The 144,179-nt window shown below is 41.1% G+C and overlaps 6 protein-coding genes across 6 annotated transcripts; 1 reads left to right on the plus strand and 5 right to left on the minus strand.

Moving 5' to 3' along the window:
• Nucleotides 1–15,197: 15,197 nt before the first annotated feature.
• On the minus strand, nt 15,198–25,827 carry micall2a (mical-like 2a). The gene is made up of 17 exons (XM_061090367.1): nt 25,685–25,827; nt 25,338–25,386; nt 24,111–24,252; nt 22,543–22,709; nt 22,285–22,415; nt 21,681–22,193; nt 21,386–21,570; nt 20,085–20,145; nt 19,453–19,634; nt 18,627–18,731; nt 18,392–18,456; nt 18,086–18,209; nt 15,963–16,065; nt 15,715–15,788; nt 15,515–15,629; nt 15,353–15,399; nt 15,198–15,277 (listed from the first exon to the last, which is right to left on the minus strand). The coding sequence occupies exons 1-17, from the start codon at nt 25,825–25,827 to the stop codon at nt 15,198–15,200; spliced, it is 2,286 nt and encodes a 761-aa protein (XP_060946350.1).
• A 3,245-nt stretch (nt 25,828–29,072) lies between these two features.
• si:dkey-43p13.5 (visual system homeobox 2) lies at nt 29,073–32,996 on the minus strand. The gene is made up of 5 exons (XM_061089871.1): nt 32,830–32,996; nt 32,237–32,255; nt 30,689–30,950; nt 30,243–30,400; nt 29,073–29,507 (listed from the first exon to the last, which is right to left on the minus strand). The coding sequence occupies exons 1-5, from the start codon at nt 32,994–32,996 to the stop codon at nt 29,073–29,075; spliced, it is 1,041 nt and encodes a 346-aa protein (XP_060945854.1).
• A 6,908-nt stretch (nt 32,997–39,904) lies between these two features.
• ints1 (integrator complex subunit 1) lies at nt 39,905–58,251 on the minus strand. Its single transcript, XM_061090307.1, has 48 exons — nt 58,123–58,251; nt 57,701–57,791; nt 57,292–57,582; nt 56,326–56,522; nt 55,870–56,007; nt 55,629–55,788; nt 55,422–55,527; nt 55,032–55,218; nt 54,694–54,839; nt 54,469–54,610; nt 54,161–54,337; nt 53,951–54,059; nt 53,728–53,848; nt 53,551–53,628; nt 53,287–53,444; nt 52,938–53,064; nt 52,765–52,856; nt 52,610–52,670; nt 52,332–52,529; nt 51,655–51,784; nt 51,287–51,466; nt 51,047–51,196; nt 50,765–50,944; nt 50,550–50,654; nt 50,301–50,468; nt 49,914–50,025; nt 49,670–49,828; nt 49,434–49,580; nt 49,242–49,340; nt 48,645–48,769; nt 48,224–48,478; nt 47,959–48,118; nt 47,741–47,872; nt 47,187–47,355; nt 45,989–46,130; nt 45,751–45,866; nt 45,222–45,309; nt 44,837–45,102; nt 43,291–43,420; nt 42,662–42,795; nt 42,353–42,545; nt 42,134–42,258; nt 41,920–42,029; nt 41,592–41,705; nt 41,432–41,502; nt 41,237–41,328; nt 40,986–41,095; nt 39,905–40,786 (listed from the first exon to the last, which is right to left on the minus strand). The coding sequence occupies exons 2-48, from the start codon at nt 57,753–57,755 to the stop codon at nt 40,671–40,673; spliced, it is 6,621 nt and encodes a 2,206-aa protein (XP_060946290.1). The 5' UTR covers nt 57,756–57,791; nt 58,123–58,251; the 3' UTR covers nt 39,905–40,670.
• A 6,012-nt stretch (nt 58,252–64,263) lies between these two features.
• Nucleotides 64,264–71,332, plus strand: mafk (v-maf avian musculoaponeurotic fibrosarcoma oncogene homolog K). The gene is made up of 3 exons (XM_061090450.1): nt 64,264–64,382; nt 70,593–70,671; nt 70,754–71,332. Exons 2-3 carry the CDS (start codon nt 70,627–70,629, stop codon nt 71,192–71,194), a joined length of 486 nt encoding a protein of 161 aa, XP_060946433.1. The 5' UTR covers nt 64,264–64,382; nt 70,593–70,626; the 3' UTR covers nt 71,195–71,332.
• Nucleotides 71,333–77,100: 5,768 nt separating this feature from the next.
• Nucleotides 77,101–97,925, minus strand: tmem184a (transmembrane protein 184a). Its single transcript, XM_061090130.1, has 9 exons — nt 97,552–97,925; nt 97,103–97,309; nt 91,975–92,140; nt 89,621–89,711; nt 86,596–86,671; nt 81,308–81,399; nt 79,841–80,010; nt 79,547–79,744; nt 77,101–77,360 (listed from the first exon to the last, which is right to left on the minus strand). The coding sequence occupies exons 2-9, from the start codon at nt 97,307–97,309 to the stop codon at nt 77,134–77,136; spliced, it is 1,227 nt and encodes a 408-aa protein (XP_060946113.1). The 5' UTR covers nt 97,552–97,925; the 3' UTR covers nt 77,101–77,133.
• Nucleotides 97,926–99,217: 1,292 nt separating this feature from the next.
• On the minus strand, nt 99,218–102,457 carry psmg3 (proteasome (prosome, macropain) assembly chaperone 3). The gene is made up of 3 exons (XM_061090097.1): nt 102,334–102,457; nt 100,934–101,162; nt 99,218–100,147 (listed from the first exon to the last, which is right to left on the minus strand). Exons 2-3 carry the CDS (start codon nt 101,150–101,152, stop codon nt 99,995–99,997), a joined length of 372 nt encoding a protein of 123 aa, XP_060946080.1. The 5' UTR covers nt 101,153–101,162; nt 102,334–102,457; the 3' UTR covers nt 99,218–99,994.
• Between the last annotated feature and the right edge of the window lie 41,722 nt (nt 102,458–144,179).

A 144,179-nucleotide genomic window follows, 5' to 3' on the forward strand; every position in this document is an offset into this window, starting at 1 on the left:
ATTGGCACCGAATGGGTTTGACTGTGTCCTAATCACCAGTTCTGTTTTAGCAGCTCAATGGCTTCCAGTTGGACGGAGCAACTCCAGACTATTGACACTTTGCACATATTTCAGCGGCGGACCTGTTACTGATCCCCGTGGCTGTGGACACTGTTGTCCTTCGAAGCCTGCTGGTGTGGCTGGAATCCGCCACGGTGACGAACCACCGCGGGCCAGAGGACGCTGACCGTATCTACATGGTAAAACTGGATTCATTTGCTGTTTGAAAACGAAACAACACACACCGGATGCCCAATTAGAATACTGCGGGCCAATTAGTGCTTGAAATTGAAATTTTCCTTCTAAAGGAATGATAAGATTTGCTTGTGGAGGATCTAATCTGAATGATGATATGAGGTCACTTGAATGGCTTGTAAGTGCAAATGTATATTTGTATATTAGGCAGCACAAAGGATGCAAGAATTCTTTTAAATTTGATGGGAACTGATCCTCCCAGTCCAAATCCAATAGTACCATATATCTAAATACAGTTAACATGACAGAAATCAACCTACTTTACTTGAATTTGGATCCAGAGTCTGCGCACTAGCAATTGGTAGGTATGCCCTGCCAATATTTCCGATCTAGACCAATCACAAGTGAGTCTCATCTGTCAATCATTATGTCTAAGCGCTTTTCATAGCATGAAATACCTAAGTAAAACCAAACTCCATGAAAAAACAACACTTGCACTTACAGTATATCAGTGGGACAAGAAAATTACTGGAACTTGAGAACTTTGACATGTGACCTTTTAATTTGACCCGTGTCCCATCTACTCACATGGAGGGGACAGGATTTAAGATGTGTACTTCAGTCAGCCACCAGGGGGTGATCGAGACACTGTGGCTTCACTTATAGTATAGTAGATATGTGCCATTATCTATTTAAAGATTGCAACTTTATAGTTTGTTGTCATGTATTTCTTCAGCTTATAACTCTTACTGCTCACAGTTTATTTTAATATTTAGAATCTGTGTGTATAGCTCCTCACTTTTCTCTATGAATTGCATTGTGGTGCAATGTGTCTATCAAACCCACATTTAAAAATATATTGTTTTGTTATGCATTCTAAATTCTTGTTATGTTTACTTTGTCACTTTGTCAGTGGTTTTGAACACACAAAACATGCTAACAATTCAAATGAATTGTAGGATTCAGACAGAGGGACTAGATTAAGTGGGACTAGCAAAAACAAATCTTTTTATTCCACTGAAGAGTAACAGCTTTTAGAGCTTTTTAAATAAGTGTAATGTCTGATCTCGCATCTGAGGAACCCCTCCCTGCCCTTCATTTATTATCTGGCTTTCAAAGTGTCTGAACGAGTGGTGAGCTGTGGTTAACAGCGTCCTCGGAGGTGGAGTCCAGGGACCGTGGTGTAAACGCCATCCTTCAGCAGGTGTAGGCCACAGCAGAGCATATGCCGTCAGGTAACCAGGCTGGTTTGCTCTGCAGAGACTCTGCTGTGATCGTTTTCCCTGGGCCTGCTTCTGCTGGGAACCAGTGTCACTCACAAACACCATCTGCCAGGAAACAGGTCTGCCTGCGAAGAGCATTTATCAGCGGGTCAAGTAGTGGTGCCACACACCTGCTGGATCAGACAAAAAGAGATGGCGCTTCCTAATTTCGTCTTTAGGAATGAGCCGTGTAAACATAAAACTGTAAAAGCACTGGGCCACAAAAGATGGCTCAGAGGCACCAGTGCTCCAGGAAACCTTTCCCTTTGCTGATGAGAGGGGGAGAAGACACCTGAAGTGTTCGACGCTAAATTAGCTTTTCAAAGACAATAATTAGACTTCTCCCCCTAAAGGTAAATTACCTGCTAACCAAGTGAACTGTGTTCTAATTATAGGATCTTGCCCCTGAGCCATTGCCAGGGATCCTTGTTCCAAGCAAGAAGATGTAAAACACATTTTCACAGCAAAAAAAAACACATGCTCTCGCAGTAAAGCGCACAGAATACAGAGAGGAAACATGCTCTGTGCTCCAGTGGCTCCGGGAAAACTGACGGATCACTCGCGCAACCTGTGGAGGATTTAAACAAGATAATTTCCTACAGCGACCAGATGGAAGCTATCGCTCCTTATGTGCGTTTTGACAGGAGAGGTTGACTGAGCAACACTGGATGGGTGACAACTAGGTACTTATCTGTGCTTTGCATATTTTGCCGTTGATGTGGTGACACTGCAAATTGATTTGTAAGACACACACAGTCGGTGAAAGGATATTGAATATTTACACTCACTATGTAATAAAAAACCTATCATGTCTGCCTTGTGGGGGGTGGGGAGGCTTCCGTTGGCCTTTATGGGTCTAGGTAATTTCTCATTGTTCTGCCGGGTCGAGCGTCGTGGCTCCCGCAAGGCGGCGGTGTGGCTGCCAATGTCACAAGACGAGGGGGCCCACACATTTGAATTCATCACCCGTGCCGATAGCCCGCCACTAATTAATATGTAAATTCAACATTGTTTGTTTGCTGCTGTGTCAAACTTTGATGTGAGGAGCAGCTTCCAGGTTAACCGAGATTTAGTGGAGATTGAGGGCTGGAGACCTGCCACGTATCAGCAGCCAGCCTGTAATCTAATATTTTATTTAAATACATCCACTAATACTGTACGTCTCCACAGCTTAGAACCTGGGAGACAGGCTAATGATATTTTATTAAGCCAGAGTAATTGAGGAGCCCATCAAAATATGTAATTAAACACTTAAGCATAATTATCCAACACAGTAGGAACCCAAATGAATTAATTAAAAAAAACGCCAATACATCAATTTATTTGAATTCCTTTGTCCCTTTTCTACTTGTAATAATTAACATTTTAATTGCCTTAATTTGTGACGAGCAAAGAGAAATTCACACCTTATTCAACAGCAGGAATAAAGTAAGACATTGTGATCGCAGGGAAATGATGATGAATGTTAACGAATATGATTTTTTTTGTGGAGTTAAAGTAGGAGGGTTTGATGGGGTGTATATCCGTTTCTGTGTGTGTGTGTGTGTCTGTGTGTCTGTGTGTGTGTGTGTGTTGCCTGCCTGGGTGTATGTTCATTATCAGCAGTCTGGGCTTGATGCATACCTGGAGAGCAACTTATTATCCTCAGGCCACTACTACATGTCAGGCCATGAGAAAGATACACACACGACAGAGGAACATCCCTGGCCCCGGTGGAGCCATTTACCTTTCTCCAAGTAGGTTCAAGATATTAATTAAGATAAATCCACCTCAATTCACACATTCTGCCATCTGCCTATTTATCAGAATTATGTTAATCATTTCTGTAGGGCAGAAGAATTATTACCCATTTTGTCGGTAATTCGTATTAACATTCAGAACTAAATGATTTCTGCATTCTGCTCCGTGTGGACTCCTCGCACCATGTCATCTTTTTCAGCACACATAGTCAAAGAAGGGACACATTCGTAACACTCGCACAGAGCGCATGACAGCGATTTCCCTCCGGTACTCCCACAAACAATATGGAAATGTATCCATTCTAATCATACACAGCCTCTCAGGATTTATCCGTCATGATGCACCTCGTGCATTCGAGCAGCTTTAAACAAAACAATAATCTTGCGATGATCCGTTCTGTCTCGCTGGCTGTGATTTTTAAGTGATTCGAGGTTGCTTTTTTTTCTCCCTCCTCTCTTTTGGCCAATAGATGAGCGAGTTAATTAAACTCTGAGGAGATAATTAAGATGAGGCGGCTGCTTGAATCACGCCGGTCATCCTGCCATTATGTGGGGCAGGCCGACAGGTGGCTGGCGCCGGCCTGCATCAGGTGACAGCCCAGCCAACAGATCGCACCATGTCACGGTGTGTGCACATTTCATAGCGTCCCCTGGTGCGAGACACTCCTGAAGACCCATGTGTCAAACTATTCTCCTGCAGATCTACTGAGTTGTTGGGCTTAATCTCAGCTTCGGCTGTGTGGATGCTGCCGGCGGACGCCATGACGGGGTCAGAGTCAGGGGGCTACGGGGGAAGTGCCAGGGCTAAAACAGGGCAGATCATACTCCTGCACAAGCCATGGGCTAATGAGGGTGAGAACGAGGCCAGGCAATGCTATGTGATTAAATTTAGATCTGGAGGGAGATCTTGACCCACGGTGGCCTACGTCTAAGTGACATTTACCCAAGAGAAGCACACTGCAGCTGAGGCTTATTAACCTTTTATAGATCTAAGCACGGACGTCTGTCTTAATTGGCAATTGGATTATTAAATGGACCAAATACAGAGTGATTTGATCCAACAAGGTCTTTACAATGTTTTGAAAGGTCCAGTCAAGGTGACAACGTGTGCATCTGATCCATGTAAGAGGTTCAAGCTTCTTTAAAAGTCAAATTTTCAGGCCAGTATTTCAGTCGATTACAATCTTTCAACAAGTCGCGTTGAAGTTAAGTCATTGGGTTAACTGTGAATTACAATCGCATGGTACAGAGCTGTCAATAGTACAGAGCTTGGATCAGTTTTACAGCAAAAATCGATATATCATCAGAGCAGAGACGGATACTGAATAATAGAATGATGGAAACTCTATTGACCACTGCGTTTTTTTATTAATGCAACAAATGATAATTCTTCACTTTGTCCATATATTGTATCATATATTTACTTTTACAATGTACAATTGAATTGATCTTATTTACAATTTGAGGCCAATTACAGCCACTCAGACAAGGGTTAATGATATAAAGGATTAAAGTGAATTACAAACAGAACATTTATATATATGTGACACTGTAACCTATGTTTTTATAGTTTGAGCTTATGGATAATAGGAGAAAGGAGATGTACATATATATTTTATTTGTGTGAAAAGATTTTTAATAAATGTGCCCTGAAAGTTACAATTTATTTTCCATACTTTTCAAAACTATTCTTGTATATAGAAAATATAAGAGGTGAATAGAAACAGATATATTTATGCAGACCTTCAAGCATAAAGTTTAAATTGTCTGTGATCCCAGTGGCAATTACACTTTGATTCTATGTTTAGCTTTTCTTCTGCATGTGTGTTGCTTCATAAATTTGTGTTTGAATTTTATACATATGTCTCTGCTATAATCTGATAGCTTTTTAAACAGTGAATTAAATTAACAAAAGTATATTTCATTCCAATGGTAAGATATATTTAATATCTAGGAAAGGTACACATCTTGGTGGAATATTATCTTCACACGAAAGAAAAGTATGAGCTATCATATTCAACACTTTCAAAAGAGCTGTCTGCTGCATTTTATTTACTGTGAAATCTTTAATATTCACTCACTGGAGATTGATAGGTTATATTTATATGAACAAAAGTGTGTTGTATTTTTTGATTTGCATCACATTTGATGTTTTGCTGCACAAGTATTACATTTTTTGACATGCAAATAGCAGATTATACGACTCCATGTGTCCCCAATTTACTGACTTTTAAAAACCCACATGAGCTCAGTGCTCGACTCATCTTAAATCACAAGGGGAAAAAACTTGATTTAGGTTTGAATCATCAGTGTTAGTGTGATTCACAGTTTATTTACTCATTGAGTCTTATTTGAAATAAAGAAGCTGAGCCCAAATATCCTCATTTGAGCAGATTTTCCCAGCAGCTCTAACACTCGTGTCTGTTTTCTGGGGTTGATATTCATTAAGCAGTAGACGGCCACTTTTATAGACTTCTTACAGTCAGTTAAGATGACCGACAAGCAGTGGGAACATTAGTTCTGTGCCACAAGTCCCATACATCAACTGTCTTGTGGCGAGTAAGGGAGGGGATCAACATATTCTAAATGAGCAGACATAATCCCACTGAATGTGGAGTTAAGCCATTTCATAATTAGCAGATTTTCTAATGTATGCCAAGCTTTAATGACCTTTGCAAATGAGAATGGTTGTTTGAATTTCCATCCTTCACATCGCTTTATCCCTGCCATATCTGCCTGATAGAATGAGTGCACCAGTTGATGATATGCATAAGCTTAATGAACAAGTGCACACACTTCTGAATGGAAACTGATGGGCTCAAGCCAGGGAGATTGGAAATGCATTTCCACACCTTGCATATCATCATCATGACCTTAAGTGGCGCCTCCCTGACCCATTAACAATGCATTTCAAGCCTTTTCCTTCAATTAGGTACACTTTTCAGTCAGATTCCCCTCATCAAAATGCTATTAGTAGGCGATCTTATCAGAAATATACCAGACTTCTATAGCATTGCAGCCCTTTAAGTGTTGTAAATAACAAAATTATCATTCATTCAGCAGCGCAGATGGCAATCAGGAAGAGCAGGGCTTTGCCTTCTGAGCCGGTTAATATGTTATTGTGAAGCGCTTCAGATATCTAACGTGAAAAGTGTAACTCACACATATCAAGTTTTAAATTGGCTTTGATCAATACTTATATTCTAATTCCACAAAACTCTGTCTGTCTGTATGTGGAACGCATATCTCCAGAGCTGTTCATCTTATCGACTTCACACTTGACATGTGTATTGGTGAAGGCCTGATGATGTGCAGTGTGGAATTTGGTACAATGTGAACATGTGATACATATAATATTAATACAACGTGAATAAACAGGCGACCAGCACTCTGAAGCTGCATTTGGAAAGTTAATTTTGCTTAGGAACATTTCAAACTATAAAGAAATTACCCAGAAGTATTTCACAATAAGAACTGTTTGAATTCTCTGAATAATAAGGAAACAAGCATCAACGCTTCCTAACTTATCTCCTTGAGCATAGGAAACAGTGGACCATCCTTCAGGAAAGAAAAGGAGAAAACACTGACCCACAAGTCTTTTGCGGCGGCAACATTTAACGCGGCGCAACCTCGTATTTGCACCTGTTCACAAGTAAATATGAAAAAACAGAACAGGCAATTTGTCGTTCCTTTTATTGCAGAAATGCTTGATACTAAACTGAATTACAGAGCTGTTATTTTTAAAGCTGTGAACTTGGGTCTGAAGATTGTGTTGGTTGCTTAACACAATAGCCAACATTTAACATAAAGGACAATTGTTTGACTTCACTCTGCTTCCTGGACTCAACATCCAGCAAATAAAGAATGAAAAGTGACAGTATATTGTAGAACTGTTTGAGGAGGACTCACTAATGCAAGGAAGAATTCTAAACTAGCTCTGGTGCATTAACACGGGAGAAGAGAACAGAACATTCCAAACAGGAAGGTTTACAAAGGGCACCTCTCTGGTATTAACAATAGACCACCTGACTACACATGATGTGAAAGTTATTCCTCCTGGTGATGAACCACAGAGAATGTTACCCCTGCTGCAGTTTCCTGTACATGAACTTGTCTTTGGCTCCAAGCACCTTACTTTGGTTTTGTCAGTCTTCAACTTGATACAGTCTCCCATCTCTCAATGTTTTAAAGAATATATAATCTAACATAAGAAGAGGTGAAACACAAACAAAACTCCTGTAAACACATCTGCCTAAAAGGTTCATCTTGTTTTTGCTGTTCCAGACGAACCAAATAAAAGGCCAATAATCACAAGCTATGAAAAAATGTTAAGTTTTCAATGATACCATATTAAAAAAAATAGGTAAATTAAAGGTAAAGTATCCCCCAGCAGAAATTGAATTTAATATTAATAACTGTGTTTAATCACCGGAAACCAACAATTGTTGTGTTTTCACTATACTGCTAGATCGAAACCCTTTGAATCGTTGTATTTTACACTGGCCCAGAACAGACAAAATAAACACTGGCTCTTGAGAGACATCATATAAATTCACAACGGCAACAACATTCCACATGTTCCCACATCTCTTCAGATAATAGGCCTGGAGAGACAATGTAAAACTCATATCGATCAGAAAATGTTTCCCATCATATGCTGAGTGATGAATGCATTTTTCAAGGTATCTCTGCTTCTCTTCACACTATAGACATGATCTAAAACTAATATAAATGTAAGTTTAAATCGATCCTAATAACGTTGGGATGATTTAATTATGAAATGCCTCATAAGAACATTAACACAACTTTATTGTGGTATATACAGAAGATGCAGGTTATGCAAGGGGGTTATGTTTTCACCCCTGTTAATTTGTGTGTAGGCTGGTTTGTAAATTTCTTTGTGAGCAAGACTCCACAAAAACAACCGGACAGATTACCAGGAAACTTGGTGGCAGGATGCTTTGTGGATCAGGGAAGAAACCAGTACATTACAGTAAGGATCTGATTCAGGAGGCCAATCCAAGATTTTCCCCCAATATTGCAAGATATGGCGTTTTTGTCTTTGACATTTTCCCAGGGAATAATGGGTCTTGATGATGAATCTATTATCCTGATATCTATAAGTGTGTGCACTTTGTTGCAGCTTGGTTGAATTCAAGGGGAGTTTTGGGCCTATTGGCTGAGGTCAACGCAATGTTAAACGTGCATTTATCACTTTACCTTTTAGCAGGTCTGCAACTGATCCCACCGACTTCCAGTAGCCTGAGCTAAGCTGAGCTCACCTCACCTCACAGGATTACCTCAAACTGAACTTAGACACATAAAGAGAAGTTAGTCGTTCTAAGTAAAAAAAAAAAAAGCTAAATTAACCCGACAATTAAATAAATACCAGACGTTAAGGACCTATGGTAACATCATTTTCTTATAACACAGAAGTTCCAGGATATTTAACTTGCTGCCTCACAAAAAGGAGCGTATGATCAAATGACACCATTGATGTGTTTAACGCCCCACAGTCACGCCGCCTGACTCTGCCCCCCCGTCAGACGCCTCGTAAGAAGCCGCGCGGTGGGCTCCGCCGAAAGCCACCAACATTCATCATGGCTTTAATGCTATCAAACTCTAATCTGTCTGGGATTTCATGTGTGTTAACACAGCTACAAATGCAGAGAGCAAACACTCCAACAGCACTACATAAATGTCTCAATATATGAACTAGACAATAAACAACCTATTCAATTCCGGGGATTTGCATGAGAAACGTGAGCATTAGCGAACAGACACAAGTCCTCTGCCTTTCTGCTGAGCGGTAGGATGGCTTCAAACATGATCCTTTGTCAGACGGGATGGGAGACACAGCCGCACAAGCCTCTCGGTTTTTTGGCAGATCTTGGGCTCACAATGCCATAGATTAGCAGGAGCCTGACCACAGAGCCGAAATAAGCTAATTGCTTAATTAGCTGACCCAATTCCATAAGCTTCTTTTAGCATATTAACCAGAGCTATGTAACAAATAGTTTTGTTTCACAGAGGCGGTGTTTGTTTATGGAATTACAATAATGAGGATCAAATACAAAACACACGGTCAATGGCTCTTCTTTTATAGGATCTGTGCTTCAGAGAACAACAGCCTTGACTTCAGCAGCACGGAGGTGCTTTTATTTATCATCCACATGAGCTGCTGCTCGCTTGTAATTGACATCATCTGCAATCCCTCTGTGTTTTTCTCCTTACAGTCTATTATTATTGTTGTTATTATTATTTCTGTTAAACAATTAAGCCGCTCCGGGGGAAACAGTTTGACCGCCCTCTCAATATTTCTGGACATTTGAGCTACGAGCGACAAACAAGAGAAGTGAGGGGAGAGAAAAAAAAAACATCTTATTAGATTGAATGATGATTGAAATGGATTAATTTACATTTTCTGCATGCATACTTTACATACATGATCTTTGCTCAGCACGGGGAGGTCTGGGCAAAAGAGCACTATTTGTATGAGATGAACTCATCTATATGCTAATTCATTGGCATGTAGACCTGCTTCATTTCCTCCATTCAGGACTGTTTACCTATTAGCTCTTATACATGCAAGGGGAATTGGAATATTAAAAGCACAAAGCTAAGGAATACAGAGCATTAGCAGTACATCACCTGTTATAATATTTATATTAGGGCGCCGTTTCTGGCCTTTGTTTAAGTCATAACCACGAGGCGACTTCCCGAGACACTCGTCACAAATAAAATAAGCCAACTCTTTCACTCGAGTGAGACTTGTTGCCGCCGACAAAGGCACAGCGGGTTTTTCCGAAAGTCCTTCAAAGGACGAGAGCGGGCGACACCCTGCTGAAAAACACATGAGCCCCCCCACCACCTCACCAGATTCAAATGAGGAAAGATCTGATGCTCAAAAGACGCAACACAATTTAGCCTGCTTAGCATTTCACAAGTCGATTTCTGGGTTTTAAGGTGCTGTAATGTGCTTTTTGTGCGACAGAATACGACTCGTAACAATGCGGATGCTTCAGTGTGGCATGGAATGTGCCCTTATAAGGTCTGACAGATCAACTTACAAGTGGTGCCTAAATGCTAATGTAATTTCATATGAACCGGGCTGAAAGAGATGCAATCGAGCACTGGTGATTCAGCCGACTGTTGTGTTTAAGAGGATGACAACCCTCTTTCTTATTGTCTATGTAATTCACCAAAATTGCCACTTACAGCCGCTAAGAGCGGGACGTTTCATCTCCAAGCTTCCTCTGGTCTCTGCTACTCATCCCATTTCTACTTCCTCCAAAAGTGCCACCACTTCATTAACCTTGCCAGGCGTGAGATAAGAGACGGCAGCGCATCAAAGCCGCCTGCCCACAGAGAGAACAGAGCCCTGCATGTCTCCACTACACAGCAGCCATCACACACGCGGGCGGATACACAGTCCACAGCCCATCCAACATGCAGAAAGGACCCTTTGTGTCCCGAACTGTCACTCAGAAATGTGTTCTGTGTGTGTGTGCCTGTGTGTGCGTGCAAAGGACATCATTGTGTTTTAATATAATTCTAAGTGGGGTGAAAACATTTGCTTATTCCAAAGGTTTTAAAGGGAGTTTGATTAGGAAGGAGAATAATTGGTGTGGGTCAGACTCTCCGTTGCCTCAGACACTTTATATACACTTTTATGTGCTATAAGAGGAGTTCAGGTACACAGCGCTGTCATCGCCGTGACCTAAACACTTAAAACCTTGAAAATGAGAAAATTAAACAAGAAAAGCATCAAAGCCGACTCCAGCTGGATGTGTAACAGCTCCCGACTTCCTCGACGGTAGGAAATGTATTAACTGAGTCACAATATTGTTTTACTTGCACCACATACAAATCTCTCTGGTGCATTTAATCCCTCTACCCACAGTTTCTCAGAAAGGAGGATATAAATTATTTTCCTTTGGTGGAAACTGCAAATCCCTGTCTGGATTCTGTTAAAAGGCTTAAAATGTCACTAAATGCCAAGGCTGAGACTCCCGCTAACACGTAGGTCTTTAAGACAAGATGTTAAAGCGTTGAAAGTTACCTGAAACTGATGAGGTTAATATTCTTATCGCAGGCGGAGGCTTCTGTGAAAGTGGATATTGAAAATAGCCAGGTAACCCTCCATATTAGAGGCTATCACACGGATTAGCAGCATAAACACCAATTACACATTTAATTGTTTATTGTCAGTGGTGTTAAGAAAGCAAGCCGCAGTCTATAAATTAAATGCGACGCAGGGAAGAGACGGGGGGGTTTCCGCTGCTTGTTTTTTGAGACAAGAAGACGAGAAAATGTGTCAAAAAATAAGTCAAACTGAACAAAGTTGGGCTGTAAATGAGCATTTATCCTCCTGTATCCCTCCACAACCATATATATTTCCAAACCACTGGTATGGAGGGGTCCGTCACTGAAATTTAAAATAGAGGACAAAAGGGCCACCGAGCAAATAGGTTTTTCGTTTTTTTGGGGGGGGGGGTTTCAGCACCATCCTCTGAAAGCTCTGCCAATGTGAATCAGAGGTAAAATACAGTGCATTAAGTCGACCTCTGAGGCAGCACAGAGGAGGGTAGAGTGAGACATTCTGCTATCTATTAAGACTTGCGTTATGTATATATATTGTGTTTTGAAGGAATTTTACTGATCCACAAAACCAGCAGGGGAAGGATAAGAGTGAGTCCCTATAAGACCATGTGGTAAGCAACTGCAGTGCCGATTCGCAGGCAAGTTGAAAGTTGCTGTGCCGTTGAGGAGAAAGTCTGGCAGAATCCTGCATGCCCGCTGATAACATGGTTGGATTAAGGATGTTTAAGGGAAGTGAAAATTATTCATTTGAGATGGATGAAAGCTGCACTTGTCAAGTCTACCAGTCATGCACTTTATACATTTCATTTCCACTAGCCAGCATGCATAATTTCCCCTCAATGCAAATTTCTACACACTGGAAATCGTGAGCATATTTACCCCGCTCCCTTAGCACACTCTGTGACACAGAAAACGGATCATCGCCACCGAACAGGGAAACGAAAACAATGCGATTTTGTTTGCAGAGGTGTGAGAATCTAATTTTTTTTGTGCAGGAAGATAAAGTCGCGAGACTCGGTAGAATAAAAACGCAGGCTTCCATTTGAAATCATGCCTGAGTGAGAATTAAAAGAGAAAGTGTTTTAGTCTCCCCGGCTCAACGGAAAATAATTTTAGCACATGGCCAATTATCCAAACAGACTCCATGTTATGAGTGTAATTACTGGTTTTAGAGTCACATAAGTCTCGGCCTCACTGTTGATCCAAGCGCCTTGTAACTGAGTATATGTGCTGTATATCTGTCTCTCTGTACAAATATTATGATCTCTCTGATGAGAATTAAGTCTCCAGCCTGGATGGCCAATAAATTAGAGGCACGCTTCTCGTTTACTCATCAGAGCTAATGAGCCTGATAAAATTACCTCGAGGATCATAATTACAGGCTAGTGGCACAGACTCTGGCAGGGACTGGAATAAGACGACACACACACACTCATGCACACACACACACAGAGAGAATTCAGATTGTATTGCAAGTGGCAGCGTACAACCTAAAGCATCACAAAGCACTTACGTCTTATTAATAGAAAAACAACACATTGATGTCAATGTGCAGAAGCAAAAGATTACACATTGTCCTTTTTTTTCCCCATTCACAGAGCATTAACTAGTTCTGCTAATGAGACGTATAGAAACCAGACAAAGTGTTCGACACCACCACAAAGGGCGGTCATGAAAAAAATAAAATAATAGAACGTACAGGATTAACATAATGCAAGGTGCCGAAACAATATTACATATTCCACCTTTCTGTCAGAGTTGTTCAGACAGATTTTTACCACCCTTTCATAAAGATTAAGCACTTCATGGGTAATGGCATATTTTAATGAACGATGGCAGCCTGGACACAAGAGCTCACCTCAGAGGATTCCATTTCATCACACATTCACAGGATGAATTGTTTTACTTATGAATATTAATGTCCCTCTAATTTGAGGCTGTTGTTAATGCTTGTCGCTAGGAGCTTGGCAAATCAGGTCCCATTCCTGTTAAAACCATGTATTAGACACCCCCCTGACACTAAGCCCTCGCCTTTGATTCTTAATTGCAGAAGTGCAAGCATTTGCAGGAGATGGGGCGCAAAGCTTTAATTAACTCTAATATCACACATTCAGTCTCGACTGTCACCCACATCACGCGTGGCATTTTGTACCAATATCATCCCCAACTCTGCTCAGCCTGAAAGATTGTGTTCCAAGTTCATGATCACAATTTCATGCATCTCAAAATGAGGGATGTGCAGTTTTGTAAGTGGCTGCGATTTATTGACGCCGGTGAATTATCTTGATGCCGTCTTTAAGGGGGCCTTATTAAAAAAGCGTGCACTGATGCAGCTCTGCGATCGGCCGCGCGGCTTTGACGCAAAGCAGCCGCGGCGTTGTTGGTTTCTCAGCGAAGGCGACGTCTGGTCCTTGAAGGCTGTTGAATCGACAGTGAAGCTCGGGACATGGGAAAGTGAAGTTCTGGGATGTGTAGTAAAAGGTGTTATTGAGTAAATAATTCAACCCTCTTACACACGCTAATCTTCAAAAAAAGGATTTATTGGACAACAGATTTCAAGTTTGAAAATATATGGTCGCACAAGTACATTCAATCACACTTCAGGAATACGCAACATTACAGCACGTTCCCTGCAAACACTGCGAATGTCATTTCCTCACGTTGTGTCGCCTGAACGTTTTAATAGCTCAGGTGCCGAGCAATTCTGATGCAGATATTAGTAGAGAGTAATGTTTAATTAAACCAGGTTTGAAGATAAAGAGCTCAATACAACCTATAGTTTATAAGCCTCGCCCGGCCATAAGCTACTGCTCTGCCTAATCCTCTTTCACATAACATTATTGCATCAGCACAGCCGAGCACTTTTTTTTTTTTGCAGCATTTATAAAATTAGCAAAAGAAATTAACTGTCTGTACTGTGGCAAATTGGATTTCCAAGTTGTCGCCGGTGCGATACTGCATACCCAGGCTGCCACCTACAGTACGTTAAGGAACGAGCCGGGCTGCAGCCAGGCAGCTCAACATGTGTGGCTCTTCATTCCACACTCCACAGCCATTCAAACTTAATTGTTCGAGGCGTTTTCCTTTTTTTTTCTTCTTTTTCCTCCCCCTCCTCCTGCTAATATCCTTACAGGAAATTTGTTAAAATCCATTATTAAATAAATACTGAACTAATTTCATTTTGGATCGAGACTGTTGAAAGGATTACACATTTATTCCCCCTCATTCCTATTTGCACGTGGAACAGCCAGTGCTCCCTTTGTAATTCACACGTCACGATAGTTCCTTTCGACTCCCAGCATCCACTTGTTTTGACCAAGCGCATTTTAATTTGAAATGCTGGACTTAAAAATGTACATGCCTCATTCCCACATTGCAATAAATATACAGTTTTTTTACATAGCGGGCAGATCCATACATTGAGTGTGAGTGCTCCAGCTCTGTTTTGTTTATATAAAGGAAACAGCAGGACTTGCCATGTAATTAAACACCTCTTTTCTCTTTTAACCCCTTTTTAACCGTAAAAACAATCGTGAAAAACATGACAAACCCATGTGAAAAAGAATTACGATTAAATCATGAACTAGACAGAAATTTCAACCGCACTTTAAAACCAACAAACCAAGAACTGAAAGTGAGTCTTGAACCTAAATAACATTTTAGCAAAACACGAAAACCAACCTGAAAACAGACACAAAAAAACATTTTGTTTCCCAATTTCTTTCCTTGCCTTCACATTATCACTCCATGTATTGCAGCACTTACTGTAGATATAAAAAAGACTTAAAATCTTTAAAAAGGAATATAAATACAATTTAAAAAATAACAACAAAAATTAAAACAATAAAACCTATGAGGATCATTCCACTCGTCTTTTACTTCTTCGTCTGAACAGTTTTGAGATGGAGGACTTCCTCTTATTTTTTGTTTTCTTTACTCCTATTCACCAACAAAGATAATTAGAATGATATACTTTGACTGGAAAAACGTGTTTAAAATAAAAAAGATACTCACCAAGATTTTTCATCATCTCATTCAACTGCTGATCCTCCTCCACTTCCCTGAAATTCATCACAAATAAAAAACCTGTCAGATTTAGATTGTGGTATATAAACAGCATTGCTCCGCATTAGTGATGATTCTCTTATCAATCAATTACAAGATGCATCATGTCACCTCAGCCTGTCTTCGTCCAGACCCTCCACTATCGCATTTCTGCCGTTCACAATCTCCATCAGCATCTGCATCAACGTGGTCTCCCGCTGTCGCTCCGCTCTGGACTTTAAATGATCTGTGACACGGAGTTGATTTCAGCGTCCAGTGAAAAAAAAAAGAGGGAAGTTAAAAAGTTGGAGTTAAAACCTGCAGTTTCTCACCTGGCGTCTCCAGCAGCCGGCGAAGTTCCCCCTCCACACCTGGCTGCTGCTGCTCCAGCTCCTGCGTCCTGGCTCTGGACAAATAGATCATCGATTACATGCAAAGACACGCAAAACTAATTTATCATGAAATTACAGCGATTCCCAAAATTTGTGCAATCTTGAACTGATTAATTTCGTTTGACTGTGAAGAAGTTTGAATTCTCCCTCAAATCCGAATTTCAAAATAAGAAGTTATTTTCCCTCACGTGTATACGAGCTCAGACTCTTTTCTAATGTACATCTGCTTCTTTCGAATCAGGTTGAACCAGTCAACCATCAGTGGGTCCATCAATATGTCTCCCTCTCCCTCTGAGAAAACAAAAAACAAACAATACAAACATTTTGATCATTGATAATGTTCAATAATGCCTATACAATTATTAATTGTATAATTTAGTCCACTGCTGTGTCCTCAGCTTGTACAGTTAGATTTGGGCAAATTACATTCTGCAGGGATAAATTAAACTCAAAGAAAGTGTTTAGACAACATTGTTTAAATACAGTTCTGTGCACTTCTGATGTCAAATAACAGCTGATGTTACAGGTTAAGTAGCAGAATAATTCTGTTGTCATTTATATTATACTGTTTTCCCACCAATATAACAAATTAAAAAAGAATCACGGCTCATTGTATCATCGTCAGATCAAGTCTTTGTTTTCATTAGACTGTATTTGTTGCACAATAATAAAATTAAGTGCAGTTACATATGAGGATTGGGTGTAATGTGGCTGGTGACAGGCGACTAGCCTCCTGGGACCATGTCAGCACAGCCTCTTGAGAGACTGAAGCTAAACCTGAAGACGATGTCCTCAGAGGCTGCAGCTAATCTCACTCTTAACATTCAGTGTCACTATTACTGTCATGTGATGGAACAGCATCTTTCAACACCTTGAATTGTCCTCAGTTAGTTAGACACTGTTCCTGCTGCTGTAAACACCTCAAACAGAACATGACACTCCTTTATTTAGCAGGGTGTGAATATTTTGGTTGATCAATTATCAAAATAGTCACTTTTTCATACAAAACACCAAAAGATTAAGTCATTAAGACAAAACAAGCTTTTTAAATGTCCCTTTCAACTAATATTTCTCACTACATTCAGATGTTATATGTTGCAGTTGATTTGCAGATTAATCAATAACTGTTATTTGCAGTCGATGCATGTTCAAAATGCTTTTAAATGCAACTTTTAACATGGAGTAGATGTAAACCAACAATGAGGGATTACAGTGAAGTGCAGATTTGTCTTAATCATTTATTAAATTATAACATGCAAAACTCCTGCAGGGATTAGCTCTAAGTATTTATTTTTTATAGTGTTTGCACTCAGATAGTCAAATATTGAACATTCTATTGCAGATCCAATTTGCAATACTAAATACAGTTTAAATATTTGTATTAATATAATGGATTTGTTATGTATTTGTGGTTTAGTGACCGACAACATTCAGAACAACTCAGCGCTGGGTGGCAGTTTGGACAGCTTGCATTTTCTGCCTCACCAGGTCAGGCTGGAGAAACCTGAGTAGGTGGATGAATTGATTTTTTTTTTTAAAAATGATTATTGGCCATTCCCAATTACTGACCAGTCAATCAAGTATACACACAACAAGAGTCAAGACTGGGACTAGAGGACCAGTCTGCCTTCACCAGAATAACCATGAACTGAACTTCTGCCAGGGTTTAGTTTTTCACGCCGACAAATTCCAGTCGAGTTAGATGATCTCCTAGGTGGTTGCGCAATTGATGTCAAATTCTGGCCAAGGGATTGAACACTCAAGCATCCTGGGTGGCAGGTAGAGGAAGAAAAAAAAAAAAAAGCTGTATGCAATCGACCAGAATATATATATAACTATACCCAAGTCGTGTTGACCTTGAGGAAAGCAATCAGGCCCCCGACTCCCACTACCTTAAAAAGAGAAGCAACATCCCTGTGGGCGGCCTGTGCCTCTCACCTCATTTGGCTGCAGAAACAGTAATAGAAATAGCAGGTAAATCCCCCCCGCACACACACACACACACCTCCAGCTGACAGTGAGTAAATGTGTGTGTGAAGCAACCAGGACACAACTCCGCACTAGAGATACCGAGGCAGCAGCGGGAATCGACAGTTTGCACAAATTCAATAAGAAACGAAAGTTTGCAGCGAGGTTATCCGCTGCAGGAGAGCAAAATGTTCCACTGACATCTGCGGCTGGTTTCAAAATTGAAAAAGCTTGTTTCTGATTTGTCCACATTCGGCTTTTATTTGTCTAAACAAGGCAAAGGTAGGAAGTGGAAGAGGATTTCGAGTGATAACGGGGGAGATAAAGAAACAAAAAAACGTACCCTCCTCACAGCTGCGGAGATCCTTTTCCAGCTCCACACCCTCCTGCTCCAACTGAGCCAAGTTGGTCTCGATATCACTCAGCTCCCTCTCGATCTGCTCCGCCGGGACGTGATAAGACTTCACCTGATAGAAAAACAAAAGGAAGTCGCAGTCAGGTAAAGATCGCTTTAATTTGAAAATCCAGATTTTGGCTACTTAAATGTAAAGAAGGTCGTCCATTTTTCTTTTTTACCCGGGAATGTGATGAAAGCATAATTGTAGAGCTGTTAATTAATCTCTTAAGAGACTTAATGGAGGGAACTTACAGAGGGTGACCTCATTTCAGTCCTGGAGGCGTTGGTGGGTGACAAATACTTTCCCTTTTTAGCACCTAGGAGGTAGATAAAATAGGATTAGATAGTCCTTTCATGGCAGCTTTTTAGAAAGGCATTGTCGCATATATTCCACATCACCTGATCTATTTTTGGTTTAAACAAAGAAGGCTCATATGAAATCAACAAGATAGCTGAGGCCTAAAAAACAAAGACGTTGGGAACCAACCTGACGGACGTCCATGATTGGCCGAGCTCGTTGAAATGCTAATAGATTCCACAGCTGGACGTCTGGGAGGGGATTTCACAGGCGAGCGAGTCCCGCGTTTAAAACCTAAATTGAGGACAGGAAGGTGGATGTGTTTTACATCCGCAGCAACTTCAATCCACTAATGTTTTTTATGATGAGAAAGGTGTGGATGCTGCCTCATAAATGCTCTTGCAAAGCTGGTGTGTACTGAAATATCTCAACACCTTTTTAACTGATTGCAATATTACAGACATGCATGGTCTCTACAAGGTAACATTATCTTAGGTGAGCCGCTTCCCTCTAGCGCCACCCTCAGGGTCACAGTCTGCGGGTTTCAGTAAGTGTATATGGCTTCGTGGATGACATTTTTCAAAAAGATGGAAACCAACCTGGAGTGGTGGTCGTTGAAAAGCTTGTGGATTCCACAGCTGGACGTCTGGGTGTGGATTTCACAGGTGAGTTAGTCCCATGTTTAATACCTGAAATAAAAGACAGGAAGGTTTATGTGTTCAATCTGCAGATGTTTTTTCTTATGTTTTCATATAAATCTACAAAAATCGGACTTTGTAGCATGTGTTTGTGCAGGAGGCCCCCACGAAAACCCTGTGGGGCCCTTCATCGAAATCTTTAAACAATTACAACATCAAAAAACTATTGTTGCTGTAGGCTAACGTAATCAGCTCTTCTCTGGGCCCCTCTTTTATTGCGGGGCCCCAGGTAATTGCCAGCTTTGCCTCAAACCTATTTTTGTTGCTTCATGAACTTTTAGCCATAATACTTTTGTCCATTATTAACTGTGACTCACCCTGGTTTTCAGAGTCGGGCTGGGGTTTCTGTGGAGAGACGTCCATGAGGTTCACAGGGTCAGACAGAGCAAAGCAGACTGGAGGAGGGGCCGGTGCCGGGGACGTGGGAGGTCTTGTTGGAATCACGTTAGAAGACGGCGAGGACATGAATCCAGGCTTATGTTGCTCAGCTTCAGCATCTCTGTGAGAAAGTCACATGAATTGAGCCAATAATTCTGGGACCGTTAACATACCTGATAGACATGTAACACACAAACAGAGCTGATAATCAGAAATGAAAAGAAGGAAAAAAGACCTCACCTCTTCGCATGATAAGGGTGGGGAGAAGAATGGAGGGATCAGCAGCAGAGATTGGAAATGAGAAAGTGGAGTGTTAGGAGAAGGGAAAGTTCAGGCCTGGCACTCCTCAGGGTTTGTTAGGACCTGGGACAGAGCGGCTGCACTCTGAGCCAGTCGGCAAGAACAGAGATGGATGAAGCTGGAGGTTTCTGCATTCTGGAGAACGAACACGCTCAGTGGTCACAGACGTTTGAAAGACTAAATGTTTTTCTCCACCCGTGTGACCCTCCTGTTCCCGGCTGAGTGAGTTCTGGAGTGATCATTGATTAGTAGATGATTGAAGGGTTCTTACTTTAGAACGAGCTCGGTTCTCACAGGGTAGAACTTTGATTGTCCCTCTCGGCAAACCGGATCTGTAGAGACACAATTGTACGGAAAAAAAGGAAATGAAATAAAAATAAATAAGCAACACATTTTTATTAAAACAAATTTAAATTTGCAATTAATCTGTCATTTAAATTTGTTGATTAATTGTTATCCATCAGAGACATAACAAGACAATACCTCGTGAACTGTTTGTCTCATTTGAACGTGTGTGTATTTTAAAGGGCTCAAGAAAAAGCAGTCCAGAATTTTGTGCGATTTGAAGACGTGATATGTTCAATGTTGATAAACTTTGAATAAACAGCTCTCTGTGCAGCGGTGATGCTGTGGAGTCACACAGCCGATCTTTTACTGCAAGTTACTTTTACAGCTTCATAAAGAAGAGCTGCAACCATCCTATTCCAAACAGGCAGGTTCAGAACAGCCACTGCACTTTAATATAAAAACAGAGGAGAGCAGTGGATGAGATTTGAAACTGAAAAAGACCTGCTAGATAAACAACTTATAATCTAAATTGTTCTGTTGATCAACCAATTGGACTAATTTTCAGCGCTGAAAAAAGGAGAAGCGTTAAAGCTCATCACTGAATTATCCCGTCAGATGCACAATATCACATCATTTATTTTAAATCATTAAAACGTACATTTTAAAGTGTTTTATGAATGGGGTGTGCACTCAAAGTTTCTATATGACGAAAAAAACTCCCTGGGATCTTCTCCATGTCTGACACTAAAACATCAGATCAGAAGAACAATTACTGGTTTAATTTCTTTCACCATATACGTCCCTGACCTGAACCTGCATATGTGTATTGAACCCACAGATGATTGTCTAATCTGTGTGTGAAATTCATGGATAAATGTCCAAACTCTCTAAAAATGTGAGCGTTAATCCTGATTTCCAAGACCAACTGGAGTTTCGTCCGTATCAACAAGCAGCAGAACTACTCTCCGTGATAGAGAGACTTCTGTCAGTGCTCATACTGTGGCAACAGTTAATTGTATTTCTGTCTTAAAAGCACATCCATTCCCCGGAGAATGACAGTTCAACTCCGAAAGTTCATTACAGGTGTGAGACAGAAAATTAAAATGTCAGTGAGCAGCGCCGCAGATAGATGCTCCGGCTGTATAAATAGGGCAACAGTGACAAAAGAGCTTTGTTTTCTATGAATGCGTTCTGAGACAGACAGACAATGGGCGAGGGGGTGGATGCTGGCTAGATGTCAAATAATGGATCAAGAATGACTGAAATGAATTTAGCAGCTCTTGCCTTTGGCGGTTGCGTGTACAGTCGCTGGCCTCGTGTCGTCTTTGTCGACGGCCTTCAGACGTGGCGATTCCTTATTGTCCGCCTGGCTGGTGGAGCGCTGTCCTGCCCGCTTTCCTGCTGGGCCTTGGCTGCGTTTCTCCATTCTCAACCCGGGGCTGTCAGCTGAACTTGGCTCGTCTCCAAACCTGCAGAGAGAGAGAAAGCCCTCGCCATCAGCCTCGATGAGAAAAGTCATTACACAGGAACAACACACAGTGGGGAAAGACGAGATGTATCCAGGAAGTCCAAATCTCACCGTTTCTCTGCCGAACGGACGGTGAACGCCCGTTTGTTGTTATTGTTGCAGTTTTCTTCAGCTACTTTCCTTCCAGTTGGGTTCCTGGCTCTGCTCTGGTCGTCGTTAGGCCAGAGCGTGACCTTTGGCCTCTCCCAAACACCTGAGGGCTCCGTGGGCTTCCTGTTGTCAGCTGAGGTCTGCGTCACTGGTGAAGCCGTCTCGAAAAACCTCTGCCGGGCCGTCTGCGTCCTCTGGGCCGACGACGTCCAGGTCTGGGGAGGTGAAGTCGCACTGACTGGCTTCTTGATGATACTGAGCGGGGCTGACAGCACAGACGACGGCAGCAGTGCATTCTGGGTTTGGCTGGCACCATTGGATCGCACAGGTGAAGTGGCGGGAACGTTTTTGCTGGCGACCTCAGAGGAGGAGGGAGGTTTGCAACTTTTGTGCTGGGTGCTGCAGATGAAAGAGTCTGGAGTCTTCCCGAGTTTGTAGCTTCCTGCGTGGAGCGTGCCGGAGCACTCGCTGCATCTGGTGGAAATGTATAAATATCAAATTACCAAAGCAATGAAAACACAACACATGACAGGAATGTATCAATAAATATGGATCCAGTTCTTACTTGAAACAGCTTCTGTGAAAGAGCTTGCCTTCCACAAAGTGCCTCTGCACCAGATGAACATGGTTCTTGCAGGCCACACATTTGCTGTTGAGAGTCCCGGATTTGTTGGCGTTTTCTGCCAAAACCACCTTCTGTGAAAGAAAATGAGAATCCAAAACCTACCCACTGAAATATAATCAAAATGCACCTTATCTTTAAATAAGTGTTTATTTAAAATGAACATTATAAGACTGTAAACACGTGATGCTGATTCCTGACCTGAGCAGCAGCTCTGGGCAGTTTGGGTGACGTCTGAGCAGTGTGAGTGGACGGTGAACGATTCTCTGCCGTGGTTTTAGACACAAAGGGTTTGGCGACCACAGGGAGATTCTTCTTCTCTGATGGCTCCTCCTTGGAGCCCTCTGCTGGCCTCTTCACACCTCCCACTGAGCAGACAAATAACTGTCAAACACCGGGAGAGATACTGTCCACCTGCAGCCTAAGAATACATGAAAACTGCAAGGATGGTTGTGTGAATCCACCAAACCAGTCCATTAGCAGGAAATATGGTGACAATCTGTTTCTGAATTATGACGTCAAATAATGACCAAGACAATGTTTTTTTGCAGAAATGATGAGGTCAAAAGTGAGGTTGATGTTTGACTCCAAATTGCATCATTTTATCCAATTAGACGTTTTTCAATTTAACAAAATGGGATTTGTGGTGTCAGAGTGACCTTTAACCCCAAAGAATAAAAATCATTTCATCATAGAGTTTAAGGCCCGTCCACACTTATCCAGATGTTTTGTGAAACTTTGTCCTCCGTGCGTTTTGGCCTCACGTCCACACACAAACACAAACGTTTTAAGTCCTTTTACCAGAGACTTTTTCCAAACGCCTTCCAAAGAGCAGATGTTTTTAAAACTTGAGCACTTGTGAAACAATGACGTCACAACTCACTTGTGCTAACTTGTGCATGCCCACTGTTGCTCTGCGTAACGAGTGCGCACCATGAACAACAAGCTCACTCAATTAGCTCACCGAGCCTGCTCACGCTGTTTTTCTTTGGCATTTGTCGTATTGATGTAGACTTTATCGCAACCTACTGGCCCTGCATGCTTGTTTTCAGCGTTTGGAGAAAATTTTGTGTTCTCGTCTAGGAAGGGAGGGAAAAGTATCTATATAAATTGACCTTTTACCTTTAACTTACAAAGTTTAATCAGTTACTTTTTACATCCCACTGTTAATTTCTCAGCAAAGTCCCTCAAGGTGGTGATGAGATATTGTGTTCAATAGGCCAAAAATGTGTTTTGAGGGGTTATGGTGACATTTCACCTTTGACCACCAAATGCTATAAGTTCATCCTGGAGTCCAAGTGGACACGTTTGCCGAATTTAAGAGATATGACATTCAGAACTTGGACAAACAGACAACTCCCCAAAAAAGGTCTGAATATAGAAAATCTTTGGGCCCTTTCACATAGAATGTTGTTTGTGCTGCACTTGCAACTGGGGTCAGAACAATAAGCAGACTTTTCAACATTTTTAGCAGGAACTACGTTACTACATGTACTTTTAGCGGGTCACTTTTAGTTTTCTCAGGAAAAGTATATCCCAGGGAGCTCGGACACAATGTGAGCTTGTCCTGCATTGTTCATTCGGTGTCTGGCTGCAAGCTTTGTTTCTATTGGCTCAGTGGTCAAAGTTTAACATTGAACTTTACACTTTGCTCAGTGCAGCGGAAAATAAAACGAACTGTCCTTGTGAAGCACATGCCGTGTCCTATCTGAAAGGGCCTTAAATGGGATGGTGCACGACTGCTCCACAGTTCTTGGTCATGCTCTCACTTGCGGGCCTTCCCTTGAAGTAGTTGTAGTACTGGGAGACGTAGGTGAGAATGCTCAGCCTGTCCGGGATCCTTAACGCCACCATGTCTTCTGCATCTAACAAAGCCGGGATCCCCAACTTCTCCTCTGCGACCTGAAAAGCCTTGAGAGGAAAGAAAGAAATCCAAAATTCAACCAACGGTTATCGACTGCTGCCAAGACGACGTTTAATGGTAGTGTGTGTTGGGCCAAGTAAACAAAACCAAAGCATTTTTTTTTACTACCACACAAAACCATGGGCACACAGTCTCCTGACATTAAAGCATGTGTAAAAATGTCAGCTGGTGGACTTTAAATAGACCCTTCTGTGGCCCGGCCCCAGAGAGGTCTGAAAAGGGAGCTGTATAGTGAATAGCCAACTTCCTGTGAGCTGGTCGGGATAAGAATGGAGATGGAAGGAGCAGGATACCAGGGCATTGTTAAGGATCAGCCTGTGACACGCTCATTAAACTTAGAGCAAAGCCCCAATGAAAAGTGTTTACGTAAATAGAAGAGAAGAAAAATACAGAAGAGAGAACAACCTCTTATTCAACAGCTCCTGCAAGAACAACCACCTGTAAGTAACATGAGACTAGTCATGAAATATAGAAGGGTGTGAATTACCACACCGGTCTCATTCTCATATTCCAGTGCAGAGAGCATCTTCAGCTGATGAGAGACGTAAACACACTTAAACCGCAAATCGTGGTTTTAGGTTCTTCCTGCTTCCCCCCCTCCCAAGACGTTCAACAGCGTCTTCATCAAATGGATCTAGTGGCAGGCTGACAACAAGCCTCATTCAAAATGAATAGATCTGGAGAGCCTCTCCCCCACCCACGAGCTCAGGTTTGTTGCCATCGGTTCATCCAGGAAGAAGCAGGAAGTCGTGAAGAGGGCGCACTGCGGCCCTGCGTGGGGCCTGTCATCCTCACAGGAAGCTGGTGGAGTGGAAGAAGACTAAATAATGGAGAGGTCCCGGCCGCGCCGCTCGGGTCGCGGAAGGGTTAAGAAAATAAACGAGGTCAAGTGCAAGGAGGGAAGGTACAGATTGAGATATTTAAAGTTTGAGTGCTGCAACGGTAAAATATGGAATCAACCAGCAGCATAAAGGCCACAAGAAGATTTTTGTCTAATGTGTCTGGGGTGGAAATGTTTTTCCTCTATCCTGGAGAGCGTGAAGTCAATACGACAGAAGCGCCAACAACTTACCAGTCTGTTGTTCTCGAACACATCCTCCTTTCTGAGTGAGTCATAGTTTCTGGACACACAGGAAAACAATGGACACTTACAGACATGTTGGACAACACCTCATGAAGCGTATATAGCATCAGGACTTTGAGGAACTAAAACTAAAATGGGTTTTCTATGCAACAACAAACACACTTTTACATTACGGGCTCAGATAATAACATAACAGCAGACACTTAAGGGGTTAAAACGTGATTAGAATTAAACTGATCACTGATGCTCACAGACAGATATGAACTCTGGGAGGAAGCTACAACACTCAGAGATATTTATAGTGGTCTCTCCTTCATCCTGAGCTGAATACTCACATGAGGTCCGGTCTGTATTTGTGGATGAGAGCACAGAAAGCCAGCCCGCTCCTGAATGAGGTGGTCATGTTGGTGACGGCCACATCTCTGTAGCCGTCGCACTGCAGCCTGCACCACTGCTCCAGAGCCTTGATGGCAGCCATGCTCCCGCAGACACTCACCGACGCTGTGCGGGACGATCACCGCGGACCAGGCGCGCAACAGGCAGGAGGGGGGGGAGCCGGAGGAGAGAGACAGATAGAACAACAACAGTGTGTGTGTGTCTCTGTGTGTGTGTGTGAAGAGTTTGACCGTGAACTGCGCACTGTGCAGCAGCTGCGTCCTGTTTCCTCCTCCTCCTCCTCCTCCTCAGTGGGCGGATGGATGGATGGAGTGTGCGGTGGACGGGCTGCGTGCGTGTGACGGTGCACGTTTCTCATTACGCTAATTAACACCGACTGATGATTCGTCCTTCACAAGCATCGAATTAGACCCAGACAGAGATATGCAAATCATTTTACAAGTTTACGTTTAGTAAAGGATCAGTTTCCAGTAAATCCTGCAAAATTAAAAACTCATTCTTTTAACAATGACCTAAAGTGACCTAAATGTTAATGCACAGTCCCATGCAGGGGAAAATCTAACATTATTTCTGCAAAAATAACATTATTGTATAAAATAGTCAGTGACAGATTGAAGTTTGAGACTGAAGTCAAACACACTTGTGATCATATTTTATAATATTGTAGTGATCTGCGCACCTCCTGCGCAGATCGCTTCTGCGCAGGAGGTTCGCAGATCACTTCTGCAGAAGGTGCGCAGATCGCTACTGCGCAGGTGGTGCAAAGATCGCTTCTGCGCAGGATTAATTTAATTTAATTTAATTTTATCTTGTTTTATTTTATTTTATTTTATTTTATTTTATTTTATTTTATTTTATTTTATTTTATTTTATTTTATTTTATTTTATTTTATTTTATTTTATTTTATTTTATTTTATTTTATTTTATTTTATTTTATTTTATTTTATTTTATTTTATTTTATTTTATTTTATTTTATTTTATTTTATTACTAACTGTGTTGTATTCAACGGTGGATTTTCTATTTTGTATTTCTATCTATCTATCTATCTATCTATCTATCTATCTATCTATCTATCTATCTATCTATCTATCTATCTATCTATCTATCTATCTATCTATCTATCTATCTATCTATCTATCTATCTATCTATCTATCTATCTATCTATCTATCTATCTATCTATCTATCTATCTATCTAAAATCCAAAATAACCGTCATCTTAAGGTGAAATAAAGGAAAAGTCTCTTTTCAGTTTATGTTTTAGATTATGAATTCCTCCTGTCTGTATTAGTCACCTGGAAATTACATTTACTTTAAAGTATATGCTTCTTAACATTTTATTGTATGTATATGTATATGTGCATAGATAACATAAATTACAAAAATGAGTCACTTATTCATGAACCGCCATATTGGGGGGGGGGAGGATGCTTCTGTGCTTTTCCATATTTAAATGGTCCCTTTAGATGTGAAATGCGGACATTTGCAATAATATTTCCATTCAAAGCTTCATGAAATTCATTGTTTCGGGGAGGGGGTCAGTGAGGGGGGTGCTGATGGATTTCTGCGGTAATTAAACACCAGGCTTATATCTCTGGCGGCATGTTGGGGTCATTATGAAGGAGGAGAACCAATAACAGAATCTATGACATGCTTTTTTTCGAACTCAGTCACATTTGTGTGGGGCCTAATTAGGCACTAATTGAGGCCAGCTATAGTCACAGAAGAATTCTGACCTAATTGGCCCACAGTGCAGTGTCCCACTCAATTTTAGGGGAAAACTGGTGACGTGATCTCTGAGCAACTTTCAAGCAACAACAGAGTGTGAAGAATTATACCACTATACGCAAACGTCCATTTAATTCAAATCTTGTGCTTCTCTGACCCGTTTTGAAATGCAGTTTCAGTTTTGACCCACAGACCTCTGACCCCTGACGTGAGGACTGTAATGAGTGTGAGACCAGATCTGAACTTTAGTGTTTGAAATGTGAGCGACCCACAGTGACCTCATTCACAACAGAACGGGTTTCAAACACTATCAGCATGAATTGTTTATTAGTTGTCACCACAAGAGGCCTCAGGAGATATATGCAGAGAAAACACAGCTTTAAACGTCTACAACAAATTTGCTGCGTGACAAAAATACAGTTTAAAAAAACAGGAGTATTTGAAGAATGAAGCCTTGTCTCCACTTTAACTTTCTTGACTGAGAGCATGTTTGTGACCAGAGGGGGGCAGTGTCACTCTGCACTGTTAAAATACAGTTTCATCAATGGAAAACTGTTGGCACATGCATACACAATACATGAAGACATATATATACATATACATACACAATACATACATACACATAAATACATATGTAATAGTGTTGATGTATCTAGTGTGAACTAGATTGAAGTCAGAACACCACCTGCAGACTTTATTTTAGTTTATAGTCTCAATTTAACAAACCTGTGTTTTTCTCAGGCCAAAACCAGATCAAGAAAACCAGAAGGAAACTTTTTCTACTGGTCACATTCATTGGCCTCAACATTGATCTACCACAGTTATTGTATTACATTTCTATAATTTTGTGTGTTCTGACTGGTTTAAACATTTTCTTGTCTTTAGATTAACATGAGTAACAAATGTCAGTGTGATGTACATATTTTTACAAGAGAAATCCATCCATCATGTAATTTATATACTGTAGATTCACGCCCCATGATTCAATTTTTCAGCTATTTCCATCGTTTCCTATGAGGACGTGTGGCGGCTCGCAGACATCCTGCCTGTGTCTGTGGAGGTAACCGAGAAGCGAGAGGTCAGGGATAAGCTCGTCATTAATGGAATCATTTAAAAAAATCACTCCACTGCATCTCATTCCCACTGTTCTCTAATGAGTTAGGGTGAGACTGAAATGATAAGACGGCCACAGTTTTCATTTGTCTCTGTTTCGTTCTGTAAAGGACCTAGAATACAATGTTTCAGTATAAACAGGTTTAAGATGGGACGATGAAAGTCAGATTCAAATTACAATAACAGACAAACAGTGCATCCATGTCATGTTATCTGATTAATTCACTTAATGTAGGATGGATTTTTTTGTTACATTTTTTATCAAAATTAGACATATTTATTTAAATAAAAATGTCTAAAAGATGCTGAAATTAACAATAATGTATCAACTGGTTTCTCATATGAAACTCAGAACATTTCACATTGTAAGAAGTATGTATTAACTATTGCTAAATATACATATATGATGTTCCGCCATAGCGATAGTATACACTGTGTTTCTTTTTGTTATGACTATCTGTACAAACAGGAAGGAGGAAAATAATCAATCACTGTGCATGGCATCAGCTTCCTGTGTTTGTGACTGTGTGTCAGCCCCTGACATGTTTACAGTGCTGTGGATCTCGGCCTCGTGCTCTCTGGCTTTGGCCCTCAGTTTGGCGATGCTGCAGGAGCGGAGCTCCTCTGAGCTCGGTCCCTCCGGCCCCTCCGGCCTCTCCCACTTCCTGGACCTCTGGGTCACGGGCTGCTTACGCACGCTCAGCGCGGCACCCCCAGCCTTTGTCCATGGATAGTTTTCTCCTTCCTGTCGCTTCTCCCAGTGCTCGCTGTCCGAAGTCTCAGACTGCTGCTCTGAACTCCTGCTTGCTTTCTCAGAGGTTTCATCATTGTCTCTTTTAACAAAAGCCCCTGCTACCACAAGCTGGCTCTGGAGCTTCAGCTGCCGCCTCATCTTGGCACGACGGTTCTGAAACCAAACCTGAACACAAAATATAAATATAAATATAGAATGACATCTGGACTTGACATTCGAAATCTGGATAAGAATAGCAATAAGAATCTGGATTTAAATCCCCCAAAAAATTGTCAATTGAAAGAGTTATTGGTTGCTTTAATCATTAGGTTCAGATTCCTCCCTAAAGTGATTCCAATGTAAACATGCTGAAAAACTGACAGCATAAGACTTATTTGACCTTATTTGATCAACTGTAACTGCTGAGGCTGAACTTTTCCGTGCATTTTTGGACAGAGCGCATCGTGTACTCTTTGATCCGCATCTCTTCCACCAAAGTAAAGGAAATATGGACCAGAGGATCAAGTACAGTACCACCAGTGACTGTGTAGGTGTTCATATGGGCATGTGACGAGTATTTCAAGATAGACTTAAGAAAATGTCACCGTATTCAAGCTATATTACCTATATATATATAGAAATATCAAAATATGATGCATTTTCTAAGAATTCATTGTGATACCATTGAAAACTTTGGAGCTTTTATAGAACTTCAGTGAGAGCTCTGTGGGGTTAAATGTTGCAGCCCAAGTTGGTAGTGATGGACCAGTAAACAAGAAATTATGAGGTCTCAACCTTCCTATGTGAAGCACCTTGAGATAATTGACGCTTTGATTTGATGCTTTACAAGCAAACATCAAACCTCTTCACAGTTAATATACGGAGTGAGCATGTTCAGAGAGCGCTCAGTCTGCCGGTCACCTGCACTCTGGCCTCGATGAGGTCCAGTCTGAGGGCCAGGGCCTCCCTCATGAAGATGTCTGGGTAGTGGGTGGTCTCGAAGGCCTTCTCCAGCTCCTCCAGCTGCCAGCTGCTGTAGTTGGCCCGTGCGCGACGCTGCTTCGCTGGCCTCTGTTCATCTGGAAAGCACGAGCACCAATTACACAATCGCCAACGGGTGACAAAGAACTAATGGCTCTAAATTGGGTAATTAGCGCGGCGATCATTAGGCCCACTTCAACACTGCGTGATAATTGATTGTTAGTTACGAGCTGTTAGCCAATCTTTTGTAAACATTTACACTGCAATCGGATGGTGACTCACTGACTGGCTTAGAGACTGTGCCAGTATTGGCTGATGTGCTGTATCTGCACACGTCCTTTATCGTACAGTCAGTCTTCATTCGGCCGAAGGAGGTTTGAACTCACCTACGCCCTCCAACAGTGGCCCCATCCCGACCGCCTGTGTGGCCAGGAGCAGCGCCTCCTTGCATGGCTCTGGCTGCAGATAACTCCTCAGGGATTCGTAGCTGATAAAGGGCCCCGGGATCAGGATCTGAGGTTGGGAGCCCAGTCTGGTTGGGAACGCTGGGAAAAGGTGAGCTGCAGCAGGTGAATGGAAAACCGCAGGCAGGAGGGCAGAGACCAGTTGCCCCGGGCCAAACATGTCCAGGCTATTAAGTGTCCAATACTGAGGGTCAGTCCAGGCTCAGTCCTACAGGGAGGCTGGATGAGTGATGGAATTCATCCCAACGTCCAGAGTAATACAAAATAAAAGAGTTATCATACAGCCACTGGATCCCTGTATCAGTCCTGATGTGAGAGCTGCTGTTTTGTGCAGGTACAAGGTGTCGCCTGGAGAGTGAAGGTATGACTTGAGCAGGGGAGGTGGTCTCACCTGAGCTCTTCTGCTCCTCTCCTCAAAGACTCTCCCCTCCTCCTTTCCTCGTCACATGACCTCCAGACAGACAGCAGGGGTTGGTTTATAGGACGGAGGTGAGACTCCAACCTGTGAATCATCCCTCAGAGGATTATCAGCATTAACCAATCATTCGTCTTTACTTTCGCAGTCGTAGGATGTGATTGGGAAAGTCAAATATTTTATAGAACCTCAGTTATCACAATTACGCCGTGAAGATTTGACATAACTCTTATCTGACTGGTTTAACAGCTGTCAAGTGTAATAAGAACAAATAACTGCAGAGCAGACTTAATGAAAACACAGGTTGTTGAGCCCTGTGGGACAAAAAACAAGATCAGCGAACCCTGAAGAGCGAGTTCCAGGACAAACAAACCCGAGAAGCTCATTTGCCGAATGTTTTTAATCCCTCAAAGTGATGTCAAGTTTCCAGCCACTGTTGATTTCACTTATTTAATCTTTTTTCATCAAGACAGGCAGTGGCAAAATATCATGGCCATCAACTTAGCGAATAGGAGCAGTTTAAACACACATCATGAAAGTAGGAATGCATTTATGTAACATATAATCCTGGTAAACGAGGTGTATTAGAACAATGACAACTTAATAACAAAACACAGATTTATTGTTTTGCTTGACTATAGAAAGGAAATGTTCATTTTGCATGTAATGCTACAATATTACCAATTTTCCAGTGAAGCATTTATGCATCTTGATGACAAAGTGCTGTTTTAGTTTAGTTTAGTTTTAGTTTTAGAATTATGCAAAAAGAACATCAGGGATTTTTATGAAACGTAGTGGAAGAATGGGGCATGGATGAAGAAAAGAAGAAAAAATCTAAATCAGGGATTATTAAGGGACTAATATGATGGTGTGCCATTTGATGCAACTTGATTTAATTTTTGGGACTCGGTGAAGGAATGTGTTTTTCTGTGTGCTATTTTGGTTTGTACCTCGGTGAAGGATGCTATGTCACCCCTGTCCATTTGTTAGTTAAAGAACCCATGTGCCGCAGATCCGGACAAAGGCCAAATCAAGCAACATGTTCACTACTTTACCAGGGAATAGTTCATGGATCTTGATGACAAATAACACATTTTAAGACATATAAATTAGATCAATATCCATGAATGTGTACAATTTGGTGCCGATTCATATAAAAATCTGAATGTAGTGAATTTAAATGTGATTTCATAATGGGACTGTTGAGCCTTGATGGAGGAATGCGCTCTCAGAGCCGTTCTAGTTACACTTAATTTCAAGTGTGTAGTATTTTGTGGTAGCAGAGTGATCGGTGGAGCCCATTGTGTGTTTTTTTTCTTCAGATGTTTTACAGCATGTAGTATATATTGAGCAATAATTGGAAGTGATGTTTTCTCAGTGCCACTGTTGTAAAACATGCAACAGTGAGTGTTTCACAGACACTCGCAGGATTCTTCCATCCCTGATCAAAGCACACACATCAACACATTACCAGTGAAGACAGGAAGATTATTAACACTTTTTTTCTTCCCTCGGAGCAAAGCAGCTGTAGCTTAGCGTTGATGGATCTCTGATGAGATGATCGCCAGCCGCTGTCTGCGTGAATTAAACACAGGTGAGTCAATTAATCCGTATCAGCTAACAGCACGTCCCGCTAACGGCTCGTCACCGAGACGGCGGGAAAAACACTGAGCTGTCAATGTCGTCACCGGCGGCTTTGATCCTGCGTGGGACCTCAGCAGGAGGCAGCTGGTCCGAGCCCAGGTGAGTCACGGGACGGTCGGAACTGTGCGAGCAGCGAGGGCCGCCGACTCGCCTCACCTGTGGCCCTTTCATCTGCACCTGTTCAAACAGCACATTAAAGCCCCGGAGGAGGAGGCAGAGAGGAGGTCAGGATACGGGTTTGGCAGAAAGTAATGTGACTAAAGGTGGAGGTTTAGTTGATTCCACAGGGTTTTTTTTCACCAAAACTACAAACATCCACTGTTTGATCTTTAAAGGTTCAGTGTGTACGATTCAGGTGAAAGGAATCTAATTGTTTTTTTTTTTTTATATCTTTATATTTAAATACTTTATATTTACATCAGGACCGGGTCCTCTCTACTGAGGCCACCATGTCTTTTTTACAGTAGCCCCGACTGGACAAACTAAAAATCTTTAGTTTGGAAGGGGAGGGTGAATGCAGGGGTATTCAGCTGCAGAATGCAACATCACCACTAGATGTCACTAAATTCTACACACTGAACCTTTAATAAAATTTGGTAATGATAATTATCACGATATATATCACATTATATTTTAATAAGGGTTGAAACACAGGGGGTGCTCTTGTGGCCCCCAAACTCAGGAACAAGCTTTATTTCTGTGTTAAAATCTCATTTTAAAAAACATTTTTTTCTCCTTGGCCTTATGGCACCCTGTATGAGTGTTTGACTGTTTCTGGTTTTATCTTGTGGTTTATTGCTGTTTTATCCACAGTGTTTTATGTCACATTTATGTTTTATTCTATGTTTTATCTATTTATTGATGAACAGCACTTTGGTCAACTCCTTTGTTTTTTTTAAAATGTGCTTTAAAAATAATTTAGATTTGATTGGATATAGATGTTTAAAAATAGATATGATTAGAGCTTGTTGGTTTCATTTTTATTTTCTTTCTCTCGATTATTTTGTCTTGAGAAGGTGGACAATGATGTTACAATATTTTTTAGGAAAGAATGTCAAGGATGATGCTGTAACGGAAGTTCTGCAGTTGATGGATTGAATGTGCCGCTACTCGATAGAGGGACATGATATATTAACAATATGTCATATATAAACAAGTTTATTTAGATTTAACATATTCAATTTAATTTGTGTTTTTGTAATTTTGTTTTGTTTGATAGTGTTGGGTTTTGTTTTGTTGACATGGGCAATGTCCAGGCATTTTAAGAAAATATTATTAAAAGTAAATTCCCAAAAGAAGGAATTTTGCCTCTGATGGAAGGTTGTGTAGAGGATTGCCCAGCCCTAAAAACCAAAATGTGTTATATTCATAAGAGATCCATACTTCTTCTATATTATATGTTCAAAATGCTTAAAGTTATATTGAATTAATACCCTGACAAAGTTTCAGTTTCACGCACTTCCGTCTGTTTGTGTGTGACAAAAAAGACGAACATAGACTGAAATGAACCATTTCATGTTTTTTTGCGAGTTCCGCGGGGAAAAGGAAAATAGATTAAAAGTGTCTGCTTTGAGCTGTGGCTAAACAAACACGGTGTGTGTGGTGGGACTGATGACTGAATAGCCATCTGCGTTTGTCCCTGGCACACAGGCAGTTACAGGGATTTCGGCTCTGTCTGAAAACAGACCCCTGCAAAACTTCTGTTTGTCTGTGCGTGGCTCCGTTAAGTCCCATTGATCCAGATAATCAGCGACAGAATTGGTGAAAAACCGGTGGGGGAGGTTCTGACAGTAGTTGCTCTAAAGATAATTGAAGGAGGCATTATGACAACAATGGTGACGGCTAATGCCCGGCCTTGTTGCTCGCTCAGGTATGTAGCTCCCCGGGATGATAAGGCAACACTGGAGATCCACAGCTAAAATGCCAATCATCGTATCGTTAGCAGACCTTCAACCTCAGAGACATATTGTGTTTTATCTGTCGGTTTAGCAAACCTTGACTTGTTTCAGCCTGCTTTCATTCATTCATTGCAAACTGGAGGAGAAGGGACAGCGGAACTCCCCTTCCAAGGTGTGTCACTCCATCTCAGATAACAGAGATCCTCACATTTGGAAACACTTAAAGTCGCTCTCTGCTGAATAATGTGTTTTGCTTATTGTTACTTTTACATGGTTGATTGGACTTCACTTTGCAGGATGAAGCGTGTGCAGAGTGTAAAAGGCTGTTTTCACTTTTTCTTCCGCTGAAGAAGGAACATTTTTATCACGGAAGCATATGAAAAGCCACTAATAGGTGTTTTCTGCAAGAAAGTCAAACTTGAGAAAATATTAAAATCTACAATATAAAGTTGCAGGCAGCTGTTTTCAGCAAAAAAGGAAGCTTTTAAACCCACTGTACAATATTTTCAGCAGCAAACAGCAGACACAGTTCGAGACTAACTGCTGATGACAGTGCGGAGCATTTAGTAGCTCAACCAACCAGATAAATCACATTCTATTTGTACAGTACTTATTCACAAATCTCAATTTGGCTCATTGAGTTTAACAAGGAGCGACATCATCAGCCCTTAACCCTCAACCAGAGAGAGAGAATAACACCAAAAACATGATTACTTTTAACAAAGAAATGCAAAGAAACTTCAGAGTCACAAGTGAGGACCCCCCCCCCCCAAAAAAAAAAACTATATTTAAAATGTTCAAATGTTCAAATGTTTGAAGAGCCAGATGTTTCCAGCATTTGTTGCAAATAGGGAGTTAATATTGTTACTGTTGGATACAGAAAAAAGTAAGTTTCACACTGGAACAAGATTGGCTTCAAATCTGTTGTACTATCACACAATCAAAGTCATACAACTGTGATGTGGAAACTTGAAGCCAGTTGTTTTTTTGCGGTAAAACAAAATAAATACAAATTCCAAGGATCTGAGGAGAAGTTGTGTTGACAACACTGTCAACACAACACTTACGTTTCATCATCTTTTGATCCGTTATGATAAACTTGCACAAATAGTTTTCTGTTCAGCTCCTTTTCCTCGGTCAGAAATCTGTGGCTCTTCAGCTGCTAAACCAGCAGTCGGTCTCTGACTGTGTGTGTTGACTGTTTGGGGCTGAGCATCTTCAGCCTACAGTGGGTTTAAGGGCGATCCTGCTGAAACAGCTGCTTGCAGCTGTATAAATATGCACATATTACCAGTGTTTACACTGAGATACATTTTTCTCATCTTTGAATTTGTTGCAGAAAACACTTTTCAGTGAGATGAAATTCAAATGGGCTATTTAGCCTCTCGTTTCCATGACAGACACGGCTGAAGTGGATTAACTGTCACACTCTGCCCTCTCCGTGTGACAAGATACAATCTGACATAATGGAGATCATCAACACAGAACAGTATTATTCTTTCTCTTTCACGACAGTGGCACTTCAGCTCATAAAACACCAGTTCTGCCAAATGTCACGCGGAGATGGATGATTATCGTCAACTCCACTGTCATGGGAATAGATCCATCTGGTGTAATTTGCAGGCTGGAACATAAATGAGCACAGATAAGATCAATATTTAATGAAAGTGTAAGTGAAGCTTAAGGGTTGTCACTTATGCGGCTGCTGTTAATGGCACGTCACATTATCATACTTATCAGATTGGGTCAATCTGAACTGCAATTACTGGCCTCATTTCTTTTTAATTCATTACAAATGTTGAATCATTTCAGTCGTCCACCTCTGTGCAAACACACCAGGAATAGATTCTCCAGCAGCCTGCAAGTGTGTCAACCTGCACAAAATATTCAAACTAAAATCTATTAATGGGAGTGCGGATTGGTATAATTCAATCAACACACCTAAAATGTGTTTGTAACCAGGAAGAAAAGTGTGTTTCATGGCTGAGGGGACCCCTATGCTCGGTGCCTCACTCTCCCTGGTAATAGTATCTCGCAGTGAGCGGCCTGATTGTTTTAGTCCTGGATCACTGGTCAGGGGATAAACCTGAGAGCCCAGTGTGCTTTTCATGTCAAAAACCTTCAAGGGAAAGCGGCCACAATCCAAGAGCAATCACACTTGAGACATCAAAGTGCCCGGGAGAAGAGAGGCGAGAGACGGTCCACATTTTTTCCACGCAAGCCAAGTGCAACTCAAGCGTGGAGGAAGAGGAGATGATCTAAGGCGAGGGTGCCATTGAGAGGAAGACGGAGAGCAGACAGATGTGCACGGGCAGGTAGCGGCACATCGGGGCCCCTCGTGTAGGAGAGAGAGAGAGAAACCAAGACCAAGCCTCCGCTGGTCGCATTCCTGTCCGTTCACTGTCCACTTTCACATGGGCCGGAAGACGCAGGTCTGCACTTTGACTCAGTGTTCCACATCATGTTTCAACAGCCTCATGGTCAGTGCTGCAGGAATATTCAGAATTTTTACTCAAGTTGAAGTAGCTAGAAACTATAAGGAAAAACAAAAAGTACGAACAAAAGGCATTAAAGGAAAGAAAAGAAAGTAGTTAAAGAACTAAGTTGTGCTGAGGAAACCATGGTCTCCTTCAGACTCCCGACATGACTCCTCTCTCACCCCACATTTACTGTCTGTCTCTTCTAGCAGCTTCAAATAAAAGCAATAACACACAAAAACTGATTTTGATTAAAAAAAAAAAAAAAAATTTAAATAACTTTATCATATTGTTTATACTGATGCATGAAGTATTTCCAAACTCTGTGTCAAGCCACCTCCAAAAACCTTCAAGATTAGGATTAGAATAGATAGGAAATTAGATAGGAGTGAGAAATAACTTGTTCTGCGCAAATTTGTATTACAATTTTGGACTATTTCACTATTTTTTCTATATTTAACTCTGTTTGAGAAGTTTAGAAGGAAATCGAGCTGCTAACGATTGTGTCACAAACCAAAAAGCTGGGACAACTACTTTAATTACCATTGCCATTGTTTATTGGTTGGTTTGTATGTTTGTTTGTGTGGAAACACACATACATGTAAATGTTATGTAAAAAAACTGTTTTTTTACATTCGGTAACATTGTGAGAATCTGCGTTTTTCGAAACATTTTCACAATTTCCCAAGAGAATTATTCATGTCGCTTGATTAAATCTAAGTGTTTGGAATTTGATGCAGCTTGATTGAATTCAAGGGGACTTCCCTTTGAAATGCTGTGGAGTAGAAGTGTAAAGTATGAAACACTTTATTTAAGTACAGTACATCACAACTGCACTTGTTACTTGGTTTCCACGGTTACCTCAATAAATAAGTTCTGTGAAGATATTTTATTACCTTGCACGAAAAAATGCTCCGTACGGACAAATGAGCAGCTGCATGCGAGGGCACCGGCCTGGTGCGATGAATAAAGGGCGCAGGGTTGTTAACATGTCAGTGGTCCGTCAAGACCATTCAGCAGCGGAGCGGCCCCCCCCCTCCTTGTTAGCTGTCACTCATCCCTGTTCCGCCTCACTGCTGCCCAGCCAATAGGATGCTGGCGCCTGACCAAGAGCCCAGGCTGCTAGGACTTGTGCAGTAAGTTGATTGATAACCATAAACAGAGCTTTCGGCTAGTTATAGGACACCATACAGGTGCAATTAACACATCGCAGACTGAGACGGCACTGAGAGATCAGCAGGTAGGTGCATGATGGGTAGGATGCTATTAGGTGTACATATGGACAAGTTATAGCAATGGATGAGTGAATATATATATGTATATGTATATATATATATATGTATATATGCATAATGAGGGATTGTGAGGATTCAAAAGACAAAATAACTTTTTATTACGTTTTCACCTGTATGTTTGTTTGTGTATTTGTTTGCAGGATTCGGCAAAATTACTGAACCCAATTTCCACCAAACTTGAGGAGGGATGGGTTCAGGGAGGAAGCCTTTACATTTTACTGCCTGTGTGGATTAAAGGTCAGATTCAGGTTTTCTTTTTTCGCTTTCATTAACTGTTTTCAAACAAAACCTTATTTTCTTTGACATTTCTACTAAAAGAACTAGACAATTATGTGTAGGATTGTTTGGCCTTTAGTGGAGGTATGTCTTCTACTGAATGCCATCCTTTGTATGACTATTTTCACAATAAAACTTCCTTTAAATGCCTTAAAATTAAGTCACCTGCAGGCTGCAGTAACCTGCTTTCAGTTGTTCACCTCCAGCCTGCGTATCTCTTTTACCTCTGATCGACAGACTCCACTGACCCACCAGTGTGGGCATGTCTCGCCCTCACTGAGGATCCTCAACCGCGCCGTGGCTTCATCTCCTCCTATGTAACAAAACACCAGCAGCGGTCCGTGTTGCAAAATGGCCTCTACCCACATTGAGTCTTCAAAGCACCCTTTGGTCTATGTGATTGAACAATTACCGCTATGGTCAATTTACCATGAATGGGGACGTCCACTTTCCCAGTTTGCCAGCATGCACACACACTGTTTAAACAAATCCCTGTGACTCCATCAAGAGGTTTCCAGACGAAGTCAGAGGCAGCGGGCAAAACAACTCACACTTTCATGGCAAAATGGTTTCCATCACAGCGTGTGCATCACGCCTTTAATTTGTCTGTTACACCCCAGTGAAGAGCGAGCGTTCCAATGACAGCTGTTTCCAGTTTTATCGGGATCCGGGAATTATTGGAATGAAATGAACGGCCACCATTCAATCTCGTCCGAGGTGCTAACATGTTATTTTGAAAGGTAATAATTGGTTCTTGTGGAATTTTTTTTTTTTTTTTATAATTTCAACATTAAATTGCTTCTCAATTAAACAGTGGTAAAATGTCTCCACTGCAGGAAATGTGTTGCACTTTTCACTTTCGGTCGGATAAAGATGTATGAAACATAATTTCCCCCAAAAAACAGTTTATTCAGTTGATATCAACGCAGCTCACAGACAGTGTTCTAGTAACAGTGAAGATGATTTTAAATTATTCATTTCAGTTATTACTTTGAACAATGATATTTTTTTTGTATATTCTGCTTCTCATGTTAAATACTTTTTAATTTGTTTGGCGACTGCAGTGAAATGTTGAACGTGTTTGCTGTCAAACTCAATATTTAGCAAACTGCTCATAAAACACACGAGACCAATTTTGATGAAAATGTTTTAGATGTTTATTAAACAGGTACACAAACAACGTATGGTGGAATTTTAAGTGTTTATATTTATTATTCAAACTATTGAATATATGAAACCAGAAGTGTAAATACATAATGACACTTGTATTGTTTAATAATGTAATTGCTGATAATTTAGTAACTGCAGAAATGTGTAAATCTCCCTCTAAATATAAATGTTTATAATCATTTAAATTCAACTGAACACGTTATTTTCCAACTTGTGCTATAATACTATAATTATGACAAGTATTAATATAATTGTAATATAATTACTTTACAATTTTTTAATTATTAAATCAACCGCTTCTATTATTTACCCAGTTTTGTGTATTATATGTTGAATGTTATGATAACATCACTTAATAATGTTCCGGTTTTTGTTCGAATTTCATTACTGGTTAATGTATTGTCACATTTTCAATTAAAAATATAATTTACTTCCTTCACAGAGTAATGAATGCACTAATTGTGACTTTATTTTAATAACAGTAATTTCATAGTTGTAATTATTACATGTTCAACTAATTTAGAGGGAGTTTTAATACATTCTTTGAAGTCACTAAATTATTCCACTGGTGGGGGGGTGGTGTGTCGCTCACTGGAGACGCATCTAATGTGAAGCACTGGAGAGAGTCTGATTATCTGCTGTGATCAAATGAGCAGGACATCAAACGTCTGAGCTGAAACATAATCTGCAATGCATTGAGGGCCGCAGTGGACGTCGGGCGCTTCGCTGTTATGTCGTCGCCTCCATGTGAAGGACTTTCATCGACTCGGCGATCATCGAGCTGGTGTCGATCTGTCCGTAGATGCCCACTAAAAAGGCCTTGTGGAGCAAGATGTCTGCGTGTTCTGGAGGGAGCAGACAAACAGGACTTGAAATAATGCAGCTGTGGATTGTGTGAGACAAGGATCCATGCTTCATTAAATAACTATTTGCTGAAACGTAAAAACAAAATACATATACTGTATGATCAAAAAGATTCCAAGACAGATATGGGAGAGAATCCTTCTACCCAGATGACTGTCCACAAGGATTCGTTCCTCTTACCTTGACAGAGAAGCACGTATTCTGGAAGGTTCCTGAGAGCGGTCTGTACCACATCGAAGTTCCCACTGCCCATACAGTACATGTAAGTCGGCAGGAAGTCTGTTGCCAGGCTGTAGCAAAGAAAACACACAAATTACGTAATGAATAGAAACTAATTGATGGTTTAAATTTGCTTATTATTTATGTATTTCCTTCTCCGCACACTCCCTCTCTGCCCCAGCCTGCTCTCTGCAGGTCGGCTGTGAACTCACCAGGGATTGTTCTGAATGCAGCGCAGGGCCAGACTGAAGGCCATGTTCCGACACAGCTCCTCGGAGGAAACCATGAGTCTCTGCAGATCGTTCTACAAACAACACAGACACAGGGTGGTGACGGACGGGTTACACACTGACGGATGCTACACTTGACCCGGGTTTTCTCGTGTGTGCCTGTTGTCTCTGACTCACGGCGAAGTATTGGATGATCTCTGGGCACCTCCTCGACTTATCATCCACCTCAGTCAACACTTCCAACACATCTATGGCAAGAAAAAAACCGAAGCATTACTCAATATGAAACAGGGTGAATACATGTGGCGTCTCGGCAGCAGAGGTGTGTTGTCGTTACCCTCGACTGCTTTTCCTCTTGACATCTTCTTCAGGTACATGTTCATGTCCGCGGCGCTCAGCGAGACCGAGGCAGAGATGTTGACGAGGGGAAGGGAACCAGTGGACACGTCATCTGGTAAAAAGAAAAAACAGTTATTCAAAAACTCTGCAAAACAGTTTTCATGTTTAAATCGTCTAATGTAACCAGAGATTATAGTCTAACACTACATCAGAGTCTTACTTTAAGAAATACGACTCTACAGAAACCACCTATTTTAAGTGTGCTCATGTTCTAGGTAGACAAAGGTTTGTCCTCAGAGAAAGCTCGATGTGAAAATTGTTCTCACCATCTCTGTCTTCTCCAGCAAACTCTGAAGAGGAGTTTTTCACTGGCAAAGTGAGTCCAGCCAGCAGAGACCTCAGCTGGACCAGGTCCGGGTTTTCTGCACACAGGTTCCTAAGAGGAGAAACAGCAGAGCTACATCTCTGTGCAATAACACAATTTATATGTAAAATGTCAAAAATGTACCCACAAAAAGGATATTGCCATGATATACTAACTGTAATATGTTGGAGTGCTTCTGTAGATAAGGAATGGCGGCCGCTGCATCGTTCGTGATGTACTTCTGTGTGAACTGCAGAAATTTGTTGATGAAGACCAACGGAGAACGAGTCCTCTGAAAGTTCTGTGGGAGGAAACACACAGAGGAACACTGTGAATCTCATCTCTGCTCTGAGTCTCCTGGTGAGGACCTGAACGCCTTTGAGCTGCCCCCCCACCTGAAGGACTTTCATGAAGGAGAGAAGGCAGTTTTGAAGCGCCCTCTGGTGGTCGCTGTGGAACACCAGTGGCTGCAGCAGCTCCAGGATGGCAAGCACGTTGCTGAAGAAGTTCATGTGGTTCTGCTGGCGGAACTCCTGCATGTTCAGGTGAATGCGGCCGTGGAGCAGCCCTGAGATCATGGGCAGGTGTCTGTGGAGAAAGGTCAGCAGGTTATATCGTCGTCTGTGGCGTTTATCTCTCAATTAATCTCTCAATTTGTAGAATTAAAACTACTGCATGAAATGTTTTCTCTTTTCTAATTTCACCTCAGCAAAAGGACAGGGTGCGACACGGCCATCTTACGACAGGCGAGGTTGGCGTCGGACACGCGGTTTTCGACAGACTTTGAGTCGCCAACGTCGGCGAGCAGGGTGACCAGACGATGGACCAGGACATCCAGCTGAGAAATGGAAAATAAATTACTGTAATCTGTGCGGTGTCATGGTTTGACATATGGTATTTTCAAATAGTAATCAACATCAAGCACATTTTCTTTGACCTGATAAACAAAGAGCTGTTTATGAATATGGAAAAAGGGCAATAAAATCCTGCAACATCCTTCTTTGGAATGATATTTGCTCCTTTGGTGTTTTGAATCGAACACGTCGGCCCAAACTGTTCAGCTGGGTAGAGATCTGATGATGATTCACATCATTCTCAAACTCAAACCATTCAGTTATCGCTCACAACCTGTAATGGAGTCATTTTCATCCTGTTCCTCCTTTCATTCTTTATTCTTCTATATTTACACAGCAATCCGACAATCTATTCCCACTCAAATTTACCCTAGAAGATACTGAATAGAGAGCCCCTGGTTCTAAGTGACATATCTACTATAACTCTTTAAGTTCCACATCATAATCAGTAATATATATTGTCTGTCAGAGATCTTCACCTTGCAGCTGCTGCCATCCTCCGCTCCCCCGCTGCTGAGGGTGCCCTCGGGCAGGGTGACGTGCTGGATGACCTCGGGAAAGTGCAGGTAGATCTGCAGCAGAAAGTTCTGGCACCTCTTGTTCATCGAGCTGAAGGACAGAATAAACAAGAGAGGGAAGTGTACTGTGTGTGTACGTGTTATTGTTGGCTCAGGACAGTTCAGCTGTGCAACGTAAATCCAACGGCTTAGCGGCAAAAATCATCAACACTGTAATCCCCGATGTTATTGAGTTGTGTGGCCTGAAGCCGTTTAACTGACAGTGACCGGTTGACCAATTCCGTGCGGCTACGAAAAGTTTGTTACAGCTTTTCAACTCAAGTGAGCTTTACTCTACACAGCAACCAACATTATGAAGCAGACTATGTTCCCAGTTGGCTTTTGTGAATTTTCGTTGTACCCCCCCCCCCCCCCCATCTCTTTCAAGTGATTATCATCAGAGTTAATACGAGATCACAGATTAAAGAGCACGATCCAGCACTTCCCTATTGTTTCCGTCTACAAGCCACAATAATTAATGTGCATTAATACAAAGTGCGCGCATGAATAGCATAATGTGATTCTGAGGTTTTCTGCCTCCGAGTCACTGCAGTTTCATACAATCCTCTTAGTGGCTCAGGCCCGTGTCAGGCTCAAATGATGCACTGTACTCCCCAGTGACTGAAAAGTTTATTACAGCTATATGTTCACCGAAACTACAGCGACCTTGACCAAGAGTAGAGAGCTGCTCAATAGTTGCTGTGTAATTGGAATAAACACCAGCTTATCCGACAGCGAGCATCCGCAAGAAGAATGCTTCACATACAAATCGTGTGTTTACTCAACACAAGGCCAAAACCCTTTACTTTCAACATGTTTTTATCCCGCCACACATTTTCACAAGCAGCCGTTTCACCAGGCAGCTTAGCTGTACTTAAAATACTGTAATTCGGAAGCTAATTTTGCTTGACCTTGGCCAAAGTTTCCTCATTAAAGTGGTTTAATAACCAGAGACACATTCATGAAAGGAGGGTTTGCCTCCACAAAGAGTTGCACCCTGATCTCTGACAGCTAAGTCAGAGCAGGAATTCACAACACAGGCAAGTTTAGAGCTTCAGCCTTAATCCTCTTGGCTTCATTATAATACACTGAGCTTTTAAAGAGATCACAGCATAGACGACTTCTGCTGGTTTTAATTTCACACCAATAGACCTAATTATCGAGTTTCCCCTGGTCCACGGCATTGTGGCTGACAGAGGAAAGTTCATCTGCACTGAGAAGGAAAATCTTGTGCGATTTTCTCCCGAGTTTATCCGCACACCAAAACAGGAAGAGAAAAAATTACTTTCACTGTTTGGGGCTAATTAGAGAGAACAATACGATGTGTTGGAATAGATGGAATGAGTACTTTGGTGAAACTTGTAGAATAAAAATGTGTTGAACAGATGCGTTTTAGGGGAAATAGAGGGATGAAAAAGAGGGAAGATTTGAGGATAGATGACCATGAAGCAAAAAGCTTACACCTTACCTGTCCTCCCATTTCTTCGTGCAGCTGATGAGGTACTCCGACACCTTCTTGATGTTTTCCAGATCTCCGTTGCAGTAGGAGTGAAGGAGGGGCAGCCGGGACTGGATGAGGGAGCGGGAGGCCTGGTCCACGCTGCTGCTGCTGCTGCTGCTGTCGTCGTCACGTTGTGTGTCGCGACTGTTGAGCTCCGACTCAGACAAGATCAGGTCCACCATGCTGATGAGCTCCTCTGAACTGAGCCGCAGCACGAACTTCTCCGTTTTCTTCTGCACGGAGCAAAAAGATAAATACGCGAGTCATCCTCATGAGCAGAATTAACTGCCCCCTACTTATCGAGTGCCAGGAAAAATCATCACATCTAATAACTGTGTGCTTCTGCTCTTACTTGAGGGATCTTCTGGTCACGTCCTTGCCAGATCCGTGGGATGTGGCTGCATGCCCACAGGAAATCAAGGGCTGATGATGGGTCCAATCTGAAAAAAAAAGAAGAAGATAAGAAGATATTTAACACGAGTTCTCGCTTTAATGCCAAGTTCAGGCGACACGAATTTCAAAGTTGTCGGATTGCTGTGCGATTCACACTATACAACTGTTGTGAGCTTATATTAGACAACTGACTGGCAACAGGGGGGGTCACACATAACACAACGTTTCAGCTGGAGAACCCCCCCAACCTGTATGAATGATCTCCAAGCTATAATCTGCATTCAAACCGTGCTGTGCTTTGATTGGCTGTGGATTGGCTGCTAATCGAACACATATTTGGCTCCAATCTGGGTCTTTTGTCCACCAATGGAAAATCAAACCCAAAATTGTGTAGTGTGAACCAGTCATGAGAAACCTTAATGCTTAATCTCCCGAAATCACACCAAACTGTAACTGGGAGAATGTTTAACAAAATAAAAAAGTTGTACTTGTAGTCTCGTCGCTTGCAGAGAAGAGCACTGATACACTGCAGCAGGGTGCACCAGTTTGACTGATGTGTGAGCAAGGCCAGCAGATAGGGTCTGTATGCGGGGGTGCCTCGGACCTGAAATAGAGACATAAGATGCATGACTGACTCCAAGCGCACACACACACACACACACACACACCTGAGCATTGTCAGCAGATACAGTCCTATACGCTGAAGATATTTTACGCTTATCTTACTTTGTTGAGGGTGAACAGCAGTTTCTGTTGAAGGTCCGGACACACCGACGTGACCTCTGGGTCGAGATGCTCCAGCCAATCAACGAGCAGCCCGGAGCTGAGTCCTGACTTGGTGACCTCGGAGCTGCTGGCGAAGGTCAAACTGAAACGGTTAGTTCGGCAGGGATGTGACTGAAAACCAAAATGTTCAACTGCTGAAGACCGCAGAGAAAGGTAATCTACAGTACATAAGAGATAAAGTGGGGCTATAAAGTGCTGATTTACTGCAACCAGGAAATTCTGACCCATTAGAACAAGACCCAGATATGAGCCTTTCACAGACATATTAATGTCTGCATTTGTTTGCTGTTATGAAAACGCTTTTTACAGAATGAAACAATTCAAAATAGTTGTCTATTTATATTTGCATGTTGACCATTGAAAATACATTGAGCTTTTTAATTCAAGTTCCCTATTGGTTTTATTAGTGTTTCCTTTTCTGTTTATACTAAAATAAAGTTCACGGTGAACCTGTAAATTATTAAACATCAATTCCATTTCTTTGTCATGAGGTTTAATTTGATGAAAACAACTTAGGAGTCATGGCCATTTTTTAAATATTTATATTGACCTATATATAAACACATATAAACGTATTGGAAATGCTTTACTCCCTAATATTGGGAATCGCATCAGCCTTCAAAAACCCATATCGGCCTAATAACCTGCTTCTAAATCGCGTCGCCGTCCACAACTTTGTTAAAACTGTGTGTGTGTGTGTGTGTGCTCGTCTCTGTCTGTTTAACTCCATAACTCAATAACTATAAGCACTGCACCGGTCCCAAGAACCTCCGACCAGTGATGGTGCAAAGTTAGCGCATTTGCCATCGACTTGTTACCGAAGTTTCAGTTCCTGTGACATCCCTACACACTTCTGGAAACAGCCGGTGACTGGCCGTGTTGCTGAGAACCAAACACAGAAAAAGACTAAAGTATTTAGAGATTTTCACAGCATGTGAATGTGTAAAGCCAATGTAAAGCTGCAAAACCAATTAAACCTTCCTGAACCAAATCCAAAAGTAGTTTACAGTACGAGGCCTCAGACGGGTGCGGACGCAGGTTTGCCATTTGTCACAGGCGGCTGTGCTTGTTATTTAGTCCTGTCAAATATGAATGTTTCTTGCGTGACTTGGGGGGGAAATAGAATTGCGGTGCTCACTTGTTAGAATCCACTTCCTTTTTCACGGCCTGCTCTTCACTTTCTTGGAGCAGCAGGGAAATCACCATTGTAACCGGGCCAGCGGTCCCGTTCTGTGTGCCCACAGTCATCAGCAGAGACAGGAGCTCCTCTAAATACGGCGACTTCATCTCCATCAAACCCTGTAACACTGGAAATAAAATTGCATAATTATTAATGAATCTTGGACTTTAACTGCATTTTAATGTAAGAAAACTAAATGTTAAAAGCTTTCAGCTTTGATGCCTTAGTGATAATGACCTATGGAGGTAATGAATACACTTAATTATAGGAGCCATTCAATAATCTTTTAGATTGAGTTTACATGATCTAAAAACCAGGTCACCACTGAATTTGTTTCTAATTCACACTCAGTACTTAAAATATTGAAATATATTTCAATAATCTATTTGTGTACAATTGATTGTTATAATCACTTTAAAAATGTAACTTCTGATGACTCTTAATGACACGAAACACAAAGTGTTAGATCAGGCAGTTTAAATTAATTCACGTAAACCTAACTCCATTTATACCTTTTCCGATGAGCTCTGCTTCTGCATTACATCTGTCTCCAGCCTTCAGCATTGCGATGACGGTCCTCAGTGGGACCTCAGTGTCTCTGCGATATGCCAAAGCCTCAGCCAGGTGGAGGAAACCAGTCCGCACTGCAGGGCAAAGACACGCGTCACTCATTGTTTTACATAAAATGGATCAGCCAGTATCTGAAAAGAGAAACAGGCCATGTCCTCACCATCATTATGCCTGTGGTTGTGAGAGTTCTGACTGGCGAGGGATCTGAGCAGAGTCTTTAGAGGTCCGGCCTCCACAGTCGGGTTGTCTAACCAGATCAACACCTCAACGATGACCTTGAGGAACAATGAAGAAAAAGCAACGTCCTTGGACACGAGACGCTGGAGAGAAAAGAAGAAAAATAAAGTGTCAGAAAACAGAAAGACATTTTCACAGTTTAATTAATGAGCTATTGGAATTATGCACTTTTTGTTGATGAGCCCAACCTGATAGAGGTGCAGTTGGCGCATGAGAGGACAGGAGAGGGCGTGGCTACGGTGCATGGTCATGACAATGGGGCCTGCGTGGGCAGAGGTGAGCAGGGCAGCGATGGCCTGTAGGAGGCGAAACGCCAACCCGCCCTGCTGGACCTGGCCTTGTTTGGCCCGCATCAGTTCTTTGGCCAGGGCTTGCTGCAGGGCCAGAGAGAGATGGCTGGGAGGCGGGCCATGCCGGCGAGGGTCCACCTTTATGGGGAATATCTGTCGGAGTAAAGGAAACAGAAACAATTTCCTTTTCACACGGTGACTAAGCAGTCAGAGGAATTGATTGGAATAAATAAAGGGAAGAATATTTGCTCGGAGACTGTGTTTTCCAAATGTTAAATAGGAAAAATATACAACAAACAGCTCTCTAGTTAAATCCTACCTGAACCAACATGCCGGTGAGATCATCGTCAGGCCCGACTTCAGGAAGCTGAGTGGTCGCTCTCATCTTCACAGAGCTGTGGGGCGTCTCCACGGTAACTTTAGCCTTACTTGATTCAGAAGCATCTGTTAAGAGGGACGTCAAAACATTAAGGAGGAATTTAGATCATTTACATTTGGTTCTTGCAGATTTCTGTCTGCTACTTCCATTAAAAATCCATGTCATGAAATATTATGAATAAGGTATTTAGGCAACTTAAGGTATAAAGATACAATACATTTTAATATTGATAACTACAACTGGAGGAATGTCTGTGTGTCTGTATTTCAATTTTTCTTGAGAGCATTTCTGCTGACCCAAGGAAGTGAAGAGTTTTAGGGATGAGCGATTGTTGGGAGGAAAAAAATAAAAGACAAACTGAATTTTCTTCATTAATATTAAACTGTAAACTGCGTTTGCTGTCAACCATGTAAACGGCATGGTTAAAACCATGTTTTCTTTTGAGTTGATAAAGCCAGTTCTTTATTATAATAATCATTGTGTTTTTTAAGTCGCAGTCCAACAGAAACAAACCATTTGGAAGATAAAGTCACTGACCTCTGTCAGCAGGAAGAGTGGAGCTCAGTAATGAATGGAAAGTGTGCCCCCCAGTGGCACCTCGCTCATGCTGCACCTCAACCAGGTGGGCCATGTAGTCTGTTGCAGAGGAAATGCAAAATGAGACAAATCAGAAAGATTTAAAACAAAACTCAAAATCTTAAGAACAGAATATCTGCAGAAGACTCTTACGCTTGTCCATGATGTTCTGCTCAAGTGTATCTGTGTCATGGGAAACAGCCTGATCCAGGTACTGCAGCAGTTTACTCATGCTGGACACAGGAATGCCGAAGGACTGAACAAACAGCAGCAGCTGCTGAGGCTCCAGGTCCGATAGAGCTGAGAGAAATATGTGCAATGATTAAAAGTAGAAAACAAGATGTACTTGATGAGCCATGTTTGTTTCAGCAAAGTAGGAGAAGTTGTACCTGCGTCAACCAATCGAGAGACCTCTGATCGGATCATCCTGAGTTTCAACCAATCAGGCAGCAGAAGGGCCTCTTCTGACGTATCAACCAGGAAGGCAGTGGGTAGAGGTTTCTTGTCAGGGAACCAAATGTCCAAAAGAGCATAGAAATCGCTCTCTCCTGTAGATATTGTTAAAAAACACATTAAATATCAAAGATGTTCTTCATCAATGCACACATTAAAATCTGACATGCACAGAACTACCTTTAGGGGGCCCCAGAGTCAGCAGGATGACCATGGCATGGACTACAAGGATGTGCATGGTTGCAGTTTCCCCTGTGGTCCAACGCAAGAACACCTGGTCCTGAGATTCAGACTAAAAAAAGAAAACATTGTCATTGTCAATCCAACCTGTTCTGTATAATTCACCAATCAATATCAAACAGGGATTCATTTGCAGTTACTGGGGGAATTTCCATTTGCTCTACATTGCGGCCACTATCAAGAGTTTTCAGTGATCACGGGAAATATGCAACTAGGCAGCAAACTTTGCACTTCTGGGGTATTCTTCTGTATAAGGAAGCCATGGTGTGAGAACCCACAATAAGATTCCAAAAATGTAAATGACAAAGTCGTTCATTTAGTGCTCACCCAGCTGTAGAGATCCTCGCCCTCTTTCGTCTTCCTCATCCTCTTAATGTAAGCAGAGAAGATGGTGAGGAAAGCAGAGAGCACGGCATTGGACTCCGGCCTGGTGGAGTGTTTGGCGAACATGCTGTTCATGATGGTGGAGCGTTCGACAATCAGCCGCGCAACATCCTATAGAGAGTGACACGAAGAACAGTCAGCCATGATCTGTGACAACGTCAAAACTTGATTTCAAACAAACAATGTGATTACCAGTGCAAGGTCATTATGAGAGGCCTGCTCCTCCACTGGTGCATGCTGGGAAAGGTAGATGAGATAGGCACTGATCGTCTGCGGGTCGGTCTCCATGTGAATGGCCTGCGAGGGAGCAGACAGACAAGACTTATTCTTTCTATCCCTCACTCATTAATCCAGCTTTACCTTATCTGCCGGTTATGCACAGTTCACTTCTCGAGTGGGATGCTGACCTGCTGCAGAGCAGTGGACGTCATGCCCCTCACGCTGTCAAACAGGGGGAGTTTTGGGAGGTCCTGCAGCAGCCACTGGTAACCCGGCAGGAGCTCGGCATCTGCAGAATCTTCCTCCATCGGTTGTTCCCGTTCATCTCCATCCTTCAAGCCTCCTTCGGTCAGCACCAGAGACAAACCCTGCACACAAATATATTAAGTCAAATGAGATGCTTTTTTTAAACAGCAACACAATGCTGATAGAGATTGAAACATGATATAGGCTTCCAATGAGTTCAATACCTTCATAGCCAGGACTCTCGATGCCACCTGAGAGGAGCTAAGACGACGCAGGAAATAATCCAACACTTCACATGTTGTCTGTTCATCAGCCTTAGGACCTAACAAAAGATCCTGCAGGCGTCCAAGCAGCTGCCTTTGCTTTTGCTGTCTCTGAGAGGAGCAAAGAGGATTTAGGACTCAGTCGCTCAGAAGAAACTAATATAAAAACAGAAAAGCTTTCGTTTAAAATCATCAACATACTTGTCTCTTCTTGGCCCTCTGCTCTTTGCTCTCTCCTTCTTCGTCGTCCTCGATCGGCATATTCTCATCTGCAGCATCATGCAGAAGGAATTCACACAGGCACTGCACTGGAAGCACATCCAAGGACCCCTCACTGGACTGAACCAAATCAGCCAACCAGGGCATGGACTGAGAGGAAGCCTGTGATGGAATGAAAATGCACCTTACTGACGTGAACAATGAAGACACTGGAAAGTGTTATTTCCTTGTTTATTAGGTGGGCTACATGGTTTTGAGCTCAGTAGATCTATCCCGGCCCAGTGCTCGAGCTGCCGACACATCTCTTCGTTATCTAAGGTACAACGTATATATGTGTGAGTGCCTGTTACCTGTCTCTGGATGATGTTGAGGAGGAAGTCTGGGTTGCGGCTGCGGCAGAGGAGGTGTCCCAGACGCAGGGACTGGTTGAGGGTTTTGAGTTGCTCCTGGTACTGGGGTGGAGGTCGACGAGGAGGACCCCTGAACACAAACATAAAAACATTAGTCCTTCTCACAGTGAACGAGCAGGGACTCAATGATCTAGAGTAATACAGGATGTTACTACTGACTTTAAGTGGAAAAAGCTAAACTTAACTGTCCACTGCATAAAAGGTAGGACTAGGAAACCAAATTTCCTTATACAGAGGCCTTTTTCAGATATCAACACCAAGACACAAGGTCAAAACACAACTGAAACAGGAAACTCCTTATCATCCTTATCCATTAACTTTTTAGGCTTTAAGATGTAATTATTTAATTTTTACCTCGACCTTATTACAATATCTAATTTTATTATATACTGAATTAATAATATGGTATATTGTGCAAAGCTGCATTACATGATAGGACAGTTTCATGGGAGATACAAAAAATATCAGGATTAAAAGGACTTTAAGCCAAATAAGTAATTTCAAAACATTAATATTTATGAGCAGAGATTTCCCCTGCTCCGGTGGATTTCTGTTTTAGTCGCATTTAAGTCACTATTTCCCGAACTGTGAGACACTTTCTTCTCTGGGTGTCTTACTGTGGATCCAGGCTGGTGAGCTGAGATAACAGCAGACTGTTGCTCTCTGTGATGGTCTGCTTGGTGGACGCTGCAGCCAGGTGACTCTCAAACGCCAGAATGTCTTGTTTCTCTCGTTGTGCCATCTGCAGCTCCCTGCTGATCATCTCTGTCTTTGTGTCCTCATCAGCGATGGTGCAAGGAGGGAAGCTGTAGTTACTATACACAAGGACGTGTGTTAGTTAAGCTTCATCAATCAACTTGGAGTCACCTAACTCTCAATGATCGACTTTACCTACTTTGTCATAACCATCTCCATGAGCATTTTCAGTGTTGGATAGCCGTCCCATGCAGCCAAACCTAAGCAAAAGAAAACAGAGAAATGTCACACAATATATTAAAAAAAACAATATAATGAGTTTGAATACATTTGAAAACTAAATTTAAATGTTACCTATTTTCTGTGGATTAAATGCAGCCACCACAAGCAGCAGCAGCCATGCCTTCCAATAGAGCATGGATATCGCCAGATTTGGTGGTTGGTACCTTAAAAATGAAACAGAGTAATTCGTTATTAGTGATTAACTGTATGACCTAATGGTGTTTTTAAAAAGGTATTGGATGTACCCCGCTGGCAGCTGAATGTTCTCTGGATGGTGATATGTGCACAGATTCAGAACTGCATCGATGAGTTGGATCCTCTCCACTTTCAGTACCTCCAGATCTGCTTTTGTACCGTCAGCCAATTCAGCAGCTTAAAAAAAATTAAGAATAACATCACGTAACTGCCTTTTGTTCTTGTTTAGCTGAAACTATTTTGCTGACTTGAGAGGATAAGATGTAAATAAGGAGATGATCCTTTGAATATTAAAGAAATTGGTTGCTCATTAAACTGAAGCAGGCAAAATGTAAAGAGAGTGACACACTGAACACACTGAGTCAGAAACAGTCACAGACGAATTGGGTCCTCACTCACCTTCAGACTGAACTCCAGCAGCCCTTTTAACCAGGTGATCTGCCAGCTCCATGGCGTCAGCCGGGCCCAGGGGCAAATCCCGCGACAAGCCGATCACCAGAACGCGCATCAGTGTGTCCTCCAACAGAGGCACCTCGGAGCAGAGGCGAAGGAAGAAACTGAGGAAATAAAGAAAAAAATACCAGTTGGTAGCATACAGTCTATGGTTGGTAGATGCAATCTGAAGAAACACGGTCAACATGTTAGACCTGAAGAGAGACTTACTTTCTGTCACTCTCAGGAGGCCAGTTGTCCCACTTGTAATATGTCTCAGGTTGCTCTGTGAAAAGCACTTTGTGAAGGCTGCAAGGGGAGAGACGTAATGATAAATTATGTTTAATGTAGATGGAAACATCATTGGTTTAAGAGGCAGAAACTGTTCAGGGGAAAGCAGATACCGACCAATGAACGTAGTCTTTCGCACCAACTTTGCTGATGGTGGGAACCACAGTGTGAAGCCACCACACAGCGTCTCTCTGTATGGAAGCGATCTGATTCTGGAACGACTTGAGGATGTCCAGATCTGAAAAAAATCCAGACACACGTTTAGTGGGGGAAACAAACACCTAATCAAAATGTATTATGGTTGTTAAATGCAAGATAAGAACAAACACACGAGACTGACTCTTCTTCTCGCCCTTGTCCCATGCAATGCCGGCTTCTTTGACCTGAGCAGTGATGCCCAGCATCATGGAGACAGTCAGTAAATCTGTCACTTGGATAACAAAGCGCTCCTGCAGAGAGAGACAGCGATAAACAGTTACAATACAGAGTATAATTTAAAAGCAGGATGATTGCGGCTAAAATGACAGGGGGAGGTTTCATTTGATCTTACTTTGAACTCCATGTCCACATAGCTGGTCTCCTTCCTCTCCTGCATTAAACCGAAGCAGAAGGACTGGAAGTTAATCTCATGCTTTGTCTGTTTGATGATCTCTCTCAGCAAAGCTCGGGAGGCGCGGAGGTAATCGTCCTTATTGGTTAGCAGGTCCTGGAACACCATCGCCAAGAACTACAGACATAAAGGGAGACAGAGAGAGTGAAACAAAATAATTTAGACACAGAAATAAAAAGCCAAAAGATGAAAACAGACACTGATGAAGACTTCCACAAGTCTTCCATTTCCATGTTTTCCATTTCTACCTTCGGAGCCTGTTCTGGGCTGTGCTGGAGCACTGTATGGAGAACTTGCATGTTGTTGGGATTCCTGGCATTCGACAGCTCATTGAAGATCACCAGCTTCACCATCGTGGCCAGGTTGTCTTTGTTTGCGTTCAGCAGCTCCCTGGAGAATCCCACAGCGAAGTGTCAGTTAATGCGAGTCACCAAAGACAGAAAGAAGTAAGATGAACTGAGACTGAGACACACCTGACACACAACATGTAGTGGTTGAGGAGGACTTTCGGTTTGAGACGGATCTTGATCAGGTTGGAGATCACCTCCATGTCGTCTGCTCCGTGGGTGTTGCAGTTCATACACATAGACATGAGGAGGTCCTGGGCCGGCCGAGTAAGCTGCACGCATTAAAAATAAAAGAAAGTAAGTTAATAATCATTTAAAACAATAATCAACAATATTTTCTTCTGGAATTATAGAGTCAAGATTTAATTCCCAAATGCAATAGCTTACAGCAACTATAGCCAGTGAGATACGGTGACATGAAGCCATTCAGGTGTTTGTTTATACCAGGGTCTGACACTTCTTACCTTTGGGTTCTGGAGCCACATCTCCAGCCGCTGCACGGCCATGAGCCGAGCCTCTTTGTATCCACATGTGGCTGTAAGCAGACGGAGCAGGTTCCGTGACACGTTGTCCATTGGCTGCCTGCGATTCAACTGATCCCGGAGCACGTCGAGCACATAGTCTTCCACACTCTCTGACAGATCTTCATACCTACAGTAACCCGAGAGGGAGAGACACAAGGACAACTTTACAGCACCTCTTGATAGTTTCTGCAGAAGTTTCCTTGTCGTCTAGACTGAAAAATATTGACGCAGAATTTTGTCTAAGCTGATATGACAGTTTGGAGTGACGTCTGTTGGACAGAGTTTTGCAGTGTTACTCACGTCTAAGAATATGAGTTTTTTTTTCCATACCTCGGCATCACCTGCCAATCACCCTCAGGGCTGAGTTTCTCCTCTGCTATCAGCAGTTCTGTCTGGCTGTCATCCTCATCAGGAGTTGAAGGGTGGGGGCTGCTCCCTAAAAAGGTAAAACAAGTTTCATTAACAATTGATACTTCTTTAGTGCAACAGCAATTCAAACCATCCAAAAAGCCAGTCTATCTTCTCTATCTACTGCACCTGCACTGAGATCTCCACCAGAGCGACCGGTGTCCACCTGAAGCAGCATGCTCTTCGGAGGCATCTTTGTGCCAAAAGCGGTCTGGATGTTGTCGACGAAATTCTTACAGTGAGAGCTGTCCACCCAGATTCTTTCTCCCAGAGAGTCTTCAATGTACACCTGCAAAAACATTTCAAAAGTCAAGATTTATACAATAGTATGGGTAAATTACTTATATTTGACTGTTGAGGAGATTCTCACTTTAACAAAAATCTCAGGCCAGTTCTCATCATCCTCGTAGGCGGCCATCAACAGATTGCACGCGAGAACCGACACCAGGCTGTTCCCCTTCGCCTTGAAGTTGATGGAAGCATCGCGACGCAGGAGGCTACAGAGGGCCTAGTGGCAAAAGCGGGAATAAAATCAGAACGACAGTACTTAAAATCCAACATCTGTGAGGTTCAACTCATTTATTGTGCAGTACTAAAGAATACTTTGTTGAATGTTTTAGTTTTATGAAGACAACTTGTTCTAATGCATTTACATAAACAGATATAAATCAAAGTAAAAAGTAAATGAGCTAATAAATGCAGAATAAAAGTTGACTTATTTGTCCCTTCTGTGCTACTTTGTGGGTTAACAACAGGCAAAGGCACATAATTATAACATTTCTCCCAGGATACAGAAATTACAGCATTACTGTACGAGCAGTCTCACCTCAATAATTCCTTCAGTTGCAAACACATTGGGCTTGATTTTGGCCAGGAACATGAGACTGAGGTACAGCGTGATGTCCGGTTTGGCTCGGTTCAACTTGAGCTGTTTCACCGCTCCACACAGCAGTCCCTCGATGCGCTCATCGTTACCTTCAGACTCTGCGGCTTCAATCTCGTCCAGCAGCACCGCTGGCGACACTGAAATGAGGAAAATAACAACTTTATTTTAATAGCACTTATCTAAACAAGGTCACAAAGTGCTTCACAAAATCGATTGAAAACATTTCTAGAAAGAAAAAAATAAAGTTTTCTATTCAGTTCAATTTTAAGTGCCATTCATTACATATTAAGGTCGAGACCTTAAAATTTATAGAGAAACCCAACAGTTCCCATTAGGAGCAGCACTTTGGCAACTGTGGAGAGGATAAACTCCCTCAATAACTGGAAGAAACCTTGAGCTGAACCAGATTCAACCTCAACCGTTTAATAGTTTTGTATTTATATAGCGTTTAGTCTTGATGACCACTCAAAGCTCTTTACAGTACACTAACATGCACCTAATCACACAGACGTTCATACAGTGCATCTATTAGCAGCACTTTTATGTTCCATGAGGGGCAATTCGGGGCTCAGCATCTTGCCCAAGGACACTTTGCGTGCAGATGGGGAAGACTGGGATTGAACTGCCGACCTTCGGGTTGGAGGATGGCCGCTCTACCCCTCAGCCACAGCAACAAATAATAATAATAACGTATAAAGGTCTGTCAGACTGGCTTTTATCATGAAAGTGATAATCTTCAGTTGTACGTGGCATCATCAGGTGTTTCGGCCTTTAATCGCAATAACGTTAAAAGCCGAACCTGAGGGTGCGCTGAGGCTACTGTTTTGTTTTAAAAGGTGGTATAACTTGTTGAAGGATTGAAGGGGTTTTCCACGTAAACCCACACAAATCCAAGTACTGTTTTACCTTCGATGGGAATCACTGACGGCTCCTTTATTGAGGGGGATATCGCCCTCTTGTCTCCAGCAGCTACATCGGCGAGTCTTCCCAGGGCACTGACAGGGGGTGTGGTGGAGAGCTTGGGCCGCTTGGTGAGGCTGGACAGCCCCGATGAGGAGGGCAGGGCCGAGGACGTCTCTCTCTTGCGGTCCGCTGGCAAACCTGTGGATGCTGGCTTCAGGAGGACCGCGGGGGCTTTGGGCTCGGACCCCTGGCTCTTGGATCCGAGGGCGATGAAATCCCCCGGGGGTGGGTGAGCTGGGGAGAAGCGGACATGACTCGAAGTTGAGATTTTGTCCTTTTTTAGCTTAGATCATCATAAACACAAGCTGAGAAAAGCAGCAACAATAAGGTGGCAGTGGGATCTAGGTCGTACCTGATGGTTTGGCAGCACTGGGCCGCCTGAGAGTTGTGGGTTTGGGGCGATTCATCTCAGCTGGAGGTGACACAACCTAGTTCACAACAATCTGTGTGAGACAAACACAAGCGTCAACACATACATGCGAGCTAAGGTTACAGCTAGCATCGTCTAGGTAGTAACGAGTGGTACATGTCACTGAAGTTAGCAGCTAGCATTAGCGTTTCGTTCTCAAGTTAGCAAAACGTCTGTATCCAGTCTGTTTATAGGCAGACATGTTAAACGATGCAGTTCTTAGTAGCTTCAATATATAATGATAAGGGACATAAATGAGGTTGTTAGCATTAGAAGTTAGCCTCCGTGTTTCAATGACTGACAGTGGCGTTAGCATCGACCTGCTAAAACGTAAACAAACGTGCAGTAGGTGAAAAGTATCTCACTCGTTCATCGGCTTCATGAAACAGATCGTTATCAGTCTGAAAGACACGCGTTTCGAAATGTAACGTTAATAAAACTCTTAGAAAGCGAATCTTAGATCCAAGCTAATGTTCACACAGAGCCATGGTGGCGTCTTCTTCTTCTTCTCTGTAGCAAGTCAATATGCATACCGCCATCTAGTGAAAAGGAGTGTCAATGCTGTTCTTCTTCAGTGAAATATATACATATATAAAAACACAACAAATCATACAAATTATCAGTGTTTTATAAAATAGTATTATAACTTTATTCACATAGCACTTATCTAAACATGCTTACAAAGTGCTTCACAAAATACATATAAATAAAGAGACACAATGAGAGCGACAACAGGCGCCTCCGGCTGGTCACCGCCGCTCATTACACACACAATCATCACACTTATACAAATAAATAAAAATCTGTCTTTATTTTAACTTCAAAACTCTGTACATTAGAATAGTCTGTTACTTGGATAGTCATACATGACAACTTTCATCTTGAGAACATCTCAGTATTATGCAACACCATTAATTGACCAGCAGATGTCACCATACTGGTTGTATAAAATCCTCCGGAAGATTGATACATTTTCAGCTCAGCTGCCTACATGTGTTTCAGTCAACGATGGTGAAAACTATTTTTTCTCCAAAAGTGTTAGCAGATATTTTGCTTCCTCATCATCATCATCGTCATAATAATAGGCACCATTATTTCTGTGTGTTTCACTATCCCATTAATAATGACTTGTAACTTCAGGGCTATTGGAGTCAGTATTCCTATCAATTTGCTGTTTCATTGTACAGAGTATAATATTGTACCCTAACAATGGGGTTTGGACGCAGATGAACAATCCACCGCTTTTCTAATAACATAGAACGTAGCATTATGGAAGAAAGGAGCAAACATCCTTACTAAGGTGAAATAAAACAACAGTTTTTGGAGCTATTGTCTGAATTAAAATGTTTGTGTATCATATTAAAACAGCACATGTGACTTTTGCCATAGAATAACCAATGTATTCAGAGTTGATGCTGTTTTCCACTTAACAGAATAAAAGCACCACAAGAAGTGAAGATATCAGATTTTAAAAAACGCTGTGACAGAGATAATAATTTAATTTGATGTTTTCTCATCACGTTACTTCACTGGATTTACTTTCTGGCTTTAAAAAAACAAAGCAGGTGACCCAATATTTACACAGGGTTTTAAATTCCAGGGCTCCAACACAAGATGGCAGCGCAGTCTCCATTTTTTCCACATTAAATTAATATCATTCCATGTACAGGGTGGAATATCAGTTGGTCTCCTACCAGAGCAGAATTTGAAAGAGCAAAATAAATAAATACAGATGAAACAAATAATCATGATGTCAAATCCAAACAGAACAATCAGCAAATATAAAAGTAGAAGCATTTTGTGATGAGTTTGAACAACGACCATGCACCTAAAATATGAGCAATTTAACCTCAATACATGTACAGTTCAACACAGATGACACAGTGGAATCAAATGTCAAATCTGACAAGATGCAGATTGTTGGAGTGTGAAGTCTGTGAGTAAGTTGGAAATCTTAGAGTCATGATGAGTCACACACTGAGGTGACGTAGATGTGAGTGGTTCTGAGAAATGACCGCGGGTAAATGTTCGTCCTCACAGCTGTTTTCATTCTTTGACAAAGTCCCTGCCGTGAGGAAAATGAAGTAAGCGCACCAGAGCTTTTTTACCGCCCTTAATAATGTCCATATTTAGTACCGCCCATGGTCGGCGGCAGCGATTTGCTCATTCCTCGAACATTACTAAACCCTGACAGGACTATCAAGTATGGAAATGAGCACATCTCAACTGTTGTACTCATTCAAGTACTTAAAATTCCAAAATTTTACTTTGGCTTTCAGGTGGTTTTCAGTATAGTGTAGCTTTAAGAGGGTTTTTACAGCCGACAGGCAACCACTGCCACCAGCACTACTGTAGCTCCGTCATGTTTCCTTTCCACACAGCTCCAACCCTCCAGACGCTTACGTAAAGTGTTTTCGTATGAAACACAATTTGATGAAGTCAGTGGAATGTTCGGTCAGTGCTCCAAATTGAAACTTGTGTCATATGGGAAGTTCTCTAGATCTGCAAAAACAACTCTTTGACTTTTGAAATTACACATGCACGACCCCGACTGTGCCAGAGGCTGCAGTCTAGTGTGTCAGGTACTCTCACTTAGCTGGTCCTTAACAATGTAAAAAACACTTTGAGGTAGAATATCTAATGTATTATGTATTAGTATTATAATTTTAGTCTGCCTAGAGTTCGAGATTCTCTGCATGGCTGATATTAACCCCTTTGTTCTCTAATAATTCGGAGCATTTGGAGGAAGAAATTATCCCTTTACAACAGGGGGCCTCTTTGTGCGAGATCACATTTCTGAGTTCAAGAGTCTGAGTCAGAAAGCAGCGAGATTAGTGAGTCAGAGCTACTTCCTGTAATCTAAAACGGCCTGAAAGAACCAGGACCCCACAGCTCGCTGATCTGACGAAAAGCGCCGCCGTCTGTGGCACATGGTGCGCTGTTTTTGTTTTGTTGGACGGATCGGGTGTATTTCAGGTCATCTGTGTACACTGCTGCCAGATGGACAGTAATTGGGTGGTATGGCATCGACTGAGCAGCTGGATGTCTGACTGATCTAGAATAGCAGAGGTCATCCTGCAGAGACTTTCTCTCACCAGTTGTTCTTTTTCTCTTCCAGCTCCTGGTAGATTCAGCAGGATAACCGAAAATATAAACACAATATACCAGTAGTTTTTTCTCTGTTTTTTTTTCTATCTTGATTCTATTTATTCCCCACTTCACCACATTACTATCTGCGGTTGTTTGGTTTTGTCTTACTCTAAAATGTAATTCAATGTCATCTTATTTAATCATCTTCATGTTTTTCATTATATCTCAATTGTATCTCCTATGTAATGTCAGGAAATCTAATGAAATCTAATCCAATGTAGAAAAATACTATCTCAATTAATCTTTTAACACCCCTTCTCATCCAGTCTCATCTCTGAAGTAATGTTATCCAATTTCATTTAATCTATTGGGATTTAATCTTGTGTTGTTCCAATTATCTTTCTCATTTCTTTTCTAATCCAATACAACAGTTACAGATAATCTAATATATTCTCCCCACATCTCAATTTGAACTATTGTGATCTATTGTTATATAATCCTAATCCATCTAGAATACAATATCATATTGACCAGTCTTGTTGCATCTCAGTTAATCTCATATAATGACATGTAATCCATTCTATTCTCAGTTAACAAGATCTAATATAATTTAATTTCCTCCAGTTTTTTGTAGCCCAATCTCATCTCTGATCAAAGCTCATGCAACTGATTTTCATCTCAGATTATTCCACTATATCCTCATCTGGCTTTATCTCGAATCTGATCTATTTCAATCCAATCTCTTTAATTAAGAAATGTATCTAGTCTGAAATTTATGCAATCCAAACATCTCATATCTTCTCATTCCATTTTTGATGCAGTAAACTTGAATCTCATATAATCTGTAATTTGATTTAATCTCATGCTATTTGACATGACCATATTGTAATACAATTGTGTAATACTACATTAAATGTCATGTAATATACAATGTAATAATATATTCTTATTAAAATATTGTAGCCTCATCACATTTCATCTAATCGCATCATATGTAATCACATTTCATCTGGATTCTAATCTAATACAAGTCATATTTAAATCTTAGCGTATAAACTGTTGCCAGATCATAAAGCTGGTTAAACACTCGCATCATCCCCAGAATTCCTCATCATCTCCAGTCAGGCCCATCCTCTACCTGAAGTGAACTTTTGATTCCACGTGTGATTCTGAAGAACAGTTTGATCTGATGAGTCAGAAAAGAACGACAGGAACCTGAATCGAGCACAAGCTGAGCATGTGGCACAGAGCCGGCAGGTAAAGGGATGAATACTCAGGAGTTTGTGATTTTGGCTGGAAGCAGGACTTTGTCAGTAGATCAAAGGAATACTCCACGTGTGACTCAGAAAAGTCAATAGTCAGTGTTGTTTGTCTAACACCACTGCTTCGGGAAAAACTGTGAAAGAAAGAAAGACCTGCTCATAACACAGAGAGACGTCTTAACAGTGAGAGTTTATGCCTATTTCTGGTCTAAATAATCACCTCATTCAATTCTAATTCTAATTCCAATTTACTGTTCACACTTTATCTTAAGATCAAAATTACATCATGGACCTGAAATGCATGTGCGTGTCCTTATTGTGTCTACGTGCTTCCTCTTTTGTCTCTGCAGTGGCTAAACATAGCAGCGTGGAACTGAAATCATCATGGAACAAAAATGATCCAATTACAATGCTGCTTTTGTCCTAAAATGGTCAATTAAAAAACTACGACTTGTTCCCCCCCACTAGTCTGTCAGCGATAACAACTTCACGGTGATGTGTGAAGACATGCTGCAGACTGTTTGATTTCATTATTGAATTTCTGTCCCGTTTGGAATTTGAAAAAAAAAACAAAACAAGAAGAAGCCATTTGTTCTGCAGCGATCAGCAGGAATGTTGTCGACGCAAACTGTCGCTCGCGCATGAATGAATCAACTTTATAACAGATTTTACTGCTGTATTTAACAATGCCTCAGTACTATAATTAGAGGTAAGAGACACCTCGTTTCATCACGGCGGCTACACAGGTTCCAAATCCACATGGTCACCTGTTCAAATGCTTTTGTTTTGCAATGTGACTGCTCCGAAAAATGTTTTATGTCCAACATTTAACGGCTGTGAATTTGAAGTAAATCCTCCAAATAACTAGAATAGCACTCAGGAGGGCCTCTGCCAAGGACCCAACATTCCCCCTAAATTCAATCAAGCTGCACCAAATTGCTCAGGCTCATAGATCAGTCCCGTAAATATGCTGTGTTTGTTCGTCAAGATCCATGAATTATTCCCCTGGGAAATCAGCACACATGTCCAGATCGGCACCAGAATTGAGCGGGTTCCCTCATGTCCCATCCCTCTCAAGTTTCGGGGAAATCAATTGAGTCGTTTTTTGCTGACGAACCAACAGACAAATATACAATGGTGAAAAAAAGAACTTCCCGGGTAGATCTTAATATCAAGACTGGTCAAAATGAATGCCAATTGGAGAAGATGTCCAGCAAGAAACATCACTAGTCCACATAATCTTGGTCTGATCAGCAGAAACCAATGTGGAAAGTGTATTTCCCTCTGCTTCTTAGCTGCTGTCTGAACTTTGTAACCCATCGTGTCTACAGTGTAAACACTCTGAAGCTGTTTTTCACAGACTGTGGTGCAGTCTGAGCCTCAGACTCTGAGGCAACCTGCAGGCCCAGGTCTTTTTTCTCATATCGGATAAACAAACCGGGGGGGAGACCCGTGCCAGCGAGGCCCTTAGAAGGCTCCAGACTTCACATATTTACATTCAGTACTTAATTACCCAGAATAACCTGTGACAATACTGGGCAGCAGTGCAGTTAAAATAAGAGAAATCCTGTGACTGCCGGGGCTACTACACCACATACTTTCCTCAGGAATGGAATGCAGCTGCTGCCGCTCAAAATGAGGGAGGGAGGGAGGGAGGAGGAGGACTATTTTTCTCTCTCTTTCTGTTTATGCACATTTTTGAAAACCTTGTTGTGTAGACCTGTGGTGGGAGAGAGGAGAGTGATGGGCTGAGGAGACAGAGAGAGAGAGAGCAGCAGGTTTCATGATGATGGGAACCTGGAGGTTTTCTTGACTTTCTGGCCGTGACGTTGGCGTCGTGAAGTGACTTTGTGCAGATTGGTTTCGTAAAGTAAGCAAAAGCAAGTCCCCAGCAGTATCTGTCTTCTATTTATGTCCTCACCCCCCACCACCTCCTCCTCCTCCTCTCCACCACCATGCCCCCCCCTCTCTTCTCTTTCCCAGACTGACGTCAGCAGAAAGTTATTTTCATGAATGGAGGGGGCGGTCACGAGGAATCGGTGACGTGAGTGCTTGCGGAAGCAGAGCGTGGAATGTTGGTACATTGTTGTTGTTTTGTAGTTTTGATTTGGTACGAGGATTCGCCGCCGGTCAGTCCGCCGCCGCTGGACGCGTCTTTACGCACGGACCGTGTCCAGTGTCTCCGTCTCCTCTGGAAGGAAAAGCCGCCACTTTTCATTTTTTGGGGGGGTTTGTGCGCATTCCGGTCCACAGATATATCCGCGTCCACAGAGGTGAGCTTGTTTTTTTTTTTTTTCAATATTGTTGTAAGATGTTTTGACATTCCTTTGTAAATAGTTTCTCCCGGGGACGCGTCGCTGCGCTTTATCGCGACGTGTCCACCAAATGTATACCGTCATGTGTCCCGAGTTTATTATGAAAGTTGGTGTTGAGTTTTGTGGATGGTTTTTCGCGCGGACACGTGTTGTGTTGGAGTAACATAACACAATGACTGAAAAAAAGTGGATGAGAGCGCATGGAGGAGCGCGCAGGAAAAGTGGCAAAAAGCGCTCAAAAGTAACTTTGTGGAAATTAGATTTCCTATTCTGACAGATTTTAGGTCGTTTCAATGCTTTTGGTGCTTTTTAATAATACTTTTAAGCGGGTTAATATGACAGCGAGTGAATGATAACAGGGCATTCCTTCAAATATGACTCAATTTGAAGACTGCGCACATTTAATGAACAAGGTTGTATTTCAATTACGCACTGTTTCCTTTAAATTGACGTCAACATGACATTTAACTTAATTTTGTTCAATTTATTTGTGACAAAACGTCATAATAACTCGTTTATTACTAAACTGGGCGTTACTAAGAGATATAACGTGTGTTTATTGAGGTTTGTTCATTTCTAACCCACTTTATATTTCCCAAACGAGCTTATTGGGGAAACTGGAAGTGAAATAAACTCAAATGTCTGACTTGCATGTCAAAAAAAAAAAAATCATATAAATAGCTTTCACATCCCCAACTCAGCACTGTTGTTCACTTCTCATTCTGAGGCGGAGGGGGTTATCACAGGCAGCTTTAATGATGCAAAAAAAAAATCATACGTTTGACATTGGAAACAACACGTGGTGTGCATTTTAGACATGTGGGACAAAGGGCACGACGTGGAGTCAGACCACCAGGGCTGAGTGGCCTTTCACAGGGGAAACAAGCAACAGCAGGAGGAGGGCATGTTTCCACAAACAGTAAATCACCCCCAGAGAAGGGAAAGGGCTTTATCTTATCTTCCTGCTTGGGCTGGACATACATCTTCCAGGCCTGAGTGATGAGAAGGAAACAGTGTCCTGGGAGTTATTTGTTCTAATTACCTCATAATAACAACAATTTTACCTTAGAATAATGACTGCCTGGCTGTCTTCTAAGTTTGCCCTCTGTCCTGAATGGGATAACTTGGATGCTCTGACCTTTAAAAAAAAAAAAAAAAAAAAAAAAAGAATACCATTCTGATTAATCGATGGAAAATATTTGTCTTTGAATAACTTCTCTGTGACTCCCTGTGGGTCCTGGTGGGCGCACAGAGAGGCTGGTGGGAGCGGGTGCAGTGCTCTGTCATGAGGTTACCATGTGGTTACATCTCCAAATTCATGATGTCTTCTTTTGGATCAGGGAAGTTGGACTGTCTGACTCATTCTGACACCACAGTGTGTGTGTGTGTGTGTGTGAGAGAGAGAGAGAGAGAGAGACCGTGATAAGGCACATCAGTAGAACCCCCCTTGACACACAGGATGACGTTTAATCCAGTTCCACTCTGTATTTGTCATTGTACTGGTCAGTGGTGATTAAGAAAAAGCAACAATGTTTTTTGTGGTGGTGTATTGTGCAAGTGGCATAGCTGTGGTTAGTGACACAATGACTCACAATGAACACGTCCGTTGTGGTTTGTTTTTGCCTCTTTTTTCTTTCACTGGAAGAAAAACTGTGCAGGGTTTTGATTGTTGATTTAAGAGGCTGCTAATTTGATATACGGTAGAAAGTGAGTGTCACACTGGTGAGTAACCGAGGGGCCGCCCCCCCCCCCCTGCAGTGACTCCCCCGAAAGTTTCACTGTGTGTGCAGACCGTTGACTCGGCCACCCACAGTGACCTGCTTCTCTGTCACAGCTCCACCTCTCTGAGGCCCAGACGCGCCAAGTGGGTTCTTCTGTGAGATTGCGTTATTGGGAATCCCTCCTTGGTTCCCAATGAGGCCGATTTGCTGATTCAGCTGTTGATTTTCTATTTCCCCCCTCCCATTGGCCACCTCCTGATTCCATAGTGACTCAAACTCCACATGTTCACAATATTTATATGTTGCTGTTGATGGAGAAACTCAGGAATCTGGAGGCTGCTGGGTTGTTGAATGTGTTTTCAGCTGAAGAGCTTTGGTTTGTTTTGCCATGTCAAGAGAAAAGTGATGCAATGCATATCAGAGACAGAACATTAATATTTCCCCGGTGCTTCCCACATTCTTCCCAACTTGGACGGGTATATGCTCCCAGGTGCGTTTGCATTCCTGACATTTCTTTGGATCCCAGCGTCCCTCGTATCTTTGCTCAGACATTTCAGATTCTTCTTTTCCGCACAAAGGTTCCTGCGGCCACGCCAACCATTTCCTAAGGTCCTCTGTACTTTTCCTTCCTTCCCATGAAACAACGGGAGTTTCCAGGAAACGTCAGATCGAGAGGGTGTGATTCCCTGCCGCTGGTCGCTGCTTTTACCAGTAAACAGCGTGACTCACTGTTCAGCTATGCGTTCCGTTTCCTTCGCATAATATTCCACCGAATGTGCTGCGCTGGAGAAAGAGCAGAGCGTGGAACCTCTCCACCTCCCTGAGACAGACAAAATTGCAAGAGAAGCTTTCTGGAGCTTTCTCTGTGGAATGTGTCTGACTGTCAAGGGCGTGCAACGAGTCTGCTTTCTGCTCAACGTGCTCCTGTACCTGTAGGGAAGAAGGAGAAGAAAAACAAGGAGGCCAGACGAGCCAACTCTGCATTTATCAGCCCCGAGCATGAGCGCATGAGTCTTTTTGATGTGCTGTTTATTTTAGGAGCAGGCCGGGGGCCCCTCGGTTACCTGCTGGAGCTGAAGTGCAGCCTTGAACTTGACCAGATGCCTGACTTTAGAAATATAAACACTAGCCATTAGTGAACAGGATGAAAAGGTACATCTAGGTTTAGTTAGAATCCACACAAACTGTCACAAATTAGTTCTTCAACAGCTGTTTTGTTTTATGTTGGTTTCCAGCCCTTTTCTTTTGTTGAGACGAGTCGTGGAAAGGTCAAAAAAACAAGTCTCAAAAGAAACTGTGCACACCCAAAAACCATTCAGCCTTGCACATCAAATAAAACACTCAGCAGGTCAAGCAAGTATGTGCGTGTATAGACAGTCGGTCAATACGCTCTTGTGTTTCTCTCGGCTCTAGTGATAACAATGCTTGAGTAAATAGTGTGTTTTTGGTCTCAGTTATCAAAGCAGCAACTTGAGGAATGAAGCATCTCTGTCGTAGAAAAGTTAAATGGAATTGCTTTGTTTACTATGCCTTCCACCGAAGAAAGATGGCAGACGTCTGACTTCCACACGCGTGCACTCAGGCGGCCTCTGCCGTGTTCGGGGCCATGTGAAAGACTCTCTTCTGAAATTCCAGACATTTTGTGAATTTTGCAGCCGTTGTTTTACAAGTGGAATCGGCTGAACCCCACCCCCACCGCCCGAGTGCATCACAGGACACATTTAGACTGCATGTTCCTTCTCCGTGCATGTGAGGGTTTGCACATGTGTGTTCACTCAGGAATGTGGTTTTGCTCTTTATTTCCCAGACATCTGTAGCTTTTCTTTGAGGTGTTTTTCTCAGACTTTGGGAAAAGGGGAATAATATGAGTCCTGTTTTTTTTTGTTTTTTTTTTTACCACAGTTAGAAGCCGTGACTTGTTGTGAAACATGTTTGCCTCGATCGTCTCTGTGGCAAAATCGTAACGAGTGGGATTTGGCTGCGTGCGTAACACAATTGCCGTGTTTCCTCCGAGGAAACTTTTGGCATCTTGATCAGGAAAAAACCTTGTCCCTGTGTGAGTTGCAAAAACATAAGCACATGCTCCAAGAATCCCAGGGAAACAACCTGGCCTCTCGCTCCGAGCTGGAGGCCTCTTGTATGGAGAAAGAGAAAGGGAGGCCCCCCCCCACTGCTTTTCCATGATCCCCCGCTAAGGAATATACCCAGGGACCCCCCTCTGACGCAATACCACTTATACAGGGCTGTTTGGGCCAACTTGCTGTCGAGGCATGTTTTATTTTTGCTCTTCATCTTCATTTGAAGCTTCTGAAGTTGCAGTGAAGCAACTCTTCTTGCTGCGTGTTTTGCAAAAGACAAACCAAGGACATCAGAGAGAGCAACAGATGTTCTCCAAGTCTCCAAACAGCAGTTCATTTGGCTCTGGCTGTAGCTGTTTTTCTAGTGGTGTGTGTGTGTGTGTGTGTGTGTGTTTCTCATCTGCCTATTTTCCAAGTTAGGATTCTTTGAGGTGCGTCTGCTTGTGACAAAAACACCAAAGCACATTCTGCAGACAAGACACGTTCAATTTGAATGTGGTTCCATAAGGGGACGGGTGGAGGTATGCGCTCTAGTGCCCTTCAAATTGAAATTGATTTCTATATCTCAGATAATTGATATCGGTGCTAAAGAGCACATGTTTGGCATAAATTTCCATCCAAATGATCCAGACTTAATGTTAAATATGTGAATTCCTTTGCATAGATAGTTTGACTTGTAACCTCTCACTTCATTCAATGTTAATCTGTATTGCCTGTTGTGTCACTGCACTATTATGAAGGAGTTATAAGTGTAACGCCTGGATCCCAGGAACAAAGTTGTTTTTCATCCTCGGCATCTGCAAAGACCTGTACCGCGACATTTGCAGCCATATAGTATGAAGTCGTGTTGAATATCCCAAAAGGAGCAGCCGCACCCAGAGAGTTTTGCTCAAGCTGCAGCGACCAGGCCTGCAGAGAATATTTGCCCTCTCACTGACATATCACTTATCGCATGCTCACTTAAATTGTTTAGTTGGCAGAAATTTGTGTCAGCACCGTGGTCTAAATATATCCAGCAGAGTTAAATAAGGGCATGGAGCAGCTCAGGAAAGCCCTGCGTGTAAGAGGATACAACTCGGCCCCACCAATCGATAGACTACATTGTCTCCCATGCAGAAAATACCCCAGTGACTATAAAGGAAACTATTCCTGCGTGACACTCTATCTCCAGGAATTTTTCCACACGCATATCTGCCGGCCCCGTGAAGTTCAGCATAACTGTAAATGTTATGCTGATGTGATGGTTTGTTTGAAATGATGGAGGGAGGCAGTGGATGGACAGAGACGTCAGATAAAGACGGGGAATTCAAGGGATAAAGATCACAAACTCGCTGCAGGGAAATCTGGACACAGGGTGCCTTTCACTTATCAGCACAAGTCGGTGCCTCTTATTTGTACTATGTATAGGCCGTGTTGCGGCTATGAATGAGACTTGTTTATCCTTTTGCTGACCATGTGACTCGCACTCCCACGCCCATTCGCAGGGTGTTTCCATGGCAGCAGTCGAGCATGGAACAGTGCACTCGTAGTCAGGCTGGTCTGCGGGCCCTGAAATGGAGCCTTGGGGGGATGTGTGCCTCTCACAGGATCACAGCTCAGCGCTCTCGCTTTTTTTGGCCATGGCGGCAGTCTGGAAAGCATGCGGCTCCGCTGTAATGAGCACAGAGAGGCTTTTCTAAAAACTGCCCTGGCAAAATAGAAAAAATAAAAAAAAGCTACTAGAAACAAAATGCTTTGGCAGAGGGCTTGAATGCCGAGCTGTGTGAAGAGAGGTTGCAGGTTTCTAATCCTGCCTGCTCCAGTGCACTACATTGTGGAAGCTCTCCTCCTCTTACAAGTAAATAAATAAAGTCTTTAATGGTGTCAAGCTGCCCTCTACTGGCAGCAGCGGCACTATACTGCCATGCAAGCAGAAATATTGACACGTGCCATAACCAAGGAATGTTGTTGTGATACAATATGAAATATCATATTGTAATATTATTGTCACAGATTAATTATTAAGTATAGAGTAGAGTTTCAATAATATAAAAAGTGACTTTTTCTATAGTGCATATTAAATAAGGTTACAAAGTACTTTACAAAATACACAGAACAAAACAATACCAAAAAATACAAAAAAAACATCAATAAAAAAACATAAAAGATCAGTCATTAAAAAGCTTTCCTATAAAAATGTTTGAAGCAATGATTTAAAAACTTAACTCCTCAAGTCTAATATAATAGAATCAATTTGATTGTGTAGTATAACTAATAATGTTGTAGTTGTTCAGAATGAAGCGTATTCAAACTATAAACTTTGGTTTATTCAATGTGAAACAAACACCTGTCATTTTGAAGGTGAAACAATTTTTTTTTTTTCCTCTCAGTGAGTCTTCTGTGAGAGCCGGGCCCGTTGTCTGCATGCAGGGAATGACGACTCATTTCAAGACGAGCAAAGCTTTAAAGGTAAGTGCGAGAAGTGTTTCTTTGGACTTGACTCGCATCCAAGACGTGCTGCTGTTCCTCACCCACTGCTCGTGTCCCGCAGGTCAAGAAGGAGGCGGGTGAGAATGACCCGACGCTCAGCGATGACGAGCTGGTGGTCATGTCCGTGCGGGAGCTCAACCAGCACCTGCGTGGGCTGACCAAGGAGGACGTGGTGCGGTTGAAGCAGCGGCGGCGGACCCTGAAGAACCGGGGCTACGCTGCCAGCTGCCGCATCAAACGGGTCTCCCAGAAGGAGGAGCTGGAGCGGCAGAAGATCGACCTGCAGCAGGAGGTGGACAAGCTGGCCCGGGAGAACGCCAGCATGAGGATGGAGCTGGACGCCCTGCGATCCAAGTACGAGGCGCTGCAGTGTTTCGCCCGGACTGTGACCCGCGGGCCCCTCTCGCCAGGCAAGGTGGCCAACACCAGCGTCATCACCATGGTCAAGTCGGCCAACAGGCTCAACAACTCCAGCCCGACCCCGTTCTCCAGTCTGTCCTAGTGTCGACAGGACTGGGCTCTCCTCGTCCTGCCTGGTCCTGCCCGGCTCCGACCCCCCCCCCCCGGCTGCACCCCCGCTCATCCTGCACTGAGAGGACGCTCAGTAGTTAGACTGAGGGATGGGACGGGGGGGGTGGCAAGCTCCATGTGATGTTGTTCTGAATTCACCCAATCTTCGTTTTCCTCCTTCCGTCTGATTTTACACACTCTACGTTGTCTGTGCACTGTGCAACCCCCCCCCCCACCCCCCCCTCCCAGCACCGGCAGGGTTATGGTGCCTCTGTGACCCCCGTCCCCCCTTGTCCCCGACCTACGGCAGAGATTTGTTTGACATGCCTTAATGGGGCAGCACTTGCCTAGGACACCTCATACACCTATTGCCAATAAAGCGTAGAACACAAGAGATTCAAGTCACGTCCATGTGACAGCAAAGCCTTTTTTCCAAATTATATTTTCTTAACGCAAAAGTGCCTCAGCCGCCGAAGCTGTTGCCTTAAACAGGATCCACTCATTGATCCCACTTGTAGTTTAACCCCTCTCCACAGCCAGATTACCAGAGATCACCAACCTCCTAGAGCCACAGAACCACACGTCCCCCCCCCCTATATGTTCCCTCGACCTTTCTTGAGGGCGGAGAGTTTGGTTGGAGTGACTCTCCATGGGCTGTTGGGAGAGTTTGAATTAAGCAGCTGATGACTGACCAATGTTTGGCCAATGGGCTCCAGTCAACATCAGTTGTTGTTTTTTTTCATGCAAAACGTTGCTCGGTGGTGAGTCAGGCCAAATACTTTCATGATTTGGGAGCTAATCTTAGATCATAGTCAGCGCCCTCCAGGAACAGTCTTTAGAGTTTAAAAGTAACATTTTGAATTTACTTGCAAACTGTGTGCCTTGTTGTCAACCAACTGGCAACTTACTAAAAAGATTAACAAACACGTCTCAGTTATCTGCAGGGTGTCTGTCTTTCAGGTATCTCAAAGCTGCAAATCAGATTCATTTTAATTTGCTGTCTTATTAGCTCGTCCCTGTCAGATTCCGTTTGCATTTCGCAGTCCTCCCCCCCCCATTCCACGCGAGAAATTAGTCACAATATCTGCTCTTGATTATTTGAAACGAGTTGAATTACACTTGATTTCAACAGATTTTTTAAACTCTATGTATGTGAACACGGGAACTCGGGGAGACTGAATATGTAGAAAATTGAGAAGTGATTAAGGATAATTTTGGACCAGATTTCTTTGGATGCGATTTGTTATCACACTCGTCCGGCGTCAGTCGTCATATAGCACTTATAAGGACACTGTTAAGATGCAGTATAAACAATTCAAATGAGAAACAGATCCCGGGAATTTGAGACGATGACAGATAGAAGCTCTTCTTGCATTTCTGAAAGTTACTGAGGCTGAAAGTGCACAATGATTTAATGTGGTTTGACCACTTATTGCAAGGTCAAGCCTTACGTAGCTGAGATGGGTTTACTCTGTATGCAACAGCACTTACTGGGGGGGTTGTGCCTCTTTCCTTTATATGCCACTCTTTGGTAGGTAATCCATATTGGATAAAGTGTAATGAAAGCGGTTCTGACGAGTGAAATGCAATCAGGGTGACTTCCTGTATATTTACAGATTTACAGTCGTCACTCCGTCCAAATACAAATCATTCCTACCGCCGGGTCACGAGAAGTGCTGCTGCCGGTGTTGGTCACTCTGAAACAGTAGCTCTTTACTTTGCTTTTGACACACTCTTCTGCAAGAGAACTCCTGACGCCCATCTCTAGTAACAGTGGTGTCACGGCAACCTGAAAGGAAAAAAAAAAAAAAAAAAAAAAGTGGTTATTAACATCTTCCTCCTGAACGTTTTGAAATATTTAAAATATTGATCATCACTTGAAATCAAGCCGTTCTTACCGAGGATCCATTCCTAATTTGGAGTGAAGTGAATAGAGATTGATCATGTCAGGATTTTCTCTTGGCTAAGAGGACACGACTGTTCTTCCCCTGTTCCATAGCTGCAAAGAACAGTCCGGGGAACTTTGCTGCTGTACAACCTGCTGTGATTTTGAAGCAGGGGCATTGCTGTGTTCTTACTCTTTTTTTGTTTTCTCACTTGGTTTCTATGTTGATGCAACTTATGTTCCCTTTCTGATACTTAGTTTTATATGCATATACAGTATATTATAAATATATATATATATATATATATATTACATATTTTTCTATATTTATGTCTTTTACTATCCTGGGAGTGGTGTGATCATGTAATCATTCTTTAAAGTCTAAGTATGTTGATGCTGACCTTTTTTTTTCTGAAAGAAAAGTTGTATTCACATTTACAATGAGAAAACTATTCTCATAACTTAAGCCTTCTTTGTGAGTATTTATAGAAATTGAATAGTTCTTCTCAGCACAATTAATATTCGTCTCATCCACAAATTGGACAGACGTTGACTATGGTTACAAATGAGCTGCAGTTCATTATCGCTAAATGCTCATGAATTAAGTGTTTAAAAACAGAAACTATATTTTGACTGCTGGTTCACACCGTCGGTAAAGAACGTCATATTTAACATCATCACTTATAACTCCTTCATAATATTGCAGTGACACAACAGGCAATACAGATTAACATTTAATGAAGTGAGAGGTTATAAGTCAAATTATCTATGCAAAGGAATTCACATATTTAACATTAAGTCTGGATCATTTGGATGGAAATTTATGCCAAACATGTGCTCTTTAGCACCGATATCAATTATCTGAGATATAGAAATCAATTTCAATTTGAGGGGCACTAGAGCGCATACCTCCATCCGTCCCCTTATGGAACCACATTCAAATACACTAGAGGCAGAGTTTATGTTAATCTGCGCCACACGTAAATATCGGTCCCCTAAACATGACAGATCTTTCTTTTTCATCAAGATCCATGAATTTTTCTGATAAATTAACAAATAATGTTAAAGAAAGTGAAAGCAAATTCCTAAATCCACCCCCTGATCTGGATCCACACGTTGAAAATGTGCCTTCCCATACTGTTTCGTGGTGGGGCGTCCAGTTGTTTTTGCGTAATCCTGCTAGGTAACAGACAAACAAACGTTATTTCCTCAGCCGAGGTAATAGTTCAATAGAAAAAGTACAGTAAAACGGACAGTTAACCGACATGTAAACCTGTATCGTAAACACAGACTTTGTGTCCTATTCTACACAAATTTGATTTTGTCGACAGTTTGAAATGACGATGACTGTGATGCTTTTGTAACCGCAAAAAAAATATACACTTTACTTTAACTTTACCTGAAATTAATATTCCGAAGCTGCTAAAGTTGAAGGTCATTGAGGAATTTAAAGACACATGTTGCATGTTTACACAAGTCATTTTTCCGCACATTGCAAGAAAATACTGCTCAAAGCAATTTCTGAGAAAAATACAATGACCTCTTCAAAAACCGAGTGCTGTTGAACGAGGTGTAATTTTCAGTCATAACTGTATTTGGATCATGTGAATGATTTTTTTGGTAGCACAGTGTATATATACGTTTATATAGAGATATATATATATTTACTGTGCCATGTTAAAAGACAAACCTCTCTGCAGGTGAATTCAGATTTAAACCTCCATCCAGAGTTACCCAGCTCCACTCATGCTCAGAAACACATGTTGCTCTTGTGCTATTTTTCAACCAGCAAACACTTGCCTGACACAATCATTTCACATTATATTATAAAACAATAAAAGCTGCAACTTTTTATTTTTTTTCAAATCACTTTAGGGAGCATTATGCAGATATGAATATTTTATGGGTGAAAAGAGGCACAAAACATCACCTACCATGGATGTTTACTGAAAGTGGTCTGAGCAGTAGAAGCAAGTGAAGCTTGGAGCTGTAATAGAACTGTTTAAAGTATCAATTGTTATTTTACTTTCTTTTATATATATGAACCATGACAATGCAATTGTATGTACAAAAACGAGGTGGCTCATCTTGACGATACGTAGGTGTTCAAGATGATGAGTTTAAAATTTCGTCCTGAAAACGTGTGTCTTTGAGTAAATAAGCTTTCACACACAAGCTTTGCCAGCCCTACAAGCTACAGTGTTTGACTTCAGCCGTGTAGAAAGTCGAGATTTATTACTGTAGATTCAAGAGATTTATATGTGCCTATAAATTCAGTCAGAAAAAAAGAGCTCCATGGGAGTAGGAATGGAGTTTTTGTATGGATTACATGATTGTGGGTGATGTAATGGATGAAATTCATTGAATGTTAATTCAACAGCAGCAGATTCTATGTCAAGTTTGTCCTTAAACGATTATTTTTGTTTTGGTCTCATGGCAACACACTGAGGCTCAACGAGTGACTGTAGAGAAGGATGGTAACAAGGCAGCATGTCTGGGAGTATGTACCCTTCACAACTTGTCATTATTCTGCTCATATATTTTTTATATTTATTTCATGAATTTGTGTAATTGAAACAAAAAAAACACCTAAATTATTTGTTATTTTACATTCATTTATTTACATGTTTTCTCAATGAACTACCCTCATGTACAAATAAAATCTGTATTTGTTTCTGCTCTGATTTTAAGTATGGTAACTTATTCCTCTAAATAGATCTGCTGTGTCTGTTTTCGTACCTTCAAATAAAGCTTCTTTCCTCATGTAAAAGTGCAAGATTGCTCAATCCAACATGTCCGAGCTACACAAGAAAAAATAATTTATTTAGCAAATGCCAAAACAGAAAATCACAGCAATTTCTTATTGTTTTTAAACTGTAAATCAATTTCTGCTTTCCCAGAAAGACAGTCATCATTGGCACAAGAGAGTATCAAAATTCAACACACTTAGACTCGCTATACAAATCCAGTCCTAACTAATGCACTTAGAAAGCTAGAGTGTAAGAATATCTTCCATGTGAGATTTCTACTGAAGAAATGGGAGAGGAAACTGCCACAATTCGCAGAAAGCACAGATTTTAGATTGTTCTGCCCCCCATGCAGATTTTAGTTTAATCCGACTGTGCCTGAACTGCACACATTAAATACATGTTTACACAAATAAAACAGCAAGATTTACAACAATCAAATTCTGTACATATTTCATAAAACCCTGAAAGACTGAGTGATAACATGTGAACGTATCAAACTCAAAAAGAGTAGAAGCTGCAAAAAGACCAGTTGTTTCCGTCTGTTGAGCGGCTGTCTGGATGCACTGATTTACGCTCTTTAGCATGCTGGGAAAATTAATGAGATTAATACAACTCCCACTTTGCATGAGACAGGTTTATCCAATTTGTCCACATCGTCAATCTGCGGTTTTGAGAAGCCGGCTCCAGAGCAAATGTGTGTTTGAATCCATTCCCTCAGGCGGCGGAATGCTTAGCAAATACTTGAAACAATCAGATGCGAGAGAGTCCATGAAGCGTTGCTGGCTTCCCTGCTTCCCACATGGAATAACGCAGTATTAAATCAGCTCCTGTTAGAAACGGAATGTGAATCAGAGGGAACGTGCTTCAGGCGGCCAGAGGGCGACGGCAAGTGCTGACCCGATGACAGAAAGAGGATCAGGGAAGCTGCCGGGCACTACAGCAGCTCGATTTAAAGAAAACGTACAGATCCAGACATTGCTGATACGGTGAAGGGGTTGTGTCGTTTGCCTGTGATTAATATTGCAGAGGTGGTGACAGGAATCAGTTTTCTGGTCATCGAGCTAATTTAAAAAACATTTAGCGATTCTCATCGTCCTCTCGATGCTTAAAATAGTCATTGAAACACGACAGAAGTAAGAGGTCCATCTTAAATACTGGGGAAATTAATATTATACACCTGGGTTCAATCCAGCTCAGTGCAATATGATATACAGCTGTTTCCCAAGGGGGGCAGATATATTGGGGGGGGGGGGGGGGGGCAAGGACACAAACAACTGGATCTTGCTTGAAAAATGCCTAGAACTCATCATCGGAGGCAATCAGCATGATTTTGTCGGACTTGCAGGACTTGTTGCCCGTGACCACTTTTCCGTTGGCGCTGGGCTGGACCACCTCCTGCGTGGACTGCTGGGTGTACTGCTGGTAGGCCGGCGAGAAGTTGTGGATGGCATCCTGCACCATGTCTCCGGGGTTGGTGGTGTCCTTCAGGCCACTGGAGATGCTCTGCATCTGGGGGATGGTGTCTGCAGGAACAGCGACAGGGGGAGTTGGTTAGTCACACAGTGAGGCATGTGAAGCTGATACTGCAGCCGTAGCTCAGCAAAGAAGGGATCGATTAGGGCGTCTGAATTCAAATATGAGGAAGGAGAAGTCATTGAAACTATGACAGGCGGGTTGTGACGTTTCTTCTTGGAAATATAAAAAAAAATATCATGTACTGACAGAATGTTGGTTTAGTGGGTGGAAGTGTGTATAACATATAATACAAGTAATTATTGTTATTTTGTCAAATACTTAGTGTTTGTTTTAAGTCATAATTATAATTGATCCAATATGAGAAAAACTTCCCCCAGCTCAAAATGACATCTTCAAATTGTCAAACAAACAGACCAAAACAACTTTTAGCTCATAATATAAAGAGCTGCAGATTTAATATTCACTAAATCGGAACTACATGATATTTTGCATTTTTGCTTGATAAACTACTTAAAGCACCGAAAAAAATAACATTATATATTCATTACTACACAACTTTGTATTATTAGTCGTTAGGTGTTAAATACTCAGCTAATCTGTGTCATCTTTGTTAGTGTCTTTATATTTTGATTGAAATGTTGCGAAATCTTGACTCATGCTTAGATGTTTGAGATATAATCTTTTTCCAGCAGAATCCTAGTGAGAAAAGTAAAGAAGAAATATTTGAAATAAACAAAACAATATAAATGATTAACCCCTATTAATATTACTAGACAAAAACAAAACATCACTGAAAGATTATTTTCTTTCATCGTGGCCTTTTCAAAAGCTGCAGTTTATAAATGGACTGAACTCAGGCAAGGGTGTCTAAAGCTTAAAAAAAAAAAAAAAATAGAGCCAGCAGACAGACACAGCTCTTCTGTTTCAGGGTCACTGGCAGTGTGGCCTGCACAGGATTGGAGGCGGCAATGAGAATGGAAAGGTAAGGTGGGGGTACCAAGCAGTTAGGCATGGTCTGCTGGGTTTCTCCTTATAGTCTGTCTCCCTGGCGCACAGGGCTGCAGCAGAGGAACAGTAAACCAGAGGTGTTGCAACCTCTGCAAACACAGATATCAGCACCCGGCGCTGGAGGGAGAACTGGACCGTTCGTTTTAGAATCAACACATTTTTTGATTTTGGAGGGAACAAGATGCCTGAAGCAATACAACAATCCCAAAGTCAGGCAACACTCTGGAGCCATGTTATTATTATAATTTCACTGGATGATAAAAATGAATAATGGAATTTATTCATGTGAGCAGGATGAATGACTCAATGATTAAAAGCATTAATTATTTTTGTCATTAAGTTCTTTGATTTTCACCTTGATTAGAAAAACATCAAGCTGATACTGAAATGCTCAAGTTTTTCGACATCACGTCCAGGGGCTCTGCAGTCTGAGCAGCTCAAGGGAATGAATGGTTTCTTGTAGCAGTAAAAAAGAGGCAAAATGATTGATATCACTGTGGAGGGATTTTCCCTCGGCTTGCATTTGTCTTTTCCTTGCGTGTGGCATTGACGTCAGAGGGGCGCCCCGCGCTCCCTGCTAGTTACGGTAATGTACTTTGAATTCCTCTTCATCTTCCTTTCTTTAATGGCATCTGTCCTCTGAGCCATGAGTGACTGTGTATTCCCTTGGGCTGATGTCTACCCCTGCTGACTCTCAACCAGACTGACATGCAGCTCACTATACAGCACTGCATTTGAGTGCAAATTTGCAGATAAGCAGACATCACAGCTGGATTTTTACTGAAAATAGAAGTATTGAATGATGAATCTCATAAAAAACTAGCATAGCACTTAGTAGAGTCAATACCTCCACCATGGCCCAACAGTCGCCGTATGAAATCACATTTAAATCCACTAGATCCATACTTTTGTTTGGATCTATATGGAATTGCACACACTAAAAAAAACCAGCCCCTCCAATGTGTGATTTCTGATCAAGTATACTTCCCTAACCGATACCACATCTTTCCACTAGGTTATATGGTAAATTGTCTAGTCGTTTTTGTGTAATCCTGCTAAATTACAAACAAACATAGATGAAAATATATTCTCATTGGTCAGGACATTAGCCTGTTTGGTGTAAAAGGCTGCAAATGACTCAGAGCAATGCAGATATTGTTGCTGCTAAAACTTTCAAAACTGTGTCAGTCCTTATTCTGATGGCTACGTTCAGTTCAGCGCTCACCTGGCACGTCGTTCTTTTTCTCCTGATACACGGTGCAGGTGAAGGCGTAGCGGAGAGCGATGGCGGCGAAGAACATTTCGATGCAGATGATGAAGTTCTGCCAGCCCGCTGCCACCGTACCGGCGCCGACCTCTTCTCCATCGATGTAGAGCGCGTTGGGGATGACGTCACAGCGCTCCAGGATGGCAAGGACCATTCCTTTGAAAGCGGCAACATTGTTACCCTCAACTGATACTTTTACTTACTGGCACAGATACAAAAGGAAACAAAGAGAAAGTAAGGGCGTGGACTCACCTTGCCAGAAGGATAAGAAGATGACGGATTTAATTGTGAGGAATTTGAGCACCGGCTCAAAAGGCCTGAGCAGGTCGCTTGTTGCGAAGAAGAAGAGGAACAGGGCGTAGAGCGACAGGCTGACCGAGATGTTTTTGATGATTGTGATATACAGGTATCCTCCAGTCACGCTGCACGGAAACAGAGCAGAAGACGTTACATGTGTGGAAAATGTACAACTGAGTGACATTTTATTGCTTTTTGACAGCAGACGACAATTTATTGATGTTTCGACTGCATTTATCGTATTGGACTGAAGGAAACAGACATGCCATCTTCTGTTTCATGATATTTTCAGCCATAGTTCATGCACACGAGGAAATGCGCCCTTTTTGTTCTCATGAACAAGCAGTTAATAAAGGCTCCGTGTACGTCACCCTCTCAGCTCAGGATGCATCTGATAAACAGGCAGATTTGTCTATATTCTATTGTCAGCCTGCTTTTTAAGCCTCTTTGCATTCCGGAGATCTTCTCTTAAGGACACAGCTGACACTACACTAATTACTCCCAAGCAGAATAGAACGCGGATGCTTGGATGAAAGTAAACAATCTGTGAATCATAACAGATATTCACTATAGAGCTTAAAAAATAAGAGATGAAAAAAAGTCTCATCTCCCTGCTACTTCAGCTGCTGAAGTATACAGAGAGACAAGCAGCAAGGACTTAACAGCTTCCTGTGCTTCAGCTCCGCAGTAAGATGTCGACAAAATAAAGTGGATTGCAAACTTTTGTATCAAGCCCTTGTTAAACTCTGTGCTTCTCCTGAGCAGTTTAGAAACAACTGTTGTCACAGCTGAATCTTAAGATACTGAACTAAGCGGTGGAGAGGAGCACCTGAAAAGAAATCAGACGGAGTTTATGGGCTGTAGATCTTATAACTTTGATTATACACTAAAGACAATTTCATTAAATGCATTTCTCATCTCAGCGATTCTGTTGAGACCCTTATTGACTAAGCTGAAGCACTGAAATACTCTAGAAATGATTTCACAAATGTGTCACTCTGCAATTGATCCCTCGACTTTTGCATCACTTGAAATCCAAAGCCAGAGTACAAAATGAAAAAATACATGTCACTTAATAACACCATGCTCCACGGAGTGTAACATACAATGAGAGTTAGGGGCTTCATTTCAGAACATTTAGAGATTTAGTCCATATTACAAAGGCTCAAACTGAATTATGTTTTGCAATACCAACAATAACCAGGGGGTCTGTGATTACAGCTGTGACATAACCGGTCCAACATCAGCAGAGGACCGGCGAAGTTTTAACCCACTTGAAATAAAACAGATTTCCTTCATGGCTGCTGTGAGGAGATGATATAATTATCTCCATATGCACACAAACAGCAAACAAGCCTGTCGGCAATGGCACGAATGTATAAGATGCGTGACGAGTGAAATGCAAAGAGTGGTGGTGCTCACCTAAAATCTCCATCGTGATATTTGCCAAAGGCCTGCAGGACGATGATGATGATGGCCATGATGGGCTTCACAACGCAGAACTGGAGCGTCGCCTGGAGAACACATTGCAATTCAGAATGAGACACCCAAGCAAGCAAGGACACCATGCCAGAGGAGGATGGAGGGTGAAGGAGGGAGTCAGAATCAGTCTGTACATCGAATAAGATGGAGTAGATCTGTAACTGCTTATTCAAAAAAAGCAGGTTCCAAATCCCTTTAACCCAAGACATCTGATTCTGTTCGTTATCTCTTTCTCATACTATAGCTACAATTTAAAAAGGAAGAGTTTGATATTTTAAAAAATATGATAAATTGCTTTCTGACAGGGAGTTAGATGACATGTTGTATGACAGATGCACTCACATCTGTTGATTAAACAGAACTATAGCATTTACAATGGACAAAGATGGACGACACGTCTCTACTTCCTCCTACTGTCTAGAAATGAAGCCAAAATATTGCATAAGAATGTAGCTATCTTGGGTATTTGGAGCCAGAGTCTGCGTAGTAGGGAGTCGAGGTAGCGAAGTTTCACCAACACACCCGTTCGACCAAGCACAATCAGTGTCAGCTGTCAAGTAGGAGGTTTCATTAATCTTACCTGAAATATTACATAAAAAAAAGGCATAAGAACTACTTAATATGACCCGAAAAATGTGTACTTCCATGTTTTAGTTTGGCCCATGTCTCATCCACCAACACGAAGGAAGCAGGATTTATGACATGCACAGCAGCCAGCCACCAGGGGGGGCAATCAAGAAGATTTGGCTTCTCTTTTGGGGAGCTGTCATGTTGTCCATCTTTCTAGTATGCAGCCTGTGATCTATAGGAAGGTTCGCAAAGACTGGGGCGAGCCTGGCTCTGTCTAAGCCAAAAGGAAAACAACTCACCCCATCATCAGGATTAAAAGCCACTTAGACAAGTGCAAAAATGCTGATTCACTGCTTACGGACAGATATGTGCTGGATTAACAGCTGGAGTCTCCGCGGTTACCTGGCAACGGCTGCGAGCCAAGAAATAGTCCTGTCATTAAACTCTCATAAACAGCAATTTGTGTTTGTACAGATTCAGCAAATGAGATAACAATTTGATGATTGTTAATTAGTGAGCTTGAGAGGAGCTGATGGTTGGGTATTTGTTTAGAGTCACAGCAGCAGTTTCCTTTATTTTCCAGGATTCACACCAACTCTGAGCAAAAGAGCCAATTAGTGCCTTTCCGAAAATGTCAAACTATAAAATATATAATGATCAAATTTGTTGGTTCAAATCCTAAAGAAGTAAGTGATGAGACACTGATGTCTTCATGCTGATTTGGACGGGGACTGGCTGGGACTGGAGGACATGTGCTCGCTGACTGGTGTATTGAAGCCTGAGCCAACCAATTTGACAGAGGCTGCTCTAAACTCCCATCACTGTTGCAGTACTTGAAAGCAACAGACCGAGGGCCTCATTTAACGGCTGCATAAACACAAAACGGGGCCTGAAAGGCATATACGCCACTTCCCACGCAGAAGTTGAAACCCATAAAAACAAGGTTGATGCGAGAACGCGCAACCCCGTGCGGAAACTCTGACCCATCGCATGCGAACATTTCGGAGACAGGGGAAATTGGCGATGCAGATGGTGAGTTGGTAAAATGAATGGAAATTAAATGTGATTGGTATCATTATAAAGATAACGAGCCCTCTCACGCATTTAATTTCCATTCATATCGCACATTCATCACAGATCTTCTTTATCAGAAACAATCAAACCAGCAGTGCTACTTGCGCTTTTGCCAATGAGCCATAAACCTTATACAAAAGATATTAAAAAAACTTGCATCTCAAATTAAATTCTGCTCGACATTTCATCAGCACAGTTTCACCATCGCTTTCCCCCCAAACCTCGGAGAGCAGAGGAGAGGGACGGACTGTGTGCTGCCGCTGTCACTGGTGGTCAGCTGAGGAGCCGCTGCAGCTGTTTGAAATGTAGGATGATGCCAGGATGTGGCAGATGGCTGGCTTCAGGGACGTCTGGCTCGTCTTTACCCAATTTTAAAGTGTGAATGTACAGACTCCTATTCACCTCAACCAAGGTCACTTCAGGTAGAAATCCAAGAGTGTCTTTATAAAGTAAAATAGTATATTCTATGGTCTATGGGTTTAAGAGGAGGATTTCATGTTCCACATATACCCCGCTTGTGCTTTGATTTCCTGTACTCCAGCTTCAGCTCCTCTCCACACGCTCACACTGCTCATGATGAAACGCCTGCTATCGTTTTTTTTCCTTCTGCTCTTGGTCTAAATTCCCCAACTAATAGAATGGCAGGTGTAGTGTTGACAAGTGGAAATTGGGCCCCCATCACTGTGGGTGTGTTAGCTTTATTTCTTTCCCACAGTCGGTAACAGGGTTTGTGCACTGCTGCCCTCCACAGCTTCCACCGGTGTGCCTGAAGAAAAAACAAGGATCCTTTCATAGAGCAGGAGTCCAGCAGGTCCCTGGTCAACATGGAGTGACAAAATAATTGCGGCATAAAATAATCGTTCATTCATCGTAATCTGGATTGGCCATTTGAGGTCTAATGTTGCCGTGTAAAGGGCATGATGTGAGGATGATGCATGCACACACTATTTTAGTTGACAGTGATTTATCAAAGGGAACATTAGACTATTTTTGATGGACGTAATCTGCGGTTGGTGTGTGTACACTCAAACTCTCAGTATGGGTCCTATTCACTTCACCACTTACATCTTGTGAGGGAGTAGCGCTTGAGTTGATGTGCCAGAGGGAAGCTTTTTTGTTAAGGCTGAAGTCAGTGGTGGGCTTTACACAATGACAAGAACAATCGTGTTTAGAACTGATTCACTTTGAAGTTCTGACTTCTGACAGTCTTTGCTTCCTCTACGCCTGTTTTGATTCCAGTCTTGTCACTGGGAATAAGCCCGAAGCAAATCTTTTATCACGATACTTCCTGTCATGCTTCATATTCCAAACACAATGCATGTTCATAATCCCAGTGAATTAAAAGCCAACCGTGGTTACTGCCTCAAATTTACTGCACCCATGCACACAGATTTATAGACAACCAAGAAATTAACTTTATTACTGAGATACATGCCAGTGTCGGCGTTCCCTGCACCATACAAGTGTAAGATAAGAGGATATGTTAATATGTTCATTCTGTGTTTGTCAGGCACGATGCTACCTTGTCAGCAGCTCTATTAGAAACCGTTGCATCAAAAAGTTATTTGAGTCTGGAATGAAATGCATATCTGTTAGATTCATTACATCTGACCTTTTTCATTTTCTACTACAATACTAATGTCATAGAAAAATATTTAATTGAGAATTCACAGCTTGAAATGACTCAATGCATTTTCTATCTATTTAATTTCACTTGAGAGTTTACTGTAACACGTTCACTGGTAGCAACAACTGACAGAACTACATTTCTATTTAATAGCTTCACCCATCCGCTTTGTGTATTACACAGAAAAACTGAAAAGTGTTTAATTATGAATCATGTACTGTACAGGTCCATTGTTTGAACGCTCCATTATTCTTCTCCCTGACTCGTTGATGCTCTCTACTCTTGCAATTTTAATTTCTACACAGAAACTATCAGAGACCCTTTTGATAAAAAAATGAAAATAAAAAAAATCTACTGAACACCAAGAACTGTAAGATACTTTGAAATATCAACTGCTTCCTTTTGTAGTCTTATTTAGGAAATAAAATAAGACAACAAAATTATCCTTGAAAAAAGACCTTGGCAGAAAAGGTGGTCCACCAAAATGTTTTGCAAAAAAATTGTTTTTATCCTCAATACAGTTGTTGCATATTGATGTTGAATTAAAGAGCTCTTGTAATTGGATATTGTTTAAGGTAAACCCTGCTCCACCTGCTGATTCTGTATTCTTCTACTTATAATATTATATGTGCTCTAATGTTCTAATGTGTAATGTCTTTTGAGTCCCCATTGGCCGTCACCAGCAGCTGCCCCTCGGTCCACAGGATTAAACTTGTGTCCAGTTTCCGGGAAATAAGGCTGGACAGTGTGCTACAATACGATAAAAGAGCTCATCCTCTAACCTGAGCTCAGACAACCACCAGAACTCTAAGCAGCTTTTCCATATTACCGATTTATTTGTTAACCACTCGTAATTTAACTTTCACCAAAATGTGCAAAGAAGTTTTATCGTTTTTTTTTACCTCTCAAAGAAAAAAGGGATCAACGTCTGTGATGAGCTGTTGAAGTCTAGGATGAGAACTAACTTCACCCGAAGTCTTTCCATAAGAGCAAATTGTGGTTTTTAAATCCAAGCCACAACAACATATAACATATAACGGAGTAAGAAATCAATTTAGAATAAATTAATGTTAAAGCAGTTCATCATTATTTCAGACCGTGTTAACTTCCAATCATGGGTGTTATTAAAAACAGCATTTAATAACTTCGGAGGCATTCGATATATTGATTTCTGAAACTTTGCTCCAGGAATCACAATTAGGATGAGCCATAAACTCAGTGATAAGCCTTTGCACTAATCCTCCACTTCAACACCGACTCCACTCAACTAACAACAAGGCAGTTTTAGCCAGATGATTGTTAAGATACTTTGAAAAAGTCCAAAGAATGCCTAGTGTGCCCATGTGAGGACACAGCAGGATATTGTTGGAAGAATTCACTATGAGCGAACTGAAAAACAAAAAACCTAACAAAAACAATACAAAAATTTCAGGATTTGAAAAGATGGAAACAACTTGAGAAAACAATGCCAATCGGTTCTTCGTATAAAAGCCACTGGAGTAAACTTCTCAATCGTTTATCACTAATGCAATAAAAATAAAAAAATAATTTCACCATCTATTTAATTTTGAAGCCACAAATCTCAGTTCCAATTTACATCAGCATTACACTGGGAGCTCGTGCAGCATCCCAAGACAGTGGGAGAGAGCTCTGTGCTGACAGCTCATATCATCTCTCTGTGTATTTTATCATGCTGCCTTCACCTGCCCTCAATCGCTTTGTTCGCCTTTGTTTTTTTTCCCAACCAGTGGATGTTATCCTCTGGAAAGCACGCAGCCAATTGTAACAGTTGTCATTTCTCAGCAGCCTGGCGATCTGGGCAGAATGGTAATTTACGACAGAGTATTGCTTTTTCTCCTTTTTAAACATATTCTTGTTTTTCGAAAGTGTGTAAATTCATTGCAGCGGCTGAAAGGAGCATCTCGAGAGCATAGATAAGGGGAAGATTGAAGCAAACCTGTTTGCAGAATCTTAAAAAGCCGATGGAGTAGCTCATACCACCGAGACAGCAGGTACCGTACAGACAACTTGACCTATGAAGCCAAGGAGAGACAGAGTCTTGCATTAATATTTGACATTTTACAGACAAAACATCTAATCAATTAATCAAGAAAACACTCAGTAGATTAAACAATAGTGAAATGAATTGCTTGTTGCAGGCCCTGGTTGATGTTACTGCACAAGTTGCTTGTATGCTGACTCTTTCTTCTATGGTAACTTTCGTGTGAGGTGATGTATTTGAGTGCAATAAATTAAATATAAATACCACATCAATACAGGCTAATAAACAATATTGTTCTTTCAAAGCTGTTTAGATGACAAAAATCAAAGTGGGAGTTGTAGAGCCTACAATGTGTGCGGTTACATATTTGAATCTTGGAATATCCGTATTATACTTGAGCACACACATTGCTGTTATTTAATATGTCTATAGAACAATATGGTCAAACTAGGTCGAGGTGTCATGTGAGTCTGTGGATTCAATGGCTCTTGGCGTCATGACGTCTTCAGGCTAAAACTACAGCATCAAAGACGTGGTGTACAAATGCACAAGGCACTAATTCAGTGGTTGTCCGTTTTTAAAAGGCAGTTTAATCAATAAAATCTGCACGTTGCTTTAGGGCTGAGCTTGAGGCAGAGAGACAGAGATTAGTACTAAACTCAGCCTCGTCCTTAATAATAACTCCCATTCAACTTGATACATCAACACAGCTCTTTCAGCCTCGTAGCCCTGAAGTTCTTTAGATGCTCTTAAGCATCAGACAGTACAGATCTTGACATTTATTAACAAAACATCTAGTCATACCCAGCAGGGAGGTTATGTTTCCACCCATGTCTTTTTGTTTGATTTAGATTTCCACTAAACATGCTGGAGGCATGGGGCCTCAGAGGAAACCACTACAGTTTGGTCTGAATAATAATCAAGGAGCAGATCAATGAGTTTTCACTTATTTAAACATTGCAACATAGGTTACTTTTTCTGTTCTACGGGAATAATGTACAGATCAGGATTTTCCACAGTTCCGGACTATGTTTTATGATAAATAAATTATTTGGGTTTTCAGACCACTTCCCTTTTTTCTTTTTAATTTCTACAATAATAATAATATAATCATGTGAAGGATTGTTTGGCCTTGGCGCTGAAAGGCCAATCTAGTTTTGTCTGTTATTTTATTTCTTTTTAAAATCCAATAAGAAATGTGAAGGTCAAATGCAACCTGTGGACTAGCAAATAAGACCATGAGCTTTGAGGCATAATAAATTTGAGAAACAAATTTGGATTTGACTACAGAGTCATCATACTTTATTTAAAACCTTCGCTAGCTTACCCCATTCCTACAAAACCTGAGGTGTATCGTTGTGCAGTTCACACATAATCTGGCTTATTAAAGGAAATATGACATATTACAATGAATGTACAATATTAATTAAAGTAAGACTGGTCTAGGTAATTCTGTGCCGTTGTGATAACATGCAGACAGTGAGCATAGAAATCTTGTGCATCAAGTATGTTATCTTGTTCATCTCTCATGTTGCTTATTAAAAAGATACTTGAACAATGACAAGTATGAGTTATTTCCTCATGCCTTGCGCCCCGTGTGAATTGTTTTCTGGAGATGAGACAATAATTTGCTGGATATTCGGAAATAAAGAATAATCAAAATAGTAATTGTCCGTGTAGATCAGGGGTGCCCAATACGTTGATCGCGATCGACCGGTCGATCGCGAAGGCAGTGTGGGTCGATCGCACAACTGGACAAGAGGCAGTCACGTGGACGCTCTGCGTACCCACTTTTTTTTTGCCGCCGCCGCCACGCCCCCCGCTCTGGACGATGTTGCGAACGTCAACCGGGGCGGACTGCTCGTCACGCCGGGTTCAAACAGGACGAGGAAGTGACAGCGAAGCGCCGCGCTAATCCCTAGAGCGCCGGCGCTTGGCTGTTCACAGCGGACGCTGAAGCGCCGCACTAATAATATCACATACTTTTGCTGTTATCAGCCTGCAGTAAAAACGGCATTTAATCCTTTTTTTTCAAGCATATACTTACTTGTTTCTCCAACATTAACTGCAACACAGCCCAACATGTGTCTTCTTTGTCTCATATGCGCTGAGGATCATACAGCTCACTGTACTTCTCCAATTAAATTATTAATTTAATATCATCCATCTTCAAGAACTTCTCCGCTGTTTGCTATGTCGGGTGTGGAGGGTAAATTACGTATTCTCCACTCAAACCTATGTGGAGGTTACGTAGCCCCCCCCCCCCTTCTCTCTCTCTTTTTATCTATATGACTGCTTGTGGCTGGGCAGAGGGGGACATTTAATAATGTGATTGGTAAAATTGGTAAAATTAAATCTCCAGGACAACAGAAGGGGAATACAAACTATGGGATGCATATTTAATCATTTCTATCATATAAAATATAAAATATGTTATCAATATCTTTTAAAATCATTTTTCAGTGTGTTTCCTGGCGCGAAAAAAGAGGGGGTACGTGCGCCGGGGGGGGGGGGTAGATCTTGTTGAGCTGGTCGTTTCAAGAGTAGCTCACAAGCCGATAAAGTGTGGGGACCCCTGGTGTAGATCCTATAGGAAAAGTTTAATTTAAACTTCGTCTCCACTGGCGGAATCTAAGCAATGCAATCATTAATCAGGACTGATCACAAGTGTCTCCACTGTCTTAAGAAGGTAAGAGCTGGCCTGTGGCTGAGTAAGCAATAAAACACAGTCTTACCAGGCTGATCAAAAGCTCCGAGATAAAGGCCAAATGTTACAGATTAATACCACAGACATTTATTGCCAGCACTTTCACTGTGGTCAGACTAAATGCTACTGCAAGGGCAGCAACGTGCACCTTGTACCTTTTGTGATTGTAAATATGATCCATGATTAGCCCCCGTTTGAGCTGAAGTTGTCTTTACTTTAAAATGTTGAACATGCACAGACTTTTTCATGCAGGACTGAAATGAGAGCACTCACTCTATGGGCTTCCCTCGGATCTCGGACATGATTGCGCTCTCTCCTCCCAGATACTCAAAGGACAGGCTCAGGAAACTGTAAATGACAAATGCTGTAAAAAAAAACGAGAGGGGATAGAAGAGTGAATTAAACTGCAGAACAAAATTCCTCACCAACGTCAACTTAATTTACATAAAGGGCAAATGGTTTCAGGGGAGAACGCGCCCACATGATAAAATGATAACAAAAATAATTAGTCCAACATTTTGGAACAATACATGTTTCAGTCCTTACATTAAGAAGCTTCCAAGGGTTCTGTGTCTTGGAAATCCCTCCCTAATCCTTTGTTGCTATTTAAAGAGGGATTAAGAGAAGCTAATGCAGATGGTGTCCAGTCAAGAGAAGGTTCATTATGTTTTAGCCGTAGCTGCTGGTAGTATTTCAGTCTCGCTGCTTTTAGGTGCGCTTCGCTATCAATCACCCACAAAATTGGCCTGCAAACTGGAAACTAATCTCCTGAATAATGCATTTCCTACTTTTCCCACTCCCAAATTACTTGTAATCCATTTTGCATGTGACTCACCTTTGCCACCAGTGAAGTGCTTTGGTCTTCAATACATAATTAAAGTTACCCTGCATATAAAGAAAATTAAGCTACAACCTACAGACTAACGCTAACTGTGCATAACAGCTCTGAAACATCAACAATTTATCGAAAAAATATTTCTTAAAATTAACCAATATAGGTTTCATTAATTTGCTAAAATGATGCAAGTATTTGTCATGCAAGTGCAAAAAAATGCTGCTTCTAAAATAACTTGAAATGAAACACCTCAAATAATGAGATGCTGTGAAAAACTAGTTTGGGGAGTTCTATTCTGGCAGCCATCTAAAATATGGAGAAAGCAGAAATGTCATGTCTGACTAGGAAGTGACGTTATCAGACACAGACACTGATCAGCCACAAAATTAAAACCAAAAAACAAACAGGTAAAGGGGAACATGTACCATCTGTTTATAATGGCTCCTGTCAAGGGTTGGGCTTTATTATGAACAGTTAGTTATTGAAGTTGACATCTTGGAAGCAGGAAAAATGGGTGAGTCTAAAGATCCGGGCAACTGTGACACAGACTAAACTGGGTTGGCTGGAAATCTAGATGAGAGCCTGGTATTGTGAAGTGTTCCCACTGTGCAGTGATTGTTACATAACAAAAGTGGTGCAGGGAAGGACAATCACTGAACCTGCAACAGGGTTATTGGTGCCCGAGGCTGGCCCGTGTGGTAAAATCCCATAGAAGAGCTACTGTAGCTCAAACTGCGGAAACCATTTATGGTGCCTATGATTGAAAAAGTCAGAACACAGTACATTGTACGTTGCAAGGTATAGGGGCATAAATGCTTTAAATATTGTTATACCTCTCCATTAATGATACACTGTATTTTCTCATGAATGTTTTAAAAATGTTATTTTGTTGCCCTGATGCCATGATTATTGTCAGAGGAAATATCAAGGTGTCACAGTTTTCACGATTATCGATACTATAGAAGGAAAAAGACACAACAAGCAACATATATAGCTAATAATATAGCTAATGAACTATCTTTCATCGCACACACAAATTACGTGACTGGCGAAAGGAAGGACACCATAGTTGGATCTTGTAGTTTTTACAATTCTTAAGTTATGAAACCGTGACGTTATGTTTGTCCCGAAAAGGATCCCTCACTTGAGTCTCCCTGATGTTTCTGCGTAATTTCCTCTGTTAATTTTTTTTTTTTCTTTCTTAATCCTAGTTGAGGACAGAGGAATACAGCAATCTGTTCAGTTTGTTTAGTCCTATGAGCAAGTGTCGACAATGGATTGAGAGCAATGGCACGAGGATGTACTAAAGGAAAAATGCATGACGGCAGAGGCCCCTTGGGTCCTGACATTCATAGACTGTTATGTTGACACGCACGACCTACCTACACATTGTTACATATCAAGTACATCCCTTCAATGCAACCTGGTGGCAGTGGCCACGTTCAGCAGGATAATGTGCCCTGGCGCGCTGCAAAAACTAGTCAGGAGTTGTTTGACAAAGACTTAAAGGTGTTGACTCTCCCTGCGAATTCAGTAGATCTCAATCCCTTTAAAAATCTCGGAGGTGTGCTGGAAAAACAACCCAGATCCAGGGAGGCACCACCTCGCCACTTAAACGACTTAAAGGATCTGCTGCTAACGTCTTGATGCCTGATACTACAGGACACCTTCAGAGGTCTTGTGGAGACCGGAGCATGAGGGGGACAATACATTATTAACTTTGAATTTGATGTTGTGGCTGATCAGTGCGAGTAAAAGGGGGAAAAAAGGGGGGTGAACTTGTGATATTTACCTTCATAACAGTCACGAACAGAATCAAAGTACACGTAGTACTGGTCATTGCTGATGAAGAGCAGACTGAGCCAAGAGTCAAAGGAATAAACTGGCACAATTAACAGGATGCGGATGATGTAGCGCTGCTCGTTGGGGACCGTGTAGGATCGAAGGTGCGTAAAGATCTACAATGAAAACACATTGGAAAAACATCAGTAAACAAGTCAGCATCGTATTGATGTTAGCGTTATGCACCAGAGAGAAGGTGTGATCAATTAAACAAGAAAACTTGATTAAAATAAAACATGATCCAGTGCAGCCTGCACATTAGGCCATTCACATGTATTTTCCATAAGCACTGCCATGACAATAGACCGTGGTTGCTCTACAACATCTAACAAAATAATAGTTTTCATTAGTTATGCATCTTTGCTAAAGCTCCATCGAAATGTCTATTCAATATATTGATTTGTGGGCAGACTGTTTTAAAATGGACATTTTTATTTCGCACCACCTCAGACAGATTTCCTAATTGTGTCTGTTACCAGGCCAACAGTCCAGGGCCAAGATTGATTTAAAACATAAAGTATTCAGTTCCCATTAGCTATAACCAGGTACGGTGTTGGGTCTTTGCTTTGGAAAAATATTTTTTTCTAAATATCAACCAAGCATTTCACCTCTACAATGACATTGTTGTTTTGATTATTTTCCAAAAAAGGTATACATTTATAGATACACAAATATCAATGATAAAACTGGAACACGTATTAATAAGCCTTGAGATGTGTCAGCATGAGTTCATCTTTGTGTAACAGTAACACAGGTCTATCAAGCATCCTTTGTAAATGAAGTAGAACTATCAGTTAGTTAGTGGTGCAACACTGACCCTGAAGTGATACAAATTTCAAGGGTGTGATCAATGAGGAATTCCACACTCCTGAGAGCTGACAAATAAAACAATTTTTTAATATGGACTGTCTTATTTATAGCTGCATTTTAATCGTACACTCACTGGCTCTGTCTGTGCAAAGATCTGTCAGTGTGAAATGCAGCAGTGAGGCTGAGCGAAGTAAAAAGAAAATCAGCAAATTCCTTTTTTAATGACCCGGCACAACATTTCTGCTTTAAACTTAGACCTGGCCACACTTCATATTGTACAGCTCTATCATCACATACAGACGCAGACCGTAAGATCAGTAAATACGTTTTATGTTCAGCGAGATGCTAAAGGTCTTCGCCTTTAGTTTTAAACACACACACACAAACACACCTCCCATATGCCCTCATATGGCCTCCATAAAGATAACATAGTGCAGCTGACAACATTAAGGGGCACAAAAACAGCATATGGTAAAGATCAGAATATTTCCCTGACCTTTAATTTTCAGACTGATATAAAACTTTTTCCACACCAATTGGCCCCATCTTAAAGATGAAATAAATGTTTCAATCCCTGATGAAATGTACAACATGTCACTGCAAAGAGTCATAGGTGACTGACTTCACTCTGACCACAAGCAAATATGTTTTCAGCAGTCTGAGTAAAGTACATCTGTCTCTCCTGCTGATCTCCCAGGTCATGCAACCACATGACTGTAGGATGGTTAGTCCCACTAAATTTAACAAATATTAAAAAAGCTATTGCATCATGGAGCTGTGAGGAAACTGCTGTATTGTGGCAACATCGCTGATCCGACACAGGGTGTGGAACAGACATATCAAAAGTTTGGGTTGCTCCAAATATAACCTATCTGCAAATAAATTATCTTATCGGACTAATGTTCATTGGATCTATGCAACTACACAATTTATAGATTTAAAAAAGGGAAGTCAGTCAAATAGTTTCTACATCACTACTGTCCACCTACAAATGGTTACAAGCGTGTAGAGAGAGCTCTTAAAACCCACTGCTTATTAAAAACCCAAAGCATACCAGGGAATATTACTGCAATATCAGAGATGTGGCAATAGGTTTCTAGTAATACCTGATGACTCATTATTCAGATCATAAAAAAGCCAAACCAGTTTCTGAGTAGACTACGACGGTTATTACCCATTTGGCAATGTAACAGAGTGAGAAAGCAATCAAATTAAGCTCCAGCCATTATTGACAAATATCTATAACTCTCTAAAGAGACAGAGTAAGACACAAGATGATAATTCATAAAACATACAAAACCCACACAAATTAAATGATAAGTGGAGTGATTGATCAGTTTAGTGGCAGAAAACCAAGCAACTACTTCAGTAATTGATTCATGGATTGCGTTTTTGATAAAAAGTAAAAGTAGCAAACATTCTGAGTATATTAATATTTTCTGCTTTTCTCTTGTGTGCTCATAAACTGGATATTTTGGGATTTTGGTCTGTTGGCTGCAAAAAGGAAAAATCAAACACATATCATTGATCCTTAAGAAATCCTGATGGGCGTACTTCACTCTTTTCTAAGCTGATTAATTGACTTAAGACAAATGTAGACAAATAAATAATGACAATATTTACTAATTACAGCTCTTATTTTACTTTCAGCCAAGACAATTTAGCCACTGCTGCTAAGTACTTCTATCACCAAATGCTAGTATGCAGTAATATCTATTTGTATAATTGCTTTTAGCCGATACTTGCTGAAACTAATTTATCTGAAACTTCTTGCAAACAAGAAGAAGAAGCAATTAGGAGACTTTGCTCTTTTCATCACAGATCTATATAAACCGAATATGACCACTCTATTGACAGGGCTGGTGTTTGTGACTGTCCTCCCTGTATTTGTAATGGATGTTTTAAACATAGGATGAGTTTGTTTTTCACTGTGCTGTGATAAATAAGTAGCAGCTAGCAAAGATCCCCCTCAAACAGTGTATTTGCTTATTCCTGTTGTCACTTGCTGAATAATACTGAATAATTTCCTATTTTTCCAAACATCAGAGGTTCAGAGGTACATTTTTTAAAACACCATTTGTCAAAGCGGCTGATTGTTTCTTTCTTCTCAACATTCAGAGTTCCACTCTAGTCAACACCTTCGGCTTGATTAAATGCCCATTACAGGGCTGGACATTAAAGCTTGATTACTTCGAGGGTGGGAGTGAGGTGTTTTTATATATGTCCTTCCCGATGCCTTAACACTGCCCTGATTTTAATTCTTAGTTTCAGGATAAATGGTTGCTTCAAGCTCAGGTAAAGCTCATTTATTTCTGCCTCAACAGAAGAGTTAAGGTCACAGAAATTCCATTTTAGAAAATATAAAATAAAATAACGAAATCAGAAGGGATTCTGCACATTGTAACTAAAAGTGAGTGTCATGTAGAAAGCATAAATCCAGTCTGCTCCTAATCCCAAATGCTTTAAGTCGCAAAAGGGGCCAATGAGCCCTCCAAGAAAAAAGAAACACTGGTCGGAAAAACTCTGGGACTTTACAGCGAAGAGGATCTAAGGTCATTGTCTGTCTGTGTTTAGTATTCAGAATGTGAGTTTGAGAGTCTATAGCAATCCTCCGGAGCCAAGTCAGATGAAACACCACCAGCATTGCAACAATAGTCCTGCAGACCATTCTATTCTGTGTGAAAGGACGGATGCCTGTTGCAAACCTGCGCCGCTGTCCCTGCGGTGCACTTGCTGTTTATTTGTTCAATTAAAATGTCTTCCTGGAAATTGTTTGGCCCAACAACTACTATATTAAAAACGATAGAAACCAATTTGCTGGGTGTTGACTCACAAATCCCTGAGCAAGGTTTGTTCTTTTGGAATCACAAGATGCAACATGTTGCTGCTTCTTGATGATATTAAAAAGCATTTAGGTCTACACAAATAATAACAAATGCTTTACTAGAATAACACTCAGAAGAGGCTCAACAGTGAACTGAAATTCAATCAAGCCGCACACACTTGCACACACTCCAAGATATCAGTCATTATAAAGATGCCTGATTATTTCCATCAAGATCAATGAATTACTGTCTGGAAAACGGATGATAATGTCAAAAGAAATCCACCTTTTCTTGCAACAGTTAAGAAAGTGAAAACATATTCCTGGATTCCTAATAAGTGCATAATCACAACAACATTTACTGGGCTCTTTCTTGACCCATGTCCTAATGTTGTAATCTGTTTTAATAGTTTTTGTGTAATCCTTCTGACAAACAAGCAAACCAATAAACTAAACAAAAAACAGAGGTAACAGGTTACATCGATGAACAATGAACAGGGAAATTCAGTAAAATGTCACATGTGGGATGCCAGATCCTTTTACCAAGTTTTGTGGTAATCCATCCTGTGGTTTCGTGTAATCTTGCTTACAAACAGACAAAGGCCGATGAAAATATAACCTCATTGGAGGAGGAAACTAAATACACCACATGACAGAAACAGGTATAACTCTGTGAGTATGCTTATGATACAGGTGTAGGGCTGATGGCTTGAAGCATGTTTGATACAAGGGTTATAAAATCGTCAACTAAAATTCAAACCATTAGAGCAGCAGAGCATTAAAACCGCAGTGAAAAGAAAAAACAACACCCTCATCCTTTATAATGCTGTAAAATGTTATCTCAGTATCAATTGATTTCCCTGCTGATAACACACTGCACCCTACTGCATTCTCCACAAATGATAAAACCGTGATGATAAGCTATCATCAGTGCACAGTGGGTAACTCACCCACACGAGGAAACGCTCATTTACAACAGCGATGCAATGGATTCTGGGTAAACGTGGCTTGTGTTGAGCCATTTATTCTTTTTAACCACTCGCTGCGTATTCATTGTCCTTTAAAATCGACTGGAAGGTTTTCCATGCATTTTAATCTGATGGCCTCCGTCAACTACAAAGTAAGTAAAACATTCCCACAATGCACCGGGGCCGTGCAAGTGTGAAGACATACTTTTATGACTAGATAAGACAAGGAGTCAGTGTTTGAGTATGGGGAAAAATATGCAGAGTGAGCAATGACAGTGACTGAACGCACCACACTATGCAGTGAGGTAATAAGCCTTCAGGGACACAAACATATGTTTCTGTCCTCTGGCGAGGGAGGTGACCTGTCTCACACACACCGACTGTCTCTGATTACACATTTACATTTACACTCTGAGGCGGTTTTGACTCTCGAGAGCTGCAGTGATTCGAGTTCCTTCCAGGCTTCTTCTGCTCACCTGGTGGAACGTGATGATCAAGGCGGACCACACGAAGATCCCCGTCAGGACCTGGGCGGCCACCGTGCTCAGGAACATCTGGTCCCTTATGATGGAGCCGTTGCTGGTTTGGATGATGGTCTCGTTGGAGGCGGCCGACTTCTCCAGCAGCTGGTCGATGGAGCCGTTCCCGGCGGAGGGATCCACTTCTCCCATGGAGGCGTTCATCTGAAAGAGACAGGGGACACAGTTGGGTCAGGGCAGGGCTGACAGGTGAAATGTAAGAACATGTCCCCTGGGGGGGGGCTGAACTGGATATTCACCCAGTGGGTTCATGATGCCTGCTGAGCACTAAACCTTTACACTTTCCTCTTCTTATATCTAGAAAATATTCGGTTGTCAGACACATGTAGAGACAGTGTCAACATGTTTGGGTTGTCCTCATTCTTTACTGTTAACAAAGTGCTCACCTTGTCCTGAGGAGGCTGGAGGCGGCTTGGTCCTGGTGTCACGACGCTACAGGACAGACACGGAAGACAAATGTGCTTTCAGAGGAACCGACCGTAGTCAACAGCCGCCATTCACCGACGACTTCATCCACAACGCTGGACTTCCTTGTTTGAGAAAGGCTCCTGGCGCAGGTCGAAGTCCAAAGAGTCGGTGGTTTGAGCCCCTGAATTCAAACACCTTGAATTAACACAGACAGACTCACACGGAGGAGGACGCGCTGCGGTGGCCTGTAGCGTTTTACTCTAAGAAAACCAGTAAAACGTCAAACTGGCTGAGCGAACGACGCTGGTTTTTGCCCCGAGTCCGATGAGCAAGATAAACAGGTTGAGCACAGGTGAAGGGATCACGTGACCGCAGCTCCGCGTCTGACGTCACCACGCTGTCTCCACCACAGGGAGAGTTGTATTCTAACAACTATGTTCTGATGAGGAGTGTGTATTACGCTGTCCTTTACCGTAAGTTACCCGCCATGCATTAGACTGTATTTGTTATTTACTTAAGTGTGTTACACTTTTACTTCCATCTCTCAACAACTGATCCTCACTTTAAGAGTTACTTCTAAAACTGAAATAACTGATCTATTTATTGATTAGACAATTGACAGAAGATTTATTTGGAGCAATTTGATGATCGTGTGTGTCAATTTATAAATCACAACTTTACAAATGAGCAGCAGATATCAAGTAATATATTCAAAATGCAAACTCAATAAATTAAGGTCTTATAAGTTGCATTTCACAAAGGATCCCACAAAAAGTGGTGAGTTTAAAGATAAATGAATAGCTAAATAAATAAATAGGAATAAAATGGTCAAATACTGTAGACCTAAATTATAATTTTAGCCTTTATACCAACTCACAAATCTACAGGTCTTTCAAAGCAGCATGTTTATGCACATTAAGATTAAGATACATTTATTTGTCCCAAACACATGCACAGACATGCACAAGCACACTCATGCAAGGAGGGAAATTTAACCTCTGCTTTTAACCCATCTGGTGCAGGACACACAGAGAGCAGTGGGCAGCCATGTACGGTGCCCGGGGAGCAGATGTTGGGGGAGTAAGGTGCCTTGCTCAGGGGCACTAGAAAGGGTAGGGAGAATCCTCTTGGATTTTTGGGCAGATCAATCCAGGGTCGTCTTTTTGTTGTTTCTCCGTGGAGTCGAACCAGAGACGAACCAGAGACCTTTTCTGCCCATAGTCCAAGTTTCTGCCACTAGTCCACCGCCTCTCCATACACTATATATGTATAATTGAGTTGAAAGAATTCACTGAAAATAAATAGCTACAATTTTGACAATATAGCAGAAATAACTGAAATCAAATTTGACAATCTATTCAAGATCTGGAATTAAAATATTAATAAAACAAGGCATGTCTCCAGGAAAATGTGAGACATTTCTCACTATTTTCTGACATTGTATAGATTTACCAAATTAACTATACATCAAGAATATTACTAAATTGTTAATAATGGGGATCGTATGTTACAGTCATTATATAAGTAGCTAAATGTTACACAGCAAAAAAAGAAAACAAATTTCAAAAGGACATTTTATTTTTGACAAAAAATACAAAGGTATGAGTCAATATTGAATACAGTAGTGCAAGTCTGACAATGTGTCTGTATACACTACTGCTGACATCTAATGCTACTTTTTCCTCATAATCTGCAGTAAAACAGTAAAAGCACAGAGTATACTTCTTTGAAATGTGCTGACAGAGTCTAAATGACTGCTTAACTGCATAGCAGCCTGTGTGATGCAGCCACACCTGATAAATGAGCCAAATACCTCAGCCTGATTAGAAAAGGCCTGGACCAATTTTCCAATTTGATGGGGATATTTGTGATACTTAAAATGTTTATCCAGAGCTAAGCCTAAACAATTCTTCACTGGGGCAGACATGATTGAGTCACATTTGTTTCAAAGACAGAAAAAGGACAAGTTTGAGAAAGTGGCCAGTTTTATTTCGAAGTTCTTCATCAAGACACAACTCAAGACTATTTGCATTGGACGATACAAACATATTATCAGTATAAAGTATTAACAGATTATAAAATGAAATGCGGGGGCTATGATGAAATTGAATCCTTTTCCATGAAGTCTTTGCACATTCCTCCCTTTTTGAGAGCACAGAGGCGTGGAGCAAACACACCCTTAAAACCAGATTAACTCTTACTTGTTTTCCATTGGACGTTCCTTCCTATCTCAACAAATCTAAAGGATTAGACCAAATTAAATCAGATTTATAAATTTCCGTCATGAGGCCCAAGCCACTGGGTTTTATTTTCAATATATGAAATATTAGCATTGAGTAGAATCCTTTAAGTTCAAAAAGATGAAAAAATATGACATTGGTGGCATCCAGGAGGAAGAAAAGTGTTCGTTTGGTTGACCTCCTACCAGACTTTACAGCTTTTGATTATCTCTTTCATTTGTTTTATTGAATCTATGGACGAATCCTTTAGTGCCAGTCCCAGCAACACAGGCCTGTTGCTGGCTTCCTGCGACACAAACGTCACCAAGTTTTTGGCATAGACATGTGTCAGAGGCTGAAAATAGAAACAGAAAGCAGGCGTTGTATTATTACAAACAGAAATGCTGTAATGTAACACGTCTACATCACAAGAAAACTATTTGGCTTCTACAGTCCTTCACAATGTGTAACAGCAGGCCTGTGAAATATCACAGTTGAAATGCAAAGAACACTTTGCTCTTCATCTCACACTGTGAAAAAGTTGTCCAGAAAAATACTGCTGCCATTGCATATGTGCTAAATAGTTAGAACTTGCCTTTACTGCCATACAGCCTTGCTGATGGCTTGTATTACACAATTATCATAAGAAAAGTTAATCATTTTTGAGAAGTTTTCCCAAAATAAACAGCACGTATAAGTCTTCCAATATGACTTGACACAATTTTAATGAAACCCATTATATGGTTATGGCGGGTTTCTGGCATCTGTGTAATCAAGTAAACTAGATTAGAGCTGATCTATATATAAGCCGATAAAAATCAGCCAATACGAGCCTCTCACTGAGATATTGTCGAAACAGAACAATATCTGTGTATTTTCTATATTATTTTCAAGTACTAGACATTTTTTGTTTATTTGTTTACACATGATATGTTTACTTGTGTACATTTTATCAGATCTCAGAGTCCAGGCACCTGCGTTCATCCAGTTTCTCCCAATCAAGCAGGTCAGGTCAGAACCTCATTTGCCCCATCACACCATGAAATGAATTACCCCGTGCTGCGCCATCTGACAGGTGTGCTCTGAACAAGTCTACATCACACTGACACAAAATTTATGAGAACAGTTTCATTCAGGTTACCTCATCTTTGCCCAGCAGCACCTTGGTGGAGAAAGTCGGGGTGCTGATATCATTCGATCTGGAGTCGGGTGTGACAGATATCAAGCTCCCGATTTTGCCGTACTGAGTGAGAACGATGAATATGTAATTACTGAACTCCGTACAGACGACCTGCGTGGAAACTCCATTGACGTCTTTCTCTGTCTGTCTCGACTTGATGATGGGCTCCGATGAAGACATTCTGTCAATCCTAGAGAGAAACAAAACAGGAAATTGCACATGAGGATAATTAAAAAAGGAACCATACCATAATATTTGCAGTCTTACTGTTGAAATAAACAAACTGTAACAAAGATATTGTATTGATTTATATTTTTTTAATTGCTTTACTTTTTTATTATTATAGTTGATAAGCCTGACATAATGAAATGCATTAGATTCTCATAATTAAAAACCTGGAATTGGATCATATTTGGCTCTCTTTTTAGACATTTAATTGATTATCAAAATGGAAGCAGATTATCTTTTGTTGAGTGACTCACCAATTGATTGACAACACATGTATGCTGTACTACTAGGACTGGATAATAAAACAATATCAATAATTATCACAATAAAATGTTCATCACTACCAATATAGCAAAGGTTCAATATGTATTGAAGCAATGCTTATGCATTTGTGCAGCACAGTGAGGAGTGGTTGATCTACCTCAGATTGTATTAGATAGACAGATGATTATCAATATCATCTGAAAAAATATCTTTATGTTATATGTAGGGTTGCAAAATTTCAGGAATATTCAAAGTTGGAAACTTTCCATGGGAATTAACGGGAATATACGGGAATTAATGGGAATAAAAGGGAATAAACTGGAAATGTTGTGGGTAATTTATACTAACTGTATTTACCTTGTCATATACAGACAGAAATATAAACATTTGTTTTGTCATAGGCTGATTTGAGCCCTGAGGGAACTTTGGGCACTTGACTATATGCTTCTGCATCGTTGTGTCATTCTTAACATAGGTCTTTGCACAGTATTTGCAAATGTACAGAGCCTTTCCTTCTACATTGGATGGGGTGAAATCTATCCACACATGAAAGAGTGCACGACTCGTTGTAGATACACTGTGATTTACAGGCTATGTCACAGCTCACTGTTAGCAAACTGTGTGTAAAGACAGCAAACTGAGAGCTCAGTAGAATCCCCACCTCAGAACCTGCAGATTATCCCTATAGATTAGATTATATATGATTTATATCAGGGCAGTGATAGAGGAAGCTCAGCAGACTCTTCACACTTGACACTGGAACGTGCTGCACTCAGATGCTGCACGGAGGCTAACGTTAGCTTCATAGCTGCATGTAGCTCCGGTGAACCTCACAACGACGCCCCCTGTTTAAACTAAAAGGTCCTCACCCTGTGTGTTCGTCTGGTCTCAGTGAAAACTGGTCTCTCCACTGAACCGCTGCACTTCCAGTAACTTCAGAGCAACTCCGTCATTCAGGAAACCAGCAAACCACCAGGAAAACAAACCTGCCTCGTTCCGCGCAGCGTGTGCACAGCGTGATGACGTCGTCCAACGTCACTGCCGGTTGCTTCTGGCTCGAAAGAAAGAAAAAGAAAGAGAGAGAGAGAGATAAAGAAAGAAAGAGATAGAGAAGAAGTCACAGAGACAGAGAAAGCAAGAGAGAGAGAAATAAATGTAAAGTACATGAGAAGACAATCTGCAAGCTTATTTCGGCTGTAACTGTGTTGTTGTTATTGTTTTCTCTAAAATACTTTTATACACTTCTAGTATTTGTGGAAACATTACCAGCAGATGGTAAACTCATATAAGCAAGTACTTTTTATTTATGTTCTATTTATTTTAAATTTACTGATATGAAACACAGAGATACATCTATTGAGTCATATATTTTATACAACATTGGTAATATGATCGAAACGTCTTTTCAGCCTTCATGTATTGGTGGAAAGTAAATACATACATATGTCTGTAATGATGGTTTGTGTTGTGTTGTTTGTGAAACAATAAACTTATTTGTACTTTTTTTTTTTTCAAGAGAAATATGATTGATTTGTTTGGCATTTACCTGATGTTTACCTGATGTTTACAGCAGGACTGAATACTGAAATGCTTTATGGATAAAAAGAGTTTTTTTTTTCTTTCTGTTTTCCCCATATATAGCCTTCAAGGTCCCTGTGTTGTTCACAGTGATTATATTTAATCTGTGTAGTCATTTCCCCAGGAATGACAGCTATGAAGTGAGGATGATTGAACTGAACTTTAATTAAGTATTGTCAAAAGTGAATTTCTTTAAGTTAAAAATAAGCTGCTCCTCTGGCCTGTTACACTTCAATCAATATTAAGGAAAGGAAACAGCTCTTCCAAAGCAAGAAACCAGAGAGGCAGGATGTTTTTTAATTAACTGTCAATGGAGCTTTAATTTTAGGAGCAGATAAAGTCTTCTGCTTAGTTTAGCTATTTTTAGCAGCAAGGTTTATTGAATAGTGGCACCTTATTTTCCAGGCAGAGACATTTTAATGTGAGTTATCCATTCAGGAAATAGATGGGCAGGAGTGCAATTTTAACTTTCTTGACTTATTCTGTCTGGTGGTGCAAAGATTTACTTTACAACTAGAATTGCGCCCTGCAGTTGAATGCCTCTGCCAACCGGGGCAGTTTCAGCCTACAAATGTTTTTTCTAGATTCACATGAGGTCACCTTTACCCATAACCACTGAAATCAGCTCATATTTGAGTACAAGTAGGCAAAGTTGAGATATGTTATTGATACTAAAATCACCCAATCAGAAATTCCCCCAAGGTGAGATGTTCATAAGACCAAAAACTTGTTTTGTAAAGTCACAGTGACCTTGACCTTTGACCTAAAAAATTATAATCAGGTCATCCTTGAGTCCATGCTTGTGCCAGACGTGATGAAATTCCCAGATATTCCTCATGTATCACATTCACAAGAAAATGAGGTCACTCTAACCTTGACCTTTGACCTTCGCCCACCAAAAACAAATACGCCTATTTCTAGGTCCAACTGAGCGTTTGTGCCAAATTTGACAAACTTCACCTCCATGAATTCTTGAGATATTGTGTTCACAAGAATGCGACAGACGGTTGGACAACCCAGAAACAAAACGCCTCTGGCGCAGACGCATAAAAATGGATGGAGACTGAATGTAGTATAAATAGTTCACCAACCCATCCATCTATCATCTACACAACTTATCCTTTAAGGGTTGTGCTGGTGGGGGGAGCCAATCCCCCCATCAGATGCCGATTCTGATTCTGATCACAAGCTCATCACAGGTCTGACATAAAGAGACAAAACACCATTAATGCTCAGATTCACACCAATTTAGAGTCTCCTATCAACCTAACCCCAATCTGCAGGTCTTTGGACTGTGGGAGGAAGCCCAAGTACCTGGAGAACCCCACACAGACACATGGAGAACATGGAAACTCCACAGAGAAAGACCCCAGCTGAACTGGGATTTGAACTAAGTAGTAACCACTTTATCACCATGCCGCCTCATATAGTTCAGTTTTTTCTACATTTTCCACACACAACAACAGATCAACAAGGTCAATCAATGTTATCCTTCTGACATTTGTAGGCCATCCAAAGGCAATTTAGTCAGCCCTTACCTTTTTGACTACAGATTGGTAAACTGCAGCCGTCACATCTGCTTTTAGAGCATCTGCATTGTTTTCTTCTGTATTTTCTACTCATAAGAGAGGAGCGGTCCCTGTGTGAATATGACACATTTGTCAGATAGAAGCAGCTAGCTGAATTGTTATGCAGTCTGAGTAGGCAGCAGTAGGTATGAAATTGGTTGGACCACTTCCTCTTTCTCCCCAGTGGACCATCTGCGTCCTTGAAGGATAGTTTTGATCTAAACTACATCGTAATGCAAATATCCATACATAACAGTTCAGCATTAATGTATGGATTATTCGGTCGTGTGTGTGTGTGTGTGTGTGTGTGTGTGTGTTTGGGCATTGAATAGATTTAAGAGAGAAATCAGAGGCTGTTTGTCCACAGAGCCTGTGACTGTATAACAGGGCAGCTTTGCTCAAACAAGAACGATGGGGAAAGCACAGACTATAACATCACAAGGGGATACGGCCACATTTTTCTCGCTCAAAACTGATAGTGCCACTTTAATATTAAACTCAATAATGTGAGAGTAAAAGTTCAGACTAATAAAAAGAAGACAGCCTACCATTCACAACTAATAAAGCGGCTTCAGGCTGTTGCATAACCGTGTGACAGCTTTCATATGTCTTGGAATTACCTTTGTTTAAGTTCTTGGCCCAGAGGGGTTTGGTTTTGTCTTTCTCAAGGTGTTTCTGTTTAGGTCTATCATCTAAGCACAGTAAGATGACACCTCTGTAAGAAAAATCCTTCCGTGTCCATCTCTTTAATTAAAGGTCACGCTTCATAAGGTCAAGCTGCAAAGGTGAATTTCCATATTTCCAAAAAGAGTAAGGCAGGGAAACCTGACATGCGACCTGGCAACCGACAAAGTGTTTCTCAAATTAAGCCACAGCAAGCGAATGAACACCTTCAATCGATGATTACATTATGTGGTTAAGTTTCTACAGCAAGTACAAATTTCCACATGTAAACATATTCCCCGTAGCAGTTTTGATAGAGTACAGATTAAAACACAAAGAAACAGCTTTGCAAAAGTAACTTATAAGAAATGTTTTTATGACCCTTGTTATTGTAATTAATTAAAAGCAATGTCATGAAAACATTGATGTTTCGTTGAAAATGTCCAAATCGACAAACATTAGCTGTTATTCAGGAGTAAAAATAGGTCACACCAGGTTAATCCAGTGGGTCGTAGGCAGTTTTTATTTATATAATAGAAAATACCACTGTGGCTTTGTAATGAGCTCTATGACTCATTCCATGTAATATTTCTTTGCATATTACTAAGGCCTTGCTTTGCATAATGAATTACAGTAGACTCACGCTAATGGGTACAGTGGCTGCTTTATGGGTTCAAGGGTCTTTGAGCTGTTTCCAGGGAAAATTAGGAATAGTTATATTCATTATAATTTGATTTATGTGAAGACAGCAGTGGTTGAGAATAATGATAATTCTCTTTGGTGTCTTTTTCTACACCAGATTCAGCCTTTTTCCAAATCATCTGACTTGTTCACCAGTAGTCTCACATGCTCAGATTCTGTTCCAAATATACAAGATGGCACCGTTCATAACCATTCAATTTTAGCCTCATTTCAGGAGAGTGGGAGAAAGTCGTCCATCTTTATGGCGTATATATGTTTATTCTTATCAACATGTCGTGCCTGTAAAAATTAGAGGTCCAGTGTGTGTGGTGAAAGGGATCTATTGGCAGAAACTGAATATAAATAATCCTAGTGCTGTTTTCACTCGTTTGTGATATATCAACTAGATTGTACGAATTGTTGTTTTCTTAACTCTAGAATGGGTACTTTATATTTAAAGAATTTATAGTTACATTGGGAGCAGTCACTCTACAGAGGCCGCCCTGTTTTTGTTTACAGTAGCCCAGACTGGACGAACTAAACACCATTTGAGTTTTTATGACAACCGAATGCTACCATGTGAGGTGAGGGGTATTCAGCTGCAACATGCAACTTCACCACTAGATGTCACTAAATTCCACACACTGAACCTTTAAGGAACAAGATGCAACTTTAACCTTCTTTGGGCAATCAAAAACAATCTACAAACATCCCAACATATCTGGTTTCACACAAAGGAAAAACGTTTCTTAAAGAGTGGATGGTGCATAAAAGTCTCAGTTTTAGAACCACATCCTCAACAACCTGCATTTCATCTTCTCATTTAAATTCACCGTGTGAGTCAGATGTGTTTGTCCCAGAGCAAAACAAAACACATCATGCAGGCTCATTTTCGTCTCTTTACACTTTTCAAACACTATCTCTGTATCAGGTGTCAGGTCACCAGGGATGTCAGCTAGAGTGGATCTAAAACCTATTCCTCGCACATGCTCTTTAAAGGAGGAACAGATACTGGCAAAAACAGAGGACACCTTAATACCAAACTGCGCTTCAAAGTCACATATTCTCACACTCAAACACACACAAACACACACACACACATAAACAAGTATTACCCCTGTGTCCACTAGAGTGCTGTGCTGTATTACAGATAGAGCTCAATAGCGACTTTACCATGACATTTGAAAGTAGCACTCAAGTCATGTGGGATTAACCACTGCGGTTATTTTCCATTAAGTGTTTTTTAAACACAAGAAAAGATAAAAACCGAAGGGTAAAGGGTCACAGTCAATTGTGAGAAATAGAATGAGCTGATTGTGATTTTTCTCTTCTGTCTGCGCATAAATAACATTTTGTAGTTTTTTGTATAGTTTTATGATTTGTGAATATCCTTGTAGAAGTCTAAATGTTACAATACAATGTAAGGATTATACCATTCAGCAGCAGATCACTTCAGAGCAGTGGAGGGTAACACAAAAAGTGGCTGTTCAGGAGTGTAAGACATTTCATTCTGAAGCCAAAAAAGCAGTTAATCCAGTTGAATTATTCAGTGTACGGCATCATGAAAGGGGTGAGCAGTTTCTTATGTTCTGCATTAGGCAAAAAGGAGCACGTCTCTTCACTTTGTCTCCTGGCTTGAATGGGCCCTGACTGACAGAAGGCACATCTAAATATTTTGGAGAAGAAAAACGAAAATCAGAGAAGCAGCAAAGACACCTCCCACCTCGTCTCATCTCGGCTCCTCACAGTGTTCCAGAAATGAACCCATTAAATTGTGACTGGAACATCTTTCAGTCAGTAAAAGGTCCTTTTTTGTTTTGGCTTGATGTTTGAATGCTTTGTCAAATTACTCCTCGAATCATATCTCACAGGAGCAGAGACGACAGAGGAACATGCTTTAAAATGCGGATAACGAATGGAAACACAATGCTTCAAATGCATCTGCAGCGTTGATCTGTAGCACATGAAGAAGTTCAGGCTGTTATCGACAGTTATTCTATTTTCATGTCATTAGTACAAGTGAAGATATTCTGCTTGATTTTTTATGAATGGACAATGGCCCTTGTGAGTGGCCAAACAGTGACCAGTTTGCAAAAGCTCCCTCTGAAGCTGAAGCTCTGCAGTTCGAACATTTACAGTTCAAGTTAATATTTTGGAATAAACAAACATAGCATGCTGAGATAATCTTTTAATCCAGCTATGATCCATTTAGGCCGCCAGATAACACAACTTCCAGCCATAACTTATACCTCAGCACATGTTTGGAGGTTTGTGGCCAAAACATAAAAGCCCTGGACTGTGTTAGTTTTTAATGATTTTTCTTTTAGAAATTTTGCTACAACTTGTCTCCGTCTCCCCATAAATGACTCCATTTTGTAAGGATTTAAGATACACTTCATAATCGGAGTCACCGCACACAGTGATAAACAATTTATCTATTTGAGTTCTTAAGAAAATAATCAGGAAATTCACAAATTCTATGTACCATAAAATCTGTTATGCATTATTGTGCAGACTTTACGGGCAGTTTATTTTTAATGATGGGAAAAACAGACATCCACAGCAAACCATATGTCACTTAATATTCTACTTATTTGTTGAATTGTATGCTTTTCCTGTTTTGTACAAGACAAACGTAACACGTTTGCATGTTCATCTGACCTGAAGTCTATTCAATAAAAGGCTCTCTCATGTATAATTGATGCCAGATCATTATCGTTAATAGTAATCATCATTAGGAAGCTTACTGTGTTACCCAGATATCACAACACCAGGGTTACTATGCTCTATTTAATGTATTAAAGCTTTGTACTAAGTAAATGTCTCGTTGTGATATACAGCTCATATAAATTAAAAACGTTTTTAAAAAATCCTTACCAAAAGAAACACCTAAATCGTTATTTTTCTAAAGATGTCACTTTCACTGCAGTTAATATGTAAGTGAGAAATATTAGTGTAAACCAATTTATTGGAACATCCGCACTGAAGGGAGGAGTAAAATGAATCCAGTGACCGGAGGTGAGAACTCTGAGCACTATTAATATTTCCCATCACGTTGAAAGTGAAAACTCGTCCTTTGGTTACATAATGTTTATGTTTGGCCTTCACCACCTTCAGACTCCCTTGTATTCCGGCTAGCAGGACGTGTGCTGGGCTCGACCTTGTTTCCAGATTACTCAGACTCATCCTTAGTCTGCATTATTTTTTGCTTAGTTTTTATATCAGTGGAAACACTATATCTTAACCTATTCAACAAGGATATTTGAATACTTAGCAGCGAAGAGGACCTACTTGAAACAAATTGTCCTCATTAAGCGCTCCAGTTTTTTTTTGTTCTCACGCACTCAGCAGCAGTATTTGGCCGTCACGTCTCGTATTGGTGATGATTACTCATTAGCGGTGACCTTCACTGTCTTAACTCTATCTCTACATGTCCGTGCATGTTTGCTGTGCAGACTGAGAGCCAGACCCTGCCAATTATGAAAATATAATAGTTAATACAAGATGTCATCAGTCAGGAGTTTATTGATGGGTTTCACCCGGCTCTGTCCAAACAGTTGAGCTTATTTGGTTGATGAGTTCATTAAGGGTAATCAGATTCAACTGCCTCTTGACACATGCATGTAAATGAAACACAAGCAGTGCCCCCTATAGTGTTGTTTAAATTTCCCCACAAAGGGATCACTTGATTAATTCAAATAACTTGGTTAATTTGTGCCACTGATTATCTGCCTGTTCTCTGATGCATCACCTCATTAGATCAGAACAGCCAGAAGGCATTCTTTCAATATTGGCTGAGAAATGAAATATTCTAAACAAGTGAAATTGATATTCAGCGGCATGACGTGCAGCAGTATAATTCATAAGTGAATTATTAAATGTACACATGAAACATGTTTGAAACTTCAGTTCGCTAATTGCATAAACATGGTGAAGCTGAGAAAACCATTTCATGTCAGCGATGCACTCCGGTCGTCACAGCAGAAATAATAAAGTGCACTTTGCTTATTTTGACAGAAAACAGAAAAATTGCTGGGGAGAGAGCAGAAAAAGTACATCACCATGTTTTCTCATAGATGGTAATAGGGAAGAGTTATTTTTTCCTTGACGCCTCAGGAACTGGACTCAAATGGCATCCATTAGTTTTCTACACTTTTGCTGAATAGTCCCACGGAGGATTCACCTCATACCTTCAAACTCCAGTGGTACCACTCGAAAGCCTCGGAGAAAGATGGCAGGTACTGTGTGCACACATTGAAATGCACATTCCACATCGCATCTGCCCTTCAAAAAAACAGATTGTGCACAAGTGGATAAACAAACTGCTGCAAACTGTCCCCAGTCTGGATCAGAGTCGGCCATAAGTATGAATCTGAAATGTTTTTAATATTTGATTATTGGGAGACAATGCTTTATGTGTGAAGCACCATTAATAATATAATAACATTGATGAATCATTTACATATACTGAAGGAAATCACATCTTCTGATAACTGTTTGAGTTTGATATGGTCAGAAATGATTGAAAATTGTAAAACATGACATGGATGAACATATGTGTGAAATATGGAAAGATACGAGGAAAGCCTCAAAAGCACTGATTTGTATTACAGCAGCTGTGTGATGTGTGTGACCTGTCAGCCAGTCAAAGCATCAGCCACCATGTAACAGTCGGGGAGAAATTAGATATTCTAAACATTTGAAATTGATATTCAGCAGCATGATGTGCAGAGGAATAATTCTGAAGTGAATTATTCAATGTACAATATGGAGGCAATCCAAGCTGGCTCTTTATTTAATTTTTTTATTACTTGAAACTCTGTCTTGTTATGGGATTGTCGTATTTTCTTCATTCAATCCCGTGGACAACGTCCAACAGGCTTCAGATGAAGGGATTGATTTGATTTGATCTAGATCAATGCTGGGAGTGTGCTCGTGGACATGAGGCTGCTCGGTCCTTTAATTTGTAAAGAGTCGAGCAAGTCTACTCCATGTGACGCAAAATCTTCTTCCTGCTTCCATCCTGAATGGCTTCGGGAAACAAACAAAAACCTCTTCTCCTGGTGTTCCTTGTATCTTTCTTTGAACATATGGACGATTCTACTGGTACATTTTGAAGGATTCTTGAAACATATGAATTTGGAGACCGTAAAATGTGAATTAGATGGACTTATAGAAAGAGGACACATACCCAGATACACATTGTCCTTTGCTGAAATGTAAATGGCAATGTTTTAATGTTATACCATTTGCTTTCTCAGACAGTATCCTGCTGAAAAAGGTATTGCTGTATCAGAATAAAAGACTTTCTTTAATTATGCCTTTAAACCTGCTGTTCTGGACCCAGCTGTCACAAAAGCCAAATGCACAAAGAAGAGCTAAAGAAAATGTGGTGACTTTCACAGGTCAGCAGAGAAGTAATTGTCTTTCAAAGTGTGTCTGTCTTCACTCCTACATTGAAAGTGCATCAGTAGGGTGTATTTTAATGGTCATTGTTAACAGGAGCAACATACAGAGAGCAAAAAGCTATTTCAGGGCACATATGGGACACTTGGGTCGGGCATTTAAAGCTCTCAAATTGTTCTATTTTATTTCCTTATATTGGTGATATAATGTAGTACTGCATGATGAATTATATATTATACATAAAAGAGGTTATTTTGCAAAGAGCTGTCAATATTGAGGCAAAAAGTAAAACATTCCATCAAATATTTATGGATTAGAAGCGTAAATCTTGTCAAACTTGTACATAGTTAACATTTTTCCAATGAGACCAGTTGATGTTAAAACTATAATTAGTCCTTTAAAGTTGTGTTAATATCAGAGTGTGCTCTGTGTCCGGTACATCAATTATGCGTAGACGATTGAGTACATCGGATAAACCCGATTTCATGTCAGCTACCCGGCGGAACAGAATAGAAGCAGGCAAAGGCAGCATAAGAGACAAGCTGGCAAAACAGAGACGATAGGGGGGAAGGCTGTGTGGAAAGCACAATAGACAATCTGTAGAAGACCTGAGTGGAAACGGGCCTGTGGCGTAAAGACTAACAGCTGATTAGGAAGATGGGAGCAGGTGAGTAGGAGGGCAGGAGAGAGCCGGAGCTGAAAGGAACAGGAAAGCTGTGATTACTGGGGGGCGCGAGGGCGTGGCGGGGTCTGCAATGACAGCAGAGTCGGGGAAGAAAGGCAGGCGGAGAACGAAGGGATGCACGAATGAACTGTGACACTTTTAAGAACACTCCACGGCTTTATCATCAGATTTGTTTCCCACATCTGAATGCACACAAGACTCAAATATAATCACATGAGGCAGAGCGGTGTTATAATAGAAATGCACGCTTATATTCAGGGTGCTGCCTTGGAGTCGTTCCCCAATGCAATGTTTGTTTTTTTAATTTGGTGGTGTTTATAATTTCCCAATTGGCCTGTTATTTATTTTATCTCAGGCTCAAATATCCCCCTGTTGTTGATTAAGTTTACATGGACACCAATATTTTCTGATATTAACCGTAATCAAGACAATAGTCTGACCAAGAGACTGTCATATAAACAGCATTTTCTAATGAACTTAACCAATAAACAGTTATCAAACTAGGACGTGTGGAGTATTCTGACCTTCGTCGCATTATGTAAACATGTATTAAAGGTCCAGTCTTTAATATTTAGGTGAGAGGGATCTATTGGCAGAAATTTTTATAAAAAATAATCCCAGTTGTGTTTCATCAACATTTTACGAATTGGTGTTTTCTTTACCCTAGAATGGGCCCATTATATTATACTTTGTGGGTCCTCTCTACAGAGAGCATCATGTTTTTTACCATAGCCCAAACTGGACAAACTAAACCCATTTTGGTGTTTTATGACAACTGAAGGCTAGTAGAGGTAGAGGTATTCAGCTGCAACATACAACTTCACCACTAGTTGGGACTAAGTTCTAAACACTGAACCTTTAATTGCATTATAATGTCCTATAAGGGTTTTCACAGCATTTTGTGAAATTGACATACAACACTTATTAACTACTTGATGTCTTGGGTGTAAGATGGGTAAAAATAAAAAGGAATTGTACTTTTTTTAAAATGGAAAGAAAACACAAAAATGTAATTCCTGGCACTGAAGAATAACTTCGCAAGTAGAGTAATGTTGATGTGAGTCTTAATCAGTCTGTTAAACAGGAACATGAATGAAATGTTCCATGAGCAACTCATGTAAACAACATAATCGAATAACTGACGTCGATAGTGGTCGTGATGATGTGTGTGTAAACATAGTCAGCTCATAGAATCTGGACAGTTGCAGTATCCACTCTGATTTGTGTTCACTGAAACACCAGGCAGATCCAGAGCAGCTCACTATAGCGCTGTGAGACGGTGGCTACATATTTAATGACTCTGTCTTTAATTGAACTGGCCGATCCCTGAAGAGGTGGAGAGCGGAGTGAAACTCTCCACTGCACTCTGACTCTAGAATTCATTGTTTACGAATTCACCCTGTAAACAAACAAACATGAAAAAGTACCATTTGGAAGGTTAACGGGTTAAGAGCATTGCAAAAGACAGAGCTGCTTATAAGATCGCTCACATCCAGGCGGGGTTGGGGGGGGGGATATGCATATTTCAGAGAGCTGCGAGTTCTCAGCCGTGCATTACTGCTAAGAGGGCAATTCACATCTGAATACTTCACGTGACGGAGTGATCCCATTTGCACGTCCGCTGCACATTTGGCTCAATGCAGCCGGAAGATGCAGCCGGCACGAGTTGAACCTCAAAACAATCAATGAATAAAACAGGACTCGAAGCTTCTGTGAGAACGAGGCGCTTTTAATTTTCTCTCGCCCCGGATCAGCCTCTGCTCAGCACTCCATTTATCAGTAGTCTATCGGCACGGCTGCCTGCAGGCGGAGGCTCGTCACAGGGAGCTCTGTTGTCTGCCGCTCGTCCTTGTGTGCGACTGGAGAGGAACTGAAAAAAGGATTTTTTGTCAGCAGACAAAGAAACCTTTTAATCACAGATGTGGTCTCGCAAGAGCGCCGTGGCAGCAGGTTCATAATGTTCGGGCCTGTGCGGGTCCTCATCTAATATTCTTAAAGGTGGGAAACATATTATGTGCTGATTTTGGGCTGAGCAAGGGAAATTAAATCTGCAATCTGCAAGCAGCCTCAACATGCATTCTTCATTTCAGCAGAGAAAGTCTTTTCAGAGCAGTTTTTTCCTTTGGTTGTTGTGGTGCAGGGACTGCCAGTGCTGCTGTTGTGTGTCATTTTGCATGATTTATCAGCGGAGTGATGACTGTTCACACACAAACACACACACACACACACACACTGAGGATGGGGTAGAGACTGAACAAGGTTTACTTTAGATATAGGATATTAAAGGGATAGTTCACCGAAAAAATGAAAACTCCCTCATTATCTACTCATCACTTTGCTGATGATTGAGGGGTGGGTGAAGTGTTTTAGTCCACAAAACACTTTTGGAGTTTCAGGGGTAACTGGTGAAGGAGTCACCAGTTACTTCTACTGTATTAGATCTGGCTGCAATGCTTTAACATGAAGATACACATTTTGAAATGTCCTTTATTTAGCCTATTACATTTTGCCCGTCGTCCCTGATTCCAGCGGCATGATGAATATCCCATTTGGCTGGAAATCAGTTTGTTGTTTGATGAATATGAGACCATCTGGCTATGGTTTTTCATGAGACATAATGGGCACAATTTTTTTACAGTGACATGGCAATGTCTTTGTAGGCGGCCCACCCTCAATTCATTCATCAATCCGGCTCCCTGTGTTTGATGACTGGGTGGCATTTGGTGAAGACTGAGTGCAGGTACGCTGGCAGGTCTGTGATTGTCCCTTGGCATTATTTAGAACAGCAGGAGACTCACAGATACATTGCACACACCTGAGAAAAGGTCACCGGGGAAGATGGAGAACAGTGGCAAATTGCCTCTCCATCCCATTACTGTTCTCGGTTACAGCAATATGTTATCCACGCTGCCACACTGGAGGGCCGACGTGAACTATGGGCTCTGACTCGGGATGAGAACTCCGACTGCGTCACATCAATCTGGCCCGGGTGTTTTCTACTTGTCAACAAAGTCTTTGTTTTGGCTCCTCGGGGGAAATCGGAGCAGTAGGCGGCCGTGGAATTATTTAAACACTCGTTTAATGTTTGATTAAGTGATTACCTCACATTCAGGTTCTGGTTATAGTGATAATTGTGGGTTTTGTGATATTGGAAGTGACATTTATGAACATGATTGAAGACCAGTGATGTGTGTTTAGACTTTAAGGCTGTTCTTTTTCTTTCCTGTTATGTAATTAGACTATGAATTTATTGTATTTGCATTTCAACAATTCTCAAGTTGCCGATGGAAAAAAGACTTGTAAATTATTGAAGAGATTTTGCAATCACAAAGATGAATATCCCCCCTCTCTCACTGCTGAGGTTTGCAACTGATCCAATCATCTGAGCTGTGAATGTGGACTCTGTTTAAAGCTGCAGTAATGCACAACATTCAGAAATGATTCATTTAAACATTTATTATTGTCATATTTAATATAGTGAGGAATTATTCTGTTGATTAAATATGTATGTGTGTGTGTGTGTGTGTGTGTGTGTGTGTGTGTGTGTGTGTGTGTGTGTGTGTGTGTGTGTGTGTGTGTACTGCAAAAAAAATATTCTGAAGAATTGATTATAGATAGATACTATAGATGTGTCCAAATTCAGTGGCTGCACCTGTTGTAGAACTCAGTCTACAAAGGACTCGTCTTCCGAGAAGGCCAAGCTGAAAAGAAACAGTTTGTTCTATTGAGCATTTTCTATTTGTGCCAACAGCTTGTCCCACTGTTAACGTCCTAACATTCCACGGTCGGAATGTTGGGAGGCATTAGTTGACCATGTCTGAAAGAGCTTTCAGTATTATAGGTCTTCCAACGCAGTCTCAGAAGGACACAGCCCCTGAATTGAGACAAAGCTTATATTTGTGGTTATTTCACTGCAACTCTCTTTCTCCAGCAATTTCAGTTGCTATGACAGTTATTGCACATCCGTCCATTCCATTCTCCATGTGTTTTTCTCCGTTGATGAGGCCTTAACCTGCTGTTAGAAACATGCAGCTACTATATAAATACAATTGACCTGACTGTGATTGTACATGTATGATACTAATATCATTATCCAGCGTGAAGAAAATGTTATATTTGTTCAACTTGGATGAGAAATTATGCTGTTTTTTTATTATTCAAGAATTCTGGCTCTAAAAAAAAAAGCTGTCCAGCCAGCCCGGACCCCTGGACTCACTCCAAACAAACTCTGACAATCTCATGTAAAGAATGAATCAGTGTGCCTTTTGAAATCTGATTTAAAATTCCGCGTTGTTTTTTTACACAAAAGTTAACAAAATACAACTGTGAATCTCATGGCTCAATGCCATTCATGAACTTCTTGAATAAACACTAACCTACATTCAAGTCATCTTTATGGATGCAATGATTTTATGTTACTCAGCAAATCAAGCCCCCCCCTCCAGCTTGATTTTTAATTCTCCGGCAGCGCTCCGCTAAATTAACATGACAGGAGCATTTTGGAGTGAGACTGCTCTGCCTGTCATCATTTACAATGGCATCAGAGCATCATTGGGAGTGTGTAAGAAGCTGTGTGTGTGTGTGCGTGTGTGTGTGCGTGTGTGTGTTCGAAGGTGTGAGGATTGAGAGGTTAGTAGCTAATGAGGTTAGGGTGGTGTGTACCTCTGTGGCTCTCGGTGGTGTTGGCTTTGGTCGACAATCTGTTTTGAAAAGACTCCCAGCAAAGCCTTGACTGTTCAGGGTTGTGTTTCTCTGAGTGTCCGGGGCTCATCGGGCACACAGAGCCGAAATCTGCCAGTTTAATGTGCTCACTGAACAGGAACATTGGGTTTGACTTTGACTGTTCTTATCTGCCCCTTGGTAGTTTCCCTCTCACATTCTAATTTACTCTCCACTGAAAGGCGTTTTTGTTATTATTTTATTGAAATGACTGCCACACTATACGGAATACACTGCCTTATTATTCCACTGTAGGCAATAATGGTTTCTCACTATTTCATATCGTTTTAACCTGGAGCCCTTTTACCCCATACAGTGCGAGGGGGAAGTAAACAGACTCATTCTGTCATGTGGAGGATTTTCCAAACATCAGGAACCGATGAATAAAGACTTAAAACCCAACATTATAAATATTTACATCAGCATATCACAGCTATATCAGGGCCGTCAGAGTTAGGTTATGTATATAGGCAATATCTCTATATATCACAACATGAAAGATAGAAATAAATGAAAGCAGCATATTTTTGTGATATTTGCAAACTGCATGTTAGATGGTACAATTTTCAATGGGAGTTGTATACAGGGCACAATTTGGAGTATCACTTTAAGGCACAAATACATTATCCATTAATTCATTTAAAAGTACCCTGCAGGTTGTTCTTGATTCATTCATTAAAAGTACTGACTTAAAAATACTTTTTTTTATCAGTTCTACTAGCTGTTGGCTTAGGGGGAAACTGAATAGATTTCAGTCCTTCTGTAAAAACTCATATGACAGACCAGCACATCAAATGTTGTTCAGGCATTTCCCCGAAGGCTTTATAAAACAGTTAGCTGTCACTTGGGTGATCTGTGAAGTCGGCTGCGATGAGCCAAAAAGCAGAAGAGTGTAACCACGATGCCGACATTTTGATGGGTTAAGGCAACATCTGTGTTTGTCTTGGAAGATCAGAGCAGAGACTATAAATAAATATGATTTACACTCCTCAACCTCCTCTAACTGTACAAAAAAAGCGCTAAAATATCCCAGATGAAGGTGCTGCTGTCTTGTCTGTGTAGAACTGATCGTGGAGTGGAGCACAGTTTTAAGGTCCTGCCTATACTGGCACTCGACCAATCACAGTCTCCACTCATGATGTTTCAATCTGATTCACCCAATGCCATGAAATAATTTTAGTAAAACCAAACATCTGTGCAATAACATGGAGGAGGTGGGGTTTATGACCTTTACTGCAGGCAGCCACCAGGGGGCCATTAAGATGGTTTGGCTCCATTTTGGAGCCTTGTCATGTCATCTATCTTAACATGTTGTCCGTCCTGTAAAATCACTCACAACATGGAATATGGAAATATAATATTTGCAAATATTTGTGTGTTTTAGCTATGATGAGAAATCAGTTTTCAGCTACCGACATAAATATTGTAGAAATAACACAAATACTGTAGAAGTAACTGATAAAAGTTGGCTTTGAATGTTTCTCAAGATTTGTCAATACCATCATCATCATCATCATCATCATCATCATCATCATCATCATCATCATCATCATCATCATCATCATCATCATCATCATCATCATCATCATCATCATCATCATCATCATCATCATCATCATCATCATCATCATCATCATCATCATCATCATCATCATCATCATCATCAGTGGTCATTGTGGTAAGACTATTGACAAACCAAATTACTGTTGCTGTAGTTGAGGTACCACAGCTCCTGCTAAAACGAATTAAAGATTTCCAATGATGGGACCATAGTTATAAATAATCCAATGTCTCGAACCACAGGAGCCCCCTGATTGTTATTGTTATCAATCTTATTTCATTTATTTATTTCTTGAGCCAGTACATATTAACCTTTGCTATCGACAGCACCTTTGATATAAACATATTTTGTCATCCGGAACATTTCAAGACTCAGGTCATGCAAAAATTTAAAGTTTAGCCAAAAGTCTTGTGTTCCTGCGATTTTAGTGAAGTATGATAAAATTCCTATGTCTCCTTTTTTATCTTGCCTTTTAATTCTCCATTGATCAGTGTAGTAACCACCCGTGTTTATATTCAAAGATACTGGATTTTTCTAAAAATCTATTTCAAATGTCCTTTATCTATTTTTGGATCTATAGGTTAATTTATTTTAACTGAATCGATACCCTGCTGCTTGTCAGATCAACGGCTGCCAATATGAGTTAGGTGAAAAATTAGATGAGGAACTGGCCCTGTCTTACATTTATCCACCTTGTTTTTCACATGATGAGCTCTGCATGAAAGTCACTGGGAGGATCACTGCTGTAGATTACAGGGACTGAGTCATGTATGGGCAGAACAGGTATATGCAGAAGCAGACGTGTTGCTATGGTGTCGGACTTGAAAGTACTCTTTATGTTTGAAGGAACTCAAACTTGCGTGGGCAAAGTCTGTGCAGCTGTCATCCATCCGACTGCCGAGCTCAAACCGCATTTTCTCCGAGCTTTATTTGATCTAAAATATAATGTCTCAGGAGAAATGAGAGCAGTGTTTGCAGTAATGAAACTGCGAGAATTAGACTAAATCAATGCTTTTTCTTTTTTTCTCCACAGAAATGGGGCTAAATTGTAGGCAATAGTTCTGTGGTTGTTTTGGAGGCCAGAATAACATCTTCTGAGATCAAATGTGTCCCGTGGCATTGCTCTATATATTCCCTTGTAATTGGTTCACACATTTTAGAATTCTAATAGAGGACAGCCCTATATTTCATAAAAATAGGCCTGCAATCTTTTGAGAATCTAAAAGCATCCAATATCGAAGGGAGCAACCCAGATTTAATAAGTTTATATGTTGTTTCTTTTGTGTATACTTTGTCCTATTCCTATCCAACCTTGAAAAGTAATTCTGCAGTGCAGACAAGATGTATGAGTGGATCCCCGACCGGCTGGGTTGCAAAGATGCACCAGTTGTTTACATTGCAAAGGTATTTAAACGACATCAATAAAAACATTGAAGTGCAATATATTAGTTGTTGTGTTTCGCTATTACTTAGAAGGGTTGATTATTGATTTGATGCAAGAATAGATCAATGATGCCTATTGTGTCGTGTTTCCAGATGAAGAGTGAGAGGAGAAATATTCCAGACAACACTATGCTGGAGTTTACACAGTGCAATGTCATCTGTGAGCACCGGGGGCACGATCCTAAACACAATGAGTTGTGAAAACCATCTCTGTTGGGACCACCGGAGAAAAAAAAACCAGACTATTTGTTATGCCCCCACTGGAGAAGCATGTCCCCCACTGGATGGGTGATGAGGCAGGTTCAGGTACGAAAAACAAACACACCCAAATAGCATGAATTCCTTGTATTTTATTTAGACGGGCATCTCGGTGGGTTGAACACAGAGGCTGATACACAGAGTGGGTACAAGATGTGACTCAGCCTCAGTTCACAAATTGTTTGCCCTCTCTGCCTCCAAAATTGTGTGTGTTTGCAAGTAACGCTTTTATTTAGGAGCAACACCTGTGAATGTACCCAGCAGATATATCGTTTGACTCTTCTGACTGTTCTCAACTCTCCCAAAGTGACTGATAAAAGAAAATGTTTGTGAACTAAAAACAGGAGCGAAGAAAATAAAACTATTTCAAAGTGACGGGGGATGTTTGCTATTTGACTAAATAAATGGTAAAATGTTAATTTGATAGGTAAGTAAATCACAGTTAGAGGCAGTGCTGGTGTGAGAAGATTTGTTCATCTATTTGTCTTTCTTTTTTTAAAACTATTTCTTTAGATAACTTTGTTCACAAGGTATATGTATATATTTATATACATAGTACGGAGTACATGCCGCTGGCTGCGTGAACAGAAGCTGATTAGGGAGCAGAGAGGGAAGCAATGCCTCAGTGTGACGTGAAACTCAATGCATGTGAGCATTCATGAATATATTGTATGTGGGCAATTACAGAAGTGCACTGCATCAAAGGTGGCAAATTGCAGCACAATACTGTAGCTTCACTCTCACTTTCACTGATTGGTTGCCGCAGACACTGTACAGCTCCCTTCTCCATAATGCCTCCTTCTGTTGCCATTCCTCAGAGACTGGTGGAAATTAAAAGGATAGAGTCATCGCTTTATTCGCACACCGTTACGTTCGAAAGCTGCTCTTGCTTTTTCCATGAGTGTGATGTAGATTTACGACTTCTGTGTATTACCCCCGTAACAGGGATTCAATTAAGAGAAGTACTTTGCGGCTGTTGTGTGTGGATGCTCTGACGTGACGAGTGTGTCATCAACCAGCTAAGACCAAAGATTAACAAACGTATAAAAAGGCAGGAATTAATGGTGAACAAGTCATGCACATCAGCGCAGCCCCCTCATGCTATTTTAAGTATGGACGCATCCTAATAAACTCTTAAGCACTTATAATGATTAGCTATTGCATAACCTGAAACTGGGCCAAGGGGTTAAAGCCCAGTTTTAATGTAGTTCAGGCATTACGGGGCTCCAGTCTTGGGTTTAATCCAAAAGAACAATTTAGGCAAATTACTAGACGCACATCAAGTTGTCAAGATCCCCGTTCCGTCAATGAAAGCTGGAAGAACTGTCGCGTTGCTGAAGACATATTCATCCCACACATGTGGCCTTTGTTAATTTGCTGCATGCTTATCCTGTATTTACCCTCCTTAACTACAAAAAAAGAGAAAACAGCAGATCTTCTCAGGTAGCCTATTGTACGTGGCTGCATGATGTCTGTTGTGTTTATGAACTGTGACACTACACTCTGTGTGGGCTGATGCAAAGAATTCAGCACGACATAATAACAGTGGTCCCTCGATTTCATTTTGAGTACATTTATAAAGAGCACGATTGTTATTTTTAAACAATCGTGAGACATGTTGTTGTTCATTTGTATTCCTGCTTCTACTGCATTCGCTCACGAGGAGAAGCTGAGAAATATGGCAATAATTTTAAAGAGCTTTGGGCATTTTAGAGTGCTTTTTATTATTTGTCTAGGAAAATTAAATTTTTCGTGTTACCTTCACTTTGGCAGAAGTTTTTACATGAACCATCAACCTTGAACAATCACGTCAGTCTCTGAACTCTTGAGACGAAACAGTTTTTATATGGAAATATTTTTAGAAGTGTACACATTTGAAGTAGCAGCTTAAGTGAAGGCTCAAAATACATGCACACTCTACATTATGCACTTAGAGTTAAATCAAATAAAGGAGTGTTTAAAGGACAAAATATAAATTTCTTTTTAGTCTTTTGAATGGATGATCTCATGGTGTATATTTCTATCATAGATGCCAGTTCTGCAAAGGTTCTGTCAGCATTTGCACCCATTAAATGAAACACATTTGTCAGGGGCATGGAGTCAATGTCAACTTTTAAAGGATAATGGATTTGTAAACGAATAAAGAAACAACAAGATGATGTTGCATCACTGCTGGGGCACCCACTAGCTCTCCTCTTAGCCAGCAGACGACTCAAGTCTCCGCATGCAGGGCGCCAGCAGGTCCCCCCCCCCCCCACACACACACACACACTCTCTCTCTCCCTCTGCGGCCACTGTCCCACCAATAGAAAAATCCACATAACATGTCTATACATCACTAAATCAACCTTTATGTCCTGAAATGTATCTTATAAACCTCACAGTACAAAAGTGAGGGAAAGAAGCAGAGAAAGTTTACAAGTTAATTTCTGGCTCATTACCGACTGTCATACACAAAGTCTCTGTCTGTGTTTGCACTCCCCAGTTTCTCCTGCTGTGTAACAGAAACTAATAAAAAACAATGTGTGTGTGTGTGTGTGTGTGTGTTCACACTGCCGGGGAAGGTGATCCATCACTGCAAAACAAAGGATAAAATGAATATACTGAAGATTATACTCTTTCATCTGGATTGTAACAAATGCGCTGTCTTACACTGTGACGAGCTAAACCTCAAACATCACACAGAGCTGCACGAGTTATTTTGATGAAGTAACGTTATTATTTCTGTTCTGAAGTTTGTTGTTTTCTTGATGATCAGAGGGTTCACAGGATATACTAAACACACGTTTGTTGGCACAGTCTAAACATCATATCTGGCAAACTTTAGTTGATAGCTGTAGTTGTTGTATCAACACCATCATCTATTTTCACATTCTTCGTGAATTTTGTCCTTTTTTTAATGGAGCAGATTGCAGCTGTTGGCAGAGAACCCAGGCAGGGGTCAGGTGAAGAGAAACATCGGATATTCACTTTGTGGATTTTTAGTTTTTTTGGCACCTGATTTAAAAGACGGTTAGATCAGGGAACCATTTGTGTTTTAAATCCTAATAATATGCAGACAAATAAATGTACTACAAGTGACAGACTATACATTCATGTTTTCATAATAATACATTTAAAGGGGAACTGCTTTAAGTGGTTTTGGTGAGTAACGTCTCATTTATGCTCAATGCTAGATATGTATATGAAGGATTGGAGCCTTCTGTCGCTACCTTCGTTCTTTTGGTCTGAATCAGTGCACGTCTTCTGGAAGCTAACAGATAAGGACCAAACAGACCTAACGAAATTGTCGGGTGGCAGTGTTGCTAGAAAATGAAGGGAGACACAGGATACATGAAGATGTTTTAACAATGGCAGAACTTTTTGGGGAGACTCAAATTGGACAATCACCATTTGGACGGTTGAAAGGAAAAGGATGTATTTCTTTTTGTACATAAAGGTAGCAAAATGTGAAAAAAATTATATTAATGTCTTTTTGTAGTCTACTGCATTAATTTTTAATACTTATAATGTTGTAGGAACAGTGGAAGTCGCTTCATAGTGCAAAAGTATTTGAATGTGTCCTTTTGTATTTTTTTAGAGTACTTATTTTGTTAAAAAAAAAAAGTATTTCTACGAAGACACAAAATAAAAGAGGTATCGGGGGTTTTAAAGCCCTGTAGGAGAAAGTTTGGGTTTCAGTCTGTCTGCAGACTTACAACCTTCTTTTGAAAGACCCCTGGTTTGCTGCCAAAGAACAGCACACACACACAAACACACCACAGGTTACCGCTACAGAAACCCAGGTGTCAGGGAAAAGGTGGTTTCTACTCTTTTGAATACACAAGTCTCCGTTCATGACCCCTGTTTTATATTCAAGTTTATGTAGCTGCTATACAAAAGGTGAGATTTGACAGAACTCTGAACCAACGCTCACTTTTTTCCTGCAGTTTCTTTGTCTCATATAGACGATGTCATTTTTTTGGAATCAGTTAAAAGCGTATTGAAATACGTGGGAGTGCTGTATTGTCTTTGTTCTTCATCACTGACGCCCGGGCCATACTGTTGTTATACTCTCAGAAACTCGGGCCTGACTTGATGGACATTGACTGAACATAAATATTCAGGCTCTGTGGCACCATCTGTGCTGCAACACTTTAAAGCAGCATTACTATTTCACTAAACAAACGCCACAACCATTGTGAGATAATTATAATGTTTTTCAACAACACAATGGCGTTTGTTGTTCTTAAAAGTGCATCATTACTCAAACGGACAATTTGCATAATGCACAAAGGTAAAGGGGGGACTCACAGTGTCGGTCTCGCAGTGACTTTGAGTATTTTATACTTCTTCAAATGACGACTGGGTTGAAAATTCAATGGATAAAACATAAAACAGAAAAGTTCAAAATTAGCCCAAAATTCCAAAGAAAAAACTCTTGAATATTGTTAAGCGTTAAAGGATTTCATCCACTTTCTGTTTTGGTTTTAAACTGTGTTGTGAAATCGTAAGTGTATTCATATTCATTATTGAATGTTTCTAATGTGGCTCAGTTCTTTTGACTGCCACAATCATCAGAGGGAGAAAAGAAACTGCATATGAGTGTTTTTTATTCATTAAAGTGCTTCAAAATGCCCGAGGCGGCTTCTAATCTCAAAGCAGCATGTTGTTGAGGATAGGAATATGTTATTTTCAGGTCAAATTTTTATTCTGTGCAAAGGTTCCTATCAAAATCAAAGACCCGAAAAAAACGGATGTCGCTTCTTCATGTTTTCAAATGGGGATTTTTTTGTTTTACTTTATTCTCAGATGTAATGAAAAAAACCTTGAAGTTGTCTGGTGTCACTGAGTGGGGAACTCAATGGAGCTTTTTATGTTAACTGCTGACTAATTGCTTTATTCAGCTCTGCTTCACTGACTCAACAGTGTTCACCTTTCCATTGCAAACAGCTTTACTACTGTACAGTAAGAATGTACTTACCGCATTGGAAGTACCTAAAAGCTTTTCTCTTTCTGTAATATTGAGAGAGAAACTGGCAGTAAAATATTTGGTTGGCGAATTTTAACATTTAACATTTAATATTTACACTTAATTAAGGATTAAGTTAAATATTTAGCTTGCCAGTCAACATATGTGAAGGAGATAGTTGAATGTTCATTTTAAAAAACTTTTAGTCAAATATTCTGTATTTATTACACAAATGTTGGCAGGGTTTGGCGAAATCCTCCGACTGAACCAGAACTTATTGCTGCAGAGTTGCAGGGAAGCCCATCTGCAGAGAAAACCGGAGACTGGATCAGGATAAAAATGAGAGAACTGAGACTTGACCAGGCTCACAGAATAATGCATGTCGCTCCTTTCACCCGTCAACAAAAAATGAACTCTCGATTGAAAAGCAGGAACTAATTTCAAAGTTTCAAACATAGGTGGAGCATGCAGTTCAAAAGTGAGGTTTTAAATTAAGTGAGGACAGCACTGGACTTGCTGGGCGGTAACCCTAAAATCCCCACGACCACACCAGAGCAGAGTTTACCAGGGAGGGCAGACAGGAGCAGAGAGTGTGTGGGGGGAGTGAAGTGTGTGGGGTTGGATGAGGCCAGGTGAATCAGGTAAGTCCAAGACCGTGGGGGGAATTAAATATGACCATGTCATCGCGGACAGGGAGCCAGTGTCAGTGCTGCACTGTGGACGAGGTGTTCACAGAGTCAGAACTGACGGAAACTCAAAGTTTGGAGCAAACTCTCTGTGTAGATATTTCACAGAGAAAAGCACTGGAAGAAAAGCATGCACTGGGTGGATGAAACATAGGTGTGCATCTTGTGTCGTGTGAACAAATTTCATTAAGAGATAAGGAGGGTTTTATTCTTTTAAGTGTAATCTGGCTATATTGAAATATTTGATGCAAAATGAATCTTGGCAGTTGCAGCAAACACCAAAGGCCTCACGCCTCATGAGATCTGAATCTGCATGGCTCTTACACGCAGAATATAAATGAAGCTGAGGCTCCACAGACCAGTGTGTTATCTTTTTTCTTACCAGCGGCGAGGTATATATTTATATATGTGACGATACAGAACGAGAACATCCTTAGGAAGAGGGAGACTCAGTGGCCCCTTTGAAAAAAAGTGTCCATCACTGGTTTCTCAGCACATCAATCAATTCAACGCTGAGCAGCTTCTGTTGCAGACAGACTTGAAGTATTGTGAAGGTTATGAATCTGAACTTGAAATAAGAAAGGAAGAATTAAACGACAAAAATACCTACCTGAGGTTGTATGCATCCACCAACCAGTGCAGTTTTTGTCTGCATATATTTTCCAGACTCGTGACAGGTCAATATGACCTTTGACCTTTGACCACCAAACTCTTATAAATTCTTCATTGAGTCCAAGTGAAAACACGTCAAAGCTGGAAGAATTGCCTTAAGGCAGACTTGAGATATGTTTATGAGGCCACAGCGTGTTTTGTGACACAACTGTGACCTTTGACCTTCCACCACCTAAACTTAGAATGTGAGTCTAAGTGACATTCATGCCAAATTTTGATAGGATTCTCTCAGTGTTCTTGACATAAGAAAACGTTTTGTAAGGTCCCGTTGACTTTGACATTTCTAATCTAGTCCTCCTGGGGTCCAAGTCAATGTTTGTGCCAACTGTCATGAAACTCCCTGCGAGTGTTCCTGATATATCACGTTTACAAGAACACAAGGGAAATGTGACCTCGTCCTTTGACCTTCTTTCCCCATATCTAACCATTTCATTTTTGAGACAAACTGAATATTTAGGCCAAATTTGATGAAATCCCTCAAGGTTTTCTATTGGAGTAAGAGATATTGAGACAGACCTGCAGATGGACGGATGGAAGAACCGGAATCATAAGGCATAAAAAGTCAGGCATATAGCCCTGCACTGTTTTTTTCATTTCTTTAAAACTGGAGGGTTTTTTCCCTCTTAATGTCCCATATTAAAATTTAAACAGATGAATATTTGGCCAGCTGTGTTCTTTATACACATAGAAGCTATAAGGCAATATAATTTAAATACATTTCCCACAGGAGCAGTGACCAGGGACACATGCAGTGTGAGTAACAGCCAGAAGAGATGAGGAGAGAAATCACAGCACAGGTCATAGATCAGGTGCACACGTTGTGAAATGGGCTCATTGTTCCAGGAGGAACAACCTATCAAGAATTTTATGAGCAACAGGCTGGAGGAACCATTTCATAATATGATGTTACAGCACAGTAAATATTTACTGCTACCACAATTTCAGTTTTGATGTGATGAACACCGAAACGCTGAGAACTATTCATGAAAATGGCTGTGATGGTTCTCGTTTCAAACCGTGACACCCAGAACTTTATGTCCAACCATCATCGATGGAAGGAAGGAAATTGCTGTCTGAATATTTCATGAAAAACAAGCTGGTTTCAAATGTTCAGCAGCAAAAGTCCTGAAAATTAACTGTAAATGTGGCAGTTTTTGGAAATATGCTTTCTGCGCTGGTTGCCTGGCAACCTCAGGATGACAGAAGGAGACTTCAACTCAGCCAAAACCAATGTCCAAAATATGACCACCTGTAAAAACAGAGCCAACCAGCGGCAAGAAGGAAGCAAAGATGCTTCTGCCAAAATGTTTCCTATAAAAAAATCTACTCTGTAGGTCCAGACTCCATCTAAAGCTCAATGATTTAATTATCCAGGTGAACACAAGTCATGTTGCCCTCTATGTGCACTGCTCCTCAGCATGACCTGTAAACAACTGTGAGTAACAAACTAAAATGGTCTTTGCGAAATTGATGGACTTTCTGCCCTGTAGTAAGAAAAATACAAAAATATTACAGGGATTTTAGGAGATGAAGATTAAGCAACTGTCACCGTGGCAACGACGACAGCATGTAAGAGCTAGATGCAGGTAAACATCCATCAATCCATTATAGTACTTGTGATTTGAGGGTCACACAGGAGCTGGAGTCAGCAGCTGACATTGGGCCTGAGGCGGTGTGCACCATGTGCAGGTCACCGGTCCATCTCAGGGCTGAGACAAACACAGAGGACATCCGTGGTCGTCCAGAGGTCCAAACCCGGAACAGTTTTTCAGTGATGTGCTACAACAAACCACATCATTAAAATAATATTGTGATAACAGCAGATCATGTCTTTTGATTCTATTTTACTGAACAATGTCCCTGGGAGTATGATGCCTTCTTCAGGCTTTGTCCAAGGTTTCTCAGAACCAAAGATTCTCTGGAGCTTCTTTGCTCATAGTTATGACGCATTTATCTTTTGGCTAAGTCACTGTATCTTGATTTTTGTCTATGTTTCTCTGGGCTACATTCAGTTTAGGTTTAAAGTTAAAAAATAACAACCTTTTCTTAAGCTTTTGATGATTGTGCATCACTACAAGTTGCACGGGTGCCCTAATCTAAACCTCAATTTAATTGAACACAAAATCAAAACACAAAAGTGGGAGGGTCTTGTGCATACAAAATATAATCCTGGCGGCCCCACTGTGCTGCTGCTGCAGAGAAACATGCAAATTAAAATGAAATAAAATCCGCAGGAAGTCCTCTCCCCCATTATAAATAATTAAAACTGGTGTTTACACAGTAGAATTAGTACAGTAAATATATTTAAAATTTGTTGGTGACTTTTGACTCCATTTACCGGCTCAGCTAACAAAAAGGTCACAGACTTCCGAAGGCAGGCAGAGCACGAACAACACGACTCTGTTACTTTTTCCTCTTGACTGAACATCTGATAACATGTGATATAAATACGACAAATAAAACATGCTAAGAAATTATGCTTATCGCTTTCCGACACAGGGTGAATGCTAATTGAGCAGGGTTTATCATCACAATGAATTTAAATGAGAACAATATTTTTTTGGGGCAGATACAATTATCATTTCAAATGCCTTGCTATTCAGTTCCCCTCTCACCTGCGTGACCTTCCCCAAAGAGTGGAAATGTCCTCTGAATTTTAAATAAGCAATATAAAGTTCCTTGTTGCGAAAAGGTCAGGGGGTCTCATTTCTCATTTAGCCTTTGAGACTGTCACTCACGTCCATGTTATTATTAGCAAACTAACTTTGAAGGGTTCCCTGTGGACTCCGTGCAGAGCGCTGGTGACACGAAACTTTAAGGATTCATTGAAATGTACGATCTTCTTTGAACGCAATGAAAATGCCATCTGTGCGACAAACTCATCAGGATTTTTGGATGTAAGAAAAAAAAACTGGTTAGCACGTCTTTGAGGATCCCAATCATATCTCATAGTTTTCACTCCATCTGCCATGTGGATTTGCCAGCTTTTCATACAACTTTTTATGGACAACTTTTCTTTTTTTGTTTTCAGCATACATTTTGTCATGCAAAGGTTTTGCCAAAGTAATACCTTTTAGTGGTATGGAGTGGACGGGGGACGACTGTCTCTTGTCCGGAGCCAGTTTTCTTCATCACTGCCGGCAGCAAATTTTTACAAATAATGTAAATTCAGCACCTAATTGGCAGCACACCAGCTGCTTCTCGTCAAAATAATGAGTCTGTTTTACTTTTACGAGAAAGATTATCAATCGTCTTCAGACGCTGGAAGCTCCAGCCTCAGTTTCCACGTGTTTCCAGTCAGACACTGACGACGGGGTACATGGACACCAATACTCCCTTACTAACCAAATTAAGGCAATAGTCATTAATAAGACACTGCCATGTAAACAGCAATTTCTGATTGCCTTAAAGGGATGGCTCACCCAAAAATTTAAATTTACTATACCCACCACTATGCCGATGGAGGGATGGGAGGAATTTTAAGGCCACAAAATACTTTAGGAGTTTCAGGGGTAAACAGCGTTGCAGCCAAATCCAATTCATTTGAAGTAACTGGTGACCACTTCTTCAAACTTAAAAGAAAACAGAAAAAAGCATAAAATGCCTCCACCCTCATCCAAGTGTCTGTAAGCAACCGACAATCAAGTTCTTCTGCAAACTAGTTAATTTACACCATGTTTTAGCCTAAATGTTCGAACATGGTTCCGGAGAGCAAGATCATTTAGGCTGAAAACATGGTGTAAATGACTTAGTTTTGAGTAGAACTTGAATGTCGTATGGAGGCATCTTATGTTTTCTTCTGTTGTATTGGATTCGGCTCTAATGCTGTTTACCCCTAAGACTCCTAAAGGGTTTTGTGGACTCAATCACCTCAACAACCGCTCCATTGGCATAGTGGTGAGTAGATGATGAGTGAATTTTCATTTTTGGGTGTACTTTCCCTTTAACCCAGATAAGGTTGTATACTCAGAATAAGCAACAAGCACGTTAAAACATGTGGAGTATTCTGACCTTATGTAAACATACACGTCTTAATCGCATTATAACGTCCTGTAAAAGTTTCCGAAGTATTTTGCAGCATAGCCCAGTGTGTAAACAAGATGGAAGAATAAAGAGGAGCAGTGGCTTTTGCATAATTTGAAAGAAAACACCCCAAATTTTACATTAAACTATATCAGTGTGGGGTTTTTAAAACTGGTGGAATAACATTGCACGTAATATTGTAAATATTAGTGTCCATGTATCCATCCCCCAGTCTGAGGTTTCCAGAGAGGGAGGCTCCGACCAACAGGCAGCTCATTGACTGACTGATTCATTTCCTGCCTTTGTGGATGAAGACAATATAGACTCCATCATAAGTCGACCACCTTGACCTCATCCTCCATGCTGCACAGATTGAGTATATGTAAATGAGGGGACGTGATGATGTCCGTTACGGTGCACACATACATAACCTGAGGGTCTTAGACCACTTGAGTATGACTTATTAATGATTTCTGTGACTCCGACTCTTACACACGCACCGGGAACATAAAAGGTTAATAGGTATTTTATTTTCTCAGTCTAAAGAAAGTCAGACGCTGCAGGTCAGATTAACTCTTGCGGGGTATTAAATAAAAAGGAGCCTCCTGGCATCGTGCTTTTAAAGACTGAACAATAGCACTAATGAATTGCTGATGGCTGATTTAATGAGACTGCCTTCACTTGTATCTAAAAGTGAAGATATTCAGCCTTTATTAAATTCTTGTTTGATTCTGATGAGTGAACATTAAAAAAAGTGTCACTGATCAATATCTGCTAGGTTCTCATATGAGCTTGATAGTTTTCAAGGTTTTACGCAAAATTGTCAATTACCAAACATCTGATGATTATCTCTAAAAACAAACTCCAGCAAATATTGATGTGGAAGTAATTAGTGGAAAAAATACTGGAAAGATTACAATTTGAACCTGATAATGATGCTAAATGACGAGAACAGTCCGTTTTTGAGATGCACGGTAATGTGTGTACAAATCGTTGTTCTTTAAGAATCACGAATCTGAACCATCAAATTCATCAAGAACTAGAAGGACACTCAGTAGAGCACATTCCTCCATCGAGGCCGAACGATACTGCACACGATTCTCTGCCTCTAATAGGAGCTTAAAAAAAAAATTCTTTGCTTTGTTGATGAAATAAATTAACAAGTAATACCCCATGTTGCAGTGTTTAAGCCCCACTACAGTAGCTTATTACACCCCCAAAGTAGTCTGTGTTCCTTGAAAATACATATTCAACAATTTTCCCATATGGCCTTGCTGGCTTAAATGTGCCCGCAAGTTGATAGAATTGGTTTATTTGTCAGAGGGACACTGGCTTTTTATTTCACTCAAAATATGTCTTATTGTAGAAAAGGCACAGAGGGGCATGTTGATTTTCACTACAGCAAAAATTATAATTGTTATTTGCATTCTCACCAAAATTGGATGGGCCACCAGACTCTGTCAAGACATCAGGTTAGTAATTTTTTTGCATAATCTTGCTGTCAAACAAACCAAACAACAAACCAAGTTGAGTGAAAACCTCCTTGTCAGAGGAACTGATCCTCCTGGGACCATGAACGTCTCTTTCCCGACAATGCACTGATGAAATACTTCAACTGACCAAACTAATTCAACAGCTTAAGAAGTGTTTTGCATAAACTCTGCCACACCTCAAACAGTCTGGATTTAGACACTGAGCACTACTCAGACATGCAGCCCACACTGAACTCACTCACATACACCGATATAAAAATGTGAAACACCTAAATGCAAAACACTTGTGACACTCGCAGCGCGGCACAGTCGCACATAAAGCTTACCGTCACTGTGAGTGGATTTTAGACAGCACTCATGGGTAGTTTTCCTCCACAACATGGAAAAAAACCTGTATTGTGAAGTGGCTGCACAGTTTCCACACCATGTTGTAAGTTAGGGGATGTGACGCAGAGGGTTCACAGTCTGTGTTGTGTGCTAAATTGCTTATGCATATGTAGCTCCATCTTTTCTCCCCTTATGCCTGCCTTTGTTCTCTAAATAATGCCCCCCCACACACACACACACACACACTCACTGTACATAGACTCTGCATCACTGCTTTCACAGGGATCCTATTTATCAACACTGATGTTAGTCACTCGATAAGTTAATGAAATTTAACATGTTTGTATATGAGTTCAACATCAATTTTAACTTTATTTATGGTGGTTTGTCGTTCGCATACAGCTAATTATTGTTCCATGCATGCTGTTATTGATTACTGCATAGAAGCCTGCTCTACATAACACTTGTATAGGTAATAGCAATCAATTTACAAAATGAATCAATGTTATTCATAAAAAAAAGGTGGTAGAAGTGAACTTTTGATGTAGTGGAGCTATTGTTAATGAACAATGTGACAATCCGCTCTCCTCTTGCAGCTCATGACTCCGCTCTCCCTGTCTGAGCTACAGCTTCCTCTCAGCATCACTTCAGGTTCACACAACCGATGCCGCTGCCTCCTCATTACGTGATTTTAGTCCCGAGAGGTTAACTGCTGTTCAGGCTGCCGTCATGACGCTCAAGCGACAGGGGGGGGCACGAGCTCTGTAGGTTTACTGCCCTAATGGATACAGAAACTGTGAAGAGGTGCGTCTGGCATTTTCCAAAAGGACGAGAATGTGACTCATTCAACTTGCCCTCTGGACGGTGTGCTGTCATTCTGGGCTATTCTTTCATATTCAGATAACATTTCTAATGTCTTTACGAGCCGCTCCGGCAATTTCCTGCTCATCCTCAAGACTGACCTCATCAGCCAATTAGAGAAACTAATATACTGTTGGTATAATACTGTGTTCATGTCCAATCCTCCTTTTAAAACCTAATACGACAAAGACTGGACTATAATCCTACTTCTAATGACATTTACGTTGCTCCTTTTCATCAAAACTACAGGCACGGTGGTTGAGGATACAAGTGAAGCAAACTTGCTTGTACATTAGACCAACGTTTTTTTTGTACCTGCATCCCAGTAGTGAGACCTCACAGCTGTACAGATGTTGGATGTACAGGAAACCGTCTAGCCCTAGCTCGGTTGTTTGAACTCTGCTGGGCCATATCGTAGAACTCCTAAATCACTGAGATGAACGTTAAAGTGATCCTAACCCTGGTTCAGGCGCGTTTGTATAAATAACACTTGTTAAAAAATGCCCTTTCCTGTATTTTCTCCGTCCATAATCTATGATGAGTGCAATGTGTATTTTATATCTCCCCCTTTTTTATGTTGCTTCTTATATGTATTTATTACTTCCTCTATTGTCATCCTTTTTTATCTTAGACTTAAGTGCACAATATCGATATTGATTAGCGCCTACAACATCAACTGGAAATTGGTTACAAAAAATACGAGCTAAAAAGGTAACATGATTTTGCTGAATTTATTCATCTGAACCTCTGTGACTAATTCTACCAGCAACTATAAAATCACAACTTTATTGTTCAATTTAAACGTCCCACATGCCTCAGTATAGTCGGACAGACAGTAACACAATCAGTATTTATGAAAGCTGTAAACACGTTTGCCAGGACACGTAGCCAACAGTGTTTGGAGTAATTATGTTGGCACTTCTTGTATAGTCAGCTAACTAGGTAGTGGTGTTTAGCTTGTATCGGGCCTCACAGATAATGTCAAAGCCAGGGATGAGTCAGATCCGCTCAGTTGGCGGCAGCTCGCTGCATAACTGAGGACCTGGGACCAATCAGCTGCTGCGGGGGGGTTAATGATGTTTGTGCTGCCGTTCTGTTTTTCTTTACAATTTCATACAAAGTTTGGGACGGAAGTGTCCTCGTTTACATTTGTGATTGTGTATTTCTGTTACCTCATAAACAAAGAAACTAACCGCTGGAGGATTTCATTTAGCGAACCGAACGGGATCAAATCACGCCTGTGAGTTTTACCCCCTGAATAAAAAGACCAGCAGCTTCCTCATTTGCACTCAGGTTTTTATAAATCCTTTAATGAGAATTTTTTTTCATTTGGTGTGACCTAGCAGAACCAAACACTCCGAGGCAACCTCTGAAACTTCCATTTCGACTTCAATTTAATGCCGAGGCTGTTAAGGATTTAATGTGGAAAAAAAACAAACAAAAAACTAAGCAATGAGCGGAGGAAAAGAAACTTGTGAGGTAACAGAGAAAACTGTATAATTGAAAATGAAATCATGAAGCCCCCCTATAGAGACCACGGCAATTTGCATAATAATGAATACTCGTGTGTTATTGTGCATTCTGTCACATGCTATTTAACTGTGAAAAGACTTTGAAATAGTTTGTTCCTGGGCTCTAAACCTCTCCGGTGTACCGCTGATGACTTTGCACGGAGCAGAGTGACAGCAATATAATGAGACACCATTTCTCTCAAATCAGAGTTCATTTGAACACATCTGTTCCCCTGTAGTGTCATCAAGTGTAAAATATGAGGCAGCAACATTGGTTAATGGCAGAGAGAACATTACCCATCGTTTATTTGTGAAATGGGTTTTGTTATGAAACCGGGCTCTCTGCTCAGGGGACAGCAACATGATATCCTTGCAATAAATTGAAAGTGCATCTAAATGTTGAATAGCAGTTTAAAAGCCACTTGTGTTATTTTTCAATAAAAAAAAACATGCACCATTATCATATCGGTTATCCACTGTGTTGGCGGTGTTTTTTTTACCCTTCACCTGAATGAAATATTCAGTAAAGAGCTGCGCACACACATTCAGATGTCGGCTGTGGGTGGGCAACACGCAGACGACTTCATCTCCAGAGGTTAGAGTCACCGTGGTCGCTCCGCTCCGACCTGCCCCCAGCCACACAGACACCTGAATCATTTTAATGGCTTCATCACACAGAGGCAAAGGAAGGATTTCGCTGTGATTGCACGTGTCTCGCTCCGGTGACATCCGTCTGCGTGGCGGCATCACAGGGTCACGCACGTGTGTGATTGAAGAAGCCGCGGTGGATTTTTAACAAACCCACAAAGTCTCTGTGGCGTTCACAGGGTTTCAGTCTCTCCTGTGAATCTGAGCTGTAAAGAAATTTCATGTTGAGAGTTTGAGGTAAAGTCTCACCTAAATTATATTTAGGGCAAGGAATGTGTGAAAAGTTTATATCATTCAAATCTCAGTTTATTGCTCACTGGTGAAACAGCAAATCTCAAGCCTGTGCAGTAAATATGATTAATATTGGGAAACATATTGGCTGTGTCCTTCAGAGGCTGCATTTGAAGACCGATTGCATCACAGCGGTGCAACTGGAAAGTTCTATTTCAAAAGCTCCTTCAAATTCCACCAACAAATTCATCCTTAATTCCGTCCCAGAGAAACAAAAGGCTCCAAAGGGTGGATCCTTTCCGACCCAACCTATCCCAGAATCCATTGTGCTTTAGTGACAAACAGTATTTCAAAGATGCAAGCAGAGAGACATTGAATACTAATATATTCAATACAATGGAACACAAAATTACTTTCTTTTTTTAAAGTTTCTCTTCGTGTCCAACTTCAGTTCTGTTACGAGATGAGCTGGTAGAGAAATAGATCTCTGTAGATCAGACCATCTCATTTCAGTTTAGAGACACATCTATAGCCTGGCTTTATTCCAGTGAGCTCTAGAGGTGCTGATTGATCCATTGATTTAGTTACATATATGGATAGAGCTCTCTGTCTTTTTCCCCTTGTTTCCTAGTCTCTTTCCGCTGAGCTTACCAACCTCTGGTTGTAAAATGTATATTTAATAGAGAAAATCATATTGATCTTTTCTTTTAACTTGAGAAGTCAAATATATGCACAGTATTTCCAGAGCTACCAACCTTTCCTTTAAGTTATTTTACATCCAATTAAAGTAGAAGAAGGTGCGCGCAGAACACAACCGGGCTTTATGTTTAATTTGCTGATGGAGCCGGTGGGCTTTGCAGCTGACTGCCTCCATATGCTGCATGCCTCACACATGAAAGCTGCAGGCCGGAAACAAGGCAGGAGCTGTTCTCAGCGGTCCCTCCTACATGCTGCTTCTGTCTCACGGGCTCTCGGGTTTTTGCGTTCGTGGGACCAGACTCATACAGCATTAAAAACCCTTGCTCTGTTTTTATATAAAATCCTGTATATTCTCCAGCTGCTTTCTGTGACAAGACAATGCATTTAGCGTGAATGAATTAGTCTTAATTCACTAAGCTCATCTTCGGTCTTTCTCTCAGAAGTGCGCTGGGAGAAAAAGAACGATGTCTTTATTCCGCTCTGACGTAACGAGCAACTCGCTTTTAGCCGACGGCAAATTATTCACTGGATCATTACAGCGATACCAGCTGCTGCCCTTATACTTGCTGATCTGCGCATTCGACACCTTTGTAAATACTGCAAGTGGTAGTATTCATAGCTCTTCCTGGAACACTGAATAGTAATACTGAGTTGCATCAGTTTAAAAAAAATGTACAGTAATTATTAAAGACGCTCCATTTGCGAGCTTACAGTAGCCGCTTTTGGATTTCCTCGATTAAGACTTTCATGAAAGCCAGAGGAGATGTTGTGATTTATTTTTCATTTGGCTTCTTTACAGACTCCTTTAAGGGACCCCGCGGTGCCACAGTGACTTGATTCAAAGTGTTTTCCTCCGGAAGCAGCTCTCTCAGAAACTGATGTGTGATTATCTCTGCTGGTTACAATCTGAGAGTCAGGTGCTACTCTGACGTGCAAGAGAGCGGATGAAAATTTCTGGATTTTCATGGTTAGGTATAAGGCCTGAGAGAGTGTCTTTTAGTAGCGGCAGAGGAACATCTGTCCAGCTGCTGCTGTGATTTAACAGTGTTCAGTGTCTATGTGCAGGTTTTTAGGAAACACCAGCAGGATAATAGTGACAAAGTAAATGCATCATTAAATGATCCAAAGTTTAACAGCCGGGACCTGAGATGTGATCAATATTTCATGAGTACTGCAAACAGTTATTTGTCGGCCCTGTGATGTGCCCCCCCCTCTCAGCCAATGGCCGCTGGGATTGGCTCCAGTCCTAATCCCTTAAGGCAGAAGTGGCAAAGATAGTGGAAGGATAGATGAATAGATGAATAGATACATAGATGAATAGATAGAGAGAGAGACAGAGACAGAGACAGAGACAGAGACAGAGACAGAGACAGAGACAGAGAGAGACAGAGAGAGAGAGAGATAGAGATAGAGATAGAGATAGAGATAGAGATAGAGATATATAGAGATAGAGATATATAGAGAGAGAGAGAGAGAGAGAGAGAGAGAGAGAGAGAGAGAGAGAGAGAGAGAGAGAGAGAGAGAGAGAGAGAGAGAGAGAGAGAGAGAGAGATAGATAGATAGATAGATAGATAGATAGATAGATAGATAGATAGATAGATAGATAGATAGATAGATAGATAGATAGATAGATAGATAGATAGATAGATAGATAGATAGATAGATAGATAGATAGATAGATAGATAGATAGATAGATAGATAGATAGATAGATAGATAGATAGATAGATAGATAGATAGATAGATAGATAGATAGATAGATAGATAGATAGATAGAGCCGTAATATTCAATAGGAAATGGGGGATAAATCTCAGTAAAACTTTGGTTGGGGCAACAGCTAACTTTCACTACTAGACTTACTCTGCAGTATAAACCAGTTTCTTGAGTTAAAAGGAACAGCTTTTTTAGACATCCACACACAGTAGAGTTGAAAAAGAAATTCTCCAGTGTGCAAAGTTGGCAACTTTAGAAGACAGCAGAGCAAATGGTTGTTCTGAACATTTGGGATGACTTGGCCAGCACTAAGTGTAGATGAGTTTAGTTTGCAGCTGCGTTGGTAACAAGTTTTTTAAAAAACTTTTTGCACTTACAATCAAAAGTGGCCTGTGGATGTTGAGGTCTGTGGTGCAGTGGTGAGCAGTGTCACCTCATTTCAGCAAGGATTTAACCCCCCGGCCTGCAGGAGCCTTTCTAAGTGAAGTGTGCACGTTCTACAGTGTGTGTTTCCTCCATGTTCTGCATTTTCCTCTCGCTGTCCGAAGATGTCGGAACTGCAGGCTACATTCAATTAACTGGTGACCAAACATGTAGGTATGAGCATCTATGACACGCATGCTTAAGTTTAATTGAAGGTTCTGCTATCAATTATGAATTATGCCACTACTATGTGGAAGTTTCAGATCTTCGTAAACTATAACTGACCACACTTTCAAATGTTTGACTTACTTTATGAATATTTTCCTCATTTTGAAAATGATATGCAACAGTGGGCCAGACATCCAGAAAAGTAATATTAGACATCAAGCAATAGGTGAATGAAGTAGTTTGTGTTTTGAATGATTTCATTAACTTAATGAGTTCACATTTAAAAACATTGATCCTGAGGAGTAGTGGCCGTGCAGGAGCAGGACAATCTAATTTAATATGAAAAACAGGCTTTTGTATCCAGCAGACCAAACTGTCCAAGTTTTAATAAACTGGCTTTATAATGCTTCTTCGCAAATGTATCACAAATAAAGAAATCACCACAAGAGTGAATAATGAATGAAGAGATGTTCTGCTGCTTTTTCAGCCTTAGTGATGATATGAGATAGATAGAAAACACGAGGTGATTCCTTGTCCCCTGAAGGAGGAATCCTTGTCATCGTGAATATAAGGAATGTAGAATATCCCATTTTTACAGCTCTCTTGAATGAGATATGCTTGAGTGATGACTGGATCTTCAAACATTTGAAAATAAATGATACATATCCGACAAATTAGGTCAACCACTAATATTCTTTCACACATAGAGACAGAACTTGGCGGAGTGCCGTTCCAGTGTTCTCTGGTAGCGCTACACCTACGGAGGCGACTCTCCACTGCCGACATAAGCATGAATAATTTGTCTAAGTGTCAGTGAGTGGATTAACTGCTAACCAGTCCTGCCTCTTATATAAAGTCAGATGGGATGGTCCTCCCACCCAGTCCCCCACAGGTATCACTAATGGACAATGGTTGGATGGATGGTTGGATGGACAAATAACGCAAGTCTGAATATGAGTTATGTGTGTGTGATCGTTTTTTAAGAGCATCCCTTGTTGTCATCTTGCAAAATGGTAACTTGAAATGATTGATGTTATTGGGAATTGGGAAATCCAGAGTAACTCAGCAGTAATTAATACGATTTTGAGATATTTGGTGTGGAAATTAAAATCTGCATGAAATTCTCAACAGAGAAAGAAGCCATACCCGGTGGCCTACTTCTCAGAAACGTGTGCATCATTGTGTATATGATTCCAAAGATTCATCAGATGCATCACCTCTTGTAAAACCACAACAAGCTGATTATAGCGTCATGTTTGGCATTCAAATATCAAAGCGGCAAAAGCCAAATGATTTAATAGAACAACAAGCTGGCCATAACAATTTGTTTACACTAACATCATGTGTTTGTTTGTGAGTGTCGTGCTTTTATTGCTTTACAGCTTCAATACCACTATCTGCAATAATAGCTGAACATGTGCCAGCTTGACTTGCCCCTCTCTCACCTTCACTGCTGCAGTGGCGTTCGAGGCGGAGAGACTTTTAGACCGACTTTATCAAAACAATCCCTTTCCCTGCACCGTCTGTCAGAAATCAAAGACCAGCTCCCCACCTTTGGCCCTCCTCTTTTCATTCAAGCGACTCCGCTTTGCCGTAATGAAAAGTTTCACAGGAACTGAGGCAAGTATTTCTCGAAACACTTTCCAACCTCCACTGATCACTCACTTCAGAACCTGCTCTGGGTTTTTTTCTGCTGTTACGTGAGCTCGGGAATCATTCAGACAACACGGTGTAGGCGGATGTCCTTTTGTCGGTATGCACAGCATCTGTGTGGGCTGCCCGCTGGGCTCGGCTCTCTTATGGATAGGGCACTGGAAGGCCCAGGCTCCCCGGCTGCGGTAAGACAGCTGCAGACTGGTGGGCGCCTCCGTGATAACTGCCTGCAGACAGACACACAAGCAGCAGCTACGATGTAAGGACATGGTTTGAAAAGACAGTGAGACTGATGTGCATACAGAGCACATGGGCGCCTCGGTCCACTTCCCTGGCCTCTGACCCAACATCAGACTGTTTACATCCCAGAGCATGACTCAGATGTTGTGAATAAAAAAACCAAAACCGTGTAGGATGAGCTCTGTTTCATCAGAATGAATATATATTTGCCAGGAAGCTTTAAGTTGTGATTTGATCTGGTTCAGCTTTGTAAAACTACACAGACCAAAAAGAATGAGGGTCAAATTATTTTTGAAATTTGACTTTTAGGGAAATGTGCTTCTAAACTTGAGAGTTAAATGAAAAATATTACTATCACTCTCTCATCTGTTATGTAAATATGAAGCGACAGGCAGCAGCCTGCCTGCTTAGCTTGGCACAAAGGCTGGAAATCAAGATTCATCAGATGCATCACCTCTTGTAAAACCACAACATGCTGATTATAGCGTCATATTTAGCATTCAAATATCAAAGTGGCAAAAGCCAAATGATTTAATACAACAAAAAGCTGGTAAAAACAATTTGTTTACACTTACATCATGTAATAATAACATATCACAAATAAAAGAAAAAGTTTGTGTGATTTGTGAAAAATTACCTATTACAAATCTGGTTATAAAGATACAAGGAAATAAGATTGGCTTAAAAGATAGTATGCCCCATGGTGGAATTTAAGTAGTAAAGAAAATTTGGTAGTGTTTTGCATCTGGTCAAAAAAGGGAACCTGCAATTTTATAAAAATCCTGTCAGCACAAATACGCCACAAATTATATTTATTATATACTTTCCTATTAATATCTATTAACGGATTTTCTCTCAATATTATTCATGTGTTAATAAAGTATGTGAAGCTCAGAAAGTAAACGAGAAGGTGTCAGCAGATTTTCCTTTTTCTACACCTGCAGCATTTTCCTAGAAAATATGGCTCTGACATAACGTATCAGCTAATATTATCAGCACCGTCTTCATAGCAGCTCCCATAATTACTGCTAAAGAAGATTAAAAAGAACCTGACTGCGCAGCACATGCTTCATGGCCGAGAGGGTCTCCACACTGCAGCGTCTCTGCTGATCTACTGTATGTCTGCGCTGTCTAGTTGAGATGTTTCTCCAGACGTTTCAAGCGATGAAAGATGGCGTCAATTTCACAAAATTAATAATTAAGCGGTTATTTTTACCCCTCTGGGGCATGGAGCTGCTGCCAGAGTGAGTGTAGACAGGTGAGGGGATTGCTGACTCCGTGAACGATGGCATTGAGTCAGAGGATCTCATGGTTTCACAGGCATGCAGCCAGGCTTAATAAAAGACCCGAGCAGCGGATTGCTCTGCATTCAAAATACTCTGAAATTTGAATAATTCAAATATAGAGGTATTGTATGGTGTGTGTCCAACACCTTGTGCTGCTGCTCTATACGGTCCTGGTCAAAATCATCGGCGGCCCTGACTTTCAACTACATTATTCATAACATCTTCAGAGGCAAATGCTAATGAACCAATTTGTGGCCAGAATATTTAAAATAAAATGTTTCAGGATGCTGAACAAAGGAGAATGAAAAGAAAAAACTTGTATTGTAGTAGAATAATACAAACACAAAATGTGTACCGCGGACAATTATTGGCACCCTCTGGATGAATTTAAATCAGTTTCCTTTTTATGTCAAAATCAGATTTAGCATGTTTTCTAAACGCTGGTGAACCCACTGATAAAAGGTTCGATAGGAGGATTGAATGCTTTCCCATTGCCTGCATCTGACTCTGCCTCTCATCCCAGTAATTCCTCTCACACTGCAACTGACTACAACTACAGCGATGGATGACATTCGATTACTCTGCAGGCTACAGTGGGCCGAGAGTTTCTGGCAAGCTTGAATTTCTGAGAAAAATAGACAGAGAGCGAGCTGCTCGCCACTGGGCAGACGGATAAAGAGGGATCCGCTGCTTCTCATCCAAAGGTTGATGATTCTGTCTGCGCCCGCGCTTCTGTCTGAGATTCCTTGGTTGACAAAACTTATTTGGGCTTGCACGAAAGTTAGCATTCTACTTGAGTGTCATGTTTCCATCACTGTCGCAATTGGAGTTGGAGCCAATAAAAACCTGTGACCTCTGCAAAGTAATTTACATGAAGACAAAAGCCATATGTTGTAGTGAGGTTTTTGTCCAGTGTGAAATGGGCTTAACACTTACTTTGCGGTCACGTGACCTGAGGTAATTAATGAATGATCTTTTTTTCTGCACAATAAAGGAGCAGATGCTTTTTTGAGTTTGTTTTGCCGATGAGAACGACAAGAGATCTGTCTGCATCAGAGGTGCTATTATCGTGAAAAAGTTATAACCGAAGCTCTTGAAATCCCAGTTTCAAAAGTTTGTTGGAGGTTTCACAGTTGTTTTTTTGTGATGAGTTGGTTTGAATTGTTAAAAAGACACCAAATCTAGAGAGCTGCGGGCTGACCTGGAGCAATCTGGCGTGGTGGTTTCAGGCCAAACTATCTGCTGCATACTTAAACCAAGTAGGGCTCCAAAGACCAAAGTGGACGCCAATACTGAAAGAAAAACACAAAATGCTGAACTAATGTTTGCAAAAACTCCAGAATCCAGGATATACATTATATTATAGTCTTCATGTTCTGCTCATAAGAAATGGTTCATTTGCAAATATGTTCTTGAAATTCAAAGGTGCCATTCATTTTGAACATTACACAGGAGAATAAAGCAGAATCCGCATTGTTGGGTTCCTAATAAAGAAGTCAGCATGGCAGGCATACGTATTGACATCGACTTCTGCAGAGAAAGTAAGTTGATTTGTCAAACCACTTTGGTATTCAAATTAAAGTCAGTCCGTCACAGGACGAGTCAGATCATTTCACTTGCTGACAGTCGACAAATTGAGCCTACAAGTCTCTGAATCATGCATGCCCAGTCCTCCACTACGTGTAAAATATAGGTGGGACCTTGTTTCCTCTCTTGCCTCCCAGCTAATGGACATCGAAGGAGTAGTAGGCAAAAAAAAATGACCAAAGCGGCCACTCAGGCACTTACACATTTTAATTATACATGTCTTGCATTGCCTGTCAAAATAACCCCGCTGTGTATTCCCCTGTAAGAGTATTGGTATGAGCTGGTCACTATTTACAGACACACAGCTCCATTCTCTCGGTCGGGGCTGGAGCGGCCAGCCCCAAACCAGAGTAACTCAGCTGGGAGAGCTGAAAGTACCAACGTCAGGTTTTTTCAGCCTCTCCTCCAACCTCACCAGAAATAAACCTCATTTCAAAACAGAGTCACGGGGTGCAAGCTGCATGTCACAGCTGTTGGAATAGCCGTGTCTCTTTTGTAAGGCTCTGAGTGTGGGTGGTGTGTTTATCCCACCGGTCACGCTGAGGCAGCTACCATGGGGCCCCGGCCCTCCTCGCTAAGTGTTGCCTTTGCTTGCCCACGCTCGGCTCTCCGGCGCGAAGCTGTCTGTCTCTCCCGGTGACCAGGCTGTCAGATATTTTCACAGGGAACATAGAGGAGGAGGAGGAGGAGGAGGAGGGCCAATCGGATGGAACATAATAATAATTTCCACTAAACTGCAAAGAAAGTATGACCCTCACGCTGTTTTTTCTTTTTTTTTCACTGCAGAGTGACAGTAAACTTCTTAATATAATATCTCGACTAAAGCAACATTTCACCCTGCAGAGCCGATAAGAGGATAAAATCTCCCAGAGGACTCCCGCCTTAGTCGAGGGGTGTTTGATGCTTCAGCAGAAACCAAAGAGCAGATCCAATTGTAAGTGAATGACGGCTGCAAATCCCTTTTACGAAAGCCGTTTAGAA

Source organism: Limanda limanda, chromosome 17 (assembly GCF_963576545.1).
Source record: "Limanda limanda chromosome 17, fLimLim1.1, whole genome shotgun sequence".
Taxonomy (NCBI): Eukaryota; Metazoa; Chordata; class Actinopteri; order Pleuronectiformes; family Pleuronectidae; genus Limanda; species Limanda limanda.

What these genes read in the sequence shown, in the direction of transcription:
- micall2a (XM_061090367.1), bottom strand. Translation starts at nt 25,827, where the DNA reads ATGGCTGCCATCAAGGCTCTGGAGCAGTGGTGCAGGCTGCAGTGCGAC. An exon ending in CTTCAAGGGAAGGCCCGCAA is followed by an intron (nt 22,710 to 24,110) that starts GTGAGAGCATGA and finishes TTGTCTGCTCAG; the next exon opens with TGGGAGGTGTGAAGAGGCCA. An exon ending in TCTCCGCAGCTGTGAGGAGG is followed by an intron (nt 16,066 to 18,085) that starts GTACGTTTTTTT and finishes TTGTTTTCTCAG; the next exon opens with AGGGAGAGGGAGACATATTG.
- si:dkey-43p13.5 (XM_061089871.1), bottom strand. Translation starts at nt 32,996, where the DNA reads ATGAAAGGGCCACAGGTGAGGCGAGTCGGCGGCCCTCGCTGCTCGCAC. An exon ending in GCCACTGTTGGAGGGCGTAG is followed by an intron (nt 30,401 to 30,688) that starts GTGAGTTCAAAC and finishes CGTGCTTTCCAG; the next exon opens with ATGAACAGAGGCCAGCGAAG. An exon ending in TCATCGAGGCCAGAGTGCAG is followed by an intron (nt 29,508 to 30,242) that starts GTGACCGGCAGA and finishes TTTTGTGTTCAG; the next exon opens with GTTTGGTTTCAGAACCGTCG.
- psmg3 (XM_061090097.1), bottom strand. Translation starts at nt 101,152, where the DNA reads ATGTCTTCATCGGAGCCCATCATCAAGTCGAGACAGACAGAGAAAGAC. An exon ending in TGCTGCTGGGCAAAGATGAG is followed by an intron (nt 100,148 to 100,933) that starts GTAACCTGAATG and finishes TTCTATTTTCAG; the next exon opens with CCTCTGACACATGTCTATGC.
- mafk (XM_061090450.1), top strand. Translation starts at nt 70,627, where the DNA reads ATGCAGGGAATGACGACTCATTTCAAGACGAGCAAAGCTTTAAAG. An exon ending in AGACGAGCAAAGCTTTAAAG is followed by an intron (nt 70,672 to 70,753) that starts GTAAGTGCGAGA and finishes CGTGTCCCGCAG; the next exon opens with GTCAAGAAGGAGGCGGGTGA.
- tmem184a (XM_061090130.1), bottom strand. Translation starts at nt 97,309, where the DNA reads ATGAACGCCTCCATGGGAGAAGTGGATCCCTCCGCCGGGAACGGCTCC. An exon ending in TGATCATCACGTTCCACCAG is followed by an intron (nt 92,141 to 97,102) that starts GTGAGCAGAAGA and finishes TTTTCATTGTAG; the next exon opens with ATCTTTACGCACCTTCGATC. An exon ending in TGTTCGTGACTGTTATGAAG is followed by an intron (nt 89,712 to 91,974) that starts GTAAATATCACA and finishes TTTTTTTTACAG; the next exon opens with CATTTGTCATTTACAGTTTC.
- ints1 (XM_061090307.1), bottom strand. Translation starts at nt 57,755, where the DNA reads ATGAATCGCCCCAAACCCACAACTCTCAGGCGGCCCAGTGCTGCCAAA. An exon ending in CTCATAATGACCTTGCACTG is followed by an intron (nt 50,469 to 50,549) that starts GTAATCACATTG and finishes CACTCTCTATAG; the next exon opens with GATGTTGCGCGGCTGATTGT. An exon ending in ATACGTGCTTCTCTGTCAAG is followed by an intron (nt 40,787 to 40,985) that starts GTAAGAGGAACG and finishes TGCTCCCTCCAG; the next exon opens with AACACGCAGACATCTTGCTC.